Here is a 127,331-nt window from a genome sequence, read left to right on the forward strand (position 1 = left end):
TTAGCAATATCACACGGTCGGATCTTGATTTGGTGATAACCAGAGCGAAGATCTATTTTTGAGAACACTCTGGCTCCAGCTAGTTGATCAAACAACACATCGATGCGAGGAAGAGGGTACTTGTTTTTGACAGTAACCGCATTGAGAGGTCGGTAGTCCACACACATGCGTAGACTCTCATCCTTCTTCTTCACGAACAAAGCTGGGCAACCCCAAGGTGAAGTACTAGGGCGAATAAATCCCTTTTCCAAGAGTTCATGCAGTTGGGTTTTTAGTTCTGCTAGCTCGGCGGGTGGCATCCAATAAGGCCTTTTTGATATCGGGGCTGTGCCTAGTTGTAGCTCGATAGCGAACTCAATATCCCTATCTGGTGGCATGCCGGGAAGATCATCCGGGAATACATCGGGGTACTCACAGACAACAGGAATGTCTTCGAGCTGGGTTTCAATCACAGGATATGCACAACGATTTACACACTCCGGGTGGGACAAGTGTAGGGTAGAGTCTCCGTGTAGAGGTGAATTTATGTGGACAGCTCGAGCAGATATGTCTAGTATCGCCTGATGTCGGGTCATCCAGTCTATACCCAAGATGATGTCTATCCCCTCTAGGTCAAGGATGATGAGGTTTTCCTTAAAAAGGATTTTGTCTAACTTGATAGGTACAAGATTGATTATTTTGTCTGAAGCTATTTTCCTACCCGGGGTTGAGATCATATATGACCCTTTTGTGCGACCAACACTCAACCTACATCTCTTACTAGTCTTATTCCCAATGAAACTATGAGATACTCCCGAATCAAACAAAATAAGAACATGTTGATTATGGACAAGGAATGTACCCTTCATTACTGGCGCACCTTCCGAGAGTTTTGTCAGACTGGTGAAGTTTAGTCTCCCCTGTCGGACCTGCACCTTGGGCTTCTTTCCCTTGTTGGCCACGGTATTCCCTTGACCGGGCGCTGATTCTTATTTCTGGTGCAGTCCTTGGCAAAGAGCCCCACGTTGCCGCAGGTGAAGCAGCGGTTACCATTCGCAGGGCGCGGCGGCGGTGGAAGGCTTGGCCGGGGCGCCTGCGGCTGGAAACCAGGAAAACGAGGTGCTGCCGGTGGTGGAGGGTGAGCAACCCATCTCCCAAGCTGCGTGGGCCTGCGAGGTGCTGGAGGGGGAACCATTCTGAACTTCCGAGCAGGCTGGCTGGGTGACACCATGGGAGCTTTCCGCTTCAAGTCGGCCTTGAAGGCCTTCACGCAGTCTTCTTGGGAGATGGCTAGATTTACCAGCTCATTGTAGGTATCCACCTTGATGGGGTTCAACCTTTCCTTGAGCTCGAGACTCAAGCCCCTGCGGAACCTATCCCGCTTCTTCTCGTCCGTATCCACGTGACAGCCGGCGTAGCGGCACAGGTCGTTGAAGGCCTGCGCGTACTGCAAGACATCGCGGTTTCCCTGGGTGAGAGCCAGGAACTCATTAATCTTACGCTCCAGTAGGCCCTCCGGGACATGATGGCCCCTGAAGGCGGTCTTGAACTCATCCCAGCCGACGACGTGATCGGCTGGCAGCATAGCGTGGTAACGGTCCCACCAAAGACGGGCGGAACGACGCAGCTGTTGTGCTGCGAACCGGGCCTTATTCTGGTCCGGGCACGGGGCGACGAGGAGCTCAAACTTGGATTCAATCGTATGAATCCATGCATCGGTGTCCAGCGGATCCTCCGACTTGTGGAAGATTGGGGGCTGCATGCCTAGGAAATCCTCATATCGAGCAACCTGGGGCTGCGGGGGACCTCGTCCTCCCTGTGGTGGTTGCTGCTGCTGCTACTGCTTTGCCCCTAGACCAAGTGTCGCAGAACTTCGGTTTGGGCAGCTAGAACGTCTGCGAGTGACGGCGGAAGGGGCGGTCGTGGTGGGGGTGCCTGGTTATCCCCACTACCACTCGGGGCCGATCCGGAGCGGGTAAGGCGCACCATCTGCAAGAGTATACTTTTCCATTAGCCACATACTCCAAAGCTTGCTCAATCACAAGGAACAAACATTATGTGCCGAATTATAGCATCCATCTTGCCAATAGTGAGAAAGATAGCAATATCGTCCTTTATCGAGTAGGTGCATATCTCTTCCTTCCTATGCACATGATTTCTCCTCTTTTATTGAGTAGGTGCATATCTCTACCTTTCCATCTCAGTCAGCAAATAGATTTCTCCTGCACTTAGCAACCTTCATTTTACTCTTGCTAACCGAATGGAAGAGTATTGTGATCGACTGCGAGACGAGTGCGTTGTTAAGTGGCTGTTCTTCAGCAAACTGGTCAGTGGAAAATTTGGTTCTAACACGAGTTTAACAGACCCGAAAGAGCTGAAATTTTATGAGCGGTTAAAACACAAGTTTTCGCACAACTTTGGTATTCGAAGCGCATCTCAAAAGTGGACAGAAATGGGCGTAACAGTGAGATGAAAATAGGAACTGAATCTGCCAGGATTATCGCCACCATACTCATTTCATGACAAGTTACTTAACATAAGAGGAGTACTCAACTCGAGGCTACCCTATTACATCACCATCCAAAATATATGTTGCCGAGGAGTACAACAAAAGACCAACTCACTACATCCACAATCTAAAAGTCATCTAGGTTGCCCACGGAGGAAGCACTGTACGTCGGAAAAGGGGCGTCACCAACTCGGGCCGGAGACCGAACCACCTCAAAGTCCATGCTCGAGACTCCCTCTACCTCCTCGGGGTCTTCCTCCTCCTCCATAGGGTCATTCTCCCCCTGCTGCTCCTGCGCATGGATGGCATTGAGCTCGGCGTGGTGCTCATCCAAATGCACATTAGCAACAGCTAGCTCTATCTCAACCTCTAACTTCTCCTCTGCAAGCCGTACCATATCGTGCTCCATATCGGTCACCTCCTCCTCTAGCTCGGTGATCCGGGTCTCCATGTCGGAGATCCGTATACCCCACTGGATAAGCTCGTGCGACTATTCCACCGAATCTCTCTTGGTGGTATTGAGATGCTCATGGGTGTCCACAGCTATCCGAGCCAAGACAGTCATAGCTCTCCCCTGGAGCTCGACCAGTCGGTACAACACATTCATACATCGCGTTACAGTGGAGATGGTGTCCTACAGGTGTGAGGTGACCAACACCTCCATGTTGTTCACCCTGTCAAGCCAAGCTGCGTCCAGTGGAGATGGTGTCCTACAGGTGTGAGGTGACCAACACCTCCATGTTGTTCACCCTGTCAAGCCAAGCTGCGTCCAGCCTGTCCCTGGCAGGGAACAAGCCAATCGGATCCAAAAGGACCTCGAAAGGGTGTAGTCTGCAAAACTAGGTGAGGGCCTGCAGGGCAGCGGACTCCCAAGTATCCTCGAGGGTATGACCATAGGTCGAAAACTCAAGCTGGGGCCACTCTGGCTGCGCTGGGGGTGGAGGTACGACCACACGCACACTGCACCTCTTCACCCCGTGCTCTAGGTACTCGCGTCCCGCATAAAGAGGCGACGACTGGTACCCAAACCACCTCAAGGTGTCCCACAAGATAGCGGGAAAACCCTCAGAGTGTAGGCATGTGGAGTGGGAGGTGCCATTCGCACCACGCATCACGTGCCCAGGAGCAGCCATTTGGAACCAAAGATGGATAAGAGGAACATGCGATAAAAACTCGGGGTGAAAAATAGATTCTAGTAGGCTAGATAAAAAAAACTCCAAACTCCACCAGTACACATCAAAAAATTCCCAAATTTTACCAACATTTCCCTCGGGTAATTGGTAACAAGTTTGGTATTCATAAGTGGAGTGAAAACAGATCCTAACAGGGTGATACACTCAGATTTTTGACAGGTGGTACACTCTGGAATTTCAGAGATAGCGCGGCAATAAACTGAGCATAACTCCCAAACCAGAGGTCTAAACAAGCTGAAAATTTACCACAAGATTCTTCCAACAGTACTTCACAACTTTTCTTAAGCAGGGACTAGCACAGAAAGTTCTTAAGGTGGTCGAAACAGCAAGACTATAACAGGTGCACAAGTTGTGTTTCCAGAGAAAAAGGAGTTACAATTTTTATCATAGCTCACAGAGCCTTTGAGCAAAAATTACCAAACTTTACCAGTGGCTTAAATGAAGTTTTTACACATTTTTTTAAAAAAAATCTTCTGGAGATAACACATGGAAACAACCCAAAATTTTTTGATAAGACATCATGCTGAAAAGGGCAACTAGAAAATCCTTAACGCGGGGAAAAACTTTAAACACATGAGCAAGGTCGATTTAATGGTTTGGTTTCACGGATTTTAGTTCATGATGCATGCACGACCTACATCATCCTCTCAACCAAAACAATTGCCAAAAAGTTTTTGAACTTACGTGGTTAGTGCCGGTGGCAAGGCAACAATTACGCCACTCCCTGTAATATCCAGTTGGGTTTCTAATATCGTTTCCCTACGCGAACGCGGTTAGTGTACCTGCAGAAAAACATAATACCACATGAACCTTTTGTGCCAGCACTCACGAAAGCATCCCCATCCATTACTGTTCACTATAGAAACGGCACCCATACGTTTAACGCTGCATGGACAGCGCAACAACCGTGGAAATAGGCCCCTTCGAATAGGACCATATAACCCTTTGCATACTCGTGATGTGAAATCATGCACATGTAACATAAACGTGGGTGAACAACCGTGATGATAGGTCCATTGGAATCGAACCATACCACCCTTCGCATGAATCATCATACGGAACCTTGCACACGTATAATAAATGTGGGTGAAAACAACCGCGATGATAGGTTCTTTTGAATACAACTTCCTATCACCCCTCGCATACTCGTGATGCGGAACTCGGCGCACGTATGATACACGTGGGTGAAGTACTGGAAGTTAGTACAATAACCAATAGCTAATAGCCACCTTAAATAATCCAAAATTCCCCTAGGGCTTCTCGCACTAAGTTCATCCTTAACGATCGTACGATATTTTTCAAATATATTTCTTGCAAGTTTTTATTTAGAAAAAGGTGTTTAGGATCTATTGTCTTCTCTGTCCGGCTAACCTGCTCTGGTACCAGCTGTGGTGGAACCGCTCAAATTAACTTAGCTAAAGCACATTTAGTCGCCTGACACGTGATCACGTACTCTAATCAAGTTAACTCGGCAGTCCATCGGATTTCCTCCGATAAACCACTTCACAGGACCGAGAAAGCACAGCTCACACGAAGGTGAGTGGTTCCAGAGAATACAACAGATCATCCAAATTAACCAAGTGTATTAATTTATTACAGCAATGGTTTTGAAATTCAAACATAGTTTGCAGAGTTCTTAAGCAGCGGAAATAAACAAACGGAAACTAACGCCGATGCTGGACATCATGATGAAGCTGATCATGACATCACTGATCCCGGTCCTTGCCGTCTGAAGAGAGATCCCACTTGACCGTCCACCTAGGAGGAAGCTGGGGAGGCCAAGTGCCACTTGCAGCAAACTCGGGGGCGTCAACATTACCTGAAAAGATGTGCCACAACAAGGCTAACGACTACGCTCAACAAGACTTAACCAACGGGTGCCTCTAATCCGCCAACACTAGACATGCAAGCTCTTTGGCTCTGGGGTTTGTTTTGCCCAAAGCGACTAGTGTAGGTCCTTACTTTAAATATTTTAGCCAAAAGTTCTACTGTTGTTCACCATTCTAAGTTAGCATCTATATTAAACAAGCATAGATTTTCAAGCAATTAATAACAAGTAACAATATTAAATCATCATCATATTCCATTCTTACTCAGTGTAGCATAGCGATCAAGTAGTCCCAATCTGTGAGAGGCAGACGAATTGATTCAAATTTCTTAACCATGCATGGCGAACCTAATCTCACGACATCTGCGCACCGCGAAAGGTCGCTTCACGTGTCGGCCGTCCCCATCAATTCCCAGACCCATGTCAGGCCCACTTCCCTTGGTACAAGGCTCCATACACCCGACCTCTGCCGTTCTTTGACCACACTTGTCACCACATGCGGCCGCAAGGGAACTTCATTCCAAAGATAGTGGAAACGAACCGCTCACGTCCTCGTTCAATCAGGTACTAGGCTTCCCCATCCCATACTAGGTATGAGATTAGTACTTTCAAACACTTGATCACGAACACTATCATATCTCGACCTTAATCCAATTTCATGTAGACAGACGGGGCAATCCACCGACCACCAAAATAGTTCACAAAGCCCTACCCTGTCCATCATCCTTATAGTTGTAACAAAAAGGAGAGCAAACAACTCCTATAACTCGCGAGTGACAGGAGATCACTCAACTTTTATCGAGTCCTATTTAAGCAAAGCAGCTACTCGAGATCCTATCATACTAGTATTTAGAACAAACGAACCTAGGATCATGTAACTAGAGTTCCCACACAACTCCTGTAAACGTAAATGCACAAACATTAACAACAGAAGACATGCACAAGTTTAGAAAAATCAGGTTATGCTCCGGGCTTGCCTTCACACGCTAAGTTAGCTTGAGGGCCTTCGGCGGGTTTAGCAATGGGCTCTGCCCCGGCTTGGAGTAGCTCTGCAGCAGGGTCCTCGTCAAACACTTGATTCAGCTCGTAGGTGTCGTCGGCAACGCTCAGTTCTACACAAGATGCAATGCAAGGATAAGACACTTAGACGGTGATTCAATAGTATTTGCAAGGATTTAAACCTAAAATTGTAGTAAAACTATAGGAAAAGGTGCGAAACCTACTTTATTGGATTCTACTCAGAACGAGGATTCTAACCAAAGTGATTTCACATTTTTCTGATTTTTCCTCGATTTAAGATGTAAGTTCCAAGTTTCTGTCGATTTAATTCGAGTTAAAAGAGTCGGATCGGGGAAAACTTACGATCTGACCCTTAGACTTAAGGAATAACTATACTGAGATCCTTAGATTTAACACAGAGAAGTCCTCAAAATTTAACACAGATACCCTCGGTCAAAATAAAAGACACAACCGAGCCCTAGGGCGAGGCGGACAACACTCGGGCGAGGCGGACAAGGTCCGGTCGCTTTCGCGGACGATTCAGGGTCCAGAAGAGCTGGAAAGGGGTCGGCAGCTCACCTCCAGTCCTACTGACGAGATCTCAAGGTCGGGAAGAAACAAGCCGAGGTGGAACGAGGAACAACGGCGGCTCAGGTCGGCCTCACGGAAACTAGCGGCGGCGATCCAGCGAGACAGGGGCCTCAGAGGCTCCTTGAGCAGGTCTGCAAGCTCTTCGAATGGGTCGGCGAGCTCCAGGCGACCAAGGTGAAGTTCACGGTGAAGGAGTCGCTGCGCGGGGCTGACCGGAGTGGCAGCTCCAAGTGCGGCGGTGAGTGCGGTGGAGAAAAATAGAGCAGGTAGTGCGGCAATGGCGGTGGTGGTGAAGGGAACTCCGGTAAGAGGCTTCGGTACCTTTTTATAGATGCGTGGAAGTGTTCAGAGGAAGGAAATGAGCTCAAGCGGGCGAGAGGATAGGATCGAGGGAGAAGGAAGTGCTCTGTCGCGGCGGCGATTGGTCGGTGCCTCCATTGGCGAGCTCGGACACAATCTTGCCCTGGTTGGGCAGCAAGGATTTGGGGTTGGGGGCAAAGCGGGTTTGCTGGGCACGCAAATCTGCTAGGTCTGCGCGCGTGTGTGGTTGCGTCATGCTAGTTACTGGGAAAAGGCATGCGTCGGTGAGCTTCGGTGGTGTGGCATTCGCGGAGAGGGGAGAGGTGGAGCGGGATTGGGCGCTGGGGATTTGGAACAGAGAGAAGGGATGGCCTGCTAGCAGAGGCGGTGGCGCTAGGCAGGCGGGCGCGGGGGCACGCAACTGGCGGTCTTGACATGAGGACCGGGAGGCGTTGGGGCGTGCGGCCGGAGATCCGGGCAGGACGGATGCATGCGGGAGGCGAGGCAGCACCGGCGCGGCAGCGGTCGGCTTCGACCGCGGAGTGGCTGGGGCGGGCGGCGGAGCTGCGGGAAGCGCGCCTGGCGCGGCCGGCGAGGTCTCGGGCGATACGGGACGGGGCGGAGGAGCTGCAGGGCGTCCCTGCTCGCGACTGGGGGAACGGGCGCGTCGATCCATCTTGTCGCGGCCGGCTGCTGGGTGAGGCGGCGCTTGCCGGTGAGGCCAAGCAACGCGGCGGTGGCGCTCTAGGCGCGCGGCGGGCGTGCGCGGGCGCGCTCTGGCCGAGGGATCCGCGGATCATTTCACCGGGCCAGACTTCAAGCGCTCGGATCTTCCGATTTTCAAACCGCACCACGTTGACTCCCTTTACCAAAGTTGTAGTACACAGACCAACGTACAACTTTTGTAATTTGGCCGAGTTCAAAATCATGGTGGATTTGGAGATTTGAAACCCCAAAATTTGGAGGAACGGCGGTTTCCCGGACTTAGGCAAAAATGGCGGTTTTGACTGATCTTCAGGGCTCTGGGCTGACTTGAGCTGCAAATTTGAAAGGCTTTGGAGATGAATTGGACCAAGGTCCAATTAACAAAGTTGCTATAGGAACTTATTTCTCAAACTCTTATAAAGGGATTTTCTGATGTTCTGTTCAACTTTTAAGAGATAAACCCGCCCTAAGGCGCCAGGTCGGGCTGATTTCCAAACTTAGCCAGAATTGCTAGAAGAGACTAGGTTGACCAAACTGACTGACTTTGACCTTGATTTCGAAGGCTTTCGGGGTGGATTTCAAACTTTCTCCTTAAAGCAAAGTTGTTAAGAAAGTTGAGTTCTACAACTCTTAGTTGGAAAGATTTTTTTTTAGTTCTTAAGCAAAAATTTGAGTTACGGTTTTGGTAGCGTTTCAACCTTGTGAGGGGCAAAGGGGTACTTTCACTTGCCTTATTGTTTCCCAAGTTCTTCTTTAAGCATTAGTGACTGGTTTTAAGATTAAAATATAGTTTAATTAAACTAGGTTATTACACAGGCCCACATGCATGTGAAAATAAGCTTCCAGAACATCAGAGGAGACTTGGCGACGAAGTTGGGCGTGAGGGGATAAAAGGAAGGGCCAGCGATCGGCCTGAGGCTTTCCTTCCTCCTCTCGCCTTCCAAATTCTACCACGTGCTCTCCAGACTATAAATATTCTAAAAATTCACCGAGCCCCGAGGAGATCAATCCACCATAACTCGACGAATAGAGGGACACACACCACAGAGGGAACTGAGGGTCACTGAAAGTCTTCGAGGTTGTCTAGGAGATGGCTTAGGCTAGACCCTAGCCGCCATGGTCATCCCTGCGCGGCGAAGCCATGGTGGAGTTCTGGAGCCAAGCCTTGTGATCATCAAGGCTTATGTACACACGATGGTGATATCAATCTAATCTTGTGCTTACTTTGATCTACTATGATGCATGCTTATTCTCATATGTCTAGCTAGAATATGTTCTTAGTAGGAATAGATGTGATCATGGTGATTAGTCTATGTCTTGCGGATACATCTTAGTAGTGCGTAGGAAGTCGGTGTGATTACCTTCACGTGGTGACAGCATGTGGGAGGGAAAAGACCGAACGATTGCATAATGTTGAGTAGGATTGATGGTGCGTATTGTGTGAGTCGTTTGACGTAAAGCTTTGGGTAACCAGAGGCGTTAACACGCACCTTGCAGTGGTGACCACAAGAAAGTAGGCCACTTGCAAGCCGCCTTTCTGAGAGATGACTCTTTATCAAGGTGCTACATAGATTGGTTACCACTTTAGCTAAAGCTACAACAAGAAGATAATAGGCTCATGCTACCTTTGATTGTGTTACCACATATATACGGATGTGATCTTTTTACCATGTCTATAATACTTATCTCATGATCGAGCTTACCTTTACATGCAATTCATACTTCATGATAGGATTAAGTCCGTTTAGCTAGATAGAGAACCCTAGTCAGTTCGCTACCGATCCATGGATTGATAAATCTTGAATGGAATACTCTAAGGGAAAAGCTATGATGATCCATGCACTTGCGGTTCACAAATTGACGCGCTAACTGCCGTCAACAAGTTTTTCTGACGCTGTTGCCTGGGATTGCTAACTCGAACCCTAGGGCGATCTATCTAATTTTTCGGACTAACCCTAATTTTTTTTATTGCATATACCCTATTTTTCTTGTTTGCGTCCTTGAAAGCAAGTAAATGCTAGATGCCAGATGATCGAATATGGACTTTTAAGAAGTCTGGATTCACCCCGATAAGATGATAACAACATCCAGCTCGACTCTTTAGCAATAGGTGCTAACTTTGTTAGTGGCCTAGTATCTGCTATCGAGTTCACACCAATGAAGATAATACAAATGATGATAAATAAGGTATGCCGCTATGTCAATAATTTTTTTTTAAGACTAATGTTTCTTGGAGATTCGTTTGTTCAAGTAACAGGTGTTGGGTCATGCCCAAAGAGTTATAGGTTGGATCATCAACATCTCAAACGTTACTATTGTGATCAATTTTCTACCCATGATCAGAGATCTACAATAAAGAAAAATAAAATATTCATAAGTTCCATCAAGTCTTCTTTCCCACGCATCGAGAATTGCTAATTTTGGAGATCCATATAAGGAGTTATGATAAAATCTTTCAATGCTCCGCGTTCTGAAATCAGCTCGGGACAGAACGTAGTGCCAGAGTAAAATGGGCGTAACTCTTTCATCCAGAATCCATTTTGGGTGAACGATCACTTGTTGGTAAGGGAATTTGATGCACTTTGTAATGGAGTAGAATTTTGGTACATGTTCTGTACTTGACGTAGAGGAATTCAATGGAGAAGAGGCAACAGCTAATGACAAAGAAGGTGGTGATGATGTCGAGGGATGATTGGAGGGCCTCTCTGCACAAAAGATGATGACTTAAAATTGATCAAGATTGGAGTCAACAAGATTAGAAGCACCATGATACTACCAATCTTCTCCAATGGGATGCTCACGAAGCTTCGAATTGAGTGATTCAATCAAGGAAGAAAACCGCTCAGATCATTGACACAAAGCACAGGAGCCTCCTTTGATCCTGGCACCTTGGCTAAAGCAAGAATTATTGAGAAAACGCATCATTGCCGTCATGCTACTCGCTGGTGCAGCAATCATTGCAAGGTGCCCTGACCTTGATGTACGCGTGCGTCGTTGCTTGCTCGCAGACTGTCTGTACATCATAGATCACACACAGACACACTTTTATTATGTTTCCGTTCACCACTGCCGAAAGGAAACGGGCGGCTGGCTTGGCGCGCTAGCGACTATAGCAACCCCCCCCCCCCCCAAGTTAGCAATCACGCGGAGACTGGCGATGGTCGGAGAGGAGCTGAGAACGGCTGATGACCAAAAGGGAATGGGACAACCGACGGTGACCTTATATTTCAAGATAAAGGGAGTACTGTCAAGACCTCCCCCCCCCCCCACCCACCCACCCACCCAAGGCGACCGGGCGTCCCTTGCGCCGCCGCCTCCAAGCCCCGCCCTCTTCCTCCTCCGCCTCGCCGTCGCCCGAGCGGGCTACTTGAAGCTCGGCGGCCAGCGAGGAAGGCGACGGCAGGGCTCCTCGGGCGGAGCTGCTCTAAGGAAAGATAAATGCAGAAAATTGTTGAAGATTATGCAGCTAAAAATTAGTACATTCTAAAGCCTGGTTCAACTATAGTGCTAAAACAGATGCAGAAAATACATCTTTTAAATCGTATCACTTCTGCCTAGATAATGCAGCACTGTGTTCCATGATACTGCTATTTTATTTCTCAGTGCAACGGCTATCAACTACACCATGATTTAGTAATGGCCAAGGTTTAGTCCTTGGTCCATAATAGTTGCATAAATATTAAATCAATATCAATCAAGTAGGATAATTAAATAACTGATGGTACAAAAACAAACAGAAAAAAGGAGAAAAAACAGGTCAGGTTACATCGTGTTTGTTAAATAGGAAATATGCTACAACTACAAGTTCATTTTCTTTCTCGAGAGTACTCTAGGAAATTGGGGGAACAGTAGACAACAACAGCAAAGTAGCAGGCAGCACAGAAGTGGTATAAGACATTAATCACGGGAAAAAAGAGGTAACAGGCTAAATTCATATCTTCACACAAACATTTCAAATTCAGTTTAGTGCTCATGCAATGGGAAAAATGCGAACAACAACAATTGACTGTTCACACAAGAAATTGGGGAGTGTACTGACCGACTGACCTTTAGAGGCATTTCCTCGAGCATTTGCTGGGTGTCGTTGATGTCAACATCCGCTGCAGCTGCTTCGGTGTTAGCCGGCACACTCTGCTGCATGGGAGGCTGCACAGGACGGACGCGAGCTGCACAACGCTGGGGCCACTCACCTTCTTGCTCGTGTGCGCCTTGCTGCATCACCATGGACGTCGTGGCTGCTCCATGAGCAGCAAGACGAGCATGTGGGAGGACCAATTCAGTGCGCACAGGGGGAGCATCAGCACTTCCACGAATGGCATGAAGTAATCCTCGAGGTCGAGGAACACAAAGCGCTGGAGGAGCATCGGCTCCCACGGTGATTATGCGGCGCCGTCATCGGCAGTGTTGGGGAGCGACCGAGGAAGAAGGGTCGGGGTGGAGCAGCTTCTGCAGCAAGCGTTTTCCATCCCTGTACTGCGACGGCTGGGGTGTGGGGGATCTGCCGCCACACACTTCTTCTCTCTTCACTCGCAGAAAGCAAAGTTGGCGGCGTCCGAGGTCGGGCACCGCTGCTCCACCATGGCCGTCGCCGCCACCCCGCCCCACTGCTCAGGGCGCCGGTGGCGGGGCCGCAGCCGGGACGAGTAGGCCACACTTCCTGGGAGCCGTTGAGAATAACCCGCGCCCGGTGGGCGGTGGCTTTCAGCGGCGGCGGCGAGGGTTGGCCGGTGGGCGCATGAGGCGACGGACTGCTACGAGCTCGCGAGCGAGGCTCGAGGTGGGATGCCACCCTCCTCCCACCAGCCAGCTCCCGCCTGGTCGGACCGTCGGCCCTCTCCACCCCACTACCCGCATCTACGCCCCGTCCCACGCAGCAGCCGCATCGCTCGTGCCTCGTGTCCGGCCGCGCCTCTGCCCCATGCCCGACAGTCCTACCAGCGTCCACGCGTCGCGTTCATGCTCATCCCTCGTGTCTGCCATCGCACTCCTCCCCACCGAAGGCTCGTGTATCCTCCACATCCGCTCTGTCTGCCTGCTTAAGTCCCTTCCCCCAAAGGCTAGGGTTAGGGTGCGAGGCCTGCTGGCGGTACGGGATGGGCAGTGAGGGACGCTCCCTGGTGCGGCGGCGACGAGGGGATCCAATGCCAGGCAGGAGGACAGAGAGGAAGGGAGGAGGGGGAAGCGGCAGCGCGCGCGTGGCACTGGAAGCTGATGACATGGGGGAGGAGAAGGAGGAGATGAGAGAAGACGAGGGGAGGAATGGGAGGAAGCAGCGGGGTGGGGTCGGTTGAGTGCGCGGTGCGATGAGGCTCGGAGGAGGCGGATTAACGTGATTTTGGAAAAAAAATTCTTGGTGTTGAAATATTTTAGAACCTAGGGGTGTTTCATAAGAAAAATGAGGGCCTCACTGGACCTAGAATATATTAATGGAAAATTGGAGGGCTTTTTTGAAAAAGGATGACGTGGCACCTGGGGCTGCGCACGGCAGGACCCGGTCTTGATTTGAAGCAACGATGCCCTATGGAATATGTATCGGTAAATAACGTACTCCCTCCTCCCCAAAACCCCCCAAAAAATACAACTATCGGGAAGCAAGAAGTCAATCAATTTTAAATTTGATCAAATTTATACAAAATAGTACTAAAATTTATGGTACAAAATAAATATGAATAGATTAATCATGTAATATATTTTCATACTAAATCTATTTAAGACGTGGATGTTAGTATTTTTTTTATAAATTTAAATTTGAAACTGACTTCTCAAGGAGAGAGGTGCAATTTTTTTTTAAGGACGGAAGGAATAACGGTGACATGTCGTACGTATCGACGGGAAAACTAGCAGTGGTCCAGGCGCACAGATCTCGGGGCACGAATAGGATACCTCCTATGTCAACACTGTGGAGTACATAAATCTTCATTCGGAGGGAGTACGATGATTGATGAGAAACATTAGTAGCAAATCTGTTACTGAATGTCTTGGAGATTCGAGTTCTTGGACTCTTGGTGGAATCTATGGTGAAAGGCAACAGTCTGTATGATTTGACATATGCTACTATTACCATCTCCTTGGAATCGGTGTGTTGGCTTGGATTGACTAGTCCAGATTATTCCATTACTCCAGTCGCATTCTTGATGAGCTCGTGGAAGTGCTCTCGGTGGCAATCCAGACAGAACCCGCGTGGAACCAGAGGAAGAAACGACTCGCGGCGAGCGCGTGCACCAGTCAATGGCCCGACCACGCTTGCGCCTACTCGCGGCGAGCGCCGCAGCAGAGAAAAGCCAAGCGACCGCGACGAACGGCGCCTCCGAAGTTTCTTCATCGGGAAAAAGCTAAGGATCACTCGAGCGATTGAGCTCTAGTCCTACTCCCTTTGCGGCGATTGAGCGCGTGTTACTGCATCTGCATGCGAGCTCGTCGGCGGGAGCTAACCTCACGGTTCTTCCAGGCCGGGGGCCGGCGAGAGACATCGTCGCGATGTACCTGCGCGTCACCATCGAGGACGCCCAGTTCGGCGCCGACGACGGTGGCTTCGACAACAGCAGCAGCGGTGGCAGCAGCCCGGCATCCTACCGCTCCGGCTCCTCTGAGAGCGACGGCTCCAGCAGCAACAACGCCGACGAGTTCTGCCCCGACCCGTACCCGAGCGGATCTGCTTCACCTTCCTCCACCTCCTACGCCGTCCCCGACGCGGTCGACCGCACCAGCCTCCTCTCGGTCTCGGAGTCTTCCGCCACCGTGCTCGACGACATCGACAGGCACCAGCAACGCATGCTCACCCTCCTCCCCGCCTTCTCCTCTCCAGCCGGGGCCGGTGCGCGCGCCGACGCCTTGTCTCGCTGGCTCGCCGGTTTCGACGTCGGCTGGGTGCTGGACATGGACTCTGGCAGGGGCGGCGAGAGCCTCCCACGGCGGGAAGTTGGGAGAAGGGTCAGGGCGTGGGCGCAGGCGCTGAGCACCATGGAGCGCGTCTTCCGCCTCCGGCACCGGGAGCTCACGGTAAAGCAGGTGGAGGCTCTTGGGGAGCTCGCGGCGGCAAGCGCCGGCGCGATGCTGAAACTGGCCGCCGCCGTCGCGGCGCTCGGGAGCTCACCGTCGAAGCTTCTCGCGGCGCTCGACGTGTACGTCCCGGTCTCCGAGGCGTTCCCCGTCCTGGGGAGGATGTTCTCCTGGGGCCCCTCCCACCCAGTCTTGGCTGCCGCCGAGGACACACTCGCCGCCCTGGTGGACGCGGCCCGGAGCTGCGGCCGCGACCTCAGGACGTTCATCCGCTCGCACTACCCGTGGCGGATGCCGCAGGGCGGCGAGGTGCACCCGTGCGTCGGATTCTGGATGGGATACTTCCGATGCATGCTCCGCAACCACATCTCCCTCTGCTTCGTCCTCGGCAGCAGCGACGACGACGACGGCGACTTCGAAGGTGCGCCGCCTCTCGCGCCCGGCGCCGCCGAGGGCGGCTTCGGCCTGGTGACGGACCTGATCTCGTGCCTGGAAACCGTGCTCGAGGAGAAGTCCGCGGCGCTCGCGTTCCCGGGGCTGGGGCAGGTTTTCATGCTCAACAACACGTTCGCCATCCTCCGCCGCGCCGTGCGCTCCGACCTCAAGCTGTTCCTGCCGCCGGGATGGATCCGCGCCCGCGAGGAGCGCATGGAAGGCTACATCAAGGGCTACATGGCCACGTCCTGGGCGCCCGTCGTGTCGCGGTTGGACGACGCCGCGGGCGGCGCGAAGCCACTCCGGCGCTGGACGACCAACCGGCTGAGCGCGTTCTACACGGCGCTGGAGAACGCCTGCTGCGCTCAGAGGTGCTGGAAGGTTCCCAACCCCGTGCTCCGAGGCATACTCCGGAAGACCGTGTCGGCGAGCGTCGTGCCGGCGTATCGCCGGTACCTGGAGGACCACCCGGAGGTTGAGGTGGCCGTCGGGCGCACCGCGGAGGAGCTGGAGCAGCGGCTATCAGACTTGTTTGAGGGCTAGAAGATATGTTCCGTTGGACCGTATGATCAGCAGAGGTGTATTCATTATTTCATTTATACAAGGAAAAACGGAGTTACAGAACCTGTTCGGTATCAGAATTTAGAAACAGATACCGGATTGTGCAGGAATTGCCTGGATTGAATTCAGAAACTTTCAGTTTCAATGCCAGTGTCCAAAATCAATAAGAGCCATGTTCAAATGTCAACCGAGCCATCGTTCATGGCACCTCAAACAACGGCCCGCGCGTTCTTCTGCGGACGCGAGAGGCGAGATGACAACCGAAAGAAAGGGAACCGTCGCTTGGATGGTGTACAAGACTCTGCTCGCCAAGTCCATGCCAGCGTCGTGTGTTTCTTGGGTGAATTTGCGTCCGTGCCAGACAGCCGTCGCAGATTCGGCGCCAAGTTTATCGGCCGGCTCTCGATTCCGAAGTCCGCTGCGGGCTGCGGCCAAATTCGTGCACCGGTGCTCTGTTTCTACTGGCGCTCGAATTTGAGGTCCACCAGCGCAGGCCCGGAACAGGCGCCACGCGAGCGCCCATGCGATCGTGATACCTCCAGCGTGTTCAAGCCGTCTCCGCTCCGCTCCTCTGTGATCTCTCCATCTCTCTCACTTGCAGATGGCGATTTAGTGATCGGAGTCATCGGTCAATGGAGGGGTAGAATCAGAAATGCCATTAAAGTGAAAATTTGACATCGCGAGGCGTCAAGTTTTGACGGATGTAACGGCAATATCAGCAGGGAAGGGACAGGCAGATAAGAAAAATGAAGAATTTAGATGGCATACGAGACAACGTTACAAATTTCTAGTGGTATAGGAGGAATTTTTCTCGTATATCTGTGTTTGCGCTAGAAATCGACTGATCAAATTCCCAGTATCGGACACACGACCCGGGAGAATCTGCTTAGCTCCTGTTCGGGTGATCGCCCTGGTGCGGTTCGCGCGGCGTGCCAGCCAATCTGACCTGTTGATTGGCAAGGAAAGGAAAGAAACATGTCAGATCCCAGAGGTTGCGATCGGCTAAAGATCCGATCTCGAGAAAGCTTATCAGCGAATCGGCCGATTTGCCGTAATAAAGAAATCGGCTATGACGCAGCCGATTACCGGGCAGCGTTAATAAAGAAAACTGCTAGAGTAATCTAAACAACGCTACAGTAACAACACTAAGAATAGATCTAAATCGGCTATACGTAAGACAATAGATTAAATAACGAAGCACGAGAAAGCCGAAAGCTTCTATTCCTAGCTGGATAACTGGTGATAAAACTAGAACAACAGGTAAAACCTAGAATTCTAGTGAATATCGATAACCGATGAATAAATCTAAACGAAACGACAGCGATGCGTCCGAAGTTAAAGCTTAGAATTTACTCGATAAGCGGAACTTACAAGATCGGCCGGAGGCCAAGTTGATGCAGCCCCGCCAAACCGTACGAACTCGTGAAAAAGAAGAAAAGTATTGGCGAAGTCGCCTGCTTGAAAGTAGGTACGAGGAAATAGTAGTTTGTTGTATTGAGTTGATGATGATTACAGATCTACAAGGGTGGCTATTTGTAGCCCGTTACAAACGACTTCTTATCCGATTAGAACTCTATCCCTAAATTTAAACAGAAAACGAATATTTACAAGTACGATTCGTACTAGGTCGATTATCGCACTCTTCATGGGCTGATTCCCTCTTTATCTTCGTAATCCTCTTTAGGCCCACACCGGCCCAATTATTCCAGCCTCCTAATCGGCTGATTTCTATTCACCTCATCGGCAAGGGACAACCGATTAGGACCCATGTGTAGAGGGTTCAGACTACTCCGATCCTAGGACCTAAGGTCGGGCGAGGCGGAGATCCTCCCTTGGAGGGTCGGGCGCATCCGATCCCAGACCTCAGGGGTCGGGCGAGGTGGAGCTCCAAAGGTCAATCGGCCGATCCATAACTGTAGCACCAATCGGTCGATTTCCAACCGCCATCCCTGTGTCTCGCCGCTTCTTCTGATTTCTTCTTTCCCTGACGCCGATTACACACGTGTCAAAATCTGGCGTCAACACATGCCCCCCAGTTTCGGAGTAAAACATAGTCTTTACTTCGAAATTCCTTTCAACTTCCCTTCCGAAACGAGTGCATTGAAAATATCCTTCCGTTTCGCGGTCTCCAGCCTGATGATTGCAATTTTTTCGAAACGGGCGCCCACGACAACCACTCCTCCCAAAAAAATCGAAACGCCGGCGCAGTAAAAATTACACTTTTAACCCTTCTCAGACTACCTTTAAATATCAGTACGCCCCGTACTCCCCGTACGAGCTCACATCTTCCTCCTTTAACGCACCGGCCTTCTTCTTCCTCGGACACTTTCCTTAGTCCTCCAGTTTTCTCCGGTGCCTCCTTCCTTCCATTCCTCCCCACTTCTCCAATGGCGGCACCCTCAACCACTTCACCAGCGCCCGAAGCTCCGGAGATGGCGCCTTCGGCGGAGGTTCCAGCAGAAACAGCGGCGGCTCCATCGACGGGAGAAGGAACTCCGTCAGTGGAAGTTGGGGCTTCAACAGAAATCCCATTGGCGGCTTCATCGTCTGCAGCTACACCGGCAATCCCGCCGATTACGAGGAGCTTCATCCTGGAGGTCATTACCGAAACTTTCCCTATCAGTAATGCATTTACTTTAGATCTATTTCTTACTCCCGCACCCCCTTTTTCCTTTTTTAGGCGGTTAGGCATCACGTTACCATTCGCCTCACAGAAACTCCCGGCCTTATCTGCCTTGGTCCCATGGGAAACCCAGATCCAACCGACTTAATCAATTTGGAAACCCATAGGATCCCTTTCAAGCAATCAACTATGGACCTAGATCATTGGTCGGGTACCTTTAGGTCATGGCCGAATGAAACTCCGGGCTGGAGGGAATTGTACCAGCGGATAGCCGCCTCTAAGAAGGTCCAATGGGACGAGCTCAAAATCGGCCAGTGCATCGATCTATCCTTGTCCCAAATGGAACGGAACGAGCCATTAGTGATGGCAGCTTCTTACTTCTGGTCCGACGCTCTCAATGCATTCCTTTTTGGACACGGACCCATGACCCCCACTCTGGCCGATGTAGTCTTGCTGACCGGCCTGGACATTTCCTCCCCGGACACCCCTTTTCGCCTTTTAGCCACAACATCTCATCGGCTGGACACAAGGGGAATCGGCGGATGGAAGGGTTTCATCAGATGCAACAGAAGGGCCGGATCGGTCGAGAACAGAGAGCACACGGCCTTCCTGATGATGTGGCTGGAGAAACACTTCTTCTGTGGGAGCGCAGCTGGTCCGTCCACCAACACTCAAGCTCTGGCCGAGGCATTATCGGCAGGGACTTCCGTTCCCCTCGGAAAGCATCTACTGGGAGCAGCCTACCACATGCTTCACCAAATCGGCGTAAAATTATCCCAAGGGGAGCCGATTGGAAACCCTGGTGGACCCTGGTGGTTTATCAACTTATGGCTTAACATGTACATGAGCAAGATTTCTCAACAGCGAGTAGAGCACATGACGTTCCCCAACATTGAATCGGCAGAGAATCCCACTGTCCGACGCCGATGTACATCCTTCGGCGAAGCGGCATCAGCCTTCTCCGGTTGCTCGTACTCTGCTACCAAGGTGGCCGAGTACTTCCGGTGTTTTTATAATGGCTTCAGTGAAGATGCAACTGTCTGGTTTCCTTACCAGAGGGATGACCCAATCTTTGAGCTCCCTTCTTGCTTTGACTCGAATACTGGCCGATTCGACGAAGACCTCACAGACGAATTAATCAAACCGGTAATCTTACCGGCCAACTTCTTCTCGGGGAAGGATGCTCCTACGTATGAGTTCTACAACCCCTCCGTTGCAGCACGGCAATTCGGCATGGGTCAATTGCCGATTCAGGCATACTTCATCGGCCGAGCAAAGTTCAGAGATGAACTCACCAAGGGCCTTGACTACAATCGGCTGCAAGATCGGATCCCAGACTCCAGTACCATAGACCTGAACGAATGGATAGTAGCCCCCTTCGCCGTTCAACCATTCAAGCTATGGTGGGCCGAATGGAAACAGTACATGTTCTGCACTTCTGCATCGACATATTGCAACCTTCTTGATCCAGCCAACATCAACCCGAATGCCGAGGTACTTCTTCCTGGCCGATTTTCATTCCCTATTAATGTTTGTTAAACGTATATACTAACTCTCGCTGTTGACTCAGTCTGAGAACCGCGTCTCCCCAAAATGCAGTCGGAGTGGCCGGCCGATAGAGGACCGTTATCCATATACCACCTTCCCCCTTATCGGCTATCATGCTCCTTCCGTGGACGTTATTGCCGGTCGAGCGAAGCAGTCGCAGAAGAAGGTTGTCAAGAAGACCAGTCGCCGAGTACGAGCTCGTATAGAATCGGTCGATCCTCCTATGATTACACCGGCAGAAACTTCGATCGCGCCGCCCCTTCCAACTGCTGGAGAAGTCGACATTCAAGTTACCACAGAAGCCGGAGCAGCCGCTGCGTCATTACTGGTAGAGGCCATGCAGGTAAACTTGTGATCCGATCTTTCTGACCGCCATCTCTTATACTGACTCTTCTTATATTAGACTGCACAAATCACCCTTGTGGGCCCCCAGCAATCGGCAGTAGCCCAAGCGGTCGTCGAAACGCCAGCGCTTCCATCTACCGAGGTATACCATCCTTCAGCCCATTCCTCTAGTATTTGGATGATGCTCTTATTAAATTTTGATACATGTTACCGGTACATCAAGCGCCCCGCCTAATCAACCATTGGTCATCCTTCGAGAAGCTGGCCCGAGCAAAGCGCCAATTATTGTAGAATCTTCTTCTTCTGACGAGCCAGTGGCACCAACCCCTGAGTCGAGGGTAACGGTCTCTCAAACGCAGCTTGAAGAAATCCGTTTTAAGGAGGTAAGAGATTTCCCACCCTTAACCGGCCAATTTGCTATCACCATCGGCTGACTTGTCTTCTTTTTGATTTACGATTTTCCAGGAATAGGACACCCCCAACAATAGCCTTTTCTCGTTCGCGGTCACCCTCTCCGATGACGAGGAAGTCGCTTCCCGTCAGGTCACTTTGAGTTCTGTTCCTGACGACGTCCGTGCCAAGCTCGAGAGCATACGATCCCTTCTTCAAGAGGACATCGGCCGATTAGTAGAAGATGCCTCGCCGATTCGGCAGCTTTTTGGTGATGTCAGCGGGCGAGTATGAGAAGAAGCGGAAGAAGCCTTGGCGCCAGCCGCGTACATCGAGTCAATGAGGATTCCGGTCTTTAGGGCCCTGCGTCACATGGCCGATCGCGCCAAGTTGAGCAAGACTCGTGAAGAAGAAGACACGTACAAGCGTCAATCTCAAGAGGTGCATCAACAGATCCACTTTCTGGAAGACTCTCGCCCGGGAATCGTCAGTACGATAGATCGCCTCAAACGCCGAAGAGCAGAGCTTGCCAAGGAGATGGAGCAGGTGACCAAAGCAATAACCGCCGAAGAGAAGAGGCTTTAGGAACTTTCTTCCGTCATTGCCGATCTGAAACGGGAGAGGCAACACCTGGCTCACGAAGCTCTCAAACTCCACCGCCACATGTCAGAAGTCCCTGGATCGGCGGAGGATGATCAACGGGTCCTGGATTCGGCCGATCAGATCCGGCGTTGAGCGATCGCGGCTATCAACGCCCTTCTGGGCGACCTGTAAAGGCACTGGTAGTCTTGTACGAACATTAATATCTCCTTTGACCGTCCTTCGCGGCGCCCCCTTATTTATTACCCTTTTTACTTCCGATGGGACGTGTCTTACCAAACATCCACGTCTTTTCTTCTTATAAACACTGGCCTAGATCCCCGTTTTGAGAGTACCCGTTTAGCTCGGCTTCATCTTCCCTGACTTGTTTTCATCGGCGCGCTTTTCAGTCATGTCTTCTTCATCCTCTTCCTATTTCTCCGTTAATCAGGTAAAAGATCTGCCTTCATTCTGTTTCTCAGTTTAATTCCTCTGAAGAGAATCACATCTTCGGCGGCCATATGTATATTGTTGCTTTTCCCAGCCGCGGCGCCTTAGTCCTGAGCTCGAACGAGCCATCGGACTCGTGTACTCCTACGAACCGTTGTCACAAGAAGACAAGGATTTAATCAGGGCCCATCATGACGAACTCAAAGAGCACGTCCCTGCTGACATCCGACGAATCTGGGACTTCCTTGACGCCAACGACCACCGGCGACCTCAAGCCGACAGAAGTCACGCGCTTCCTCGTCAAATCATCCTTGAAGATGCAGCAGCAGGAACATCACGTCCGGCAATGGACCGGAGTCATCCTCTCCCCCGTCAAGTTGAAGCGGAGGCCGCGATGAAAGAGATAGAAGAACGGCACATCCGTCTTCTGATAGAACTAGGTCGGGTTGAGAGAGAGCTTAAGAAAAGGCGTGGTTAATTATTTTTTTCTTCTAAGGGCGACTTGTACTGTGTCGGCCGTGTAACCTATCGTCCGTACCGAATAAAATATATCAGCCGATTTGGACGATTATGTTTTTTCTCCAGACGATTCCTTTTGTATCGGCCGTGTGCTTGTTCATCGTGGTTGATCCTTATGCTCCGACCCATATACTAGGGTAGTACCTTTTCAAGTATCTTTCGTTCAGAGCCCTAGTAAACTCTTCTCCTTCGATCGTTTCCAGAATATAAGCGTTTCCTGGAGCACATCGGCCGATTTTATATGGCCCTTCCCACGTAGGGGACCATTTACCGAATTTAGGATCTTTCGACCCGATCGGCATTACTAACTTCCATACCATGTCTCCCGGAGAGAATTGTTTGACTTTGACCTTCTTATCATACCATCTGACCACTTTCTTCTTGTTTTCTTCAATACTTATCAAAGCTCTCAATCGTTGGCCAGCCAAGTCATCAAGTTCCCTTTTCATGAGTGAGGAGTAGTCGTCGGCCGCCAACTGGTCCTGGAGCGAAGTGCGTCTCGACCCTGCCCTCAATTCCCATGGTAGTACCGCCTCGTGACCGTACACCAACTGATAAGGGGACATCTTGGTGGCCCCATGGCAAGCCATCCTGTATGTCCATATGGCTTCAGTCAGACATAAATGCCATTTTTTTAGCTTTTATGTCTGGTAGGATTTTAGGATTACACCGCCGTGCAGGCTGTTGATACGGCCGATACCCTGGCTTTATGGGTAACCGATGCTCAACAATAGATCGGTCTAATCCGGGCATCTCATGGTATTCCCAAGCAAAGCAATCCTTAAATTCTCTTAATAAATTTGTCAATTTACCTTTGTATTCCGGATCCAAATTTGCACTAATATATTTCGGCCTTGGTTTGGTGCCATCGCCTAAGTCTATCATTTCTAATGAATCGGCCGACGTGAATCCGTGTCCCAGCTTCCCATCTTCTCGGGCGAACTGATCCATTTAGTCTGAGTCTTCGGAGCCGACTGCTCGGATCGGCTGCAGGCCAAAATCGGACACCTTCAAGAAATCAGTGTCCCATATTCTCCCGGATATGCACTTGACGTTCTCGCAGCTCCACTGCTGCGTGTCGGCTGTCGCGACGCTGTATGCGGAATCGGCGGTGACCACCTCGATATTGTCGCCGACCCATTGCACGAGGCATTGATGCATTGTAGACGGGATACAGCAATTTGCATGTATCCATTCTCGGCCGAGTAGCATGTTGTAGGCCCCTTGCCATTAATGATAAAGAAAGTAGTAGGAAGGGTCTTACTGCCGATGGTGAGGTCGACGCAGAGAGCGCCACGAGCGGGGGATACGTTGCCTTCGAAGTCCTTGAGCATCATATCTGTCCTGGTCAGGTCGTCATCGCTCTTCCCTAGCTTCCGGAACATGGCGTACGGCATGATGTTAACTGCAGCTCCTCCGTCTACCAGTAATCTGGTGATGGGTCGGCCGTTGACATGCCCTTTAAGAAACAACGCCTTCAGGTGTTGTTGTTTGTCATCTTCGGGCTTCTCGAACGTGGCTGTCATTGGTTCCAAGGCTAATTGTGCCATCTGCTCTTCTATTGCCGACATGTTTTGTCGGTCGGCAGGAGTCATGAACTCCATCGGCAGTATGAAAACCATGCCAATGTCGGCTACCGATTCGTCGTCTCCCCTGTCGCCTCTTTTGGGGCGCCAGACCTGAGACCTGCCGTTTTTCTCATCCATCGTATGTCTTTGCTCTTCTTCCTGTTGTTCCCACTGGCGGAGACGTTGGATTCTTCTTTTTTGAGATTTGGTCAATCCATCAGGGCACCACCTGGGGTTTACTAGTTTGGTCTGTGACCTGGCGCGTTCCCATTCTGGTTCACATCCTAAAGGACTCTCGTCTGATACCCGAGCATCGGCCATTTCTTCAAGTCGACTGTGGAGGCTAACCTTGTTTTCTGGCCGGTCATGTCGATCAAATCTGCCCCCCGGCCTATCATTTCGCTCGCGCCTGCCTTCCGACCGGTCACATCGGTCACTTCTGCCCCCCAGCCGATCACGTACTGGAGGGCGCCGGTCTTCTTGGTCGCGCCAGTTCCTGCTGATCGGCTCTGATTTCCCATCTCTGGAACGAGACCTTCTGAACGGTCGATTGTTATGATACGGGCCGTTGCACTCAGGGCAATTATCGGCCGATGGCAACCTGAGGTTGCTTTCCCAACAGTGGATGAAGAACGGACATCGCTAGTGATTTTCATGTCGCCGCATCGCCTCTTCCCGGGATCTCGAGCGTTCATGTTGCCGCTGATACTTATTGAGCAGAAATTGGGAAGTAATGGGCTTGCGTGGTTCTCCCATTCCGTCATCATCATCTTCCATCCGCCGTTTTCCCTTGACGTCTTCGGGTGTTGCTTGATTCCTGGGGTCCACGGCGCCGCTTTGCTTAGCTGATTCGGACGTCAGTACCTTGGTTTGGAGCGAATTCCTCCCCGTATCAACCATGTTGGTGGGGAAGGGGTGCTGGTCGATCTTCATCGGCTTGGCCGGTTTCGTTGGAACTTCAAATTTAAGTCTGCCTTGCTCGATGGCCGACTGTATCTGCTGCCGGAAGATTTTGCATTCGTTTGTATCATGGGAGGTAACGTTATGCCACTTGCAATATTTCATCTTCTTCAGCTGTTCGGCAGAAGGAATCGTATGGTACGGTGAGAGCTTGATCTGTCCTTCCTGGAGGAGGAGGTCGAAGATTTTATCGGCCTTTGACGTGTCAAATCCGAACGTTTCCGGCTCCTTCTTTCCGAATGGACACGATATCGGCTTTTTCCCTTTAATCCATTCTGCAAGGCCGATCCCTGTTTCTTCTTCCGTTTCAAACTCTTCTAAGTATGCCACCTTCTTCTGGAAGTTCCTTCGTGGATCAAAAGGGCGTACTTCTTGACCAGACAGTCGATGGACGATTTGGCTCAAGCTCTCAAACTCCTGCGAAGCGTACTTTTCTTTGATATGAGGCAGGAGACCTTGGAAGGCTATATCGGCCAGTTGCGCATCGGTCAGGGCTAGGGAGTAGCACTTGTTCCTGATTTCCCTGAACCTTTGCACATATGAGGAAATCGGCTCGTCGCTTCTCTGTCTGAGGCTGGTTAAATCGGACAGCTTCATCTCATGTATTCCGGCGTAGAAGTATTTATGAAATTGCCTTTCCACATCGGCCCATGTAATTATCGAGTTGGGCGGTAACGTGGTGAACCACTGGAAGGCCGACCCAGACAGGCCCATGTAATTATCGAGTTGGGCGGTAACGTGGTGAACCACTGGAAGGCCGACCCAGACAAGGATGACGAGAAAAGGCGCACCCGTAGAGCATCTTGCGCCGCTGCTTCCCCGCATTGGATGATGAATCTGTTCACGCGTTCCACAGTTGAAGTGTCATCCAGCCCCGAGAACTTAGTGAAATTGGGAACTTTATACCGATGGGGAAACGGCAGCGAGTCGTATGTAGGCGGGTATGGTGTCTGCACCTTCGGTTTTAAGCCAAATTGCTCTTGAATCACCTCCGCTATGCGCGCCGTCCAGTCTGGCTGTTGCTGGTCAGCTATCGGCTGGGGAACTGGTACGTGCTGGTATACCGGCAGTGGGGTGACTTGATGCTGAGTGAAAATGTGCGGCGTCTGATGTGTCATAGCCAGCTGCGTAGTCAGGGTCGGCTGCCTGAATGAGCCGCCTGCTTCGTCATACAGTACGAGCGGTGCAACGCCCCGAAGTACTTCCGTTGATTCTGCCGCCCTGCTTATCTCCGGTGCGACAGGCTGATACTGCGGCATGATTGGACTAGCGGCCGCCTGGAAAGATGCCTGGAGTTGAGGACTTCCATGGTTGGCCGGTTGATCCTGGGCGGCCGTCACTGATGGTGCCCCCCAAGGCGCTGGATTTAACGGAGGAAACTGCGCGGAAGACAACTGAATGGGACGCGGCTGGAGATATTGCGCGCCATTAAACCCCATAGCGATCGATGATGAGGAAGCGCCAGAACCTCCAACTGGAATTTGGGTCGGCTGAGAAGCCGAATAAGGTGTATTTGAATAACTCTTGTTCGGAGCCGTAATTGGCGGAGCGTATGCCGGCCCCTGGTACCCTTGAGATACGCCGCTAGCTAAGGAGCTGATGATGGCATTGTACACCGTATTAGAAATCACGGGGATTGATCGATGAAAGCTTGATAGACAGATTGTTGAACCATCTCGGACATCTTGTCCGAGTCCTCGGTGATTGTGATCTGGCGGGGGGTTGGAAACGGAGTCTTTTTGATAGTCTCTCCGCTCCTGCTGCGACTAAAGGACTGCAGACATGTCTTCCGGTAGTATGCCGTCTGCTTCTCTAATTCTTCCCTCTAGTCGTCCCTGAGGTCTGCTTCTGTCACTTCGATGACGTTATCTTCCGAGACTTCAGCAGCTTTCAACATAGTGGCGGTTGTATGGTCCCACCGGGCGTGCCAAAAGTGTGTTTGCGCTAGAAATCGACTGATCGAATTCCCAGCGTCGGACACACTTCCCGGGAGAATCTGCTTAGCTCCTGTTCGAGTGATCGCCCTGGTGCGGTTCGCGCGACGTGCCAGCCAATCTGACCTGTTGATTGGCAAGGAAAGAAACGTGTCAGATCCCAGAGGTTGTGATCGGCTAAAGTTCCGATCTCGAGAAAGCTTATCAGCGAATCGGCCGATTTGCCGTAATAAAGAAATCGGCTATGACGCAGCCGATTACCGGGCAGCGTTAATAAAGAAAACTGCTAGAGTAATCTAAACAACGCTACAGTAACAACACTAAGAATAGATCTAAATCGGCTATGCGTAAGACAATAGATTAAATAACGAAGCACGAGAAAGCCGAAAGCTTCTATTCCTAGCTGGATAACTGGTGATAAAACTAGAACAACAGGTAAAACCTAGAATTCTAGTGAATATCGATAACCGATGAATAAATCTAAACGAAACGACAGCGATGCGTCCGAAGTTAAAGCTTAGAATTTACTCGATAAGCGGAACTTACAAGATCGGCCGGAGGTCAAGTTGATGCAGCCCCGCCAAACCGTACGAACTCGTGAAAAAGAAGAAAAGTATTGGCGAAGTCGCCTGCTTGAAAGTAGGTACGAGGAAATAGTAGTTTGTTGTATTGAGTTGATGATGATTACAGATCTACAAGGGTGGCTATTTGTAGCCCGTTACAAACGACTTCTTATCCGATTAGAACTCTATCCCTAAATTTAAACAGAAAACGAATATTTACAAGTACGATTCGTACTAGGTCGATTATCGCACTCTTCATGGGCTGATTCCCTCTTTATCTTCGTAATCCTCTTTAGGCCCACACCGGCCCAATTATTCCAGCCTCCTAATCGGCCGATTTCTATTCACCTCATCGGCAAGGGACAACCGATTAGGACCCATGTGTAGAGGGCTCAGACTACTCCGACCCTAGGACCTAAGGTCGGGCGAGGTGGAGATCCTCCCTTGGAGGGTCGGGCGCATCCGATCCCAGACCTCAGGGGTCGGGCGAGGCGGAGCTCCAAAGGTCAATCGGCCGATCCATAACTGTAGCACCAATCGGCCGATTTCCAACCGTCATCCCTGTGTCTCGCCGCTTCTTCTGATTTCTTCTTTCCGTGACGCCGATTACACACGTGTTAAAATCTGGCGTCAACAATCTGTTATGTGTAGTTGATTTCACTAATATGCATAGGTGGATAACATAATCATTGCAATAATTTTAAACGACAATATGTGCACCATTCGTGTATCGTCTCGCTATGACCCTAACTGTTAGGGCGAATCTCACTGTTAGCATCTTTTTGGTACACCTATCCTTCTTATGGGGATGGATACTATGAAGTGGATAACCTCACCTCGAAATAGTCAACCACGTGACGCCAATCTGTTTGAGGTCCAGAGATGATTCTGCAAGGTCAACCAACCTAAGAACTTGCACTTTAGTGGCACTCAAATCTATCTTTCAGACCCAACCAATTACTTGAAATTATTTGTGGTGGACCTGAGGCGCGATATGCAGATGCAGTTGAGTACTCTCCCGTCCACAGTGATTAATGCTTTTGTAGCATCTTCATCTCTAAAAGTAATGTAAAACCAGCCATGCTTACCCACGCGTGAAGATTTTTAAAGGAAACAAGTGTGCGCCGTTTCGTGCGCTCGTCAGCAGGCCAGCTTGGGCCCTGAACAGCACCCCTGCTTGCCGGAACGAGAGCACCACACCCTGGCACGTTGCCCCGTGCGGCCTGGCGGCAATGCGCAGTTGCGCACCGAGCCGTGGTCGCGTCCACTGTCCCAGACATCGCGTCCCGGGGGCGTCGCGCGCGCGTACAGACCGATCGAGCCGGCGGCACAGTCCCGTAGCCGGCGCGTCCCAGGCTATTGCTGGTTGCCACGGCCACAGTCCCGCGCGTAACCAACTCTCGTCGTCGACTGTTTGGATTGGAAGATGAAACCGAACCCGTCGCCCCTCGGCGCTGGCGTATGGAGGAGAGGGCGTCTTCCGTTTCGTTTGGCGGTGATTGCGGCTAGGTGCGTTCTTCTTGTGCGCCTAGGAGGTTAGGACGCGTTGTGATAGATCGTCCCCGAAAATTCCATCTCCCTCTCTGGAATTCTTCTCTTCTTCTACACCTTGATCCTCTCCAGGCTCGTGACAGTGCTGCTTTGTGCTACGGTAGCACTTTCGAGCCAAAAGGATTCTTTCTTTCTTTCCTAACGTCCCGTTTAGTTTTTAGTTCCTATCATATCGAACATTTAGATATTAATTAGGAGTATTAAATATAGACTAATTACAAAATCAATTGCATAAATGGAGACTAATTTGCGAGATGAATCTATTAAGCCGAATTAGTCCATGATTTGATAATGTAATGCTAAGTAAACATGTGCTAATGATGAATTAATTAGGTTTCATAAATTCATCTCACAAATTAGCCTTCATCTGTGTAATTAGTTTTATAATTAGTTCGTATTTAGTCCTCTTAATTAGCATCCGAATATTCGATGTGATATAACTTTAATCCATAGTAAGGATCCAAACACCCCCAATCTCAGGTCCCGACGATCCTGGGCGGCTGCTCGGGCTCTGGCCACACTAATTACAAGATCAAATCAGCCATTCATGGTAGCAACCACCTTCTCAGTTCACACAAAAATTCTTTATGCTAAAAATGGCATGTTACAATGCAAGCTAGTAAAGCCTCGATGAGTGCAAATTGAAGAAAAAGACAAAAAAAAACAAAGTACGACGGTTGGTGGTCACGTTTGTTGGAACCCCACGTGGCCCCCAGTGGAGCAATCCTTCTCATCTAGTACAAAACAAGGGACGTAGCTTACCTGTACCCACCAACTCTTGCTTTACTCGCTAAAATTACTATACCCGCATGCAGGTACATGTTCTTGCCCATGCCTGCACCCGTGCGGGTATTTGTACCCGTCAGGTAACCCGTACCTGTTAGTATACCCGCTATAAACTACTATAATCATGAACATAACACATGATAAAAAGCACACATCAACAAATTTAAGCAAATAAAAAAGACAATTGATAATTTTTAACTAATTAATAGTCTAATAGATCATGAAATTATTAGTTCATTACGAATACTAAATCATCCTTCACTAACAACTTTCAAGTTTATGAGTTTATCACATATTATGATCAGGTATATTTTACCCACAGCCCACGGGTATACAGGTATTGGTAGTACGTACCCGCACCCGCTTACCCGATGGGTGTGTGATTTTACCCATTAGCATACCCATGGGTAGAGTTACCTTTCCATACCCACCTCCTTATCAGGTAAAACCCGATTTTGGGTACCCATTGCCATCTCTAATAATATCCGGATTTTGAGTTGATCAATTCCATCTACAATAGTGTACATTAATATCAAAGTGCTTTCGCAGTTGCAACCGTTACACAAATTTGCACGCACATTAATATGGTGTACGTTACTTATGGATAGTCGGACAACTTAATCCACACTAGAGTTGAGCAAAGCTTTTGTGCTGGGCCAAGGAAAAGCCCAATTTATTTCGGGTCGAAAATCACGCCTACGCCCGCCCACGAGAGGCATTAGGCTAGAATTTTCTGCACATTGTCGGGCTGGGCTTGGGCTTCGGCCGCACCGCCCACTATTTTTACGTGTAAAAATAAAAAAATAAATAATCAGGCCAGAGGCCACCCATTTTTATTTCGGGCCAACAAAATCGGCGCCATGGCCGGCTCTATTAGTGCCACAGGGTCGTGCTTAATCTGATGGGCTCAGGGTGGGCCGGACCGATCTTCATTTGCCCAGGTTTAATCCTCCCTATGATTTGAAAGACAATATTTATCATCGGTGTTCAGTAAAACCACCAAAAAGTTATCAAGATTTCACAGTATACAATAACTACTTTTGAATCATTTGCATCTTGATAATCAGTGAATATATAATCATAGCATCCGTGTTTGACCTTTGAATAGAAAATTTCTAGATTCAAATGCAAATAGTGTAGTGGTTGACTTGCGGTTGTGCAAGTAGGCGCCACTTGGGAGTTCGACTCCCGAGCATTACAGGTGCATGTAGATTTGGTCTAGATGTGCTTTGTTAGTTGTGGTTGTGGGTATAGTGCATGCGTGTTTGTAAAAGGCAGGCACGCGCTTGCGCGCGCATGCATGTGGTGCGAGCGGTGGTGTGTATGGATTGTGTACGTCGTGTTTATGCCTGTAAGAAAACAATAATGAAAACAATTTTTGGTGTAATCAATAAATCGCGTGGATCTTGGACGATGGAAAAAAAAAAACAAATATAGCGTTTCCAAATTTTTTTTATGCTAAAAGCGCCACGTGTTATCAGCACGTGAGGAATCAATAAAAGAATCGACAATATCAGTAGTTGATTTGCATATTTTGGCTGATATCTAAACGCGGATCTTGTATATAGTACATTTAATGGCAGATCGTGCATATAGTATCCTTTTTCATTTACCGTTGCAGTTGCACGTCGAGGCAAAATCGCTTTCCGTATGCTCGTCAGCATGGGCCACGGCCAACACGCTTGGCCCCCGAACCGCACCCCCTGCCGCCGGAACGCGTGCACCGCACCCTGGCACGTTGCCCCGTGCGGCCTGGTGGCTATGCGCACCGAGGCGTGGTCGTTGCCCGTGGGCGTCGCGCGCGAGTACAGGCGGCACGTCGTTGCTGGTTGCCGCGGACGCGCGCACAGGCCGTGACGCGTCGTCGACTGTTTGGACCGGAAGGCGTAAAGAAGAGTGACCGTCTTCCGTTTCGTTTTGCGGTGATTGTACGTAGTCGCGTTCTTCTTATTCTTGTGCTCCTCGGACGTACGCGTTGCGACTTGTGATGGATCATCCTCGTGATCGTCCCTGAAAATTCCCTCTCCCCCCCCCTGGAATTCTTATCTTCTTCTACACCTTGATCCTCTCCAGGTTCGTGACAGTGCCGCTGTGTGCCATGGTAGCACTTGCACGCTGAAGGTCTCTTTCTTTTTACACGTGCCATGGGTGCATTTCTTTCTTTGCTAAACCTCAAGGCTTGTTTAATTCTGGCGTTCAGGATCTATGTGCTTCACCTTGCAACTTTCTTGAGACCTATATAAAGTTCACATAAAAATCTTTATACTGAAAATGACACGTTAGAACGCAAGCTACTAAAGCCCCGAAGAGTACAACGACGGTTGGTGGTCACGTTTGTGGGAACTGATGACAAACCCCACGTGGTGTCCAGTGGAGCAATCCTTCTCATCTACAAAATACAAAACCATGGAAGTAGTTTAACAATGTACCGAGTAATGCATTTCGTACTTTTAGCATTTCATGTGAAAACACGTACAATAATATCTCAAATTCCAAGTTGTTCAATTCCATCCACAATAGAGTACATTAATGCCAAAGTGCTTTCACTGTCGCAACCGTTACACAAATTTGCACGGAATAAGACGTAATAAAAAAGGATCGACGCGGAAAGTTGCAATAATCAATTTTAGCGCGAATTGTTTGTAGGGGCAGTCCATCGACTACGCCTTTCGGCCTGATCTTAGGCCTGACTCACCCTCCGTGGACGAGATGCGAATCCGCCTGCCTAACAGATTTTTTAAATCCTCTGAAAGAATTTCCATATTGACCATGGACGGCAATTTGACAGCATAAGCAAACATTAGTTGGACAACACTTAGGCCCTGTTTGTATACGCTTTTCTGGAACTCGCTTATCTGGCAAGCAAGCTTATCTGATAAGCCTGCTGCCTGGAGAATCTGTTGTCTGAATAAGCAGGGTGTTTGGCAATCCTGATTATTTTGTGTCGATTGTCTGTCCAGGTTGGTAAATTGACCTGAATGCCCCTAAGGCTGATAATAGCTCATTTTTATTGTGAATTTGAGGGGCTAAGCCCGGCGGCGGGGCTAAGCTTGGCGGCGAGGGCCAAGCCTCCAGGGGCCAAGGCCGGCGGCGGGGGCTAAGCCCGGCGGCGGCGGCCAAGCCCGGCGGTGGGGGCCAAGCCGCCAGGGGCCAAGCCCGGCGGCGGGGGCAAGCCCGGCGGACGGCACCTGCGTCGGTTGCAGGGGCGGCGGCGGTGGACGGGAGCCGGCGGCGGGGGCCAAGCCGCCAGGGGCCAAGCCCGGCGGCGGGGGCAAGCCCGGCGGACGGCACCTGCGTCGGTTGCAGGGGCGGCGGCGGTGGACGGGAGCCGGCGGCGGGGGCCAAGCCGCCAGGGGCCAAGCCCGGCGGCGGGGGCAAGCCCGGCGGACGGCACCTGCGTCGGTTGCAGGGGCGGCGGCGGTGGACGGGAGCCGGCGGCGGGGGCCAAGCCGCCAGGGGCCAAGCCCGGCGGCAGGGGCAAGCCCGGTGGACGGGAGCCGGCGGCGGTCGCGGGAGGCGCGGGGGCGGCGTTGGTGGATGGGAACCGAGCGCCGGCGATGGGATCTGGCGGCGGACGGGAGCCGGCGGCGCTCGCGGGAGGCGTGGGAGCGGCGGCGGCAGACAGGAACCAAGCGGCGGCGGCGGGCCAAGCCCGGCGGCGGGACCAGGCGACCGACGGGAGGCGGCGGCGGTCGGGAGGCGGCGGCGGTCACGGGAGGCGCGGGGCGGACGGCTGGAGCGTCGGTGGGTGAGGGGCAGCGGGGGGAAATTTCCTTCGCTTATTGGAGAAGCGTCTCCCGACCCGCTTACACAATAAGCCGGATGCTAGTTGTTTCCCATCTTGTGCACTAAGCGGCTTACGTAGCAAGCGGAAAATAATCAAAGCGTTTGGGTGGGCTTATGGCTTATTTCCACCGATAAGCGGGAAATAAGCGGATACAAACAGGGTCTTAATCCACGCTAGACCTGAGCAAAACGTCGGGCCAAGGAAAAGCCCAATTTGTTTCCGGGTGAAAAATCAGGCCCACGCCTGCCCACGAGAGGCATCGGACCGGAATTTTTGGGCCATTATCGGGCTAGGCTTGGGCTAGGCTCGGGCTTGAAATAAACAATCGGCTGGCCTAAGGCCGCCCCATTTCATTTTGGGCTGGCAAAATCAGTGTCATGCCTAGCCCTATTAGAGCCACGAGCTAGACTTAACCCGACGGGCTTAGGCTGGGCCGAGCTTCATTTGCTCATGTCTAATCCATGCTATGATTTGAAAGACAATACTTATCACTCGGTGTTCAATTAAACCACCAAAACGTTATTAGGATTGCACGTATACAATAACTTATGGGTCATTTGCATCTTGATAATTAGCGAATATATAATCATGGCATCCATAAATTTTTTAAGTTCAAATCCAAAGTTATTTGGGAGTAATATCGAGTCCGTGCACATAGCGTAGTGGTTGACTTGCAGTTGTGCAAGTAGACACTCGGCAGTTTGACTCCGGAGCCCTACGAGCGCATGTAGATTTGTTCTATATACACCTTGCTAGTTGTGGTTGTGGATTCGCACACACATACACATTTAGTGCTACCACGTGTTTCTCGCGTGCTGAGAGTGCAGAGCCTAGACGTGTGTACAAGGCACGCACAAGTGTGTGTCCGCGTGCGTGCATTTGGTGGAGTGGTGGTGTGTGTGGATTGTGGACGTCGTGTTTGTGCTCGTAAGAATTTACGGAATCGAAGAAATCGCGTAGATCTACGAAGATGCAATAAATCAAATTCATCCTATATTTTTTGAAGCGAAATGCACCACGTGTGACGTCGATCAGCACGTGAGAAATCTTGACGGTTAAGGCCCTGTCTGGATTGAAGGAATTTCGGAGGAATCCATTTCCTATGTTTTGCTGATATCACGTGTTGTTTGGAACGGAGGAATGGACCTCGCCGTTCCTCTGGAGAGGCTTTGCTTTCTTCACAAGACGCAGGAACCAAAACATCCGCTCCGACTCAAAGTTTTCATAGAAGATGGAGGCGCATGCGTGTGTGCGAGAGAAAAAGAGCGCGCAAAAGAACGCAGAGACGAGGGAAACTAGAAGTAATTAGATTTCAGCCACTTAGCCGTCGGTGTCGAAGCGAGATTTGCACAGCTGCAGGAACACCTCACCATCAAGCATGCCTCTTCTCGCCTTCTCCGACCAAGTGCCTACTCGAGAGTCGAGAGGGGTGCGGCCGTGCGGACCTTCCCGATGCGAAAGACGTCGAAGGCCTACAATTGGTTGTCGAGACCTGGATGCAGTGGCTTCCCTGCAACCCTGCGTGTGGCATGAGCGAGAGGCCATGGAGTTCGGCGCTTGCAGAAGAGATAAGATCAAGGGTCAAAAGAGAGGATGCATCGTGAAAGGGATAAGATCGCAGTACCAAGCCTATCACTAATGTGTGGGGTAGCTGGCTGAATGGGTCCAGATGTTAGTGACTTACTGACTTAGGATAGGAAATTTCTTGTGTAGTAACTAAGTGAGCCTACTTATTAGTAATTACTACCACTTGAAAATGACAAAAAAATCATGTTCCTTCTAAACACCAACTCATCTTAAATTGCTCACTTCCAAGTTTTCCTATCCTTTTCTATTCCCACGTTCCAAACACCAACTCATCCAAAATTCCTATGTGTTTCTATTCCTCTGTTTTGCCACCACCTCTCATTCATATTCCTGTATTTTTTCCCTTTCCTGTATTTTCCAATCCTCCATTCCAAACAAACCCTAATAAAAGAACCGACGAGATATCAGTAGTTGACTCACGAATTTTGGCTGATATCTAAACGTGGATCGTGTGTATATAGTGCATTTAATCATGGATCGTACACAATATCCATTTAATCGTGGATCGCCCTATTAGCATGCGTTTGGTTCGGAGACAAAGTAGGATGGGATGATCCCATTCCAATTTTATGGGATGGGATGATCCCGTTTAACGTTTGGTTTAAGTGGGATGGGATGATCATGTCTTCTGTTTGGTTGGATAGGATTGAGGTGGTGGTATGGATGATATTGTTGACACCGTTACCTACAGTTTTGTGTGGACCCCACATGTCATCCTATGCACATTTTTCTTTTCTTTTTGCCGTCCATATCTTCTTCCTGGAGCTGCTTGGCCAGCTGGCCGCTCACACTCGTGGCTGCTGGGGGTCGGAGCTTGCCGCGTCGTCCATGGAGGCTGGCCGCCGTGCCCGGAGCTCGCCCCACCAGCCATGGAGGCCTCCTCCGCGTCACCGTCATCGCGTGGCCGTCGGAGCTCACGCCGCCGCCCGTCGGGGGAGCAAACATCCCTAAAAATGGGATCGACCCGTCCCGTCCCATCTCATCCTCGGAACCAAACGCGCCCTTAGAGCCGCGGGCTGGGCACAATAACTTATGAATCTCTCTACTCTATTTTAAACTTTAGAGGTGTCACTCCCATTCTATACTAGCGGTCTGGGGTTTGAGTGTGCCTACTATATAATAATAAAATTCTAACTCGAGATAACCTTAGTAAGAGGAGAGACCTGGATGATAAATCTTGCTTATTTTGCAAAGTGGATGAATTTTTCACGTACCGAGAGTGTATAGCCTAGGTGCGCACACTTGTGCATGTCCACCCGTGCATGTGGAGCGAGTGGCGGTGCATGTGGATTGTGTACGTGAATCTACAAAATCGGAAGAGATCGCGTAAATCTATGAAGATGCAACGAATCAAATATAGCGTATCTGATATTTTTTAAGCGAAACACGTCACGTTTCGATCAACACATGGATAATAAAAGAATCTTACGATATCAGTAGTTGACTCGTGAATTTTGGCTGATATCTAAACGCGGATCGTGTGTATATAGCGCATTTAATCGCGGATCGTGCACAGTATCCTTTTACAGTGATTGTAGTTGCGTTCTTCTTGATCTACGCCTGGGACGTACCCGTTGTGACTTGTGATAGATCATCCTCGTGGTCGTCCTTGAAAATTCCCTCTCCCTCTCTGGAATTCTTCCCTTCTTCTACACCTTGATCCTCTCCAGGTTCGTGACAGTGCCGCTGTGTGCCATAGTAGCACTGGCACGCCGAAGGTATCTTTCTTTTCGATGTGCCATGGATGTCTCCTTCTTTGCTAAAGCTCAAGGCTTGTTTAATTCCGGTGTTTAGGATATCCTTCACGTTGCAACTTTCTTAGACCACGATCAAAAAGTTCACATAAAATTTTTTTATACTGAGAATGACAGGTTACAGTGCGAGCTACTAAGGCGTCGAAAAGTACAAAATCAGAGAAAAGATAAAAAAAAAAGAAAGAAAAGTAGGATGTTGGTAGCCACTTTTGTAGCAACCCCACGTGGCGCCCTGTGAAGCAATCCTTCTCATCTAGTACAAAACAGTCGAAGTAGTTTAACTCTTCAGACATCTTTATCATTTAATAACGCGCACGTTCATAATAACTTCTTTACGTGGACCGAGTAATCAATTTTGTACTTTTAGCATTTCAACTGAAAACACGTACGATAATATCTTGACTTCCGAGTTGATCAATTCCCATTTACAAATAGAGTACATTGATATCAAATTGTGTTCACCGTTGCAACCATTACACAAATTTGCATGTACGTCAATACACCGTACGTTACGTATGGATTGTCGAACAGCTTAACCCACGCAATGATTTGAAAGACAATATTTATCACTGACCATTCGATAAAGCTGCCAAAAAATATTGGGATGGCGTGTATAAAGCAACTTATAGTTTATTTTAGACCTGGGTAAGGGCCTGTTTGGCAGAGCTCCACGCAGCTCCAGATCCTTAAAAACAGCTCCGCTTCAATTTTTTCCAGCCAAACGGTCCAGCTCCGTGAAATCCAGATCCGCAAAAAACCTGGATCTAGCTCCGAGATCCACCAAATCCACGGAGCACCTCAGGGGATGCTCTCAAAACGCTAGTTTTGTAACCCCTCATGGAGTTGGTGGAAATTACCCACCAATACCATCGATTACGCATCCCTTGTACCGGTTCGCGTCTTTTTTTTCTTTCCACCACCGCCTTCGTTCTTTTTCCCCCGACACCATTTCTCTGACCCAGCGCCGTTCCTTCTCCCAGCGCTGGCCGCCGCCCACTTCCCTTGCCTTCCTCACCGGCACTGGCCTTGGCGTGGCCGGAGGGTGCGATGGCGGCTGGCGCTGGCCTTGGCCTTGGCGCGGCCGTGGTCGGCACTTGGGTTGGCCTGGCCGGGGCCGTGGGCGGTGGCCTGGCCTCTCTTTCATGTCGCCGGTACAGCGCGACACTCCGCATCCACCCAAATCGGAGCTAGGGCTGCTGGCCTTGCTGCCCCCCACGCAAGGCGCCAGGAGCCGCCGCATCCGGCAGCATCGCTGCCGGTCCCACGCGAGGAGAGGCACCAGCTAACGCCCGGCTCCAGTATGGACACGGCGTTTCTGCGTTCGCCGCTTGCTCGTAATCTAGTTTCTGACGAGTTTGCCATTCTTGACTCCACAAGCTACCGTTTCCATCCTCGGCGATATTTGAGATGCAACCCGACAAACTCAAGGCCCTACCAAATACTGTCTCTGCTTCACCTTTAAGGTATGCTCTTTCTAGCGTTGCAATGTGTAAATCACAAAATGAACTTTTCAGTTTCAAAGTTGATGCTTAGCTCCAAACTTGAGTATATTGTTATTGTTACAGACCTGGAGTAAATTCCAAGTTTTGTGATCCGATAGGGCAACTCTTGTGCAGGGCGTGACTACAATGGATATTTTTCGCGATGAGCTAGCCACCAATCTTGCTCTTGCTTCGAGGTAGAATGTAATGGAGTAGTAAATTTTCAAATTTATTTTCTATGTATGGACAATTAATTTATGTCTGAACAAGATTAATTTTATGTCATGTGACAACAATGGTTAAATTATGTTGCTTGGAACAAAGTTATATTGAGAAAACACTAGGTACAGTGAAAATCTCTGTTTCTGGGAAAATACCATGTGAAGAGAAAAAAATGAGAAAAAAAAAAGGAAAACACCAAGGGCATTAGTGGGCAATCTAACCAAAAACTCTGTTTCTGGATCTGGAGCTGTTGTCTCAGCCAAACACCTTTCCTCAGCTCCACGGTGAGAGTATAGATCCACGCTGGAGCTGCTCTATGGTGGAGCTGCTGTTTTTAAGAATCTGGAGCTGCATGGAGCTCTGCCAAACAGGCCCTAAAAGTTGTGCCGGGCAGGGCTCGACCTCGAACCATGCCGAGGAAAATCCTGGATTGTTTCGGGCCAAAAAATCACGCCCACAAGAGGCAACTTGCCGGAGTTTTTGGGCTGTTATTGGGCCAGGCTCGGGTTGGGCCGGCCACTATTTTTACGTGTAAAAATAATTGTAATAAATAATTGCGCCGGGCTCAGCCCGCCCATTTTTATTTCGGGCCCGGCCGGCCACTAGTTTTACGTGTAAAAATAATTAAAAATAAATAATCAGATCGGTTGAGCTCGCCCATTTTTATTTCGTGCCGGCAAAATCAGCATCAAGCCTGAGCATATTAGAGCCACGGGCTGGGCTTAGCCTTGACGGGCCATCGGGCCAAGGTGGGCTTTATTTGCTTAGGCTAGTTTATTTGCATCTCAATAATTAGCGAAGATATAATATGGCTACTCAATCGTGCACCATAGCAATTTAAACATAAAGTTTCTAAGTTCAAATCCAAGTTATTTGGGTGTAATACTAAGTCCGTGCGAGGAGCATAATGGTTGGATTGCGATTGTGCAAGCAACCGCTCGAAAGTTCGACTCTCGAGCCTCACGAGTATTAGTAGGCTTATTCTGCATGCGTAGCTATGGGGTACACACATAAATACGTATTCAGTCGTACCGTGCATTTCTCACGGTATAGATCCGTCTAATCTTTACATGGTCTGTGTAAAGTCGCCGCATGTGTGAACGTGCGGTGCGAGTGGTCGTGCGCGTGTGTTGTGGGCATTCTATTTTTTACCTTAAAAATAATAATAATAACCGGTCTTCCATATAAATTGAAGAAAAGTATCGACGATTTACAGATCTACACAGATTTTAAGAAATCAAAATAGGATATCCGACGCTCACGGATGCAAGGCCCGTGCTAAATGCGCCACGTGTCATCAGCACGTGTGGAATCTCGACGGTTATAATGAAATGATCAGACGATAGCTGACTCGTGGATTCTGGCCGATATCTAAACGCGGATCGTTGTTGTGTATGGTATAATTAACGGCGGATCGTGTACAGTATCATTTTTATACGCCGTTGCACGTCGGGTCAAAAACCGCGTGTGGGTTTGGATCGAAACCGGAGGCGGCGCGTTGAAGAAAACCGCGCAGGGATTCTCTGTTCTCTCCTGGTTTCCTGGCCGGGCGCCTATAAAAGGAGGAGACCCGACACTGGTCACTCACAAGTCAACCGCTTCCCATCCTCGTGCCTGTTTTCTTGCCTTTGACTTTGAGACTGTTGCGGTAAGAAAAGCTTGCGAGTGGCCATGGCGAGGGTAGGAAAGGTTAGAGGAAGAAGCAGGTGTTTTCTCCAATACTTCCGTGTGCTTTTGCCCATGGTAAGGAATGGTCATCGGACTTCTTTGATTGTGTCCTCGTGTGTGTTTCGTGTGTAGTACTAGTGTTTATTTAAAATTAACTTGCACTTGCGCACAGTAACAGGCCTCGAATCGAGGTCTCTTTTTTTTGGAAAGAAACGTGAAATCGAATTAAAAATTAATATTTTTTTATAAAAAAGTATGTATAGGTTAAGTTTCAAATGATCGTAACATTTCATAAAAAATGTTCAGTATTTATTATCGCACCCATGTGTCTCACTAGCATATACGTTACGTTCACACATCTGCGTGCAGGCTGCCGTCGGAGGCGTCGCGTTGATCTTTCTTATGGTGTTTTACGTCTCCTCGTGGGACGTGACACGTGTCATGAACAGAACCGAGGTAAGCGCCATGGGTGTGGCGTTCACCCACATCGCCGGCAGCATGCAGCCCCTCCTGGAAGCCAACCGCGCCGCCGTCGCCATCGCCGGCGCCGCCATGCAGCAGGACCCGACGAGCAACAACGACTCATCAGCTTCCATTATCTCTGAACAAGTACACTTCTGCGTTTCCATTTCCGTCGCGATTACGTGTCGATCCTACACACAAGTAACCAAAGACACGTGCTTTGTGGCTGACCTGTGTTGAAACTGCCAGGTGAGGTCCAAGATGTTCATGGCCTTCGCCATGCAGCCGCTGCTGGCGCAGGTGTCGTACGCCGGCGCCGACGGCACCGCGTTCGCCTACTACCGCGGCGAGGGCGGCCGGGCGAGGGCGCTGTTCACGGACGCGCAGAACGGGTGGAAGTGGAGCACCCAGCCCGTGGATCCGGCGACCGGCGGCCTGGTCGGGAGGCCCGCCGCCGCCGCGGCGGGGCTCGGCCTGCCCAGCTCGACGTGGGCCCTACTCGGCAGCGAGAACGCCTCGCGCGCGTCGGCCGGCGCCGGGTGGGCACGCCCGGGCGTCCGGATGCTCTTCTTCTCGGCCCCGGCCGGCGACGCCGGCGTCGTCTCGGCCGCCGTCGCCGTCGATGGCCTCCTCGACGCCGCCGCCGACCGCGTCGGCCACCAGGAGGACCTCGACGTGTACTACGCGGTCGGCGACGCGCCGGCGACTGCCACCGACTACAAGCCCCTTCTGCTCGGCCGGCAGCCCCGATACGGCGACACCAAGGAACAGAAGATGCGCGCGTTCTCCAAGGCGAGGTGCGCCGCCGCCGCCATCGACGCGCCCAAGCTCGGCAAGCTCGTCGCCGTCGGACACGGGTTGTACAATAAGTACAAAGTCGCGTGCACGAACTTCAACGTCTACGGAGTACAACTGGTACGTGTGCACGTATTACTCTACAGTCTACACGTATATGCAGCATGCTCCTTTTTATGGTAACGTAAGGACTTGGCAAGTATCACAGAGATCTTTCCTGCAAATCATCAGTATTACTTGATCCTTAATTGCATGGATCGAGTATTTTCCTTTCCTAAATGCTGATACGATACGCGTGTACGTAGTATTACCACGTTCATGTTAGTGTTTTTCCATTCACAAAAAAGGAAACCAAGACAGGTTTTGGGCTGAGCTAACATGTTCTACGCATGCTTTCCTCCTAACGCCGTGCACCTGCAGGGGTTCCGACTGGTGCTCCGAGGGCCGACCGAGGACGACATGCTCCGGTCGATGTGCATCCCCGTGGCCGTCTTCGTGTGCGCCGCGGTGGCGGTGGCCGCGGCGTCGTGCGTCCTCGCGGTGCGCGCGCTGCGGCGCGCGGCGGCGCGGGAGGCGTCGCTGAACGCCGACCTGGTCCGGCAGAAGGAGGCGCTGCGGCAGGCGGAGCGCAAGAGCATGAACAAGAGCAACGCCTTCGCCAGCGCCAGCCACGACATCCGCTCCGCGCTCTCCGCCATCGCCGGCCTCGTCGAGATGTCCCGCCCGGAGGCCCACGCGCTCCCCGGCATCATGGATAACCTCGACCAGATGGCCGTCTGCACCAAGAAGCTCTTCGGTCAGTCTTCCTTCTATCTCGTCTCAATTCGCATCAAACATGTTCATATCATCGTCTACAAATTTTATATTTCACGACATTATTTCTAGAATTCTCGAATTTGATTTTTGCAGATATACTGAACTCGATTCTGGACACAAGCAAGGTGGAGTCGGGGAAGATGCAGCTGCAGGAAGCCGAGTTCAGCATGGCCGACGTCCTGCAGGAGTCTGTGGACCTGGCCAGCGTGATGGGCGTCCGGCGAGGGCTCGAGGTGGTCTGGGACCCCTGCGACTTCTCGGTCCTGCGATGCGCGGCCGTCACCGGCGACTGCAAGCGCCTCAAGCAGATCCTGGACAACCTGCTCGGCAACGCCCTCAAGTTCACCGACGAGGGGCACGTCGTCCTCCGGGCATGGGCGAACCGCCCGATCGCCGGGAGCAGCGCCAGTCCTCCCTCGAGGTTTGGGTGCCCGACGTGCTGCGTCGGCAGCGGCTTCTTCGGATTCTTGTTCAGAGCAAGGGAGGATCCTGACGACCAGGATCACGTGGAGAATGACCCTGATGACTTGGTTGAGTTTTACTTTGAGGTGGTTGATACCGGCGTAGGGATCCCCAGGGAGAAGAGGATGTCTGTGTTTGAGAACTATGTCCAGGTGAATAATGGGCAAGGCGGCACCGGCTTGGGGCTCGGGATCGTGCAATCCTTTGTAAGTTCCTGTTTTATATGTTAAAGATTCTTTGTAAGATTTTGTTTTTAAACATATACATATATGTAACTCTTGTTCATTTTCTTTGTAAGATTTCGCTTTAGCTGACGCATGTCGATCGCAGGTTCGTCTGATGGGAGGAGAGATCAGCATCAAGGAAAAACAGCCCGGTGAGAGAGGAACATGCTTCGCGTTCAACGTGCTTCTGAAGATGAGCGGGAGGCAAGAACCCCAAGACATAGAAGAAGGAACATCAACACCGTCGGACCCGCTGAGCCGCTCCAATTTCAGAGCCTCGGTGTTCCAAGAGGCCAGCAGCTTCAAGGGATTTCATTGCATTCTCTACGTCCACGGTGGTGAGACCATGAGGATCCTGCAGACATGGATGGAGAGCATCGGGGTGAAAGTTTGGCTTGTCCTGCACCCCGAGTTCATCGCCTCGACGATGGAGAATGTGCTGCACAATGGCACGACACCTGCTGCAAGGGCATCGGCGTCGCCTACCACCGATGAGGGGGACGACCGGTGCTTCAGCTCCAAGGAGATGGTCAGCCATGTCCTGCCGGCGCTGAGGAACAGCACTGGCCCCAGGAGAGGCAGCCATGGGGGCAATCCTTCTGGCATCCTTGTTGTTATCGATGTTTCCTGTGGTGAATCGGAGGACGTTTTCCTGGAAATGGAGAAACTTGTCAGGATCAAGCACCAGGCTCCATGCAAAGTTGTTCTGCTGGACGATATCAGGACCCCTTCTGATGACCTGTGGAGGTTCAAGGAGCTGGGCTGCGATCTCGTCCTGCGAAAGCCCGTGCACGGGTCTCGGTTGTTCACGCTTCTCATGACCCTGAGAGACCTCCAAGATTCAGATGCAACAGCACATTCTTCTCAAGTTGGTCCTGAGATTGCTGGCACCAGTCAGCAGCAAGATTTGCCGGAGATTGTTCTTCATGGTCCACAGGAAGCTGCGGCATCAACTGAGACTGCATCCTTGGCTCAGGAACAGAAACCTGAAGATGAGAAGCCCATGGCTGGGATGCAAGTATTGCTGGTTGAAGACACTTTGGTGCTGCAAACAATCCAAAGGAAAATGCTGAGCCAACTGGGGGCAACTGTAAGAGTAGCTCAAGATGGAGCCGTGGCTGTGAACTTGTTCAAAGAAGCTCTTGAGCAAGCCAGTGTTTCAGAAGAGGGTGCAATGCCCTTGCCATACAATGTCATCTTCATGGATTGCCAGGTTTGTTCAACCAAAACTTGTTACTATGCCTCTGCACACACGAAACTCTAACTGATGACTGTCTGACATAGCTAATATTTCCTTTTTTTTAACGTAGATGCCCAATATGGATGGCTATGAAGCGACAAAGCTCATCCGAGAGGAAGAACACCGCTACAAGATTCACACGCCAATCATCGCTTTGACTGCTCATGAGATGGAGGAGGATCTGCAGAAGGCTATCGATGCCGGGATGGATCTGCACCTGACAAAGCCAATAGAACGGAAGAGGATAGTGGAAGCTGTTTGCCGTGTTTGCAAACGTGAGAATTGATGGAATATGCATTTCCGCGTCGCATGAAGAGCTCAAGAAATCGGTGATTTTGGTGACTAGGATGGTGATGATCACAGTTCAAGCATCCATCTGGTCATTGCTAGAGGTTGTAGTGTCTTGGTACGCTAGGGTTCATCAGCAACATGTATCTTTTAGCAGATAAACAATGATGTCATTAGCAGACTCTATTTTTTCATTTTTTGGAACTTCTATCGTAAAATTTAGGTGTTTCTGGATTTTACTTCTAATATATTTATGTCATTCTGATTTTCCAGAAGTATATCATATTCGGTTTACTGAGTTTCAGTTTTACACGCTTCAGCGTACTAGACATCAGGTTATAAACTTATAATGTCATCTGCGCAATGTCATACGGAAATGAATTAAGTAAAATGTAAGATGATGAAAATGAATTTGGAGCAGTACATTTGCTCCTTTTACCTAACCATAACCACTTCCATTTCTCATCGAAAAGGTGAAAGTGCAGATTACAAGCCATTATCCTTCGCTACTTGTATCCCTAGTATATCATCTAGTGTGCACAGTACTAGACATACTAACGCATCAGGCAGCATAACTGGCTAATGCTACTAAATAATGTACTGTACAACCTTCTCGCATCAGTAGAGGACTGATCTTCAAGAGGGGTATTAAGAACCCTCATATGCAGGCACCAAGTGGAAAGAAGTCGCACCCCAGGTCATTATCCGTGAATGAGAAATCATCCTTCTCCTGCATTAGAATTGAAGCTTCAGTAAATCATATTTGAAGGATTGTGTATATTGTTTTATGGTCAGTTTGGCCCTACAAAAGTTTTTTCACAAGAGTACAACATTTCAAGTGCTCATTGTGGGCCAGATAGGTATGCTCCAGTTAGGGAAGGAATTGTAACTTGCAAAATTAATAGTAAAGACTACAGAAAAGCATTGAATCTACTAGCCAAAATATCCATACAGAAACATATGATAGAAAATATATATTCAAGCAGAAAAGCTGTGGGAATTTTCTAAAATCAGGAAATAAGAACTATGACAGCTAAAGTCGTTACCGCTTTGATCATGGAACTGAGAAGACCATCAAAATTGCAGCTAGTAGAGCTAACACCACCATGTAGCTTTGGAATCCCAAAATCACAAACATTCTTCTGCTTCAGTTTATCCTCTGATGTTAATGAGTGAATCTTCACTTCTGGTGTAAGAGGTAACATACTAGCATTTGTCTGCTGAGTCATACAGGCACCAAAATCATGACTGAAACCTCCAATGCTCAATCCTTGGTTCTGTAGATGATCTTGTTTCATTCCATCCATTTCACGTCTAGAGTTTGATGCACCTCCGAACTGCATGTAGTTTGAATGTCTCCCAGTATCAGGAGCAAGCAGCACTGTGCCACAAGAGGAACTGGCACCACTCTTGGTATTGTTGGTTGCTGTAAGGCTACCAGAAGGACAAACAGGCATGGTTACTGAAAATTTTGTTCCACTAGTGCCATCGAATGGATCATGCAACTGTAACTTGTCAGCAGAAAATCCCTCGTTTATTGGAAGGGCACCCTGGTGGGATACACTTGAATCCTGCAAATTACATGAAATTCCAATAGTCCTTTCAACCAGTTCTGAATTCATAGATGGCATTGGCATCGATGTCTGGATGCTAAGTTTGGCTTGTGTGCACTCCAAAAGTTCTTGCGGTGGCAATGAACTGCTTGTAACTCTCTGAAGTGCACCGGACAGACTGTTAGCCAGTGCGCTCCCAGAAAAGACAGTAGACAAATCATTATTTTCTTGGTGGATCCACTTCTGTTCAAGTTGGGGCAGCCCAAGTGATGTGGTCGATCCTTGTGCCAGATTTGCGTGTTGGTTTTCTTGCAAGCCGACATACTGGAATTTGCTCCCATCACTACCACAGTGACTTATTATGCCATTGTTGGTAGCAGTTTGAACTGTCATGGCAGGAGCAAGCTCTTGAACCCCAAATGTTGCTGCACTGGCTCCAGTTAGCAAGCCATGTGGGTTGAAAGATGAGAGAGCAGCAGAAGGCACAAAAGGCTGGTAACTCTGAATCCCTTCGAATGCTCCCATGTGAAGAAAAGAAGGGTCTCTGCCTCCAAAAGCAGCAACAATGCTAGCTTGCTGTGATGCCACAGCACTTAACCGTTTGAGGTAGAGCCTGTATTTCTGCATATCACACGACACTAACTGATTAGACATGGATGTAAGTATGTAATCAGTGAAGTCATAATTTGTATATGATTGAGATGTACAATTGCAAGTGAACTGCTTTCTAAGTTAGTCCAAATGTTTTACTAAATGGTTGATTGAGGGTGTAAAATGGGAAACCTATGCAAATGAGCTAGCCGTACTTTCTAGTATGTGTACGACCAATTTGGAAATGTAATAGTAGTGTGTACACAACTTTATGAAATATCTCTACGTACACAGGTTTACAGAGGAATTAAATAACACTGATTTGCATCAATTAATGTACACTGTTCCAAACCAACTGAACACCCTACCTTAAGACATAAATGTTAATGTTATGGTAAATCAGTATCTTTCATGACACTTCAGCACCAGCCGGAACACAAAGCTATAGTCAGCACACTTAGTTTCATTGATAAGTATAAGATTATTTTTTTAATAACAAATACTTATGATTCGACCCATGGTGACCCACCTTCCATCAGGGTTTTGGTTCATATGCATCTCAGCTCAAAAAAAGGCAGAGGAGTCAATAAAACAATTGATGCCAGGAGTACATGCCATACCTGTAGATGACTCGCGACGTTTTCCCTGGTGAGCTTCTCCACATTCATAAGCTCAAGAATTCTTTTTGGTACAGCTTCTGCATCAACAGCAAAACAAAGGACACAACATAAATGAGTTGCTGCAATATGTAAGGACAATAACATAAAGCAAAGGGAGGTTGGGAATTCTTACTATCAATTCCAAGCTGGTTGACAGCCGCAACAAATTTTCGATGCAGTTCAACTGACCATACAACTCTTGGCTTCTTAGCAGCTGAGGGTTCATCACCTTCTTGCAAATCATTCTCCTCTCCGTCATCTTCCTCGTCGCTATGCATTTCCTTCCTCTTCTTGCAGATCCTCCCACTTTGGTCAGAAGCACCACCAACAATCTGACTGTGCCCATGGCATGAATCTGCACTTGGTGGCTTATTGAAATCTTTGTAGATTTCAAGATTACTGCGCTCGCGCTTACTGAACTTCCTCCTGACAACATGCTGCCATATGTTCCTAAGCTCCTCGATACGAACAGGTTTTAGGAGATAGTCACAAGCTCCGTGAGTAATCCCCTTCATCACGGATTTCGTTTCTCCATTCACTGATAACACTGCACAGAAATGCAGTTGGTTAAACATTCACATTTAAAATGTAGCGGCAGTGCCATTACTCAAAGAGCACCTCTTACTACCAAGAACTCTTTGCTAAAAATAGGAAGGTTTGAAACTTACTGATGACAGGGAGGTCCATTTCAAGCCCTACAAGCTCAAGGAGCTTGAATCCATCCATGTCGGGCATGTGTACGTCACTGATAACCAGATCAAACATGTCCCTGTTCTCCCGTAGCAGCTTCAGCGCAGTAATGGCCTGGTTGGTTGTTGTCACTGTTAAAGAAGCAAAGAATACTCTTATCAGTTAACAATGGTGTAATCAGTAAGATAATGAATCTCATCAGCGGTATGGCTGCGACAGACATGTCAGATAATGGAAGGCAGAAATTTACTCTGCATGGGGTAAGTGGTAACTATTGCTGCTACAGAACATTTAAGTGATAGTGCATGATAACTTGCAAGCAGCAGCAAAAACAGTGTGCTGAACGTGCAGGATTGTACCATTTTTGTGTTATATATCTACAAACTGACAGATGGTAAGTGAGAGCAGGATTAGCTGAAGATAATGATATAACAGTAGGCAATGTGGATGGAGCAAGAGCTCACCGTGGTAGTGGCAGCGCCGCAGGAGGGTCTCGAGCACCTTGAGGCACACGGGGTCGTCGTCGACCGCGAGCACCCGCATGCCGACGGGGAACCGATCCCTCTCCCTCCCCATCATCAGCCCCTTCTTCTCCTCCATCCTCGCAGCGCCCAAAAGCATCCCGGATTCGCGCGAACCCAAAACAGGAAGCAAATCTCTGTGCAGTAGCAACGAAAATTTCCGGCCCCAAAACGTCCCAATCGACTCAGTCCCAAGCGAGAGAACCCGACGCGTGGTTGGGCGAAATTGAAGCGAATCGCGAGAGGCTAATGGCAGCCAAGAACAAGAAGGGCGAAGTCTCCCCAACCCGCACACACCAAGAGCACCTGATTCTGAGGCGCGCCAAGAAAGAAAGTGAAAGCGCCCCCAAGCAAGCTGAGTGCTGGGACGCGACCGCGAGGAGGCTGGTGCAGAGGAGAAAAGCGAGAGCCCAAAAGCCAGCCACAGCTAGTGCCAAAACTACACCTGAAACTGCTAAAGAAAAGAAAAGTGCAGGTTGATTTGTCGACCGGGGAAGGGAGCGGAGGAAGAGGGAGAGAGAGATCAGGAACGAGGCCACAGCGCCTCCATGATTGCTGCCGAGAGCGCAGGCCGCAGGAGGTGGGAAAGCAAAAGGGAGAAGGCCAAAAGGCAGCGACGACGACAACGACGACAGCAACAAAAGCAGAGTGGGGAGGACGACAGCCGACAGCGACCGTCCAGGTGGCCAAGAACGCACGCAACGCAAGCCGCGCACACGCAGGCGCAGCACGGGAAGCAACAAGCGCGGCGGCGGCAAAGGTTGAGGACGGTTGGTTCGCGGGGGTAGGAGGAGGAAGCAGGGCGGAGGGATGGATGGGGATGGCGAGGAATGTCTGGGCGGCTGATTTATAGAGGTCAGAACGGCGTGGCGACGGCAGCTGCTCACTGCCCTGGTGGTGGTGGTGATGGGAAGGATGCAACGAGCCAAGGATGGGAGGGGCAGGGGCCAGGAGGTGGGGGCTCGTGGGGCCCGCGCTCCACAAGGTTCCAATGGCAGTTGGGAGGAGGCTTTGGCTGTTCTTGCCTTTATCACGGGGACGAGGGACGAAGCGAGTTCTTCTGATGCATGCAAAGCCAAGAAAATTAAAAAGATGTCGAAGGAACATTATTGCATGCTTATTTTCAAAAAAAAAAAACATTTTCGCAATTTATAAAAAAAAATTCAACTACACTTAATCCGATGGGGGTTCGGATGTATGCAGTCACGATCCTGAATTGCCAATTATTTCAAACACATACGTGATATGTATGGTGAGAAAATCGGCAAAGCGTCTAGCACAAACGTATACTAATATAAGCAGAAGATTAAGAAAATGGAAGATTAATTCTTAAAAAAAAGGAAATGAAAATCTGTCACATCTGTGTCCGTACAAATCCCTGCATCATCAAAAGCAGTAGATGGCAGATCAGGTATGATAAAAGCTTGCGATTACGTCCTCGATCGTTCGGGCGATGGCATTACTCCGACTCTCCCATGCATAGCGCAGGTGCAGTGAGAGATGAATGTTCGATCCCGGATCAGGACGTGACTGCCCCTGGCGCGTGCGCGTGTACATACTACACACACACACGGCTCGGCAGATGAGCATATCTTGGCACAGCCTTACGCCGATCTGGCAAATAAAATCCGGCGAGTTACGTTGCTACGACTGGCCTGGCAGAGATGATCGATTGATGAGCATAGCCGGGCTGCAGGTAGCGGATCGGCACGGTGTAATAGCGCCGCAGCTGGTACGTACGCGCTCCACCCGCGTGTACCGAAAGCTCTTTTTATTTTTTATTTTTTATTTTTTTGAACCTGCAAGCTGTTGGCGAGTAGTCGCGCACGCACGGACACGGGCACGCGGCTAGCTCGAGAATTATTCCAGTGCGCGGCACGGCACGGCACGGCACGGGTGGCTCCTTTGATGCGCACGCTAGCTAGCTAGGATCTCTCCATCGGCCGGGATCGATTTGAATTGGTGTACATGACGCACGTATGTCCTGATGGAGTGATGGTGAACGGTGACATACAAAAAACGCGTGAGCGATGAGACATACATCTATACATTTTGGTACCACCCCATGTAGTCTTGGAGATAAGTTTAGGCGTGTCGTGCGTAGCCGGGACGCACAATGCAAGGAGAAATTCGCGTCATTTTGAAGTCTACGTACTGGAATAATGTTCATTGATTGCTTTAGTGTGGTCCATCAATGATCAGAAGTAGAGTAGTTTTGTGGAGTACTACAAAAAATACATTATTCAAATTAAAAGTGCAAGTTCTCTAGAATTTTTGCTTAAACGCGTGCTCCTAGTTTGTAGTGGTCATACAACTGCAGTACAGTACAAATGAAGCCCGCGATGTGTTCAGGCTTCAGGCCAGAAAATTGATCATGGCATGATAACTTCCTTATCAGTCAGTAATGAACATCTGGGATGACAATGATGGGTAATGTTGACATCAGATTTTGGCCGATAAAATCTCATAAAGCTTGGAATAAGGAAACGAATATTCTTTTCTTAAAAGAAAAGGAAACACACATATCGAGTCTGTGAAATTCCCAAAGAGTCTAAGTGCTGAGGTTCATACGGAGGAAGTAAGATTGTGTGTTAATAGCTCACGTATGAAAGGAAAGGGAAATAAGAACCTGATGACGATACAGAACAGAAGCTTCATCGAGAGGGATTCTACGTAAGGGAATTAGAGTCCATGTATCTTAATATTTTCTTTTGTTTAAATATTTAGTGTTAGGCAAGTTTTGTATGAGTCATTAGTCTAGGGTATAAATATGTACCCCTAGCCATTGTAATAGATATCTCTGAACAATCAATCAATACAACCTTTTGGCGCATGCCGCCAAAACCCTAGGAGTAGGAATAGAGTAGATTCAGCGAGTTCCTTCTAGCGCGCAAGGTTGCATTGGCTTCGATCTCGGGCGAGCTTGTAAGTACCGTCACCCGGTCATTACGACCTCTATCAGTACTTTTTGAGTTAAGTCTCATATTCTGATATTGTTGTGTGGCTAATTATCGAGTTATCTTAGATTGCATGTAGAACTTTCTAAGTTTTATCCAATATTTTGTTTGTTTTTGACGTTGCTCAAGTTATCGAACGGTTTAGATCTGATAGGTTGTCTTCATCGACTCCCTTATCTTATTTAAATATTCACAGTTCTCAGATAAGTTTGGACGTGTCGTGTGTAGCCGGGACACAAGGAGAATTATTTCGCGTCATTTTGAAGTCTAGAATAATGTTCATTGAATGGTTAGTGTAGCCAATGACCAAAAGTGTAGTGTCTGTGGAGTAATACCAAAACGTTATTCAAATTAAAGTGCAAGTTCTTTAAAAAAAATTCTGAAACGTGTACTCCTAGTTTACGGTAGTGCTCTCATGCTGTCATACAAACTGTACAGTGCAATGAAGTCCGCGATGTGTTCCGACCAATGCAACAATTGATCATGGTATGATATAACTTTCCTGACAAGTCAACAATGAACATCTGGGATCGGCAATGATGGTTCATCATCTTTTTGGCGACATGGAATGGTCGAAGTATTAGTACTGGAGTTGTATACTTTATTTATAGTTTGCTTCAACTACAATTTTTTTACAACAGTTTTGTGTATACATAAATTTTCCTAACAAAATCTAATAAAACTATTGTAGTTTTATTATTCGTTACAGTGTACCTTTTCTTTGCAAAAGCCTAAAAAAAGATCCAATTAGTTCTACACCAGGAACATTCTAAAACTGGATCAGGGTTCAAAAATTCCCTCGCTCCTACGACGACTTGAAAATCATACGCAAGGCGCCGGCCGCCCGGCCCGGCCGCAATCAAAGTCGGCAGCATCTCCGACGATCCGTGTCTGTCCCGATCGATCCATGCACCCGTACAAAAAACACCGTCTTGAACCTCATCATTATTAACTGAGATGCCTGCCCGTCGCCTTAACCCGCGCGTCCAAGGATCAGGGCGAGCCCCCCCGTCATGTTGCCCATGGCGGCAGCAGACTAGCAGCCGCTGCGCCTGGTCCCCGGGGCCCCCGGCGCGGCCGGGTAGAAAAGCTTTTCCACGGAGTTAATGGCGCCATTTCATCTCGAGATCGGCTACTAATGGCCCGACGATCCCATTACTGCCAGGTCGAATAATGGCGATCTCGATGGGAGCCTTGACGAACCCGGCCGGCCTGCATGCGGCAGCCTGCCTTGTGCCAGCCGCGCCCTCGGCAACTCGCCGTCGCCGCCGCTATCATGGCGCCCGGGCGGCCGCCATGGCTCACGACGAATCACGAAACAGTAGCTTGATTAGTTTGTTCTTGATTTGATTCGAAGCTCGCTCAGCTCGGCAGCGGAATTCATGGCGGCCGGGGGATCGTAGGCGCGCCGGGGAATTAATCGTGGCCCGCCGTAGATTGCTCCCCGGCCGGGCCCCGGCCCGGCCCCCTACTCTCTCTCATTTATGAAACGGATCCCATGGGGGGGCATTAGCGGAGTTAATGGGGGCGATACGCGTGCGATCGGACGACGTTTGGGGGAGCAGGAATCGCGAGGACGAGTGCGTAGGGCTGCCTGGATTTGGATTCTTTGCATCTCCAGTAGGGCCTCCATGTTGCTTGTGCTTCTTCTACGTATTTAATCTCCTACAGTAGTGTAGTACTTACGCAAGTGGCATAACGTTGGGGATATGCGTACGTCAACCACGTTTGGCTGAGCAAAAATGTGTCTAGTATTTCGTGAAGACTAGGTACAGGTCCTGTTTTAATCCCTCGTCACCCTAAATTTTAATTGCTTTAGCTGTTTGAACCCAGCTAAACCAACGAAAATCAAAATACTCCTCGTTCATTCACAATAGAATTTTTACCAACCAGCCTGTCCCCTCCCCTTTCCCCAGGCCCTACCCCGCGGGCTGCCTCTCCTCAGATCGTCGCTCGCCCCCACGCCGGCCACCACGCGGCCGGAGGTGGAGCTTGCCGGTGGCGCGGCTCGGCGGTGCGGGACTAACACGCGGGGGATCCCCGGCGCCAGGCAGGACGGCCGCGGCGGCAAAGAGGGAGGCGTCGATGGAGCCTGCATCGCGGGATCTCCTGCAGCGATCCACCCACGGATCCAATCCTCCTCATGTTGCTTACTCCCTCAGTCCCAAAAAACAAGTCATTTTAAATATTTTAGGATAGATTAATAAGGAGGTAAAATGACCTCGATTGTCCCTATTTATTAGCCATATTTGGCGCTAATTAGACTATTTCATGCCCACATGCGCATGCACACGTGCCAAATTAAGTATGATGACATGTTTTGTGGGACAAATTTTGAATCATAAGGCGACATGTTTTTTGGGACGGAGGGAGTACATGCTTGAGCATCGTGAAGCACGCCCTCGCCACCGTCGACGCCCCGCAGTAGCCTGCGCCCACCTCCAACCTCAAGACCGATTCCGAGACAGCAACGCACCGTATGGGTTTTGAGAGAAGCCCAGGAATGCCTCTGCCACCGCTCCTACGCAGGGGCGCCCTCGCCCTCCAGCAGCCATCCCCCGCCGGCGTGCTGCAAGGTCAACGGAGGCCAAGCAGATTCTTTTGGGAGGAGAAGGGGAGGATAGGGAGACGATAAGATGGAAGGAAGGGTATTACGGTAACAACTAGCATTTAGCTAGTGGATCTAAACATCCGTGGGGTTAAAGTTTAACCAGCTGAAAATATGCTTCTAAAGTTCTAAACTGGCTAAAGTTTAGATGGCGGAGCCACAATAGTCAGTAAAGTAGTCTAGAAACATTTTTTACAGAATGGACACATGGAACAGAACGTGAGATGAGAATGTATCTGTATCCTAATCCACTTTTTTTGAAAAAGAGAATGTATCCTAATCTAGCTCATTCTTCGGAGCAAGAAAGCGTGGGGTACAGAATAAGTGGATTTTGTCTGTAACAGCTTTGATTATCGGCATCCCGGCCCGCATTGTTCCTGGAGCCTTGGAGCTGGGTATAGTGCAACTGTGGAAGAAGCCCCACACCTAGGGGCAACGGGCCACCATGCTCGATCAATCAATCATATCAAGGTGATCTTCGGGCTTTCAAATAAAAACCGGGAAAGATAGCTAGAACAGGGATTAGGTCCAATCTCGTGAAGGGGAAATTAAAGCAAGCTGCTCCGATCCTGAACAGGCCGTAGTGATATAACAACGACGGGATCGATCGAAGCGAAGCCACCCATCCTCCAACAGCGGCCGACGGCGGCGTACTTGCCGGCCGGGGATCCGCTCCGCCGCTCCTGGATCTTGGTACGGCAGCAGCGCACAGCGCGCATCCGTCACGATCGATCGCCGGATCCACCAGACCACCACCGGGGGCACCGGGTGTCGATGTCGCGCGCGCGCGGGCCGGGGGCGCGCACGCGTACGGCCTGGCGAACTCACTGTTGGGGATCCGACCGGCCGAGACGGATGATGGATCCATGCGTATCTCTCTCTCGACGCGGGCAGGCCAGGCCGCTATGAATTACTTGCACGTAGTACGCTGTACGCGTCGATGATGTGAGATGTTGCCGCTTGCTCGCCAATAAAAACTCGGAGAGACCCTCTCGCGCGTGCACGTACGTACGGAGACGTCGTGCGTCGTCCTAGGGCTCCGCTCTCCCTCTCGATCGCCAGGTACGTGCACGCGTGGGTTGTTAGGTCGTTGTTAAGAGATACTACAGTAGCAACAATGTCGTATATTTCCCTTAACAATGTATTATGACCCTACCAGTTTATACTATACAAATAGAGATATAGTAATAAGCTATGGATGCGCTGCATGCAGTATGCTTGATTAGTGTAGACGTACGTCGACGGCTGTATCGCATTATTGCTGTATATTGTCTGCCCAGCTTTTTATTGCAATCAGCAATGCAAAAAAAAAAAGATCATTAGTATGTGCGGCATCGATAATAAACTTACTACTGTACTCTCTGCCTACTGTTATTGCAATAACCACAGCTATAGCTAGCGCACTACCGTGTCAGTTTCGAACGGGCGTGCGTGCGTACGTGCGAGTATCCAGCTCTCCTATACATATTTCCTCAGTACACGTACATATATACGCGTACGCGCGCACGTGAGGAGCCCTCTCCGGCTAGTGGGCTCGTGCGTGCGCGCGCATGTGCGTCACTGCGTGGACGTCGTCGGGGGCCGGGCCGGGGCCCGTCGATCGGATACGCGCGCGCATCACGCAGGCACGTACGCACGGGGCGTGCGTACTGAATGCGCGATCCGAATGGAATGGGAGTATCTATCTGTCGTCCATGACGATCGACCCCCGCCCGCGATACATGGCATTGCGACCTGCAAGCGTAGTGTACGCCAATGAATGCGACCTGCAAGCGTAGTGTACACTTCCTATCGCAGGCCCGCCGCCTGACAGCACTGGGCCCCCGAGTTAAAGTCTCTTCCTCTACCTCTCTCTCTCTCCGGGCCCCCCTTGCAAATGATGAGCGCATCAGTGCAGAGAGTACGTACAGGCCCTGTCGTAGTACGTATATCCCCGGGCGCGGGATACGTAGTATACAGATCAATGGCACACTGTATAGTGCATCGAAGTAGGGGCCTGAGTATCGTGATCGTCATATCGTGCCAGCAGCTGTTAAGCGTAGCCGCACGCTAGCTGTACCTCAGGATCTCGTACGCGTCGCGTCCTCTACGAGACTACGATCCACGGTGCCACTGGGTGCGTGTGTACACGGTGCAAACGCGTTGGGTCTATAAGAACGTAACACAAATGGTGCAACGCGTACGTCTGACGTCTGAGATCGCTCAATATATAAGTCAACCCTCGTGTTAACCCTTCCCGGACGAGCGGTCGAAGGCGCGTATATATACGTAGTACTCTCTCTCTCTCTCTCTCTCTCTCTCTCTCTCTCTCTCTCTCTCTCATTAGTACATACTCTGCCTAAAGTGAAATACAATGCTGTTCTGAATTCTGATCTAACCACACTGTACGCTACACGCTGGCAACAATATTTGATCGACCTTTTTGACTGGAACTGAAAGGTGTAGAGACTGATTGGAACGTACAGGACATCCTAGCTTTATCCCCAACCTTTAGCTCTTGTTCCGTGCCCTTGTTAAGATTCTCTCTTTCCCGCTCACCAGTCATCAACTCATCATCCACGGCGCAGATGCATTAAACCCAAAGCTAACTACTGGTCATCAGCATAGTGCAAGACTGTAAGCCAAAGAGGCTTTCCGGCAGGCTTTTCATCAACGCCCCGGCCCAGGAAGGAAAAAGGTGTCACGTACCAACCAGCAACGCGCGCCCTTGCTTGCTTGCTGCATTGGCGATAGATTGTTCGTTCGATGGGTGTACGGCACGGGCTTTGCAGAGACCGGCTGGCCGGTCGATCTCGATATCTTCGTACCCGCCCGCGCAACCCTGTGGGAGAGATATGCATGAGTGGGTGAACTGTGATCGAAATCTTGCGTTATTAATTTGCATTGCTCGATCTATATTCCTTTTGAAAAGTTCAGCCGTGAATTCAAATCGGAGCTCATTGCCTCAGATATCATGCAGCTGCAACGGCCGGCAAAAAGTTTGGACGTCATGTTACGCGCGTGGAGGAACGAAGATACGCACGGTGGGAGGCATATGAACAGCAGAACAAGTATATATTTGCTATTTAATTGCTGGTGAGAGGTTTAGAGGTAAAAAAAAGTTCTAGAATTTCTACAAATAGTAAGATTCCATTGCGGACTCCGTGTTGGTGGATCTTTACGAAAAGTTATCTTTTGATAGTCAACTATCCATCAATTTAATAGTTGCCTCGGGCTTGATGCGCGAAACTTCGTTCCTCCACGATTGGCTACGAGGTTATCAAGAAGTCCGAATTGTAATAAATCGCTTGTTTACGAGAACTAACTAATGACATGATTAATGGATGGTAAGCAGGATTATCTTTCCTTGTCATTGTGCCAAGGTGGAATAGGACTATTAAAAGAGCATGGAGTGAGTATTTGGTTTGAAGTCCAACCTCACAACACTCTGCCATGACCAAGGATGGTCAGGTTTGACTAAGTTAGCAGCTTTTTGATTGTGGCCAGAAATTGTGGCTAAATAGACCCTTATTGCAAGTGTTAACTAGCAATATGCCCGTGTTAATAGCACGGGTAGCTAGTTTTTTATTTATATTTTTTATTTCAGATAAATGTATGTTAATATTTTTATTTAGTCATGTAGTTGTTTTGTCCTAATGGCATTATCCAAAGTTTTGTGAATGTTTCTTGATATCATATTCTGTTAAATATTTTTCTTATCATGAATTCTAGAAAAAAAAGAAATATCTTATATACAAATATATTCTTGTTTTGCTTGAAAGTAAAAATATATATAATAGGTATATTATTTTTAATTTTGATTGCCGATGTGCATTTTTGTTTAAGAGTTTTAGTTAGTGATACATCATCCTTAGATTTTTGAAATTAAGCTCTACGTAAATGGTTCAATGCATCCTCTTTAGTTTTAATCATATCTAAATCTCCATTCTTTTGTTTGTTATGCAATCTCCGTTCGCTACAGCCATGCATGCATGATCTCCTTGTCTTATGGATGTTGCACATTTCCCTCGAAACGAACTGACTGCCGGAGTCAACAAATTCATTGTTGCAAACATAAGGTACAACCCGAAAACTCCTTCTGTACTCACCCCTTCTCTCCTGCTTCTACTCCCAAGAAGTTGTGCCCACTACAATGCAGTCATCGAGGACATATCCGAGATGGTGCTTGTGGTTCCATCTCTTCGAACATTACATGAAGGTTGATATTGACGGGCGAGCATGTCAAACATCATCTTCACGTTGCTTTGTTTAGATCACATCGTCACTCCTTGACCACATGTATCGTCGTTCTACCCTCCTAAATTTTTAGCTCCCATGCATCCACTAATCAAAATGTTAAACAGCGGGACATCACCATCTCGCTGCTTATCATCATCATCGGTGGTGATCGTCATGCCTCGACGCCAGCTATGATGTTAGGTCATGACCTAGCGACGAAGACGGGATCGCGTTGTGGCATTAGCATGGTTGTATAACCGAGTTGTCATTATTATCATGCCCCGAACCCTATACGGTGGTTATCGTCGCACTCTCCAAGTTGACCACTCTACATCGCTTTTCAGATTGAAATTCCTTCTTAGCACTACCAGCTACTACTCTTCTCTTTTTCCTTCTGATTGTGTTTGTTATTCTTGTATTCTGCTATTGAGCTATGATTTTTTATGGCCAGCCCACGGTTATTTACCATGGTCATCAACTCGTCATCACCCTTAAGGGATAAGGGTACCCACGGGTCCCCACCGACCAGGATAGTGGTCAGCCCTGACAAGTAGGCCCGTCCGACCACACCGTGCGGGCTAAGGTATGAAGATATGTGGAGCACAAGGTCGCAGGTCGGGCGAACGGATTCTGCCTAGATATCACGAGATACTTGTTGTAAACCGACTCACATTGCTTTCCATGTAACACTAAGGATTAGATCCTATCCGATTGTAACCCTAGGTCATCAGCCTATATAAGGCGGCCAAGGGCGTCCCCCGAACACACGTTAACCCTTCGCACCTGCGATCAGCAATACAATCCACCAGAACACAGGTCGTAGGGTATTACTCTCCAGAGGTCCGAACCTGTCTAAACCTTGCGTCCTGTTGTACATACATCTATGGGCTCACCAGAAGGTTTGGACAGTCCTAGATATAGGGCTGGACACCGAGACGTGTCAGGCATAGAGACTACGGTGCAGGATGGCGTAGTCTATGTGGCAAGACAGGAACTAGTCGAGGATTAGGAAACTACTTGTAGCAATTAGAGTAGGACTTGTCTATTCGGATCCGACTAGTATTCTTATAAACAACCGATCTGTAACCCTGCCCCGGCAATATAAGGTGAGGTAGTGACCCCCTCCAAAGCAATTCAATACAACCAACACATAGGATGTAGGGTATTACGCAATCTAGCGGCTCAAACCTATCTAAATAGTGTGATTGAGTTCACCTTTGAGTTCCTGATCTCGGCGAGCCCCTCGTACTAAACACTACCTTGGGCACCCCCCTCGGTAGGTTGCCGGGTCTAAACACCGACAGCTGGCGCGCTAGGTAGAGGATCTTGCTAAGAATCCACTGGCGAACTCGATGGCCCAAATCATCATTAAGCCAACCTTCACGCTTGAAGTAGGCACGACGTTCATCTTCGGCTCCTGAGTTTGCGTCGTAGATGCCGGCTGAAATTTTTACCGCCACATTACGCCGGTCCCAGAGAAGAAGCAGCACGCCATGAAGCTCCAGCGTCAAGCTCTGGAAGATCTCGTTGAGAAATTCGGCGAATTTTCAATTTCTAACCTAGTCAGAGGCTGGGGAGATGAGTCCGAGTATAACTTGACTCTTCCCACTAGACAGACTGGTTCTCACGAGCTGGCGCTTAAACCATTATGCGAATTGGACTACGACCCAAATCGATTACAGTTCGGACTCCAAAACACGGGTGTTATTTACCAAGCTACGCTGTCCAGATCACAATCCAACACGGATATGATCGAGGACCCCGATTACTACTCGGATCCGAGCGAGGAGACCCATTTATCAGGTCCACAGCTAGGCCTGGTAATCACATCGACTCCACAAGGCAGATTCATCTACTGACCCAACATGAAGCCACCTCCTCTTGTCAAGAATGACAACTCACGCCTTATTGCCTACCTCGATACCCTCCTGTACCAGGAGGGAACTCCTCTGTCGCCCATCTACGAAGAAGATAGCTCCACAGAGGTCATCATGTCAAGTTTGGGAAGCTATTCTCCGGAAAGAGAACTCTTCGCTCTCATTGCTGCACAAGAAGGCGAAGAGGAAGAGCAACTAGAGAGAAATCCGCGACATGAACGTCACCTGGATGATGTCTCGTAGGATGAGCTCACCGCCAACATTGTCAGAGAAGAAATTGAAGCTCAAAGAACTCGACGGCACGCCAGAAATGCTGCAAGAGCAGAGCGCCGTTGTCGCCTTGCAGCAAATCTACCAATCATGAACTAGAACCATGCGTTTGAAGCAGTTCAATCACGTCAACATCGTACTCCTCTTGCCACTATCGTGTCCATTGATCTTATTACCCGGGCAATGCCACAGGAAAAGTACACTAGGCAACTGGCTGAACTGGCGGAGCGCGCGTACGAACAACTCGATCAGCAAAACCCGATACATTCAGTTCCACACACACTATCCCAGCATGGCAGTAGCCATAGGTGGACTCAATCCAAACAAGTTAAATTGGAGGCACCAGATCAAGTCAAGATGGAGCAGAGGGTAGTTAGGCGGGACCCTCGGGAGGTTGTGGCCACCGTGAGCCCGACCCAGAGCTTGAAAAGGATCTACGTCACCTAATCAACACCGGCCACGACGCCCATACAATCATTGACGAACGCCACCGGGAGCGCGAGCAAGAAGTCGAGTACCTAGGAGAGGATTCCGACGGGTTCCCCACCTTCTCAAAACAAGCAAGGAGGACAGTCCTACCCGAGAAATTCAAACCTCCAGGTATCACCAAGTACGATGGCAAGCAGGACCCAGTCCAATGGCTGTGGTGCTACTCACCGCCAGTATAAGCAACAGGAGGGAACGACGACACCAAGGTCATCCACTTCCCCATCTGCATGGAGGCAGCACCACTCACGTTGCTCGAGTCATTAGATAAGAACTCCATCGACACGTGGAAGGACCTCAAGGTGGCGTTTACCAACAACTTCGCAGGGGTAATGCAGCGTCCTAGCAACAAGATCGACTTGTCTCAAGTCAAACAACAACAAGGCGAGACCCTGCGCAGTGACCTACGTCATTTCTTCAACAAGAAGGCCACAATCGTGGATATCACGGAGCACGACGCCATAGATTGTTTCCAGAACGGTCTCTATGACCGTCGGATGTTCCAAGATTTTGGCAGGAGACGCCCCGAAGATATCAAATCTCTTAAGATCATGATACAGGCGTGGGCGGATGTAGAAGATAAGGAGATCGAGAGGTTTGAGTCTAGTCACAACAAGGGTCAAAATAACAACAATCAGAGTAATGGTCAGCGCAACGATAAGAACCGTAACGATCGCCTCAATAATGACAGCCGTAATAACTAATCAGGAGGTCAAAATCACAAGAGGAAGCCAGACAATACTATCATGGCAATGTCACAGCCATCCAAGAAAGGCGGTAGGAATCAAGAAAGGACTGCGTTAAGCGAGCTCTTGAAGAAGCAGTGCCCATGACACCCGTACCATAAGCATTCTGCGATGAATTGCTACAGTCGACACAGAGTCATGAAAGACCTACCGGAGCCTTCTGGAAACAAGGACAAGAGCAAGGCCAAGGAAGACGAAGATGATGGTGACAACGGCAAATTTCAGAACCCTTCCAACACCATCAACATCATCTTTGGCAGCACACCGGATACTGCTACTAAGCGGTCCCAGAAGCTAGCCCTCCGAGAGATCATGTCCATTGAACTAGCAACACCTACGTTCCTTAAATGGTTCGAGGTGCCAATCACCTTCTCTAGGAAGGACCATTGGACTAGTTTATCAGAACCAGAACAGTATCCTCTCGTCCTAGACCCAATAGTCACTGGCTCCAGACTCACCAAAGTACTCATTGATGGCGGTAGCGACCTCAACGTACTCTTCGCCAAGACATTGAGGAAGATGGGCCTCGACATTACTGACATGCTCACCTCGACGAACTCTCCATTCTACGGGGTTGTTCCAGGCAATGCGACTGTACCCCTTGATCAGGTGGTTTTGCCAGCTACCTTTGGAACCAAAGAACACTACCAGACAAAGTACATCCGGTTCGAGGTGACAGACTTCGAAACATCATATCATGCTATCCTTGGAAAACCAGCATTGGCCAAATTCATGACCATCCTGCACTACGTGGACCTAGTACTTAAGATGTCAGGACCCAAGGGAGTACTCTCCCTGCGCGGAGACTTAATTTTTTGGTCTTGCGATCTCCCCCGCCTACAAATCTAGCACCTGGGTAACCCCCTGGTGGACTGCCGGTCACTAAATTCGACAGTTGGCATGCTAGGTAGGGGTGATCGTGAGATCCTCCCCAGTGAGCTCAATGGCATCCCGCCCTAGCATCATCTTCCCCGAGAGCACACACTCCGATCTAATCGCGGGGCTACATCGCATCAACAACACCATTGCTGAGTGCATCAACCTCTCCAAGGCGGCACTATGCCCCGGAAGGTCGGCGCAGGGCTCTCCCCGCGCCCCTTTTAGCATCAAGAACTCGGCTGCCGTGTTTTCCAAAAAACTCGTGCAATCTTTCCAGATCCAATATGACGACCTCCTCGTGATGGCGAAACTTCCTCCCATGAGGAAGGGCGCAACGAGAGGAATCGAGACCGCAGCAAGCACCGCCAACAGGAACGAACCAAGCAAGTTCGTCAACCACGTGCCACCCCTGCAGCGGCCGGCGCACCGCCCGTCCCGCCGGCACCTAATGGTGGTGACAAAAGCAGCAAGGAGGCGCTAGAGATCAACCAAGCATCCCTTACGTGCCCGCAATCTGCAGGCCGACCTGAAACGGTCACCAAGTCTTCGGGCAGCCGCGCGGGGGCCCGCCAGAGAGCTGCGTCATGGAGCCCGCCAGCCAGCCAGGGACCATGCGATCTGCCCCCCGATCGCTCATCTCCCTCGCGCGCGCGCTCTGCGTCGTTGTAGGTAAAGGCACGTGCGACGACGTAGGACGCTCCTCTCTCGGTCTCTCCTACTAGCTGGAAACTCACAGCGAAGAATCTAACACCCGGCCCGGGGAGGCGCCCGGCGACGCAGGCGCTGGATGACAAGGCTGGCCAGCGGCAGCGGGTCAAGAACGAGCGGATCTCGAGTTCATTTAACTCCGGATTTCCCCGGCATGAATGCTGCCCCGGCTGTCGTCTGCCCCCCACAGTATTAGCGCCCCCCGCAATAACTCCGGATCCTGCCGAATTTGGCGCGCCCCGTACTGACGCGCGCGGGCGCGCTCCCCGGTCGGGTGCCGTGCCGTGGCCTCTGCCCGAGTCGCGCAGTGCGCTGCAGCACCTGGTGGCCTGCCCGCCGAGCCCGGCGCCCCCAGCGCCTAGCCATCCCATCCCATCCCACCCCCTGCCCCGGCCAGGCAGCCACCCAGTGCCACCAGGGCTGCTGGGCTGACGAGGGCCTGAGACGCTGCGGACCTGGCTCAACGAGCGCTACGCGACGCCTGAAACGCATGTCCCGGCCCGGGAACCCAATCCATAGATGCGCTTGCCGGCCGACACGGCTCCCGGCCGCGTGCGGCGGAGGGATTTGCCAGCACCGGCAGTGCCGCGACGCTGCATCTCCATCCCAAGTTCCAAAGCAGCAGCGCAGCAGCAGCTGAATTCTCGGCTAGAAACGAGAACCAAAGTTGCTGGAGCAGCAGCTGCATAGCATAGCATCTGCTCCCGTGTTAGGAGCTGGAGCAGCAGCTGAATAGCATAGCATCTGCTCCCGTGTTAGGAGTAGATTCGATCTTGAAGGTTTTGGTGTACAATGTACGAGCTCATGCTGTAAATGCCCTGAACCCAGCCCATCCGCCGTGGCTTCGTCACAGGCCGGCCGGCCGGCCGGCCGGCTCTCAGTCACTCGCCTCGCTGTACCTGCACTGATCAATGATCATGGAAGTCGAGGCCTGGCAGCCACATCTACGCCACTAGATTCTACCAGGCGTAGCATGTCCCGTCAGGTACCATGCCCTCTCGCGATGCGCGTACCCTGAGACTGAGATCGATCTCGCCACGTAGCGGCACTGCACTGTAGCAGCTAGCGGGGCGAGTGGGCGACGCCGACGGTTTCGGTAGGAGCGGAACCCTACCGATTCGGCCGGGCATGTACCAACGAGGGAGGTAAATGCCCATGAGAGGCGAGGCAGAGAGAGGCCGTGCGCTGTACTGTTCGCACGGTGTACCGGGTGAATTCGGCGAGATCGCTGAGATTTTCTACCGTTCTGCCTGCCGTTGGATCTTCAAACGTGAAGGATTCGGTGGGAGGACAATAACGCCACGTTTTTTTTTTACACTTTTTTTTGAAGATATAGAAGAGCTTCAGAGCACAACTTCGAATTTCAGCTTGACAAGTGCCAGGAAAATAAACGGAGTAATGTGGCAAACAGTTCAAGATAAGTTCACAAGTGAGAGGAACTATATATAGTATTTTTCTTATTGAAATTCACACCATATAAAAAATTTACCATCGTCTTGTTTTCGTTCCAGAGTTTGGTCCTCACAATACGAAATGATTGGTCAGGCTCTGGCCATCTCAGCTCATTCGATACTTCAGTTAGCCCTTCCAATATTATATCTGGATTCTGGAAAGAATGTTTGTACAATTGATTTCTTTGGCTGTAAAGTTACTCTTGAATGACAATCATGTATGTAACGTAAGCTTCGCCAGAATGTGAATCCATGCCCTTTCAAAATGGGAAGGTCCCTGTTAGCCGGATATGCTCGAGGGTGCGCTTCAAGCCGTACTGCATGACGGCCCGGTTCCCGGCTCTGAAACCGTCTCCGTAGGCTGTGGATGTGTCCGACTCAATCTGATGCTTGAAGAAATCCCCGAGCTTCCGCTCAAACTGAGACCGTCCCCCCTTTTTCGATGATGCGGATGTCGAAGAGCCTGAGGAAGATGATGCAGCACTACTGCCTGATCCTGCCATGATCTCTGACTCAATCCACATGTGGGCAAGGACTTGGCAGATGCCCTCTTCTACGTCTGGACTGAGTGTCCGGTATCCTGTGATGGAATGTTCATCAGCATGAAATGTCTATGTAATAGTTTGAAGTAGACAGGATAATAGGATATGTGGGCAGATGATTGCGGCAACTGGGTGAAAACTGCCTAGTGAATGCAAGCTTTTTTTAACAGAGAAATTAGCTTGGACATGATGTTATTTCTAGTTACTTGTGATACCTGACGTCTAAATTGAGCACCAACAATTACATGGCAGCGGCAGCGCAACTCAGTTCACCAGCGTTGGCTAATAAAAACTTGTCCAGTCTTGGAAACAACATACTACCTCCGTCCATAAATATATGACGTTTAGGACAAGCTATTTAGTTCAAGAATGAACTAATTTACTTGTCCTAAACGTCATATATTTGATAACGGAGGGAGTGATTTGCTTACCAGCCTACAACTAAGAGATTAGTTCAGTTGTTATGTGTCAGTTCAAAATAGTTATCATTAGTTTTGTTCTGAGAAAAACAGAAGAACTAGGTGTCACCTCTAAGTCGCAACCATGCATGCATCATCTCATGAGCTAATATTGAACCTGTCAACAACCTGCAAGAATAAAAAATTGTAAGAATCCATACAAACAAATTGAGCATTCATAAGGATTCAACAATGTAGAAGCAAAATAAACAGCAAAGTATTTCCATATTACACGGAGAAGATACTGTGATGGACAATGGTAAACTATTTTCCTCATGAACTCTGCAGTCAGTTCACAGTCCAGACATCTCCAATTCTATGCAACCATTTTGTGGCCTCATAGAAGGAACACTATTCTGAAGAAACTGAAAACAAACTACTTTTCTGAACTAGTCGTCTGATACTATTATTATTATGGTCAGGTGTTGCTGATTGTAACATTACAAAACAAAAGGTTGATGTTTCACCTTGGGAGGCCATACAGAATAAGAATTGCAGTCACTTCACATCGTCGCGTCAGCCTATATGGCTCTGTTATCATTTCCATAATTTTGTTTCCAGCCATTCTTGGTCTCCTCAGTATCTGAAAACATCCCCATTCAGAACCCCGCAGAACAACAGAACTAGAGTAGAACATGATTAAATGAAGAAAGAATAATCCAATTGGTGTTTGGGACAATTCTCACCGTGCTAACTGTCTGTTCTTCTGATAAGCATAGTCCTCTTGTTTCTGGAAGATGGTGGTGACCCTGGTACCCACAGAAAACAAACAGTTACAGCTAACAGTATAAAGGGGGAGAGAAGGAAATTGGATTTTGAGCATGGTAAACATACAGCCTTCTCTCCTTCCATGGCTTCATTTAAAGCCTGTCTCTCTACCAGAAGCAAAGGAACCTGCTGTTCCACTTTCATATTCAGACCTTCGTAAAATTCCTGAATTTCAAGATACAGAGGTTGACACTCGCTTGTATCCATCACTGCGGAATCAAGGCACTCTAGGCAGAGCTTACGGCCATCATCCAGCAATACATATCTTGATTCCCTTGGCTGATAAGTAAATGAACCATGTTGGAATGAACTGATCCAAATTTCACACAAAGCACCTTATCTAACCATGAAGCATGGCCACAACACTAAAATACAAAAGCAGAACATTGTAACTGAACATACCTCCATTCTTTCACAACTACAGCACCTTGGAGTACCATCCACTTCATGTGAAGGACAGTATTTTTGTAGCCAGAAAGGATGTGCCCTATATTCAATAAGGCCATTCATATTTGTAGGAATCTGAAAATAAGGAACTGTAAGATGGTGCATATGAAAACCAAAAATATAAGTCAACTGTCAACGCAAAACAACTTTCTACTCAGAACATAAACAATCAGCTACCTAAAATGTGCAACTAATTACAAGCTTCAGACCTTCCGTAGTTGCAACAATAAATAACTGAAACCATGAACATGGTCAGATATTAACAAGAATAAACATGGCAATCATTGAGAATGTAGAGGAAGTTACATTCTCCAGGAATGTGGAGGCAGATTTGATGTATTATTTCTTAACACAAAGAGGCATGTAAAACGTACAACGTTAACGACTTCTAACGTAAGCAGATAAGATCAGAGTAATGAAGTGATTCTTACAAATTGCTTGCAGACATCACATTTTGGGTGAAACTGCTCCTTGTAGCAAGTTTTATGGTACGGATGATTCCCCGACATGGAGAACTGCAACATAGTATTGTAAGGTCAGTATATCAAAGCAATTGCTCAAAAAGTTAACAAAGAAGTTACCTCATAGTCGTATATTGGTTGACTGCAGGCATGGCAACGAAAACATTCTGGATGCCAAACAGCTCCCATGCAACTGAGAAAACGACCGTGACCAATCTCTCTGTGACATCCTGCACATGCCCTGCAGGAAAGTACACTTTCACATTAAATTATAGTGAAGAGAGAAAAAAAGGGGGTCAGAATGATATCTTCCATGCCTATCAACCTAGTGTGTTTTAGAGCATTATAGCATCTTGTTACAATCGAAGCAACAAATCATACATAATTTCTTGTTTTTTTAACAGCATTGGAAAGTTCATGTCTACAATTTCTTGTTCTTTAGAGAGCATTGGAAAATTCTCATATCTGATGCACTTCTGTTTAAGAAAATCAGATCTTTCAGGACTTGACAATTTCCCAAAAGACTGGAACAAAAGATAAGGAAAGTGAATAGACATAACAATGTGCACACTGCACAATTTCCCCAATATCATATGAAAACTTCAGTTGTATACCTAAAGATGTTCAGTATTTTCTTTTCTTTTTTACATTAATGATCATGCCTTGATGCATTTGACTTCTTTACTGCAAATGCAAACTCAACTGGAATTTGCTGATAAAAAATTGAGCCTAGCTCAGTTGGTGGAAGGTACGGGTGTACATTTCCACCATCCAGTTTCCATTCCGCTTTAACTTTAATTTTATGCCTATCTTCTTCTTAACACAAAATATCTAGTTCCTACTAGGTAGTATCATTAAAACACAATGACTACACCCATTGAAAATCTGCTGGTATGAGCTCTCACTCAAGACACATTCTCTCATTGCGATTAGTAATATTTGCCAAGCCATTAAACAGAATGTGGTATAAAAGAATTAATACTTAAGTCAATGTACTAGTCATTCTGATAGAACAAATAAGATGTGTTATCCTTTTAGCACTGTTATGCAGCGTTCATGATTTCATTTATTGCACTTCCTTTTTGGTGAACTATAATGTCAGTTTAGTTATATACTTATTTGCTATTTCATAAACATGAACATATCCACACAAAACTCAGTAAAGTAGCCTAGTTGAAATGAACCTGAATCCAGATGAGAACATAAATGGTAATGGTTGATATGCATTGCCACCATTTGCGGTGCCATTTTCACGAGGTGGTTGATATGTACTGCCACCATTGGTGGCGCCAGGTTCACGAGGCGGATGATATGTATTGCCGCCACTGGCACTGCCATTTCTGCAAGGGGGCGATTCAACATTCAAGCTTTCCTGGATAGCTCTTGCAAGTAGCTCATCGTCCTCCAAATGTGTATCCTTGTCTAGAAGGGGGAAAAAATAAACCAGAAAGTGTCACACACATTAACTGCATGAATTCATACGGAATTTTTGTAACAGCATCTGAGACATATAGTACATTGAGTTACAGTAGTTCAAATAAAGCTTTGAACGCCAATTCGCCATACCCATACACTTCTATGTAATACTCACTTTTCAGGGATGCAATCCAGAGAAATATTCAGCAAGTTAATTTTCATATCTAACCATAGAAATTGGAGAAATCATTCTTCAACCCATCATCAAAAGTAAACACACAGATGCCAAGAAAGGATGCCAAGACAAACAATTAACTGCATGATAATTTCTTGCTTTCTTTTGGATGGAACTGTATCGCTCTGTGTTTCCATTTACCTAAGGAATCCACAGAAATCTAGAACAAACTAATTCCACTTAAAAATGGATAAGATAAACGAGTTTCTTGATGAACATTAGACAAGGTCACAAAAATGAACAGGAAGAAAATAATTATCTTAAAAGAAATACTCCCCCTGACTGTACTATTATCATATGCAGTGGACTAGCTTCAAATTCTTTTTTTTTAAAAAAACAGATAATACGAGAAAGCGCACTTCTCTAAAACACTAAGTACCTTGACAAATGTCATGGCATAGGTAAACATAAGTGATAAGCACTTCTCTAAAACATTATGAACCTGGATGAATGTCAATGCATAAATTAGCAAACATAAAAGGGGACAGCTAACAGAAATGAAACAACAGAAGAGTTTTAACATTCTTTTGGATAATGAACACTTGAGGAGCAGGAGGAATATAACGCATACTAACCTATTGTCTTTGCCTTTCTTTGTTCCTCTTCTAATAGAGAGAGCGCTATAGCACGGTCAATATCCTCATTGTTAAACTCTGAAAGTAAGTCCTACATTGCATGTGAATATTTGATCAATATCAATAGAATTATACTTTGTTTCTTAGAAGCTTATTATGAAAAAGGTACATAAGCCAGATATATAGCATTTTTTAGGAAGCAGTTGGTGCCATCTGGAACCTTATTAGAAGGTTGTAAGCGCACAGAAATTGGCTGTATATGTACACATTGATTGAAGCATCAACGTAGCCACAACCACAACCACAACTAATAATAAGGGAAATGTTGCTTTCATATTACCAATCTCAATACATTTTCCTAGATCAGTACCTATAAAAAGAAAATGTTGATTGACAAGATACAGTTGAGTAAAAAGCTGTCTTTTCAAGCCATTGAGGTACAAACCTCTATGCATTGTATACAAATCGGAGCCTTTTTCCCCATAACAGGAACAGGACAAGTTCTTTTGGAGCTCATGCCAAATGCATCTCCTTTGGCTACACTAGATAAATAGAATGACCTCCTTTTATCCTGAACTAGATTAGGAAGTACCGAGGGACTCCAATAAACGATATTGTCCAAAAACACAAAGTAGTAAAGGTATTGAATAAGGTTCTTACAGTCACAACAGGAGAGCTAGAGGGTTCATTCCATGATGTCTCTTCAGCAGGCCTGCTGTGATACTGCCCTTCCGAGATATTGTGGGTTGAACCTCTAAAAAACTTCGTCAGCCAACCCATATTGCTCAAAATGGCAATGGAACAATAGCTGTTATCTGCAAATTATAAGGCAAGTTAGGACACGCAAAACCAGCGGTGAGATTAAAGTGGGGTGAAATTGAACCCCCAATTTTTATTGGAAACCAAACTGCACCATCACCCTGGGTGCCAAGTTCGATTGTGCAAGTGTCAATAGATTATTAACCTTCCAAACAGAGAACGTAGTCAAACCATCGATGACTCGATTAGATTAGTACGGAACCACGCAACAGGCAAATCCGCAACCGTACGGAACCGTGCCAAAGGAAGGATTTGGATTGGTTGTTCCAATCAGACAATCACTAGTGTTAGGCTCTAGAATCCATCCAGAGCACGCAGGGGGTGCTTACCAGGAGGCGAGGCCGATCCAAGTCCGGATGGATCTCCGCTCCACGGCGCCCGTGGAGGCTGGGAGGCGGCGAGCGAGGCTTCTCCTCGAAGAGAGAGACCAGGCTTGGCCTGTAGCAGCTGCCCCCCAGAAACCGGCGGCGATGCCCCGCGCAACAAATTGCCAGGAAGTAAACGAGCCGGCGAAGGAATCGGAAGAGAAATCCGGAGAGCGGAGGAAGGGGGAGGGAGGCAGGCGGCTGGGGGGAGCGGGATGGGCGAGGGAGCGACCGGGCGCGAGCGGGCAGGTTGCGATCCTACCAAGACGAAATGGCCCCTCCCTTTTTTTTCGGGGGCCTTCGGCCGGGCTGGCCTCCCTCGCCTTTTTCAGGTGATCTCGGCGAGGAGAGGAGGCGCGGCGGCCGACGCGGTGGTCGGCGCGGGCGGGCCGATCGGCCGGCAGGACCAGCCCGGGTTCGGGAGGGGCCGCCGCGTCGCGTCAGCCGTCAGGTGCCCGTGCCCAGGCGCAGGCCGAGAAAAGAGAAGCGGGTAGCTGGGGTGGGGCTCCGGCTACGAAACCGAGGAAGGGAAGAGCCGGGGTGTACGCGGACACGCGAGACAAAAGAAATCCGAAAACGGCAGCCGGGATAGCGCCCAGAAAGTCGCTGGGAGGCATTCTCTTCACGTCTCCGGTCTCCGGCCTCCGGCCTCCGGGCTTGGAGCGATTGATCTCTGATTTGTCTCATTCCACGCGCTCTTGAATTTTTCTTTGAATGGGGAAACACGTTTCTCTTCGGAAGGATCTCTCTTCCTGTCAGTCTGCTAATCCCAAAAATAGACGCCGTACCAGAGCATCGCGAACGAAAACAAGCAAATCACACAGTGACAGTACCTTTGGTAAGTGCTGCTTTGGGCTTTCCGTTGGCGTAAGGCAGTATAACACTCGTTTAACAACTGATCGCACCAGTACATTTACAGCATTCACAGGAGTTACATATTCGTCGCATAACATATCACATATGCTCTCGCGGATGCTTGTACAATACGATCTCCTCCTCGAGCTCGGTCCTGTCGCCGCTCACCAGCACCCAGACCTCGGAGATCTTCTCGACGCGCCCTTCAGAGAGATCGGCGATGGTGAAGGCGCGCGAGGTTGGAGCCACCGACGCCGATCCCTCAGGCTGATTTTGCTCGTCGCTGGGACTCGCTTGCGCGTACCTCACTCTGGGCACAACCGCTCCGTTCAGGTATATGGTGCCATTGGCTCCAAAGGCGATCATCTTCCTCAGGCCTCTCCCGTAGGCTAGGCTCTTGTGCATGTGCCCGAACACGACCAGCGGGATGGAGACTCCGGTTTCCCTTTGCAGATCGGAGATGGCTCGCTCGAGGTCTGCAGAGTTTTTGTTTGAGCTTGTCATATGAAGTAGTTTGAAGGAGAAGTAAGGTAACTAGAGGGAAAGTATTGCATGAACATCAGACCTGGATCGCCATGGTCACCGCCACCAGGTACCCAATCCCGCCCACAGATATCATCCATTCTTGAACCTAGACCTGCATAACCATAAATATTAACATGAGGCATGTTATGACTTCAAACTATTTGTTCATGTGGTTCATGTACTATCTATGAAATCCATTCAATTAAATGTTCAGACACCTGTTGGTCCATTATGTGCAAGCAGTACAACAGAATGGCCCTCTGGTGCACTTGTAGCAGCATCGTATATCTTCTTTGCACTCCCAGCCATATCGTTGACACCCCTACATGGTAATTTTAATTACAGTAAGTGGTCAATACTCGGTAGTGACAATGGATCAAAGTACAGGTATCAGCAAGAGCTAAAACGAGAGCAAGAACATCGTGTGATGCTTATTTACAAAGTGAGGCTAGATTTCCTGAAGAATATTTAGCTAGAGCTGCGAAGTTCCTATGTAGTCTACTATTTGGTCTTAACAGCAAGGACCAAAAATGAAGAGTAATCCAGGGGCAAATGGTGACAATTGGGGGTTGGATTGTGTTAATCATAGTTAGTGTCTTATGAATAAGAACAAAATAAGCTAGCTCCATAACCAAAATCAAGTGGACAGCCAATTAGTGTGCATATCTATCTGGTCGTAGGTAACCATCCTTCTAAAGAAACTAAGAAAGATAAGCCTTCCATCAAAACACCTGTGTATAGAACAGTGATGGACAACAGCAAACTCAAATGAACAGGCATCACCATTCCACCCAGCTTCCTCCTACGTCCTAACCAAGGTCATTCCAGTAGTAATTTTACTACCTAGCAAAAGCACCTGATAAGTGTTAAGTATATCAAGGCCCATATATATTGTAGGCCCAGTGATATAACGAGGAATCTCACCACTCCAAAACATTGAATCAAGGTGTCAATTCCTGTTTCTTTTGAAACCCTAGTCCAGGATTAGTTTAGGTTTCCAGATCTGGAACTTGATGGAAAATTTTAAAAATAATTCAAGAAATAGTCAGTTTTCTTATTCTTGGTTATTACCTCATAGCCACTCTCATTTGCTCCAGCATTTCAGCTATTACTTGTATTCATTTAGCCAACTCTATCAACAAATGTGTGCAAGAAATCTATATGTGCTGGGATCACGCAGCCGAGTGGCACGCACATCGAAATGGGAGAAATTGTATACAGGAAATGCAATTGATGAAGAATTAACTCCAACAGTCCATGTTTAACTATTAAGGAAATGGCAAAGAAATATCAAGTACTAAACAGAAAAGTTATAAACATATTTATGCACTAGTAAGATATATCTTACCAACCATTTCAATAGAAGCTTTGGTCTAAATAGTCTATCACCCCCACAGGAAAATGGCCGCCCACCAACAACACTAAGCTTTATTGTTGGAAAATCCAAACATTTGTACCCAACATGCTGCTCACCAAGGCTGATATTAACAAGAAAATGGAAATAAATTATAAGTACTATTGATCATTTCCAGCTTAGAGAGTATGATAGTCAAGTGAAGAGCAAGAACAACTGACACCCAGAATTATTCTACATGGCTATAACCTGATTGTACCATTGAGTAGTTAGACTGAAAATCAGCTTTTCACTTAGTCCTAGAAGGCTAGTGCAGTTTTACCCAATTAATTTCAAAAAAGGTTCTATGCTATGCCGATTTCATTCTTCTAAAGAGGAAAGAGAAAATAAATCATGAAATTACTAAGCAATAAAGCTGAAATTCATAAGTGTCACGAATTACTAGGTACTAAAGCTGAAATTCATAAGTGTGAGACAGTGGAAGAGCATAACAGCAATTATGCAATCTAGAAGATGCATTTGTTCAACATTTACTTCAACAAATTTCCTTCAATGCCATACTGCAGTCATGCAACATATTGCAATAAACACAAAAATTTATTGCATAAATAAGGAATATCTGACCTTCCAAGCTGAAGACGAACACGATCTGCCTTCCTGAATGCCAACAGAGTACAAGATGATATAAAAAAGAAAATTTAATGAAACTACTTTTGTACTTTCTCCTTGCCAGATGAAAGTATGATTCTTACTTCTCTGAGAATTGATATGTGTGCCAGCAATCATGATTACCAAGAATTGCTGCCTTTGGCAACTGAAGGTCCGAAATGCTTTTGACAAGTTCAACATTTTCATTACCATAGTCCCCTGCCATAGATTGAGGGGAGAAAACAGAAGATGGCAACCAACAAGAATCTAAGCGTTGTTTCACAAAGTAACTAAAGGGTAAAACATGAAATACAGAAAATATGGAAAGGGGCATACCTGTAAAAAGTACCAAATCCGGCTGTGTTTCACAGAGAGAGCAAGTTAGAACTTCTGGTGAAAACAGAGTGATTTTCATACAAATATTTTCTGTCAAATTCTAATGTCACTGGGAGTGGTAGCATCTATTGCAAGTGCATGGGAAGCATAGGGAGCCCGATTGAATGCACATTCTAGACAATACCACATAGTAGAACTAGAGAGAAGCTACATATGAAATGTACACACCACAATAAAATATCTAATGGACTAGTGTATCAAAAAGCTGAAAGCGCAATATGCAATACCTGAAGAAACTGGAGTGCCTTTGAATCTTCCTCAAGGGCCCAATCATTGTGCTGCACAGTTCAACACATAAACACCAAATTAGTACAGAGTACAACATACAATCAGATCTAAGCACATGATTACATGAATTTTAAACCCGGAAGCATAAACGCTACAAGAGTTACTACTATAACTGATGGTCTTGTCAAACCACAAAAGTAAGCCATTCACTCTTAAATCATATCCATAAGAGAAATACATGTAACTAGCAGCTTTCCAAGGTGTCTGATCAGCAGAACATGGAATCAAAATGCAGCACCTGAGACTCTGAGTTTGGCTATGCTCAAGTTTGGGAAAACGCAACTCAAGTAATTTCTACCATACACAGCGAAAGGAAGCAAGTCATCCACTACTAAATCATATCCATAAACCAAGTGACTAGCAGGTTTCCACGGTGTTTAGCCAGCAGAACATGGAATCAAAGGATACTGCATGAGCCTGTGTTTGCCTACGCTCGAGTTTGGGGGGAAAACACAACTCAAATGATTGTCCAATTCTGCCCCATAACGGAAACCATGTCCCGCTTGCTAAAATTCTAAACTGAAATTCCAGAAATCAAATGCCGCCTAAGTCCCGCGCCCATCCCCGAACTCTACCAACCATCACCCAATCACCAAGCCAAACTGCAAGTCTGCAACAATCAGGTCAATGTGCAGAGCCCCAGTCCCCAAATGGCAAACGGCCAAATCCTCTCCGGCGGTCCAGCCTCCTTGCTTCTAATGCCCAGAACCTGGAATCCAACACGGAATCGCAAAAGGCTACACCCGTACCGCACCCATGGCTGGCGCCCCCTCCTCAAAGAAGAGAGTGCATAGTTGTTCGTAGAGAGAGGGGAGAAGAAGTACCACGTCGCCGACGACTGCGATGCGGACGCGGCCGCGGCCGGCGCCGGCGGCAGGGTCCATGGCCCTGCGGCTCGTCCTTGACGAAGGCGAGGAGGAGCGGGGAGGAGGGGCGTTTGCGGAGGCGCGCGCGGCTACCGCTGCTCCGGCCGCCGACCAGGAGGAAGAGGAGCAACAACACCGCACGACCATCTTCTTTTTCAATTTTATTAGACAAGGGAATTTCCCAACTACCGTCTGTTCGCATTTTTTTTTCCTCACTCCACATGGGCCGCATTGTTCGGTGGCTTGCGGCCTTGCGGGCGGAGGCTCCATCGTCTCCTCACCATTTCGGCCCTGACCAAATTTTGGGCTTGGTTTCCGGGACGTCAGCAGGGCAGAGTACTCCACTAAGGTAGTGTTTGATTCCTTGTATGAACCTACATGTATGAACTGGTGTGGGATCTGAGTGTTTGATTCCTTGTATGAACCTACATGTATGAACTGGTGGGGATCTGAGCACGTCCAAGTGATTGGTTCGTTGAATCGCACCGCTTTTGTCCAGGATGAGATGGTTCAGATTCATGGAATATACTGAGAAGATGTCGTACCAAGCTGTGCGCCAAAATCGACCGAACGACTCGGTACAGGATGGAACCATCCCCCACCTGTATCAATCCATCTAGGATCAACCCATCCAGCTGAACCATCCCATATAGGATCATCTTCCATGCGAGCAACCAAACACTACCTAAACTAACGCAAGAAGTGTTGAAACGGTATACATCAACTTATCTCCCACATAAAATACTGTCTTTAGATTGGGGGCAAAAGATGAATGAATATTGGGTGGAACCAGCGTTGGGTCGTACCGTTTTTGTTTGACATAAGACTTAGACATAAGACCATGTAATGCACTTGAAAAAGTATCTATCTATCTATCTATCTATCTATCTGTAACAGATAATCTGTGCTGCTAGAATGGTGGTTGACCCTCAGAGAACAATTGCCGGCAGCCAAGAGGAAAGGATCCAAAACACCTTTTTCCGCATTTATTGATAGTTCAACGCAGGCGTGTTCAGGAACATGGAGACTCTGCCAATGCACAAATGATAACGATATTGATCAAGAAAAAAAAGAGCTAATTGAATTTGCGGCTGGGGCCTTATTGCATTCGAGTTGCTTGTTTAGTGAGTACTCAGCATTATTAGGCGTGAAAGGCCACACTTTGCTGTCTCTACTGTGTACGTAACGCCGTGTAGCTCTAGCTCAGCAGATGTGGGTGCGTGTGCCCTCATGCAGCGTGCTGTGTATTGCAAACTTATTTCTTCTTAGTACAAAGATGTATAGTTTTTAATACAAAGATGTATAGTTTTCATGTGTATTGGAGGAGAAAAGGAGTAAAGGACAGCATATCTATCAGTAAGTGAGAATACGGTCGTCTCTCCTCTTGAGTTAAATGTGTGCAGTACAATGATTCAACACGGAATGAGCCTATACCATGATGATACAAAGGCGACACGTACTTTGTTATAACTGACAAAGCATTGAGGTTCTATTGATCTCCTATTACAAGCTAATCTCTCCGTCCCAAATTACTATTCATTTTATCTTCTATAGATACATGGACTTTGCTATGTATCTAGATATATGCTATGTCTAGATATATAGCAAAAACTATGTATCTAAGCTAAAATGAATAATCATTTGGAACGGAGGAAGTACATGAGTTATCTTGGTCACAAAATTGCTCAGTGGTCAATCAAGTAGATAGTTCGTGCAGTAACATGCAAGAGCTAGAATTGATGCGGAACCAGAATCAATCTTGAGTTCTTGACAACATATGCCGTTTATAAATTATATTATCATATCTAAGATGTAGCCATAAAATTTTTAAAACATCTAACTACAGATGTGGTCGTAAACAGATATAGTTTGTATACTCCATGCCTCATGATCGTGAAGTTCCTGCCACATATATGTCGTTATAGTAAGAGGCAACTTTGTTACTATGAAAATTTCTCAAGAACTTATAATCATCTGTATTTGGCTTGGGCTTCTTTAACGTGAGGCGAGGCTTAAAGTATGAAAGAAAATAATGGATCATGCCAAAAGCATGACCTATTATGTTAGATTGGTTGCTTAATCCTCTTGCTAAACTCAAGGCAAGCAAAGAGAAGGGAGATGACATCCGGACGCTCGGCCACGCAAATCTTGCATGCAAGACATAGGTTAGCCAGTTCAGCGAGTCAGGCGACCCGTTCAACCGTATGGCCCACGTGACAGAGAGAAGTGAAGGTTTCCTCCGTTTCTCGCGGGAAGAAGACAAAAGTCCAGCCGGACACCGCAGCTCCCGCGCCTCGCGGTGAAACGGAGTCACGGAATTTTCTAACGGCAGTAACTGCCACGCTATTGCATCCTGACGACTCACTGACACCGGGCCCGAGAAATAGCCGAACAGAAAGCGTGAGCCATGCAATTCTTCCTGTACGCAAAAGCTCACCATCCATCACAGCTGAACATGGTGGGGCACAAGTGTCAGCGGGACAAAACATCACCCGTAAGTAAATTCCGGGGTGACAAAAGGCCAGCGATGTGTTTCCAGGCTTCCAGTGGCCAACCACGACGCTCGGCCCACCGTCCACAGGGGTCAAGGGGTAAACCGCCTCAACAAGCAGCGGAGCTCAGAATGCCCCCCACACGGACGCCTCTGATCTCCTCCGCGCCCCCGCTCTCCACCCAATCAGCTCATCTCGGCCGTCGGATCGAAGTATAAATAGGCCACGGGCACGCAAGGCCAGTCCCTCTATTTCATCACCCGGCTCCCCTCTCGCCTCCTCCGTTTGTTCCCCCGAGACGGCGAGCCGAGGCGGAAGCGGCAGGAGGAGAAGCGTTCGCGACCGCGGCCTCACGTTTTGGGGTTCGTCTCCCCGCTCTCTCTAGCTCCCCCGCCCGGATCCCATCGAATCCCAGGCGCTAACCCTAGCCCAATGCAGGAGGAGGATCGCCCGGGAGATCGCGCGCGAGGCGGTGGTGGTGGAGCGGCGGCGGCGAGGATGACGGCGCCGCGCGGTGGCGGGGACGAGCCGCCGCCGTCGTCGGCTGCGGCGGCGTCGGCGGGGCACGCCGCGGGGAACGACCCGGTGACGCCGACGTCCGCGCTCGTCTCGGGGCTCAACCGCCGCGGCTCGAGGGGCGCGGGCATGGCGACCTTCTCCATGGAGGTCTTCGACAACGAGGTGGTGCCGTCCACGCTCAGCAGCATCGCCCCCATCCTGCGCGTCGCCGCCGAGATCGAGCCCGAGCATCCCCGCGTGGCCTACCTCTGTACGTGCACTCGCGTCCTCGGGGGATTGTTGTGGTGCACTGTGCACTCGCGTGAAGTTTTGAGCCGTCTGTGTCTGGATTTTGTCACAAATTAAGCGGGCGCTCCTGATGAACTTTATCTGGCTTGGCTGTGAACTTGAATTTTTCTCAGTGTTTGTGCGTTTAGGAGAATTTTTTTCTTAGATATTTTTGGGGGGCACATGCACGCCTTGATTAGTGGTTTTATGAGAGGTGTTGTCCTTCAAATCATGATCGTGCGAGGAGTCTGCTCAGACAAAAGTTGCTGTGATTTCCCTTCGAGCATTTCTGGCGTTATCACGTTTTCATGCTTCGGGGAGCAAATTTCGGAGTATGTTCACACCCATACGAATCACAGTTTGTTTTCTACAACCATCCATAGCATCAATTGTGCCATTGCCGATACATTCCTTGGTTTTTTAAAACCAGTTTGCAAACAGATAGACGTTACTGGAATTGTAACTTGGATGATAGGCTTTGCTACTTCCTATACAAAAGTAAATGCAAGTTGTCAACCTTTTGCTGGCTTCATCTTAGATAGTTTCTTTGTGAAATTAGGTCGGTTCTATGCCTTTGAGAAGGCGCACCGGCTGGATCAGAACTCCATCGGTCGTGGCGTCAGGCAGTTCAAGACAGCTCTGCTCCAACGTCTTGAAAAAGTGAGAAGCGATCTTCCTTGCTCTATATTTTTGCATGCTATTAGCGTACATGTTGTTCTCCTTCATTTGTATTTACTCATTTCAGTTCGTTACTAGTTGCTTGCTGTTTTTTTTCTCTTGCCAGGGAATTTTTTTGGCTTGCATGGTTTGTAATCTGTACTATGCTCTGAAATTTGTTACTGCTGGATAAACCTTCAAAAAATATTACTTGGTAGACAAGTGTATCATTAATGTACTTGTCTGTAAGCCTCAGAATTGAAGTTACATTATGTTGTAAAACAAGCTACAGAGAAAGTGTAGCTCCCTAACTATATATATAAATATATAGGTGTGTTCTGCTGTTGTTGTAAAATGCTCGAATGCAACAAATAAATGTATGCACTTGACAAATGATGGTGTCTATCTATTTGTAGTTTGTTAGATGATGTGTCATGAACACTAATGCCAAGTTCATTGGATATTCAGTTCAATTTTTTTTTGAAATCTGTTGAGATAATCAGGGTTTTACAACTTCCTCTTGAATGCAAAGCCTAACTCAAGAAATATATTTTCCACTCTTCTGCAACACCACAGGATAATATCCCTAGTCTTGCTAAGCGCGTGAAGAAAAGTGATGCCCGTGAAATCGAGAGTTTTTATCAACAATACTATGAGAACTACGTTCGTGCGCTCGACAAAGGGGAACAAGCTGACAGGTAATTCCCAAGTTTCCAACCTGGGTTCTCTGATATCTGCTACAAATCTAATCTAGTCATGAAACACCATGTCCCATGCTAATGCTGCCTGCAGGGCTCAACTTGGAAAGGCCTATCAGACCGCTGGAGTCCTATTTGAAGTGCTCTGTGCCGTCAATAAGAACGAGAAGGTTGAAGAAGTGAATCCGGAGGTTCGTGCTCAATGTCTTCTTTAAATGTCTCTATTGAAATGTATGGGATGAGTTTTTCTAATACTCCGCTGCACAGATTATTCGCTTGCACAAGGATGTACAAGAGAAGAAAGACATCTACGCACCGTTCAATATCCTCCCTCTTGATGCTGCCAGTGCATCCCAGTCCATCATGCAGCTGGAGGAGGTATGCACATTTCAGAACTGTAGGGCGTCTTTCCTCAAAAAGATAAGGACATTGTAATGATTTAATCAAAGAAGCTGAAATGGTCTGGTTGCATTACTAATAGATCAAAGCAGCAGTCACAGCACTGAGGAACACAAGGGGCTTGACCTGGCCGTCAACATTTGAGCCAGAGAGGCAAAAAGGTGGTGATCTTGATTTGCTGGATTGGTTGAGGGCTATGTTTGGCTTTCAGGTCTGCTGGTTCTATTTCAACTTTGTCATTCTTTATACCAAAATGGGAATTTCGGTCCTCTTGTTATTAAGAAAGCATATGGATTCATTTTATCATTCTATTCATAGTAAAGCTTGTTACATTTGGATCTAATATTAGCTTTCTTATGTGCAGCGGGATAGCGTGCGGAATCAAAGAGAACATTTGATTCTCTTCCTTGCTAATGTCCACATAAGACTCGAGCCAAAGCCCGAACCACTTAGCAAGGTTTTGTTCTTTGTCACAATTCATTTCAATGGCTTGACCATATAGCGTGATAAGTTTGGTATATTATGCTACTCTGCCTCCGCTGTCAGACTCATATGTCTCCTGAAAGCAATAATGATGTCTAGAAATGCGTTGTCCTACTGGCATTTGGTTAACTGATTTTTGAAGTAGCTGCATGCAAAACATGAGATGACTAATTGCATTCCATCACATGATGTGAAGATTATAACTATAGTTAAGTCCAAACACACACAGAGAAGCACTGTGCAACTGGTTTGCATGCATGCAAATCAAGTGTATTGCTCGACAGTACTAGTCCATCCCTTATTTTTTTTCATGCCTTTTAGTTCACTGGCACTTTTTGTTTGTCCTTGAAACAGCTTGATGACCGAGCTGTCGATGTGGTGATGACTAAGCTATTCAGCAATTACAGGAAATGGTGCAAATTTTTGTCACGGAAGCATAGTTTAAGGTATAATATTCATTACCCTTGTTTCCTAATTTAATTATCTTAATGCAAATTGTGCTCATGATCTTGTAACTGCAGATTTCCTCAAGGTGCACAACCACAGGAAATTCAGCAGCGGAAGATTCTATATCTAGGTCTTTACCTGCTTATATGGGGTGAAGCAGCAAACATCAGATTTATGCCAGAGTGTCTTTGCTACATCTTCCACAATGTATGATGCATTTTTTAACTATCACATTCAATAGAGGAGCTCATTTCAACGATGTATTGTCCTGTTTGAGACGGCATCTTCGATTTGCGCAGATGGCATATGAGCTACACGGTCTGCTAGCTGGAAATGTTAGTATTGTGACTGGGGAAAATATCAGGCCATCTTATGGTGGGGATGAGGAGGCATTCTTGAAGAAAGTGGTCACGCCTATCTATCGTGTCATTAAAAAGGTACTGTGATAAAGCATCATCATATATGATTAGCAAGAAGTTTCCTCAAATACAGATGCTTGTGATTATTTGCAGGAGGCAGGCAAATCACAGCACGGAAAGACACCACATTCTGCATGGTCTAACTATGATGATCTAAATGAGTACTTCTGGTCTGTCCATTGCATTATTTTCTGAGTGCATATCAACATCTTTTTTGCATCTTTCATTGCAAATCCCACTCCATTTCACTCAGGACGCCTGATTGTTTCTCACTGGGGTGGCCTATGCGGGATGATGGTGATTTTTTCAAATCTGTGCATGATTCAAGGCCTGTAACAATGGTACAAATTTGATAACCATCTGCAATCTGAAAATATTTCTGCCAAATTAATTGATTGGGGATTACGTTTCTGGCAAAATATATTTACAGGCTGGAAGCTCACCAGAAAAGATTTCCAATAAAAGTACAGGGAAGACAAATTTCGTTGAGACTAGAACGTTTTGGCATATCTTCCGAAGTTTTGACCGAATGTGGACCTTCTATATTTTGGCTCTGCAGGTTATTTGTTGAAGTTGTATATGGATATTTTTGTAAACTTGACTATGGCACACCTGCTAATCTTCTAATGACTTATTGAACAGGCAATGCTGATTTTTGCTTGGAATGATTATTCGGTGACTCAAATCCTTCAGAAAGACCTCTTATATTCCCTATCTAGTGTGTTCGTCACTGCAGCATTTCTACAGTTCCTCCAAAGTATGCCCCCTTTATTGAAGTACCAGTTGATTTTTTTTTTTTGAAATATGTACACATCATTGCATCATATGGTACGTGATAAAAATGTCTGCATGTCTTGTTTCTTCAGTAGATAATGCTAATGAAAGCATTGTGCTAGTTGTTCTTTAATTGCATCTTTATACCTTAACCATCTGTTAAGTTATTGACAAGTGGATTTTTAGGGTGAAATGCACTAGATTTTTGGTTTTGTTCATTAGCAGTGTTTCAAAACTGTTTAATGAACCACTCCATATCTATTAATAGATACTGAACTAATGACTGGCATCAATTTTCTACCGAAACAAATCTGTTGAACATCTGTCAAACTTGTTAGCCTTACCACTTTCCAGCTTCAGTAGGCCAATTTGCTTGTGCAGCCTTCTGCTGGTACCTTCTACTGACCCCAAAATTTTGCAACCTCATCACAGTCATGTTCTGGACATGCTCAAGTTTGGAGCTTATGATGTCTTTACACAGATTAATGCAACATTTAGTTTCTAGTCCAAAGTATGACTGATTTTCTTATTTAATTGATGGCAGGCATTTTAGACTTTATTCTGAACTTTCCTGGTTCTCATAAATGCAAGTTCATCGATGCCTTGAGAAATATTCTGAAGATCATAGTTAGTGCCGCATGGGCTGTGATTCTTCCATTTTTCTACATGAGCACAGCACCAAAAGTCAACTTACCTCTGAAAGACCTGGAAAAATGGTTACGTTATGTGAAAGGGGTGCCAACTCTGTATATGCTGGCTGTGGCAGTGTACCTTATACCAAATATCCTTAGTGCAGCACTCTTTCTGTTTCCAATGTTCCGAAGGTGGATAGAAAATTCTGACTGGCACATTGTTAGACTGCTTCTGTGGTGGTCTCAGGTATTTGATTCAATCTATATTATGTTTGCTTTTGTTGTCTATATTTTAGGAAAGTGATCATGAAACATGTCTGGTATTAAAACTCATTCCAATTATTTTCCTGTAAGACAGCATTTTTTACTTGGCAAAACTTAAGCTAATGTTTGACTGGATTCAATGGAATTTCAAGAATGCACTTGATCACATAACTTGTCATGTTCTTTCTTCATAAATTTCCTGGAGCTATTTTTTCCAAGAACTAAAGTTTGTTTAATTTTGCAAAATGCATTTGATGATTTCTTTGATTACACGTTGTGAATGTAAAGTTCAGATTCGAATGGCAGCTATATTCTTCAAATTTGTTAGAACATCATGAATTATCGTAAATTTGGATTGTTATGTTACCATCATCTTGAATGCCATACTGCCAGTTATATGCCAATCACTTGTTATTTGTTATGCATCCCAGTATTCCTAGTTAAGAAAAATTAGCTCATAAAACAGTCTAAGTACAAAATGGCAAAGGGCTTCTGTTGCAAAGGAAGAAATTATTCCATCTTTTGATCTTTGTTTGAGAAAATGTAGTATTGGTAATTGCATAATTCTTCAAAGCTTACGACCATAGTGGATGCTCTCTTCTCCAACATTATTGTTAACCCAAACATTTCATATTGGATTTGTTAGAGCTACTTTACTAAACGAGGATATCATATTTTGTGCCACTCCAGCAAATGGAGGTTGTGATTTGCATAACTACTTCTGTAGTCAAGATAATCAATATATTTGGTATACCGACCTACTTCAATAGCCTGCACCCAAACAATGTATCTGAGTTTTTTTTCCTTTTTTATTTTTCTCCTTCTCCATTGTTTTTCTGCATCAAAATGATTCCATGTACATTTCATTTCCATTTTCTTTATATTTTTTGAAAGGCATTTTCTTTATATTATGGTCCATTCCTGCATGTTCGAGTATTTTTTTATATTATGGTCCATACACTTGTTATATCATCCTAACTGCACGATATGTTGCAGAAACGAATTTATGTTGGCCGTGGGATGCACGAAAGCCAAGTTTCACTATTTAAGTAAGTTCACATGCTATTTGTTTATTTATTATTATTATTATTACTAGTGCTCTTCTTTCTGTGGATACTTATTTTATTCTATTCAACTCAAAAGGTATACATTCTTTTGGATTTTGCTGCTATGCTCCAAATTTTCGTTCAGCTACTTTGTACAAGTAAGTTCTCCAATTAGATGTTTTGCAACGATGCTTTTACATGCTAGATCTGAACCTCATTCTCATCTTGCTTTGCAGATTCAACCTCTGATAAAGCCAACAAAGGACGTAATGGGTGTTCATAATATCCGTTATGAGTGGCATGAATTTTTCCCTAATGGTAGTTGATTATTTCCTAACTTTCTTTTCGGGTGGGGGATCTTCATTGAGGGAACCCTTTTCTTTGATTAATAATAGCTACTGCTTTCTGCAGCATCCTATAATATTGGTGCTATACTGTCGCTCTGGGCTCCTGTTCTCCTGGTACGAACGTATTTAACGTACATATTATCTAGCTAGTAATATCATCTTGTTCTTCTTTGATTTGAAACATGAACCGTAACTCTAATATTCATTTGTGTTGCCTTTAATTATTGCAGGTCTATTTAATGGATACACAGATATGGTATGCCATCTTCTCTACAATATTTGGTGGCATGACTGGTGCACTTGGGCGACTTGGGGAGGTAATAAATGAATCTAAAACCATTATATGGTACTTGTTATCTTATTTAAGGTCAATATGAGCATTAGAATGTTTAGAGAGCCTGATCACCAAATAATTGTTTTGTGATGGCTTCTATGCTAAGGAGTTGTATGCAATATATTGTTTGTATGGAAAAATCTTACTGAAAAATCTGCAGCCCTAGAATCCATAAAATTCAATTGAACAGATAATTTTAGAATGTTCATTTACCATTTCACAAGGAATATTCATGTTTGTAAGGATCTGTTTGCTGGCAGACTCTGTTGTTTATGTTACAAGGTTTTGTTGCTCTATTTGTATGACATATTTTTTTAATGATATATTATTATGAAACTGAGCACAGAGACTTATTTTGATGGTTTGTTGCATGCACAGTCAGATTCACTCCTTTAATTGTTGCTGCATTTGTATTGTTATATTTTGTAAACAAAAATGTTATTGGCCTTCTGTATAGGTAACCACGTGAGCAACATTAATGTTTTAGTTGAATGATCCTGATCTAGTTTCTAATCATGTTATGAAATTTTTCTGCATCAGATACGAACATTGGGAATGCTGAGATCACGATTCCATTCTTTGCCTGGAGCCTTCAATACGTATTTGGTGCCATCAGATAAAAGCAGAAACAGGCGCTTTTCACTCGCAAAGCGCTTTGCTGAGGTCTCAAATGACCGTAAATTTTGGTATGATTCCCCTAATAAATCAATGAAACGTCTTAATAGAAATTATTGATAAACAGGTTTCTCCCAACAAGAGAACTGAAGCTGCCAAGTTTGCTCAATTGTGGAATGAAGTAATATGCAGTTTCCGGGAAGAAGATCTTATAAGCGATAGGTGATGCACTTACCTTCTGTTCAGTAAGAAAACATAGAAAATATTATCGTTGCAGCAAAGCTGACAAACTCTGTATCCCACAGGGAGATGGACTTGTTAGGGGTTCCTTATTCGTCAGACCCCAGCCTCAAATTGATGCAGTGGCCACTGTTCTTGCTTGCTAGCAAGGTTTGAAAATAGATTTATACCTTATTTGCACGTTGGTGGTAAAAAAATTTTATAGCAAGTTATTTTGTGATGCAGATACCTATAGCATTAGACATGGCAGCACAATTTCGACCTAGAGATTCAGATCTTTGGAAACGTATATGTGCAGATGAGTACATGAAATGTGCTGTACTGGAATGTTACGAATCATTCAAACTTGTTCTTAATGTACTGGTGGTTGGAGAAAATGAGAAAAGGTATCTTCCAATATTTTTCACTTTTTCATGCCTTTTATTTGAGGCATATTCTTTCATTCTATTTAAGTATTTCTTCATGAGAAAAGGAGTTAACGCTGTCACTGAAAATTCTTATCTGTATTGCTGTAACCTACTTCCAGTGTAGGGCTGTAGGAAGTAAGCACTTCCATATGAAACTAAGAAATAAGATGACAATAATCACCTTTTTCTTCAACGAAGCCACTACAAGTATTTATTAACCTTTTTTTATTTCTAAGATACTCTAGTTACTACACTCATTACCTATAAACATGTTACGGGTGTGGGCCCTTCCCTAGGACCACCAGTGCTGCAAGCAGCATATGCTCAGGGCTACGGATTAGAGATAGATTAGTTAGTTTGTTAAAGATAGCTAGGTTGTTAGCAAAGATTGTGTTAGTTATTCCCAAGAGATTAGCACTGGTTTGTTAGTCCCGGCTCTATATATGGAGCTGGCACATCAGGTTGAAGCAAGCAAGAAGAAATACTCTAAAAGCAGTCAGAGCCTCCAGAGGGAGGACGACTAGCTGATTTCTTCCTGCTATACCACCTATCCCTAGCCAATCCACATAAAAACATCATAAAACCAGCCTTGTTAGGATACTAGCATGGGAAGATGCTGTCGAAAATATATATTAATATAATAGGTTAGATGTACAAAGGTATACAAGACCTGACATTAACAAAGTTCCAAGACAAGACTCAAGAGCAATCAGAAAGCACTCAAGAAAGAGTGAGCTACAACCAATTAATGTGAAGCCAGCTAAGTAAATGTGGTAAAACCTTTGAGCCGTTTTCTTCTGAAAAACCATATCTGTCACAAGCATTCAGTTTGAATGGTGCTTATCTGGAGGTACTTTGTAATAAATATAGATATGTTACTTTGTAGCTAAATGGGCGAACATGCTAAGCCAACCAACTCCTTGGACAATGGATGCCATTTTGATAGAAGATCTCGAAGCCTGCAGTCATATAACCAATTGTTGAACCACATTGATTTCACTCTTCTTAGTGAAACCAGAATCAATATCAGGATATCAGCTTTACATTGCCGGACCCTAAACGAGAATAAAATAGTGTTTACTGAGCCAAGGTTACAAATCTGATACAAAGAAATCAATAGTTGCGTATGCTGCACATGTTTGCTATTTCAGTATTCAGGAACTAGCTTTTCCAAAAATGAATTGGGGAGGACACCCGAGCACTACCAAGATGTATAATATAAAGAAAACTCTGCCTGTAGACTGTAGTTAGTAAACTTGTAGCTATTGTTAGGTATGTAATATCAATTGTACTGAAGGGATATGTGTTATCCTTCCTTCATGCTGGTTGGTTTCTTGAACTACGTTGGCATTTTTACATACGTATCTTAAATTCCATGTTCAGTTGATTACATTGATCCTCTTTTGACATGTTTGTTCATTGACGTGAACAGGATTATTGGCATTATAATCAAAGAAATTGAAGCTAATATTGCAAAGAATACATTCCTTGCCAATTTTAGAATGAGCGCGCTCCCAATTTTTTGCAAGAAATTTGTGGAGCTTATATCTACCTTGGTAATTCAATGTTACTACCTTACTCAATTATTGTCTATTTGAAAATTAGAATGTTTCGACTTGTTAAAAAAGATGGTCTGTTTATGTACTTAAGGTGTTGCTGACATTCCACTGGTCACCTGCAGAAAGAAAGAGATGCCTCGAAGTTTGGTAATGTGGTACTGTTGCTTCAAGACATGTTAGAAGTGATAACGAGAGATATGATGGTCAATGAGATCAGGTTATTCTCGTTTGCGCTCATGATAATTATATACATGTCTTTCATGTCAATAGGCCCCACTAATTATCATAACATTTTATCATTTTCAGAGAGCTGGCTGAGTTTGGTCATGGGAACAAGGAAAGAAGGCAGCTTTTTGCGGGTTCTGGTACAAAGCCTGCAATTGTTTTCCCTCCTCCGATTTCAGCGCAGTGGGAAGAACAGGTCATGTCTGCAAATTATTATTGTCCCTAAGTCTTTTATTACCAAGAATGTGAGTTAGAGTACATGTTTTGTATAACAGTGTGCATAAACTCCATTGTCTGCAGATTAAGCGTTTGCACCTTCTATTGACTGTGAAGGAATCAGCAATGGATGTCCCCACAAATCTTGAAGCTCGTCGAAGAATAGCATTTTTCACAAATTCTCTATTCATGGACATGCCACGTGCACCTAGAGTACGCAAAATGCTCTCATTCAGGTTATTCTCATATAACGACTTGCTAAAAATATTGCAAAATCCTGTAGTTTTTAAGTGGTACTGAGGTAGCATAATTCTTTTTCTGTTTCTCATGGCTCATTTGCAAGAAACTGTACGTGAGATTTCTAAAAAATGTTATAACTAAAAATTATTATGCATCTAAACTATTTTTATTTAATTGACGCGGAGCATTTGACATTAACTAACTGGCATTTCTTTCCCTGCAACCTTGATATTCTGAAAGCCTTAATGTCGTAGTGTGTGCTCTCCAGTAAAGACAAAAGGCGACATTAGGACCATGCAAATATTACCAAGGATGTTGGATTTGGGTTGGGTGATCATTTTTTTACAAAAGAACTGAGGGAGACCCCCAGAGTCAAACCTCAACTTTTTAGAATCAAACCAGATCGAAAGAACAGTAGTCACTGTACAAAGTGATCGTTTATTTATCTTAAATTATGTGTTGATGCTATAACAGTGCTGGTTTGCTTCCCAAACATTTTTTAATTTCTGTAAGCTTTAAATGTCTCAATTACCACTTCCATTCTGGCTCGATCCAGGCAGCCCTGACTCCAGACCTGATGGCTGAGCTATGATCTTTACTAAAACAGAAGTTCCTTTTCTGTTTTTAGATGTTGGTTTTCTGTAAGCTTTAAATATCTCAATTGCCACTTCCGTTCTGGCTCGATCCAGGCAGTCTTGACTCCGGATCTGATGGCTGAGCTATGATCTTTACTAGAACTGGAGTTCCTTTTCTGCTTTTTTAGATGTTAGTTAGAATATGCGCTATATCAATCTTTTATATATATATATATATATATATATATATATATATATTTGAAACCTAGGGCAAGAAGCTCTTCAATTCATTTTAATTTGAAGCGAATACACCCCCCAGAAAGGGGAAATACCACTCTAGGAAATATAAATACCATCACAATGCCCTGTTCACATTCTATTTTTTATATCAACAAAGAAATTATGTCTTTTGGATGCAAGGCTGCACATGAAAAGTTTTCTCTACTACCCCTGTTGTAGTGCATGTTGTAGTTAAACAAACTGTATCTAAAATAAATAAATTCACCATAACCAATATCCGACAACCCTGTAATGTTTAAGTGTACCCTCTGGTCATAAGAGTTTCAGTGAAAAAGATTTAAGTCAACATAATTTAGTGTTGTTCTTTGTACTTGGCAGTGTTATGACTCCTTACTACAGTGAGGAAACTGTATATTCCAAAAGTGATCTTGATCTGGAGAATGAAGATGGTGTATCAATTATATTCTACCTACAAAAAATCTATCCAGGTTTCATTTCTGTTTGATTTCCCTTGAATTTCCACACTTCAAATCTTTATTATTTAAGTTACCAAGTTTCCATTATTTTATTTTTCGTGATTCCTTTTGTAGATGAATGGAATAATTTCATGGAAAGAATTAATTGCAAAAGAGAAAGTGAAGTCTGGGGAAACGAGGAAAATGTCCTACAACTTCGTCATTGGGCTTCTCTTAGAGGGCAGACGCTCTGTAGAACAGGTAACTCGATCATACCATCTGCCTTATCCTATCAAATCAGGATGTTTTGGCTAACTCCCAGATGTGTTCTTTTCTGTGAATAGTTAGAGGCATGATGTACTATAGGAGAGCTTTGAAGCTTCAGGCATTCCTTGACATGGCTTCTGAATCTGGTAAGCTTCTTCAGATTCCAGGTGGAGCTTTTTTTTTTGGTCACTGCCTTCAAAATAGTTACGGATATGTTCCCTGTATTTCTTGCAGAGATATTGGAAGGATATAAAGCAGTTGCAGATCCAGCAGAGGAGGAGAAGAAAAGCCAAAGATCTTTGTCCTCTCAACTCGAGGCTGTAGCAGACATGAAATTTACATATGTTGCTACTTGCCAGATATATGGCAATCAGAAACAATCTGGTGATCGACGTGCAACAGATATCTTGAACTTAATGGTGAAGTAAGTAATTTCTTCTGAGAAAGAAATAAATTAGAACATTTTGCCAATTACAAGATATGGCATAATCTACCTCCAGGGCTAAGATGTTTTCTTGTTCAGTTTTTCGTAGACTGGTTGAGCTGATATTTACTTCAGTAGTTAACATTTAATTACAATTACATCTCCCAGAAAAATATATTGCTTTGAATTGATTTGGGTGCCAATTCAATTTGGAACTACAGTTACCCCGGTCTGCGTGTGGCGTACATTGATGAAGTTGAAGAGAGGGATGGTGACAAGGTGCAGAAGGTCTTTTATTCAGTGTTGGTAAAAGCTCTAGACAATCATGATCAGGTAGGCATATCCACGAAGTACAAGTCTTTTTTCCATCATTCCAGACCTTGTTGATGTTTCAGTCTGATGTCAACCTCAGTTGCTCTTACACTTTGTATCCTGTGAAGGAAATATACCGTATAAAGCTGCCAGGACCAGCAAAAATAGGTGAAGGGAAGCCTGAAAATCAAAATCATGCTATCATTTTTACCCGTGGTGAAGCGCTCCAAACCATTGATATGAACCAGGTGAATTGAGTGCTTATGGTACAAGTCATGGTATATTGGAATGTGTTGTATTTACAAATTATCTTCAGGACAACTATTTGGAGGAAGCTTTGAAAATGCGGAATTTGCTGGAAGAATTCAATGAAAACCATGGTGTCCGTCAACCCACGATTCTTGGAGTGCGTGAACACATATTTACCGGAAGGTAGTTTGAAAACGTTGCAGTTACCATTGCATTTTCTTCATCATAATTCCCGAATCAGCAACTAATATCTGAGAATGCTGGATTGTAGTGTGTCATCACTTGCATGGTTTATGTCAAACCAAGAAACGAGCTTTGTGACAATAGGACAGAGGGTCCTAGCTAATCCATTGAAGTAAGTATGCACCATTTTCTTTATTCATACTGGAATGAAACAAAATCAGTTATTATTTTACTGGACACTTGAGTGTCTTATGCGTTGTGATACAATGTTGGATCTGCTGAGCATCTGTGGCAAAACTATCTCCTAGAAAACGAATGCAAGATGATCTTTAAGAATTCTTTCTGTCCTTGAAAGTCGAATGCACATGAACATGTGTTCGAGTCTGAGATTGGAAGTAAATAAGATTTTACAGATTAGATCAACAATGGACATTGCTCGAAACTTTATTTTCTTTGAAGCTTTTCAATTTTAAGCATTTTGTGAGTATATATGTGGCATTACTGTCTAAAAGGGCATAAAACATCAGACATATAGTCTAAACGCTGACATACTTTGTTTTCTGGGCAGGGTACGATTTCACTATGGACACCCTGATGTGTTCGATAGGATTTTTCACATTACAAGAGGAGGCATTAGCAAGGCTTCCTGTGGTATAAATTTAAGTGAAGACATTTTTGCTGGTATGTGCTTCTTCATATATTTCCAGGTCTTGCCCATTTGTGCACTTGAAGGCACAGAGTTAAAAAAAAATTTCAGGTTTCAACTCAACTCTAAGACGTGGAAACGTCACCCATCATGAGTACATCCAAGTGGGAAAAGGACGTGATGTCGGTCTTAACCAAATTTCTCTCTTTGAGGCTAAAGTGGCTTGTGGAAATGGGGAGCAAGTACTTAGCAGAGATATCTACAGGCTGGGTCATCGCTTTGACTTCTTCCGAATGCTTTCGTGCTACTTCACAACTGTGGGGTTTTATATTAGCTCAATGGTAATGTATATAGAAAAATAGAATGCACAGCATTTGTTACAATTCGCCGCAATGCATATTGTCTCATACTGTTGTCTTAATTTTGTGCAGATGGTTGTCATCATAGTGTATGTGTTCTTGTACGGAAGACTTTACTTAGCATTAAGTGGACTTGAGTTTGCAATTATGAAGCAAGCACGGATGAGAGGGAACCGTGCACTTCAAGCGGCTATGGGATCTCAGTCTATTGTGCAGCTAGGTCTTTTGATGGCCTTGCCCATGTTTATGGAGATTGGCCTAGAAAGAGGCTTCAGAAGTGCCCTAGGGGATTTCATAATCATGCAGCTCCAGCTCTGTTCAGTGTTCTTCACTTTCTCACTTGGGACTAAGTCACATTATTTTGGCCGCACAATCCTGCATGGTGGTGCAAAATATAGAGCGACTGGCAGAGGCTTTGTGGTCCGCCATGTAAGGTTTGCTGAGAATTATAGAATGTACTCCAGAAGCCATTTTGTGAAAGGACTTGAACTGATGTTACTGCTAGTAGTCTATCAGTTGTATGGTGACGTTGCTACAGATTCGACTACCTATATACTCCTGACATCATCAATGTGGTTCTTGGTTATCACTTGGCTATTTGCTCCATTCCTCTTCAATCCATCAGGTTTTGAGTGGCAGAAAATAGTAGATGACTGGGATGACTGGAGCAAGTGGATTAGCAGTCGAGGTGGGATTGGGGTTCCTTCTAACAAAGCTTGGGAATCCTGGTGGGAGGAGGAGCAGGAACATTTACAATCTACAGGTCTTTTGGGCCGTTTCTGGGAGATTGTTTTGTCTCTCAGATTCTTCATATTCCAATATGGTATCATATATCACCTGAATATCTCTGCTGGCAACAAAAGCATCTCTGTAAGTTCTTTATTTCGTTTGAGTTTCTTTCTTCAAGTCAACTTGAGCCAAATGAGTCCTGCTACCACAAGGCTGGTGGATAAACCACTTAAATATTGTCTGAATTTCCTTTTGTTGTTTAAAAGCATTATTTAACACTATGATTGCGGCTCTCCACTAAAGAAAATATGATTTTTTGGCTTCAGGTTTACGGTCTTTCTTGGTTGGTTATCATTGTTGTAGTGCTGGTCTTAAAGGTAAATTTCATTTGCCTGCTAGTTTTCGAATCTAAGTAGTTGCTGTTCTTCAAAAAGATGTTGTCCTTGTTCAGTTGCTGATCAGGATATTTCTTTAGGTGGTATCCATGGGAAGAAAGAAATTTAGTGCCGATTACCAGCTTATGTTCCGGCTGCTTAAATTGTCCTTGTTCATTGGATCTGTTGGAACGCTGGCAGTTCTATTCACCGTCTTACACCTTACAGTTGGTGACATATTTGCTAGTTTCCTTGCATTTGCACCCACAGGATGGGCGATTCTGCAGGTACATCCATTGGCATTACCCCTCTAATTTCAATTGTGAAGCACTAAATTTCATATGGTATGCCTAGTGTCAATTAAAATAATTTGTCAAATAAAAAGGGAATGACTCCACATAATTCGGCTATTTTCTGTATGCGTCAGTCAAATTCTGTATCCAATAAGGTTGTGCCACATAATGAAGGCTGCAAATGTAAATGTGGGCAAGGAAGAAAAAAAATCAGCCAGATTTTCAGTGACACAACAACAACCAAAAACTGACTGAAAGAAACATGGACTTTAGTCGAAAAATGAATCTGTCAATGTGCAAACAGAAAGGGCGCCAAAATTGTACAGATCCGACTAAAAACATCAACTTGTGGATCATTACCACCAAAAGCAAAGAAATTCGTACCATCAAGCTTATTGGTCGCCAACTGCAGAGCATGTGACCTTAAAATTTCATGTTGTCAAGAAGTAGCTTAGTAGCAGCAGTAACAATATAGAAATTAGTTTGACTGAACAATCTTTTATTGATGTCAACTCCTAAGTAATCCTGAATGGGATCAGATACATCCATGGTGTAAACATTATGCCAATACCACCCTTCCCTTTGCTTGAATACATGGGCCAATTAAATACCTAAAAGGATTTTTTTAAAAAAGAAATACCAGTTGATAGCAGCAGACATTACTGTAGTACTTCTATTCTGTGATATAAGATGCATAGAAAATTCATGGCCATTTTCAAACTACTAATGGAAAATGTATGGCCATTTACAAACGACTACATATGAAAAATGTACATCTCCCTTTTGCGGAGTAAAACATCTGAAAAATAACTGATGTACTACCTTCCTGAAATATATGAAAACAAGTGATATTGCCAGGTCTATATTCCCTGATGGCCTACGATATATAGCTAAAAGAACAATACATCATGTTCCCTGATGGCTGCCGCCCAAACAAATTCTCTCAGCCTCTGATCAGCCGCTGCATTAGTGTATCTGCCTCTGAGAAACATCCAATGAAACCTTATCCTCAAAGTGTCTTGAAATCTGATCCTCTTGGCAACTAGTTACTCGCCTTACCCTTTAAATCCGTGCATGGAATGTGGTCATGGAACGAAAAAACAAAGTAAAGAAACACGCATCACAGAATACGATCCAAACACACTGAACGAACCAAAGTGCCGAACGAAGAAAAGACATACTGCCTGCTGAAAATCTTGTCCGCCGAACTTTTTGCTCCACAAGATCTGGACGGTCAAAAGGTGAGCGATGGAACCAAAAAAAAAGCCGGACAATGTTTAGAAATCTGAATAAAAACTCTGAACTATTAGCCCACTTTGAATACCTCTGTGAGTGTTTGGTATCTGCTGTAAAAATGTTAAGATTGCTGGATAGAACATTTAACTGATGCTCTAGTCCATTTGTGATCGTTACAACAGATATCACAAGCAAGTAAACCGGTGGTCAAGGCGTTTGGTCTTTGGGGATCTGTCAAGGCTCTCTCGAGGGGTTACGAGTACCTAATGGGGATCGTCATCTTCGTTCCTGTGGCAGTGCTCGCATGGTTCCCATTTGTCTCGGAGTTCCAGACGAGATTGCTATTCAACCAGGCGTTTAGCCGAGGCCTTCAAATCTCTCGTATCTTGGCTGGTGGAAAGAAGCAAAGATGAGGTTAGTGCAGGAGGAGACGTTCGTAAGCACAGGTTAGGCGAGGAATTAGCTCCAGGATTTTGTACATTGGTGTTGTTGGAGCCATCCTCAAGCTGCTGGCGCTTTCAGAAGTTGTTGTACACACAGGGCGGTCTTTTAGGTGTTTTCCTTGTATATTTCATACGGCATTGTTACTCGTGGTACATAGGTTACATTTTTCGAGATTTTTGTTGTATAGATGTAGACGTTGACCTGCGTGTAGCGGAACAATCATTCTTTTAAATGCAAAGGGTAGGTTAATTTTTTGTACATGGAGTTCTTTGTCTGTCTGCTATAGCGCTATGCCAATTCGACTCCTTATATTTTCATGGCTGGGATTCTGTATGTAAGTGATAAATGGGTAATGGTAACTGAACAATCTGATGACAAGAATGATAAAACAGGGTATGTAGGCGAATCTTAGTGAGAGGAAGGAGATATTGTCCAATGTTGGCTGTGTAAAGTGTAAAACCAGGGTTTGGCCTAACTGAGCAGGATGGCATGACCAGTTTAGTGCCATTGCCATCAAGGCTGAGGCCTGAACAGGCCTTTCGGCCTACCCCTATATGTGTTTGTGTGCTCACATTGTCCATGTTGTCCCAATTCAAGTTCCTGTTTTGTGTCAGTTTCATTAGGGATTCAGTTCGTGCCAGTGTTTTTCAGCTACCTGAGCTTCTTGTTTGTTTGCCTTTTCGTCCTTCTGGGGAGGAGATTTCAGCAGGAGGCGTGTTCCATGTTTTGGGGGAAGCTGTGGCAGATGGATTCTTGACCACTGCCTTCTGTCTGGGTTTTGCTTAGTTTTCACAGTCAGTGAACAAAGATTGATCCTAAACTGGAATCTGAGGGGCCTGAACAATGCAAGCAAAGAAGAAAAGTAGTAAAAGACTTCGTGAGGGATTCACAGTGGTTTGTCTGCAGGAGACGAAATTGGATTATATTGATGCACAGATCATCGGAGATACCTCGGGGCTAAGTTTATGGAGCAGTTCACATATTTACCAGCACAAGGAACAGAGAGGAGAATTCAGCTTGCTGTCGATCAGGATCACTACAGTTACTGAATTCAGAATTAACACGCGTTAGCAGGTTACATGCAAGTATGCAACCTCTTCACTACGGAGTACATACTTGGTATCTTGGTATGGACCACAAGAGAATGAGAACACTGCTTTCCTTGATGAGTTAAGGCAGATAAGCCTGACTATTTCAGAAGAGTGGCTGGTTATTGGGGACTTCAATTTGATCCTGTTAGCACAAAAAGTAACACCAACCTGAATAGAAGGCTGATGGGGGCCTTTCGATCTGCAATTGAGGATTTGGATTTTGGAACTAAAAGAAATTCAACTAAAAGGAAGGAAGTTTACATGGTAAAACAATGTGACCCAGACTAGGATTGACTGGGCATTTTGCACAACTGATTAGGCCCTCATGTTTCCCAACCGTTTGTTATAGGCCATTTCCTCCATGGTGTCTGACAATTGTCCTTTGCTACTGGTAGGCAACACTGCCAAGAAGAGGTTTCATTGAAACATTTTGGCCCAGGCTGCCGGGCTTTCAAGAAGCAGTCACAGAGGCACGGACTGAACCACTCTCCATCCACAACCCTTTCTTGAGGTTGCGCTGTAAGATGCAGAAGCTAAGGACCTGGGCAGGATCGAAAATTGGTAGCAATAAACTCCTGCTCTTGGCCAAACAAATCATATGGATCATGGATGTAGTTGGGGGAATATAGAACACTCAGTCAGGAGAAAATTTTGCTCAGAGATTTCAAAAAACAGATTCTTGCCATGACTGCTATTGAAAATCTCAGGGCAAGGCAACAGTCACGCTTGACATACCTCAAAGCCGGGGATGTTAATTCTAAACTGTTCTTTCTGCGCGTGAATGGAAAAAGGCGCAAGACCTACATTCAGAGGTCGGAGCCCTAGACACCGGCGCTGCAATATTTCAACTGCACGAGGAAATAGAAAAGGAGATCCATTCACATTTCACCTCAACTTTTGGGCCGAGTGGGCAGCGAGACAGAACGCTGGATTGGCAACCTAAGCAGGCACCGGGACCCAACGGTTTCATTGGAAGTTTTCCAAATCTTGTTGGCCTCTGATCAAAGGAGGATCTCATGAGTGCGATACTGCGATGCACTTGTTCTTTGAGCAGCGCTCCCAACACTCCAATTTACTCAACTCAGCACACATTGTTCTCATCCCTAAAACGCCAGAAGCAAGAAAGTTATCTGATTACCGGCTGATTAGTCTGACGAGCAGCATCGCCAAAATCATATCCAAGCGTTTGGACTGGTGAAAGAACTGGCCCTCAGGCAGGCAGCGTGCGGAGCGCCTACTTTATTAGATTAAAATGATTTCGTGCTATGAGGGGTGCCTTGACAACTTTGTTATTTATGTAACAACAACAATGTAGTAGAACTCGCATGCTTCCTTCTTAAAAGATATCGCAGCGTTCCTGCCTCCGTTAGAAAATAAAAAATTAAAAAGAAGATGATGTCATTACTCTCATTAACCCTATCTGTGCAGGAAAACAGAATGCTCATGATTGCGCATTCTGCAAAGAAGAAAAAAAGACCAGACAAAATTCCCTTTTCTACACCGATATTCGCATGCCTTTTGTGTTGTAAAGCAACAACCAGTCCCCCCACTGCGTTGTCTAGTTTTTTTTTTATACCACCCGATGTCAGTTTGTCGCAGGCGATGATACTTCTATTCTATTCCCTGAAGGTCCTTGCAATTGTAAAAGAAGAAGTTGGCTGCACGATGACACGAATGCTTGGACTAGTGCAGCTGCGCAGGTGCAGGCAGTTCCAGCACCTCTTCTTTTCTACTTTGTGGAGAACGGCGTGTTCCAAAGCTTGATGAATTAGGCTGGCAGGTAGGAGTAACAGTTACAGTTACAGACAGGTAAGATTTCCTTTTAGAGTAGGTAAATCGACTGCAGCAGGAGTGCAGGACTAGCTAGCCAGACGAGGTCGGTCAGTCACTTCACCGAAAGCTGATCATCATCATCAAACGCAGTGCCACCTGCCCTGCGCCCCCCCCCCCCCCCCCCCCCCCCCCCCCACACACACACACACACACACACACCACCCCACCAAATATATAGAAGAAAAAGGAAAAGAAAGAAGCATCGAATGCAGATCATTCCTTCCCGGCCGAGACATTCCTGTGGAAGCAAACATCGATTGCATTGCGGGTTGCAGACTCGCAGCAGCCGCACCAAACCGGGTAACGAACTCACTCATCAGTACACAACCAAGTGCACTCCTACAGCTTTCAGGTCGGTCGCCCATGGTCTCCCTCTAGTCTCTTCCAAGCGCACGCTGCCAATCAAGCAAGCGCATCGCCGCCTTGATCGGATCCCAGCAAGACGAGCAGCAGGAGAAGGCGACGCCCAGTCCCGGCGCGGGATTCTTGCTGTTCCTACAGCTCGCGGGCGCGGGCGCGGCGCGGCGCCCCCAATCACCAAGGCGTGTGCGCGGCGCGCGGCGCGACCCCGCCCACCCCTCTGGTCTTCGCTCGCCAGCTGCCAGCCCGCGGGGCGCCAGCCGCGCACAAGCTTTGCTTGAGAAATTCGCCGGGAGCGTGTCGGCCGCGACGCGCGGCGGGGTTGATGGGCTCCTCGGCGGGCTCCACCCCGACGGCGCGGCCACCGCGGCAGGCGCGCGGCGGAGGCGCCGGGGGGGGCGAGGCGCCGTCGACGCCCGTTTTCCTCAACGTCTACGACGTCACCCCCGCCAACGGCTACGCGCGGTGGCTCGGCCTCGGCGTCTACCACTCCGGCGTCCAAGGCACGCTCTATTCCCTCGCCGGCCGCCTCCCGTCTCTCTCTCTCTCTCTCTCTCTCTCTCTCTCTCTCTCTCTCTCTCTCTCTCTCTCTCTCTCTCTCTCTCTCTCTCTCTCTCTCTCTCTCTCTCTCTCTCTCTCTCTCTCTCTCTCTCTCTCTCTCTCTCTCTCTCTCTCTCTCTCTCCTCTCTCTCTCTCTCTCTCTCTCTCTCTCCTCTCTCTCTCTCTCGCGCGCGCGCCCACCGCGTCCTCCTCTCCTAGCGTGCCCCTACTGACACGTCGCTCGCTCGGTGCCTGCAGTCCACGGGGTGGAGTACGCGTACGGGGCGCACGACGGCGCGAGCAGCGGGATCTTCGAGGTGGTGCCGCGTCGGTGCCCCGGGTACACGTTCCGGGAGTCGGTGCTGGTGGGCACGACGGGGCTGACCCGCGCGGAGGTGCGCGCGCTCATAGCGGAGCTCGCCGCCGACTTCCCGGGGGGACGCCTACAACCTGGTGTCCCGCAACTGCAACCACTTCTGCGACGCCGCGTGCCGCCGCCCTCGTCGCCCGCGCCCGCATCCCGCGATGGGTCAACCGACTCGCCAAGATTGGGGTCGTCTTCACCTGCGTCATCCCGGGCAACGGCCGCGCCGTGCGGCGCAAGGGCGACCTGCCCTCCGCCGCCGCCGGGAGCATCCGCAGCCGCTCCGCGCGGCAGGAGGCCGCCGCCCACGCGCCGCCAAGGCCGAGGGCCTTCTTCCGGTCCCCTCTCCGTCGGCGGACGCAGGAACCTGACCACGCCCCGGCCGCTGCCCACCTCCCCGCCGCCGCAGCCGGCACCACCCGCCTCGACATCAACGTCGTCGGGGTCCACCACGTAAACGGCCACCCCAATTCCTCCAAATATTTTTTTACAGTTTTACCCATTTTTTTAATTACCACTAAACAACTCTGTGCATATTACCACCACTCCTTGATTCTGATTTGAACCTTCGCCTAGCGCCTAGTAGCAATTACCAGGCTCTTAATTCTGGCCGTTCGTACTACTAATTGAGTAATTGTGCTCGGCTTTAGACTCTAGTAGTACTCAATTAGTCATCTGGTGGTGGTGGGCCGCGCCACTGTTTGTGTTTGCTGTCACCAGTCATCAGATACTCAGATCACTATTGGTGGTTACTCATAGTAGTTTCGTGATCAACAACGTGACTCTTGTGCTGTTTGGCATCTTCCATCCATCTACTACTCCTTCTCTTTGGGCGAGTGATCCAACGCCAACTGGAATATGTTCGCCATTTTCCTTTTCTTTGGATGTAGCGAACGAACTTACCAGCACCCAGGTAGCGGCGGCATGAGCTAAGGCCAATCACCGATGCGAGAATGCGGTGCTTCTGCAATGCTTGGGATAGGGCGTTGGCATGGGCTTCTCCTCCTTTTTGTGGACAGCGGACAGCGCCTTTCCTGCGCTTGTCCCCTTGCCGGCCACCGGAACGAATCATTTGATCTTGATCCGAGTAGTCGTGGTTGGTGACGAAGCATGCCGTGGAAGTGGAACGTGCCGCCCCAATGAGTCTCCGAGCAGGCTAGGGAGAGGAGGACGGCCTTTTCCGGCTGGCGGGGCCGCGGCGGGCGGCGGCGGCGCCTGCCACAGTGCACCCCAACTAATCCCCGCGGCCAGTAATGATGCGCTGGCCCCGGCATCTGCAGGCTGAAGCACTGCAGCAGGCGTCCGTGTCCTCGACCGATGCACAGTTCATCACTTCAGGATTTTCCATCGAGGGGACAAGGAAAGGAGCAGTGTCCTAGGATGGGCCGGGGTGCATGCACCCACCGACGCTTTCGCGCACGCACCGAAGGTCCGAAGCCCCTGCGTACGACGAGCGATGTGGGGGTACACTCGCAGTACACGTGGCATGTAACTCCTGCCATCGCGTCGTACTGTGTCTCGGGCCGTCGAGCGACAGTAACGGAGACGTTCATGCGAGCAGCCTGCTGGTGAGGGGCCTGTTCGCTTCAGCTTATAAGCCGGCTGAAAAGATGAAACGGATGATTTGTTGTGAGAGGAAAACACTGTTTGGTGGCTGATAAGCCAGCTGAACAAGCTGAAGCGAACAGACCCAAGGCATTGATGGCGAACAGTGGTTATGTATCTTGAAAGTAAGCTTGCACCTCCGTCTCTGACTCTCTGTCACGCAGTCCGGCGTCCGCGCTGCTTCGCCGGCCTCGCCTCGCCGGACACCGCCACCGCTTCCTGGCGAGCTCCCGATCTTGGATGCGCCTGCAGTTCGTTCGAATGGGCAGGCCACAAGTTTCGCCTCCTTTGCGGCGGCAGACTGATATCTTTCTTCTGATTCTCCGCCCATGGCCATGGCGATTGCCGAATCGATCAGATATTGGATGCGGCTTCAGGGGTGTTTGATACGAACTCCTAAACTTTAAAGTCACATCGGATGTTCAGACGCTAATTAGAGGACTAAACATGAGCTAATTATAAAACTAACTGCAAAACTCTATACTAATTCGCGAGACGAATCTATTAAGCCTAATTAATCCATCATTAGCAAATAGTTACTGTAGTACCACATTGTCAAATCATGGACTAATTAGGCTTAATAGATTCGTCTCGTGAATTAGACTCCATCTGTGCAATTAGTTTTATAATTAGACTATCTTTAATACTCCTAATTAGTATCAAACAACTCGAGATCCCTCTTGTGACCCAATGCTTTTTATCTGCGCGTCATTGTCGGTTGGTGCTCTGAAGTCTGAATCTTCAGAAGTCAGAGAAGAACGTATTCTAGCAATTCTTGAGCGTAGGATGCATAGAGATGTGGTTTGTTAGTAAGCTGCTTGTTTTGCTTCATAATTCCTGTAAGTGTTCGAGTTCTTCAGCACAGGATGAGAAATCTTCATATAACAGGAGTGCAAAGTTCTTTTCTGAAAAGAAATTTTCTGCGCGATTCCTGACTGATCAGCTGGTGTTCAGATCCTGTAGCAAACTGGAAGCGCCCATGGACAACAGCAGATTGCTCTTAAGATTTCCTTGTTTTCACTGTTGCACCGGCGACGCCTGCTTTCTCTGTCTCAGCGTGCTACTTGGAGCGCAGCGCGCCCAGCACCCGCGCGTCCAGGTAGCCGGAGAACTCCCGCGCCACCGCCGCCGAGCGCGAACGCCTTGAAGTAGTACCAGTACTCCTCCTCGGCTCCTCCTGCAGGGTGCGGTAGTGCGGAGCACCATCGGCTCCACCGTGCCCAGCTGAGCGAGCTCCAAGACGGCTCGTCGATGGGCCATGCGTCCTAGAACACGAGCAGCGACCGCGCCGCCGCGAACCGGGGCATGCCGAGGATGTGGCGGACGCCGGTGAGGTACTCCGTGCCGCCGCTCTCCCAGATGGTCTGGCCGGGCTGCCAACCGTTCATCGGCCGCTTACCGAGGCTCTCGTAGTCGAGCACATGTGGAGCTTCTCTTCCCCTCTACTCTCGCCGCCTGCCCGCCTCCCGCGTCTCCGGCGGCGGCGATGTCAGGTCTGGAAATTTTACAAATTAGACCCTATATTGGATCGCGATTAATAGTCGCGATCCAAATTGGGGGGTTTTGTGAAAATTATTTAGGTTGATATTTTTCAATAAACCCCCTGATCTGGATCGCAACTATTATTCGCGATCCAATAGTTTGCATATAGACCCATTTTATTCTTTTTTTTTTCTGGAGAAAATCCTTCCGAGGATCCCCAGAGTCCCCGACGCCGAGTCGCCGACGCCCGCTGCGGCCTCCTCCAGTGCCACGCGCGGGAAGGCGTCACCACAGAGCTGCCCCGCCCCTCTCCCCATGGCACCACGCCGCCGTTCGCCGTCGAGAACGCGTGTGCCGGCCATGCTTCCGAGACATGGCGACGACGACGGCAACCGGCATGTTGAGGTGCTGGGCCTCTGCTTTGTATATTAGTCAGAGAAAGAGCATATGTTTGCTGGCCATTCTTCGTATTCGCATCCTGCCGCTGCTCCGTCGAGCCAAACTCCGACTTCGCCAGCGCGTCCTGCACCACCGACTCCGCCTTCAAGCCGGTGACGCGCTCCCCGGGCCGGGTCGCTGAAACCAAATCTGCATTGGCTTCGATACTTCTCATGTGATTTGATTGGAGTTCGGATGTCGCGACTGACCTCTTGGCAACCCAACGGGCGGCGCCTCGGAGAGTCGGAGCCTCGGAGCGGACTAGCCGGCGTGCATCCTTGGCGCGGTGACTGCCGCCGCGGAACACTGGCAGGCCGCTGACCTCGGACGCGGCGGGATCACCGGAGGTCCGGAGCTCCACTCGAACGCGTGCGTGTCCTTGGCATCATAGCTCGGCGCCACGGCGGCGGCTGATCTGCTAGCCAAACCGCGTTCTCGTCGAAGTAAGACGGCCGCTGCGTCGCCGGGGTCCGTCGTGACACCGACGTCGGCCGGCGCATGACGAGGCGCGTCCTGCCGTCCGGCGCCACCTTGGCCTGCGCCTCGGCCTGGCTGCCCGCGAGCGACACGACGTCCGGGTCGACGCGCACGCCGGCGATGGACGCCGCGGCGTCCGGGCGACGGCCGGCGACGAGCGCCCGCGCGGGGCGGAACTCGAAGAGGACGAGTAGGAGCGTGCACCACACGATGCACTGGAGCACGACAGCCTGCACCAGGAGTCTCGCCGGAGTAGCGGCCGTACATGGCGACAAAGGAGCGGTATCCCCATGATGAGCGCGTTGGGCAGAGTGGAGAGGGAGAAGAGAGTTTATGGACCCCCCAATCACAGCCATCTTCTCGTAGCCATTGGCTACTCGATCGCATGCTCCAGGAACGAAAACACACTTCCGAATTGATGAACTCATCGCGCAACAAAAGCTTCACTCACTTACTCACTTGAGCTGGACAGGGCCTCCGTCACCAGCAGAGCATCGGTCTCAAGAACAGTTCGACTGATACCTAGCCGTGCTGCCGCTTTGACTCAGATACACGTTGTAGAAATAGATACTCAGATTCAGATCATGGGGGGGCAGACCGATACGAGGTGCGAATCGAGAGGAGGTCTGCAGACCTGAGAGATCATACATACCGATACGGCTTGGAAATCGAAATGGGGTTTCTGACCGTGGAACGGACCACTCCTGTTCATCTGATGCAGCCGGCGGCGGTCTCTCTTTCCAGAAAGGTAAATGTCACTGTTGAGTGTGTACAAGCTAAAACTTTTAAAATCTTTGACGTACTACACGCGGTAGCATTATCGTACTGACCACAGATGACGACAATGGTACCGTGGTCTGTCATCACTGACTACAAGCGAGTCTAGAGAAAATTGTATGTTCCTGGTAAGTTGAATGGGTTGTTGTATTTGCCTAACCATATCCATCTCTTCCTCACTCGTTTCCTCTCCAAACCTTGTGCGACCTGAACCCGACCTTTCTTTTTTTTTACCAATTTTGACACCGTTAAGTGCTCTACACATGATAGGGGCAAATTCTTTCTTCATCATTTCAAAAAAGCAGGAGCTAAATAAAAAGTTTAAAATACAAGGGTAAAACTATAAAATTGAAAAAAAGGCAAAAGAAAACCTTCTTCTTCCATACCTTCTCTTCCCCTTTTCTCGGTTCCTTCTGAACCATATTACCCTTTTTTGCCTTCCCTGGCCGTAGGATATCAGCATTAAAGTGAAAGCGGAGATCTACTGCGTATCTTTGTCTCCTACTAGTTTCTCATCAGGAGCCGCAACCAGAGCGATCGTGAGTCATTTCTCTCAATCACAACACAATTTTGTGCTTAGTCAGCAGCTCTCCACTCTCCAGATACTGAAGATGATCACGGCGTTGACTAGGTCCGCAAAAGGCAAAACTGCAGTCTCAATTGAAGCTCATCAAGAAGGGAGCAGAAGAACAAGTCGCCGCATTCGCATTCAAATTCATTGCCCTTTTACGGATTGAGTCACGTACTACACAAGAACGAACAGATCAAAACTTTACTCACAGAATGTTCATCCGTTTGACAAAATCTTTCCCCACCAACATGCATTGGTTTCCAAATTCCAAGCACGACTGATCGATTTTGTTCCATGGAACGCGAAGCAATGCAATGCAAGGGAATGGCGACGCACATACGCCATTAACGCGGCGCTTTCCATTACCTCCTCTTCTTACAGAGCTGGACCACGAGGGAGAACCCGCCCCCGTCCTTCAGCGCCACCGCCTCCTCCGCGGCCGCCCACTCCGACACCGTCGCCACGCTGCCGGCCGACGACGTGGCGGACGTCGACGCCACCGACACCGATGGCGACGTGTCCGAGCCCGACCTGAACGGCCCGCGCCTCCACCCCCTCCTGTCGCTGTCGCTGCTGCACCAGCTCTCGCCGCCGCCACCGCCGCTGGCGTGGCGGTGGTGGTGGTTCCTGAAAGAGCTTTGCCTCACCAGCGCGTGCGTGCCCGCGTCGTCCTCGACGTCCTTGTCGTCCTCTTCGTCGGCGTCGGAGGCTTGGAACCGGAGGACGAAGACGGCGGCCGCGTCGGGGGAGAAGAGCCAGCCGTGGAGGTCCCAGGTGACCCGGACGCGGCCGCGCCGGAGGTCCAGCCTCTCGCTGCCGCGGAACTTCCACCGGAGGCGGCGCACCTGGAGCGCCTTCTCGCCGTCGATGGCGACCCACATGGCGGAGTCCTCGACGGCGAGGGACACCTCGTGCGCCTCGCCCGCGACGTCGACGGTGGTGGCGTAGGCCTCGCCGGGGCCGTCGGCGACGGCGTTCTCGAGGCGGGAGAGGAGGAGCCCCGCGGCCGCGGGCGGCCGCGCGGCGTCACCGACGGCCAGCGCGAGCTCGCCGTCGACCGAGACGTGGAGGGAGTACCGGGACGCGGGCTCCGGCCGGCGCCCGGAGGCGGCGAAGCGGGCGCGCGAGAGGTCCCACGAGAACGCCACGGCGCGGCCGCCCGGCAAGGAGAACCGCTTGGACCCGCGCCGCCGCCACGGGAGCCACGGCCGGAGCACGAACCGCGCGGGCGCCGCGTCGTCGCCGTCGACCCCGGCGAGGCGGAGCTCCGCGGCCAGGAGCAGACCGATCGGGGCGCGGGCCCACGTCAGCTTGACGGCGCCGAGGTGCGTCCAGTATACGGACGTCGCCGAGGAGGACGGCGACGCCTGGGAGGGCTCGCCGCCGCGGCGGCGGGCGAAGCAGGAGAGCGGCATGGACGGGGATGCGCGGGGCGCGCGCGTGATGCACGCTGGACGCGGCACGTACGGCGGCTTCTCGGTGGACTCGTTTTTGTTGGCGGCTCGGGAGGGAGTGGTTGCACCAGTGCGTAAGATCGGCGACCCCAGACGGCCGCGTGCGAAATGTGACGCGGTCATCCCCCCATTTTTTCTGTGCGGATTTTCTGAAGGGAATCACTAGTAGGACTGAGATTTTCCAAAGAGCTACCTCATTTTGCTCACCGTCTTGATTGACAAGGAGACTCGTACTCCAAGCCCGAGATCATCAGTTGGATTGCTGGAAAAAAGAAAATTGTACCTAGTACTGCGGGATTGCAGGTGAAATTGTACATAGAATAAAGGAAGAGCACGGGCAGAAAGCGCTCCGGTAGGGAGGTAAGGAGGAGATGGCGGAGGATGTGAGCTTAGAGGCGAAGTGGTGATGTTGTCTGAAGTTTGCTGTCTGGGTGAGACAATATACTCAGGATAAAGTTAGGGAAACAAATCAGAAAGAGCCAAACAATAAGAACGTGTACATTTACATGTATACATGAAACATATTAGCATTAATTAGAGGGGAAAAATTTTTTGGGGAGCGGGGGGGGGGGGGGGGGGGGGGGGGGGGGGATTGCTCCCCTAGTCCCGGTATCGGCACCGTTCCTATGATGGATGTAGTTAGTGACCTTGTGCCATCGCGGGCTCCGGAGGAGCCCTAAAATAAAATTTTGCGTACTATGAATATGAGTAAAAACGAGGACACTATCAAAAATGGTTGTGTAAGTATGAGGCAAGCTAGCACAGTGAGTATCGCACCGCGGGAGGAAAAGTAGGACAATGAGTATGTGAGAGAGGAGGAAAAATCAACAATACTTGGATTGGTATGGGTGGTTTATGTTTTGATATTTTTAGTTAAATGGCTCGCAAATTACATGATTGATAAATAGCATTCCATATATATATTTTTTTCAAAACTAGTTGTGAAATTGCAAGTGCTACCAGTGTTTCTAGAGTAGATGACGATCATTTTGGGAAAAAAAAAAGAGAGTAGATGACGATTAAATTTAAGCCATCACTATTTAAGTACTACCTCCGTCCATAAACATAAACTAGTTAATCTAAAAATGAACTTCTAAATATTATATATTTATGCACAGAGTATTTATTACTGCCGCAGGCGGCAGGCGCTTACGTTCAGGGGAAAAAAAAGCTGTCGCGGGCACGAAAAGTCTAATAAGGGTTTTATGTCAACCGTTCACGGCTACCGCGACGTGCCCCAGCGAATCACGACCGTTGACATGGCTACATGGTCGGTTCCAACCAACAAGCTACAGGTCCTCTATGCTTGTCAGTGCTGCTGCTGCAGCGTGCACTCCGTCAACTCACTGCCTCCCAACCAAATAGTAGCGTCAATGCGAGAGATGCTGTAGTTTCAGGCTTTCAGCACTGCCAAGATTTTAATTGCAGTTCAAAGTCCACGTGGAAGGGCAACATGCAGCCAGAGTGGAGTGTGCTGACCATTTCCCGTCAAACTCTAGAGTCTGAACACTGATTGACTGCCAAACTCGGGGGCCCACCACATATCCCTGTCTAATTTTAGGTGAGGAAGATTTGTTTGGGATTTAGTTCAAAACTTAAACAAGACAAAAAAAAAAATCATACACAAATATACAACGAGAAAGTGGGCCAGACATGTATCATGCATGTGTCTCCGTATGTGTGGCTACATGCCGGCTGATTACAATTACTTCCTCTGATCACGAATAAGCAAATATACATCATAGAGTATGTGTTGCAAATTAAGATTTAATCTATGACGTGTGTTTCGGATGTTTACAGATGACATGAATGAACATATCATAACATGTGCTTGAAAAATATGGTGCTCGAATTTAGCGGTCTAATCTAAAATAGCATCTCATTGACTCCGGAGTAAAAAGTGTGACACCTTTCTTTAATGGAGGGAGCAACAAAGTTAGACCAATAATAGCAGTCTTTGTGTAGGGTTGAGCTGGATAAAAATAGTGATGATGTCAGGTGGTATGAATGGTACTGATATGAGCTGCGGTCAAAATAGGGCGGTTGAAGGTTTGACCTCACCAGCCTCTGACGGCTTTTTCCGATGTGGACGCTTTTTTTTTCACGCGTGGAAAACCCAATACTTTGTTTGGGGATGGATATAATTCGATGTTTGATGTGTACAACATCTGCCGGCTGGTTGCAGTTGCAATCTTGTACATTTTTGAACCAGGTTGGAGTTGTGGACACATCATTTAAATTAATTTGCTTATCAAGCTGTTAGTAAGCAGGGTTGGATTTTTGCTTCTTTTTTTTATCAGAAAGCTGCAACAAGGTTGGAGAATATTTGAAATTCCAGGATAATTTTGTTTGTTCGCTATTTGAATTTTTTCAATTTTTAAGGATGACTTGAGATTTTGGAAATTGAAAAAAAAACTGCGGACACAAGTTAATTTCCCACTGGGCTAGCCCGTATTTCGATTGGCCCAAGAAAGATGGGCCCTCGTCACTGCATAAATTGCAGTACTGCTAATTGGGCCATCAAATAGGGGAACTATCAAAGCCTGTCCACTTTTTGAGCAAACATCATGCAATCAGTTTTCTGTTAGAGTACGGGTGGTTCCTCTCAAACAAAAAAAATAGAAAAATATTTAAAAAAGCTATTTCCACTAAAAAAGAAAATAAAAGGAGGGCATCGAACCTATATAGAATTTTTTTAAAGAATCAAACGCATCCTTTATATATATATATATATATATATATATATATATATATAGATATATATGTATGTATGTACGTACGTACGTACGTTGCATCGCATTTTGAAATTTCAACCTCATAACGAGAATGTGTGTTTGGAGTCATGTCGAAGTTGTTTGGGGGAGGGGGGGGAGCATTTGCCCTTCCTTCTCAATCAAACATTTTGACAACCAATAAAATAATTTCCAATTTAAGGCCGGACAGGACAAGTTTCTCATAAAGATAAACTATTAATCTTGCTATAAGATTTCCTATTTGAAATTTATCGCAACAAGTATATACGTACAGAACGTCTAAAGAGATTTCCAGATCGTCTTTGTCATCTGGTGACCAAATGCAAAATAATCACGCCATGGCACTTGGGAGGAAGGTCTTGTTGGAGTTGATCTTGGCAAACTTTAATACCAACGAGCCGTCAACAACCGCGAAGCGGCATGCTAATTTCCTTTACCTCGCATGAGAAATCTACCCCACAACTCAATCCCAATCTTTCCTTTTCCAGAATAGAAATGCAAAGTCTCTTCGCAAAAAAAAAAAGAATAGAAATGCAAAGTCTCTTCGCAAAAAAAAAAAAGAATAGAAATGCAAAGTCTCTTCGCAAAAAAAAAGAAAGAATAGAAATGCAAAGTTGACCTGACTTAAAACCGGCCGATATGGAACGGTTCATTTGCGTCATAACGGTTTAACATGTACTGTAACCGTTTAGGGTTTACTACTACCATGCGCCCTCTATACAATAAGCATATCCGTCACTGTCACAGCCGCAATCTGCCGCGGATTCTTTTGACGAACGCGGCCAGGCCGAGCGCGCACGCTGACGTCTCTTGCGTCGCAAGTCTCAAGGCCCAGAGCACCCCCATAGGACATAGGGCAGCAGCATGATTGGGCGAGGCCGCATGTGGCGGCACATGCCATGATGAGCTGAATCCCCGCCTAGATACCACTCCATCAACCAAGAGTCCCTTCTCCTTCACCATTACTGTCATCGATGACGCACTGCGCTGCCGCGCCTCAGATCGATTGCTGCGAGCCCACGGCTCGTGCCCACGGCACCGCCCCCCTGCCATGGCGCAGCTCTGAGCTCGTCAGCCATGGAGATATCACAGTTCATGGATTCGTCCGATCGGGGGTGCCAGGGGGCCATAAATCACGCGGCTTTTGTCCTCGGCGCGGAGATCCTGCGACTTCTGTCCATGATTTTAGAAGCCCTTTTCCTTGCTCGCAGTTAAGTTGCTCTGGTATGGAAAGTACCCAAGGCATGTAGTACAGCACATGCATGGATCATCTCTTACTCTTTAGCATGGTTTTGTTCTTCCTCTGAAGAATCACAGTCTTCTGAAAACGTGTATGTAAGAGACACCGTCCGTGACTGACGATTTCCGTTTTCCAAGCAGCAGCATTGTTCTCGAGTTTGTGGTCAATGGCTCAATGCAGTGTTGTTATGCTTATCGGCTATTCAGCTGAAAACAAGTCTGAGTTTGACCTGGCTCCTCTTTCATTCACTCTCCACTCACTGTCCATGAGTGACTTCATGGACAGAGAGTGGAGAGTGAGTGCATTTTAGCAGCAGTAAAGAAAGAATAGAGTCCAGTCCAACTTTTTTTTTGTGCTCTGACAATGCTACCGTATACACAACAGGCTGCAGCCTGCAGGATGCTCAAGAACTCGTCTGACCAAAGTAACCTCGAGTTCTTCCTGGCATGGCTAATGATCGATACTACGAGCTCACTAACTCACTACCTGACGAAACAAAACAGAGAGATGGAAGCAGAGCAGAGGAGGCAGAGGAAGTGGGCGACGACGCCGCGTCGTGCGGAGCTAGCTAGTAGGAGATCTCCATGGAGAAGTTGGAGTCGAGCAGCTCCTCGATCATCTGGTCCACGTACTGCTCCTCGAGGAACCCGCCGCTCCAGTCCGCCGCCGCCGATGACGGCGTGGGCGCGACCATCCCCATGCCGGCATTGCGGGCGGGCACGGCCGCGACGCGCGGGAGCACGGCGGCGGGCGCCGGGGCTGCGGGGGAGGCGGCGTCGGCCTTGCCGCCGCGCGCCTGCGCGGCCTGCACGGACGCGAGGTTGAAGCGGTGGAGCTTGGCGACGAGCGCGGGGGAGAGGAACGACGACGACGCGGCATGGTTGTGGGCGTGCCCGTCGGCGGCGGCGGCGTCCTGCGGGAAGTTGGTGCGCACGCGCGGGCCGCACATGATGCGCGCCGCCTCGTCGTAGGCGCGCGCCGCGTCCTCCGCCGTCTCGAAGGTGCCCAGCCAGATCCTCGTCTTCCTGCAATTAACCAGAGGAGAACCCGCCATGGTCAGCTAGCTAGCTCTACCTCCACGCCACGGACCGATCGATTCAAGAAAGCAATCGGAATGCACGGCCGCCGCCGGCGACTGTACGCACAGGAGGGGGTGGCGGATCTCCGAGACCCAGGAGCCCCAGTGGCGCTGCCGCACGCCGCGATACCGTTGCTGTGGCCGCGCCATTGGAGGCTCCGACGCCGCCCTTGCTCGCTCAGAGGGAGCAGCTAGCTTGCTCTTGCTCTCGCTCGGCGTGGGAGTCCTGCGCGGTGAGCTGAGGAGAAGGAGCTGAGCGGTTTTGTGCGCGAGCTCTGGGTGGCTTTAAATAGAAGAGGGAACCATATACTATTCGCAGGGGGTTTCGAAAGGCTTCCAAGTGGGCCCACCGGTGCTCGAAGTGCAGGGTGTTTGACTGACTGTGGGCCCAGCCTAGGTTGAGCATCCTTTACTTCTCTATGTCTCCTGGGTCCCGGGCTCCCCCGGCCAGCCGCAAAGCAACCCCCGAGGTAAAGAGGAGGGGTACTGAAGTCGCCATCCCGCTCTACAAAATCTTTTTCTGCTCGGTCCATGGTCTATCAGTAGCATGACACCTATATTACATTTTTTTAATTTGAAACAACTAACTTTCAAGTTTCAACACAGTGGTTGTCAAATTTTAGCCGAGAATATGAAATTTGAAGCCCAAATAGTTAGATTGAAATCGTAGATTCAACTTTACACTCATATAATCCACACCTTTACTGCTGAAAACTATAAAAAACAATGATAATAATCTCATCCAAATGAATGGCATACACCAACTGATTGCCTTTTCCACTCAGCTTGTGTTCCATTTTCTCCTTCCTTTGACATCGTCTGGTTATGAGGTTGAGGATGTCAAGTAGTCCAGGAGGTCAAGAACCACCAGCACGTGTATCAAACTCTCCTGGAATATTGCAAACTAAGAGTAGCTCAGCTGATAAGATTCCTTGTGGTGGAACCTGCCTACCAGAATTAGAGTCCCCGACTCGACACTGATGCTTGTGTTTTCCTGGATTTATTCCAGGATTTAACCGGCGCTATTCTTTCAGTGGTAGGCGACGTGCCCGTCAATAGCGAGGCGTCAGTGGTGACTTCGTCAATCTTGACGATTTGCTATTTCAGTCTTTCGAAGGTGCTCGGTTGTGTACGTGCATTCATAGGGACGTGTGTGTGCGTGTATGTGAGCGTCTGCGTGGGTGATTCGGAAAAAAAAAAACTCTCCTAGAATATTGCACAGCCCCGTGTGTGGCCATATCATTGTTTATACCGAACTCGACGACCAAAAAGGACGCAGGGATGTGGTAATTTGGGTCTAACTATCTTATGTAGCACAGTGCACAGTGCTGTCCATGATTGATCAGCCCATATGGTAGGTATTCAGGCATCTGATGATATACTATCCTCTTAGAAAAAGGAGACAAAATTGGTACTATATGTAGTTCAGGCATCGGATTCCTCACAAGGCTACAAACTGTATATAATATAGTAATAATCCCGGTACAATGCAGTATATAACAATAACGGCACATGAAAAAAAAAATGCAATTTCACTTTATCCATGTCACAACAACTCTACTTCAGTGGAACAGCTGCAGGCTACTGCTCAAAAAGCCCCTGAAGATAAAGTATCGCTTTGGTCCAAGAAATTTCGGAGCTGGAGCGGCTGCTAAGAGTAACTTAGGACTAGGACTAAGGTTGTTTGAATGAGTCATCTTATATACGTACATTTTTAGTTTAAAAAAAACATAGGTCTAATGCATTCCAAAGTTACACACTATGAAACTACTTTTCAAGAAAATATATACATATCATTTTGGTATGTCTCGACTGCTGTATGCAATTGCAACCTAACGTAGTACACCCCCATTATTTGCATTTTTAGGGAAAATCACAAAGTAAGGAGTATTCAAAACCTACTTAGAACCTCAGTTTCCTATTTTTTTTAAAAAAAATAAAAAGTGGAGATGATTCCAACCTTAATTATATACTCAAAGAGAAGGGAAATAAGCTAAAAAATAAAAGAAGAAGAATGGAAATAATAACAAAACATATTCTTATTTTTCTAATAGTCTTACACCTACAATTTTTATAAGTTTCTAGGTGTCCGATATGGCTCTTATCTAGGGTCATGTGTGGCCCCAAATGCACCACTACCGTTTCATAGTCATAGGTGCCTTGTGAGTTGTAATCTGTCACGGATGGCACCACTATCGCAATCCTCTACTCTTGTCCCTCTCACTCATGCTATCTGTAATTGTATTTGCAGTATTATTCTTTCTCAATAATTGAAATTATGGTGATCATTTTGAATGAAAAAGGTACCCACCAGTCTATGATGCTCGTGCAGCCATGCTGGATGCCCATTGATGAGATGATCAACAACGCCCGATGGATATCGAAACTCACAAAAATCGCCTAGTTGAAACTGCAAAAAAAAAACATGTATGTGCCTTTATTGAAGTTTACAAGAAGATTGCAAAACTAAGATACATATTCAAAGAATTAGGACATGTTTGGATAGGTAGCTAATTTAAACTGGGCGGATCCAAGCAGGCCAGCGAATGCCTAGCTGAAATCCTCCTAGCTAGATAATATCCAACTCATGCTAATTCCATATATCCACCTATGATGTGTTATTCAGATGGATCCAAACAGGACATTGCTTAGCATTGAGCACAATCCACAATTCACAAACAACCAATTGGAGATTTGGAATATGTCTGTGCAGATGGCGATGCTTGAAATCACTCCCATTGGGCTGCTACATCGTAGCTCCCTTGGCAGCATGAATGCATGTATCCAGAGTGTCGCCTTGGGAAGAGCAGGGCCTCCCTGCGCTCGCTCCTTGGGAAGAGCAGGCGGCCGGATCATATCCAAGGCATGCAAGACCATGCCACTATTTCAGATTCAAGTGCATGCCCGCCTGCCGCTGACGAGGCATGAGCATACCACCTCTGCCGCTGTAAAATCCTGCGTGCATGTTGTGGCTGGCATGCCGTCACCGGCTTGGCCCCCTTTGTGCATGCACCGTATCCGCCACGCGATCTCTTCCTTCGTCCCCTCTCTTCCTTCGTCCCCTCCCTAGCTTGGACGCTAGCGTTGGTGTCGTAGTGTTGTGTGTGGTCTCTACTGTCAGGCAATTGGGGTTCTACAAGTGGTTACCTCAGCAGTATGCAAGAAATGGTCCATGGAGTTCAGGCTTTCACAGGATTGCTGACGTGGGTCTTGTGTTCCTTTTTCATGTGTGTATGTGTATGTGCTGGTGATCTGATCTGATTCAGACAGGATGTTTCAGGAAGGGTCAGGGAGGAGTGGTGTCATGTTGTGGGGAGCATTGGGGTGATTGGGGCAGGGCAGGGTTGCTGTGTGCTTCCTTTGGAGGGTCATGGGGCTCATGGTAGATAAGCTGTTGAGCACTTGTTGAGCCATGTGGGTAGGGTTGCAGTATAGTATGGTAGTGTTTTCAGGTAGGCAGTGGTGGTAAGCATGCAGCAGTAGCTAGTCTAATCACTTGATAATGTGATGAGGATCAAAGGATGGAACCACATCCAGTCATCCATACTCCAGGTTCTTGTCAAAGTTCTGCACTCTTTTTTTTAAAGAAAAGAAAGTAGTTGTGTCAATATCACACAGGGTGCTCATGCTGATTTTTTATACCCATACTGCCATACATTATACAGTGGCAGCTTCCAATTGGTTGACATGCTAAACAATGTCGAAAACTAGCTACATGCATGAATCTGAAAAGAATTGGGTGCATACATGCTGGCATACTGCATCCACACAGTACTGGTAGGGACATTAATCTGGCCACCTCAGAACATGATCACACATGCTATCAAGAACAGAATATATGCATCTGTATGTGTCTGTCCACATGTGTGCATGAATAAAGTTTCTTCCTTGAAACAAAAGAGCTGAGTACTAGACTACTAGTAGCTGGTAGCATATTGAACAAAATGAGGAGATGCTAGGGTCTAGCAGCTAGTGTCCTGCTGCTCCCAAACCATTTCTGCTCAAACACAGGTGCTTCTGACTGTTGATCGAACTCCCTGTCTGCCATTGCCGAAAGCACTGCACTGCTGCTTGCCCAAACATAGGATCGTCTTGTCATGGCCTCATGTGGGGACGACGACGACGCAGACGATAGATGCTACGGCTGATCGAATCTGCATCGGGAGATCTCGCGCGTCTGCACTCTGCACGGCGCGCCTGACGTGGCCGCACGGCGGCGCTCCGGCCCCTACGGCCCCCCCCTGCGTGGGAGCGGGAGATGGCCGCGTCAGGGTTCAGGATCGGGAGCTCAGAGCTTGGGGGCGGATCTTGGCCGGATCGCACGATCTGCGGCCCTGTGGCTACAACGACGCCGCTATTCAGATGCAGCAGCAGGCTGCAGGCAGAAGCAGCACACATGTTAGATTTTAATTGTTTTTAATCAGTTTTTTTTAATTTTACTTTGCGAGGAGCAGAATGCATATGTCATACCCGGTTTTAAAATAAAATCAAGTGCTACCTATATTTATATATATATGTCATAATCAAGTTTCATACATATAGTGACATCATCAGGGAGTAACAGTAACAGTATCACGTAAAGAAAAATATAAATAATGAGTTACGAGTCTATCAGAGATATACAACTGCTCCAAACTTCATAGGCAATACACCAATTAAAGAGAAGCTTTAAAAGAGTGTATGAAAGGAGAGAGCTCAATTCTAGGATCACGAAAGCGCATAAAACACTAAGAACGATGGTACCGTTGAAATATACATCTATCAGAGAAACTTTTTGTAAAGGAAAAGATAAGAGCTATATGCTGCAGTTATTTTTAATTAGAAAACATATGTAAATGATACTTTTAGAAAATACCCTAAGTTAGAGTTAATTCAAATTATATTTGTATCTGAAAAGACGATGTAAAAGCTAGTCAACTTTTATTTATAAATATTTATGTACAAATTATACCATTTAAACATTTAACTTTGGAAAGTAAACTATATGTAATAACATCTAATCGATAACTTTATATGTCGCATTGAACTAAAATAAGTTATAATTATGAACTCATTCATGTTGGTATTAATCATATTAACACTTGCTTAAAGAAAACCGAGGTATAAACCTAATTAGCTTTTAATTAGAAAAGTTGAGTAAGTATTAATCAGAATTAATACCATATTTATCTTCAAAAATATGAAACATGGTGAAACAACGTCGCTAAACTATAGCTTACGATTTCAGAAGATTAACAAGGCAAGAACCGACTAAAACGAAGCTTTGATTGAGAAGATACACTATCGAAAGATTTAGGTTCATAAAAGAAAACAACTATGTGCTTCATACATTTTAAATTTAGAAATTAATGTAGATGATGTTTCAGAGAAATATCCTATGTTAAAATTAACTCACATTATATTTATATTTTGAAAACATGAAGTAAAGCTTAGTCAAATTTTAGATACAAATGTTCATGTATAGTTTATACCACTTTAAACATTTAATTTGAAAAAGATATCATATGTGGGAACATCTAAGCGTATACGTTATGATTCGTGTTTAACTAACCAAATTATATTTCAAAAACACATTTCTATTTGTATTTAGCCAAATTAACATTTATTCAGAAAACTCAAGATATAAGCGTATGTAAATAAAATTATTTAGAAAGCAAATTGAATAAACATTAATCAATTGAACATTATTATGAAAAACCGAAGTGTAGCTCTAATTAGATTTTATTAAAGAACAAGCTTAATAGGTGTTAATCAAATTAACATTTAATTATAAAAGCGAGGTATAACTCTAATTAGATTTTATTTAGAAAACTTAGTTAAATAGGATTAGTCAAATCAATATTAACCACGTAACATCGATATGTAAACCCTAATTAAACTTTATTAAGAAAAGGTATTTAAATAGTCATTAATCACATTAATTCAGAATAAATTCTTAAAACACATATTTGGGTAAACATCAATACTAGCGCGTAATTTATGATGAGATGAAACTAACGCAACAAGAACGAGCTTGAACGTATATGAAACACGAGAGGTATGGTCATCTAAATATTCTAGGGATCTATTCATGATTAACCGTATACTTCAGGGGTTAGCATAGAAGAAACTCTAGACTTAGCAAATAATCACTGCGAATAGATGAATCTTCATGGTTAGATTTGCAAAAGGTGTCGGGTTGGACTCGGTTGCAGGGACCTAATAGATCTAGGGGGTTAACTGTGAAAGGCGCAAGACACAAGGAAAAAGGTTAAACATTACAGGGTTCTCTAGGGGCTTAAGCGTAAAAGCTCAAAGAGCTTCCATGCCCGGCGGATGGAGCTCCTGGCGCATCAAATCGCCGGTGTTCTGACGGGGTAGGGCAGGGATAAAGAGGCGCAGAAGGTACGGAAGGTCGAAATTTTGCCCAGCGGCAGATGGCGAAGAAGCTTGGCGGCGGCTCGGGTCTTTACGTGTGCACGGTGCTCCAGTGGGGCATTGGCAACGAGGACTGGTGGCGCAGCTGCGCCTCGACGTCATCGAGCCCCTAGGGGTGCTGGCTTGCTCTGGCGGGCGTCTCTGGCGGTGAATCGGGCGAACAAGGCCGACGACGCTTTGCTTCCAAGCGGCTCACTCGACGGCAGTGGCGCGACACAGAGGTGAGGGCATAGGGCGAGGCGGCACGTTTTATAGGGGCTAGCACGCACGCCAAGGCCGGTGGTGGCGGCGTGCAGCCGTAGGAGCTGCGGTCGGCTGGGCCGGGCTGGCTGGGTCAGGCCTCGCAGGCTCGGCCCAAAGGGCAGGGGGTCCACCTGCAGGGAGAGAGGAGGATTGGGATGGATTTGGGTAGGATAGCGGGTCAGGTCTGGTTTGGTTGGATCCGGCCCGACAAGGATTTAGAGTTTTGTTTTATTTTCTGGATATAATTTACATTGCGAAAATAAATCCAGAATATTCTAGATAATGTTTTTAAAGCACGAAAAATATCAGAAAAATCCTACAAATTTCAGGAAAAATCCTAGAGATAGTTTGGGGCATGAGGAGTTCAAATGAACTATTTTGAGTTCGTAAAAAAGATTCTAGAGCCTTATAATAAATAGATTTAGCTCTAGGAAAAATGTTCTGAAAATTTCTCAGAAGGGTGTGGACATCATCTAAACGCATATTAAAACCTTTTGCACTCAAAAACATCAAGATGCATCGGCATGAATGCAACACACACAAACAACACTATTTAATTTAGAAAAATAACCAATTATTTTTCCTATACTACATTTCATGTCAAGAAAATAAATGTTGAATTTTTTTTAAAATTATGAGAAAATTATTATTTAATTATTCTTTTTAATCAGGATAAATAAAAAAATTCAGGATGTGACAGCAAAACACATGTTGCATTTAATATTACTGCTCATGAAGGCGTCCATTATATGATCTCTCACTTGCTGGAACATTTGAAACAGTGATGGCAAGATGGAAACAAGTGATTGATCATTGACCAATTGCTGATGGATTAGGACCGATTTACCTAAAGACCATCATGTTCTTTCAGTGTTCAGTCAGCCATGTGACTATGTGAGAGCTGCCTCGCCTGTTCTCCGCATGCATATCCTCATGCTGTTGTTTTATTTCATTTTCCTGTTCAAAGGCTAGCAGCCTAGTGTTCTTCATCCCTTTGCTCGTTCATTAATCCATCCTCTTATCTCTCTCCCTTTTCTTGCACTCTTTTGTCGTCTCTGAAGTTGCAGAGAATAGATGTGTGGTGAAGGGGTCCATCTTGTCACCTAACACATGCGCCGGTTGCTGACAAATCCCAAGCTGAAGATCTATTCAGAGTATTCCATGAAGTCGCATCAGTCCATCACCGGCAGCATTTGATTTCCATCCGGGAAAAAAGATACCAATCTTGGCCTACCATTTCTGAGCTATGATTCACCATTACAAAAGCACCCCAAAAATCTGCCTCACTTCGATTTTGCTGAAACTTGATAGCAGTCAGGCGGTCAATCGAATGCAAGCGTTTGGTTTGGTCATCAGCCGTGAATGTGATCCGGGTGTCATGGAGCTTTTGTTTGCCGCCAAGAAACAAGGAATGAAGCACGGTGCATCTTGTGATCTGGTCCTCATGATCCGATACTTTTTTTTAATACAGTACCACGAGCACTGTACTGCTCGACTCGATCCTCCAAATCCAAAGTCCAAAACAACTCAAACTTAACCCCAGATACCGTGTCTGCAATCTGCACATCTCATCATGCAATGTACGCAGAAGGAATCTTGAGAAGCAGCATTACACTGCATACAACACCCATTTCTATATACATCACATAAAATTTTCAAGCCGACAGAATTATGTGAGGGCATGTGTGTGTGCTTTGACGTGGATTATTGACCCAATTTCTGAGCTAATTCTAATGCTCCCAGACATGAGATGTGTGCTGATTTGGACTCGTCGCTGACCGAAACCAAGCGCGTCTCCGCGTGTCGATCGCTCGGTCTCGGTCGGCACATGATCACGGCTTCCTGTTCTTTTGTTGGCTGCTAATGCTAACCATTTCCTGACATGGGAAAGACAGGTGGACAGCATCTGGAGACGCCATGTGGCCATCCATGATTGCTGTGTCCGGAAATCATTTGGAGACGATATGAGAGTGGCCAGTGGGATTAGAGAAGAGAAGCTCGAGCGCCATGCGTCCTAATCAGAAGATCGACCGTGAATTAATTGAGAGATCTGATGTTTGATGAGGTTTCTTAGAGGACATTATGGTGATTGCTGATTGGTTCTTGCCTTCTTCTCCTCTAACGAATGAACATGCGTTTGGTACGGCAACGAGAGAGAGAAAGAGAGGTTTGACACCTGTGCATTTACTGTTCCTAAAAAAGACCGGAGCATTTACCAGACTATTCTTTTCCTTTTCTTTGGTTTGATTGAGATCAGATCATTTTTTAGGAGCTTCACCCTTTATTAATCTGAATAAGAGTTACAAACCCTATCGGGGGTGGGGATAAAAACCACACATATCTTCCTAAAGAAGATAAAACTACACTTGAAGCTATTCTGTGTGCATCAACGTTGGACTGCCTACCTTCGTGGATGAACTCAACCCTTCTGAAGCATCTTCTTCTAGAGTTAATCTCCTGTATTATAGGACCATATGGTCCCATCCCCTTTCATAGAATGCTTCTTACTACATTGGCACAATCGCTTGCGACTCTAAGATTCTGCAACGAGGGATCACTTGCCAATGCAAGGCCTTCCCGACAGGCAATCACTTCCACCGTTTCAGCATCGACAATACCTTTCAACACTAGAGCTGAGGCGCCAAGGAAGTTGCCACCTCCGTCACACGCCATAGCTACCGCTGCAGAGATATTGGAATTCTTCGATGTTGCAGCATCCACATTTATCTTCGTGACCCCTTGTGGAGGCGGAATCCACTTTGGTACTGTAACCTTGCCCATTTGCCGAACATTCCCTACTGGTTTAACCAGCTCTAGCTCAGCAACGAATCTTTCCACAAAGCAGTGAGTCGACAGCGGGCTTTGGAACATATTCTCGTGAATCGCTTCGCGCTTGGCGTGCCATATGGCCCAGAGTCGCATCACAACCCAGGTTAAATCGTCATGTGCAAGGTGCTTCATAACTGTCGCAAGCCACGCTCGTGCGTCTATCTCCTGTACTTGGCATAAGAACTCTATGATTTCTTCTTTTTCAATGTCCATACTCCTTTTGCCGTAAAGCAGTCTAGTAGCGAATGTTGCCACGAATCCGTGTTGCCGTAGATTGAAGAAGAACTATTAGGCAACATGTTCCTCCGGTGGCGCACATCTCCAGTCAGGATAGATTGACGTGAAAGCCTCCACAAGAACACCCGCACCTTCGATGGCACCCTCACCTTCCATAGCTCTGACCATTATTTTTCTTCTGATTTAGTGTCCGATCTTCTAGCCGAGTGATCTAGCCAAGCTGTTCTTTTCTCACGATTATGCACCAGCATCCTATATGCAGATCGAATTGAGAAGACACCCGACTTTTCATAATGCCATGCCCAAAAATCTTCTTGTGTCGATGTAGCAAGAGGAATACTCCCTATCACCTCACTATCCATAGGAATGAAGAATTCCTACACCATTTGCTTGTTCCACACTCTCGATGATTGATCAATCAACTAGCTGACTTTCTGCAGGGCATTCTCCTTTATGCAGCACACAGGTCTCATAAGACCATCCCTAGGTAGCCAGTTCATATTCCAAATATCAGTTGACTCACCTGAACCAATTCATCTGATAATTCCCTGCCTTAAAACATCTTTTCCATCAACTATAGCGCGCCAAACACATGATGGCCGCGATCCTACCTCAGCCTCCAGAAAATCCCCACTCGGAAAGTATACATCTTTGAGCACACGTGCACTTAGAGCCTCTGGATTAGACATAATCCGCCATGCTTGTCGAGCTAGGAGTGCCAAGTTAAACAGCTCAGTGTCGCGGAAGCCAAGTCCCCCATGTACTTCGGCTTCGTCATTTCCTCCCAAGCAACCCAGCTCGTGCGGCGTTTAACCTCCTTGCTCCCCCACCAAAAACTCCGTAGCAGACCATCAATGTGCTTGCACAAACCCCTGGGAAGCTTGAAGCAAGACATCGAATAGGTTGGAATAGCTTGGGCAATGGATTTGATGAGTATTTCTTTGCCTCCCGCCGAGAGGCATTGCTCCATCCATCCCTGGATACGCTTCCACACCCTATCTTTAAGATATTTAAAAGTAACATTAACTGAAATCCCGACATCAGTTGGCATTCCCAGGTACTTCTCGCTTAGAGCCTCGCTGTGGACGTTCAAAACGTCCTTGATCTCACCTCGGGAACCAGCTCTACACCCCTTAGCAAAATGAATGGACGATTTGTTATTTGTTGTCTAATGCTCGACAATACAACTCCAAAGCATTCCTCACTTCTTCCGCACTGTCCCTACTCGCCTTGAAAAACAGCAGGTTATCATATGCAAAAAGAAGGTGACTCACCATCGGAGCCGACGGTGCCACCTTTATACCACGGAAGAAGGATGACTGAACTCTTGATTTTAAAAGGCACTGCCAACAAGAAGAAATAGGGAGAGATATGGTCCCCTGACGAATGCCCCGGATCGGCTGGAAACTCCCTAGCCTGACCCCATTGAAAAACACTGAAAAGGAGACCGAGGTTACTAATCTCATGACCATATCAACCCACATACGATGGAAGCCCAGTTTAGTCATGATCATGCGCAGATACTCCTACTCCACGCGGTCATATGCCTTTCTCATATCTAGCTTTAGCGCACAACATCTACTGTCCTGAGATCAGAGCATTTTTTTGTTTCTTTCATTTTGAGAGGTCGGAGAATTCCTTTCGGATTTGAAATTGCGATCCAGGCCTGACCAGTCAAAAATGGGCCGAAAGTTATCATGAGATGTGAGCATTTACAAGGCTGGGCCAGCTACCACAACAAGCCGCCGGCCGTAGCACAACACGGACTGGATGGAAATTGCTACCCCCCTCAACAAGGCCTGCTAAGTATATAGGCCAGACAATTTTAGGTAAAGTAAAGCCCAGTTCCCTCTCGTCTTGTTAATTGAAGCCCAGCCCATCCGTGCCACCTCTTCCTCCCCCGATAAAAACCCTAGCCTCCGTCCTCTCGATTTCTCCGATCCAAGGGTTTCCTCGCGCCGCCACCGCCGCTGCTTCCGTCGTCTCCGCCGCCCCGCCGCCATGGTACGTATCCCCGACCTGTGCGCTTAATCTCTCGAATTCGCGCGCTCGTACTGGTGCCGCGTGCTGATCTGATGCCTTGCCCCCGTCGCGTTGCTTCCCCATCCCCGCGCAGCCGTCCCACAAGACCTTCCGGATCAAGAAGAAGCTGGCCAAGAAGCAGCGCCAGAACCGCCCCATCCCATACTGGATCCGCATGCGCACCGACAACACCATCAGGTTCGTCGGCTTCCTCGTAGCCCCCCGCCGTGTTACGCTACCATCCCAGGCGGCGGCGTCCTGTGTTTCGGTCGCTCATTCGTTTATTGTTTCGTGGGTCAGGTACAACGCGAAGCGCAGGCACTGGCGCCGCACCAAGCTCGGATTCTGAGCGGGGGAATCAATGCTGGGCACCGATGCTTGGTGAAGCCTGGGGTTTACGAGCCGGCCTCGGGACGCCTCCATGTCTCCGCAAGCTAGGAAGCTCTTGTTAAGATTTTGCTTATGTTAATGGGATCTTATCAGTTGTGCTTGTAGCGTACTGAGATATCATGTTTTTGCTAATGGTTGAAGAACCTCCTTTATAATTATGCAGAAGCTATCTTGACCTGCAGGGCGTTAATCAGTTGATCCAACTGTTTTCTTTTGCCATCCGTATTGCGGTTTACGTGTCTTGCGTGATGTTCCTTGGTGACTTAATTGTTCTGATTTTAATAGCTGTTTGCAATCTACGTTGTTTTACGCATGATCTGGTAGTGCATTTGATCTGCTAGTTAAGTGCCAATTGGATGTTTCTAATTAGTGGCATTCTGTAGCCTGTAGGCATGGTTGCATGGGGATTAGTATTCGGAGCAACTAGAGTACTGTTGCCAAATTGCATTCAAGTTGGTGTAGTATTTGTAGCGATGGACTTGTGCTCCTAATCAATTAGGATTTTACTCCGATCATGTGTGATGTTCCTTGGTGACTTAATTGTTCTGATTTTAATAGCTGTTTACAATCTAGATTGTTTTACGCATGATCTGGTAGTGCATTTGATTTGTTAGTTAAGTGCCAATTGGATGTTTCTAATTAGTGGCATTCTGTAGCCTGTAGGCATGGTTGCATGGGGATTAGTATTCGGAGCAACTAGAGTACTGTTGCCAAATTGCATTCAAGTTGGTGTAGTATTTGTAGCGATAGACTTGTGCTCCTAATCAATTAGGATTTTACTCCGATCATGATAGCATGGTCATTAGCATCCATTGAGCTTCCTCCTGGATAACTTTATTATATAGCAATTGAGTTGATTGCTTCATATTAATGTATAAACTTGTTTACATGAACAAGCTGTCGTGAAGTGCTTAGTGAGCACAGATGGATTCAGCAGTGGGAAAGTGCTGTTGAACATGCTGTTGTGAAGTACTTAGTTGGCTTATATGAGGGAAGTGCTTTAGAATGATTGGGTTATATGACTTGTGTGATCAAGTGTGTCTAGTTCTTCTGCACTGTAATGTAATTTAGGTTAATTGCTAAGTTATATTGCATCAGCACCAGACTGAATGGTTTTTGGATCTGTTCAGCTTGAGTTTCCAAAACATGCTGTGAACTGGTTGAGGCGGTGGTGCGCGCCTTGAATTGGTGTAATTTTGGAAAGACATTTGCAGCCACTGTAGAGTGGATTGTTTGTCCAGTGACCATTTCACAACCTGAGCTGCATTTCGTGCTGCCCAATCAGTGAATAACGATCAGGTCCCGATGCTTATTGGCAGATGAGCTGCAGTTGACTTGTTCTGAATTTCAAATGTCGTTTGCTGTTTTTCTTCACCTATTTTTCTGGAATTCGACTAAATCTTCCTATTTTTCTGGAATGGGACTAAATCTTCCTATTTTTCTTGAATGGGATTAAATCTTCGGAGGCTAGAAGTTATCGTGATAACCTTCCTCCAGTTAAGATTATAGCCCTAGATCACACTAGTAGGTATAAAGATCAAAGCCTCGACGCCACAGCCCACAGCCATTTGCAAGATGTATCTCTTGCCCTGCGAGGCTAGATGAGGTGGCATGTTTATGTCGTAGCGGCGCTGATCTGCCGGGGGCTGACTGGAACTCACGCTGACGCAATGGCTTCAAACGAAGGGATGAACATTTTTATATTTGCAGTGTGTAAGGCTAGAAATCAATTTAAGGTTGATGGGACATTTCCTGCTGGCATCGAGGGTGTGGTTGCTCGCATGAGGATCATATATACTCCACCAGTGGATGTGAATCCTAGAGAAGTTGGGTTAGGCCATGGGATATTGGTGATGTCTGATGTAAGACACACCCCTCATGCGTTAACAGCACGAACGTATGTTGCCGTATAGATCAAAAACATAGTCTCGCAAAAAAAAATGCTGCAATATTAGACAGATTTCAGTTGTTTGAACTATAATTGTATATCATATACCCGCAAAAAAATTGTATATAATACAATACTACCGTCCTGAAATATAAAAGATTATGGAAGATAGCATGTAGCAAATGTATCTACATTACCATTTAATAGTGCAAAATAATAAAAATGTTTACCTTTTAGATGGTAAATATTAAATTCCATTTGATAGGATTCCAAAATTTTGATACGGCAGTCTATTGAGCATCAAAACTCACAACTCTCTCTCAACACTTACAACGTATTTGGCTTTTGTAAATGCAAACTTTATTTAAAAGTGGATTAGAATTTCAGTTTGTTTTTAGAAGCTAAATATTTATTTAACAGCAAAAGAAGGTCAATACATTTTTCTAAAATTATTTTAACAAACATGTTTAAATTAAATCGATTCTAAGCATCCAATTACGTGAGTTATCTTGTTAGTTGCAAATAATTTTTACAGCAAATGGGTTGCAATAAACTATTTGGTAATATCTCAAACTCACATAAATATAAAATTTCCATGCAATTCCATGAAATCAATTGGTGTTATGTTATAAAGTGTATAATATCAACATTTGTTACAATATGAAAGGTGAATTGAACAGGGCGGGCATATGCCCCCCGCTCCCGAACGATAAATAGTAATGTGTTAGCTACAATTTTGCATTGTTGCTTCGTTTCTTAGTAGTTTACTAATCCCAAATTTAAGCGAGTGAAACTTTCATCCTCTTGTAGCTCTTCTTGCTTGATGACAGTTTCAAATTTGTCACTCCCGACTATCCCCTTAATGATGGACATGCATTTGGTGACACTGTATATAACACTTCGCAATAACTCTCTTTGCTAACATCCTCGAATATTTGTAGCTCTTCTTGCTTGATGGCAGTTCCGAATTTGTCACTCCCGGCTATCCCTTTAATGACGAACATGCGCTTGGTGACACTGTATGGAACACTTTGCAACAACTCTCTTTGCTAACGTCCTCGAATATATAATATGGATGAAAAGCTTATACACTAGTCAAAATAAAAGGAATATTTTTATAAATAGTAAATAGTGAATACATCGGTATCAAATTGGTTCACCTCATTAACCCAGAAATAACCTAGTTGCAAAATTAAACTGTGTTTGTCTAAATTTTTTTACAAGATATAAAGTGCATTGTGTG

General features: G+C 47.2%; 10 protein-coding genes across 12 annotated transcripts; 5 read left to right on the forward strand and 5 right to left on the reverse strand.

Moving 5' to 3' along the window:
* Positions 1-14,249: 14,249 nt before the first annotated feature.
* On the forward strand, positions 14,250-16,286 carry LOC117852478 (exocyst complex component EXO70B2). The gene has a single exon (XM_034734581.2). It carries the CDS (start codon positions 14,582-14,584, stop codon positions 16,079-16,081), a length of 1,500 nt encoding a protein of 499 aa, XP_034590472.1. The 5' UTR covers positions 14,250-14,581; the 3' UTR covers positions 16,082-16,286.
* Positions 16,287-42,055: 25,769 nt separating this feature from the next.
* On the forward strand, positions 42,056-44,867 carry LOC117852483 (probable histidine kinase 2). The gene is made up of 4 exons (XM_034734591.2): positions 42,056-42,467; positions 42,581-43,155; positions 43,280-44,386; positions 44,484-44,867. The coding sequence occupies exons 1-4, from the start codon at positions 42,131-42,133 to the stop codon at positions 44,697-44,699; spliced, it is 2,235 nt and encodes a 744-aa protein (XP_034590482.2). The 5' UTR covers positions 42,056-42,130; the 3' UTR covers positions 44,700-44,867.
* A 235-nt stretch (positions 44,868-45,102) lies between these two features.
* LOC117853052 (two-component response regulator ORR22) lies at positions 45,103-49,547 on the reverse strand. Its single transcript, XM_034735408.2, has 6 exons — positions 48,659-49,547; positions 48,173-48,325; positions 47,638-48,051; positions 47,466-47,542; positions 45,748-46,875; positions 45,103-45,431 (listed from the first exon to the last, which is right to left on the reverse strand). The coding sequence occupies exons 1-6, from the start codon at positions 48,813-48,815 to the stop codon at positions 45,360-45,362; spliced, it is 2,001 nt and encodes a 666-aa protein (XP_034591299.1). The 5' UTR covers positions 48,816-49,547; the 3' UTR covers positions 45,103-45,359.
* A 15,347-nt stretch (positions 49,548-64,894) lies between these two features.
* On the reverse strand, positions 64,895-71,488 carry LOC117852577 (protein DA1-related 1). Of its 3 annotated transcripts, XR_004639870.2 has the most exons (14): positions 70,966-71,488; positions 70,478-70,632; positions 70,263-70,388; positions 69,818-69,908; positions 68,776-69,013; positions 67,712-67,832; positions 67,562-67,645; positions 67,086-67,205; positions 66,750-66,962; positions 66,602-66,664; positions 66,383-66,498; positions 65,986-66,044; positions 65,673-65,898; positions 65,356-65,495 (listed from the first exon to the last, which is right to left on the reverse strand). XR_004639870.2 is itself a non-coding variant. In XM_034734715.2 (13 exons), exons 2-13 carry the CDS (start codon positions 70,595-70,597, stop codon positions 65,176-65,178), a joined length of 1,671 nt encoding a protein of 556 aa, XP_034590606.1. In that variant the 5' UTR covers positions 70,598-70,632; positions 70,966-71,480; the 3' UTR covers positions 64,895-65,175. The 3 variants fall into 3 exon arrangements, 2 of the variants coding, with proteins under 2 accessions (XP_034590606.1, XP_034590607.1); XM_034734715.2 differs by lacking the exon at positions 65,673-65,898 and having other exon boundaries at positions 64,895-65,495; positions 70,966-71,480; XM_034734716.2 differs by lacking the exons at positions 65,673-65,898; positions 70,263-70,388 and having other exon boundaries at positions 64,895-65,495; positions 70,966-71,474.
* Positions 71,489-71,863: 375 nt separating this feature from the next.
* Positions 71,864-76,095, reverse strand: LOC117852579 (uncharacterized). The gene is made up of 9 exons (XM_034734718.2): positions 75,892-76,095; positions 75,007-75,057; positions 74,720-74,741; positions 74,488-74,602; positions 74,360-74,392; positions 73,734-73,859; positions 72,600-72,703; positions 72,422-72,493; positions 71,864-72,332 (listed from the first exon to the last, which is right to left on the reverse strand). Exons 1-9 carry the CDS (start codon positions 76,078-76,080, stop codon positions 71,956-71,958), a joined length of 1,089 nt encoding a protein of 362 aa, XP_034590609.1. The 5' UTR covers positions 76,081-76,095; the 3' UTR covers positions 71,864-71,955.
* A 2,641-nt stretch (positions 76,096-78,736) lies between these two features.
* LOC117851975 (callose synthase 5) lies at positions 78,737-96,257 on the forward strand. The gene is made up of 42 exons (XM_034733895.2): positions 78,737-79,194; positions 79,771-79,871; positions 80,445-80,566; positions 80,661-80,757; positions 80,834-80,944; positions 81,048-81,176; positions 81,330-81,422; positions 81,803-81,894; positions 81,970-82,102; positions 82,195-82,332; positions 82,408-82,484; positions 82,568-82,655; positions 82,745-82,873; positions 82,957-83,071; positions 83,633-83,967; positions 84,981-85,033; positions 85,128-85,188; positions 85,267-85,348; positions 85,442-85,491; positions 85,608-85,694; positions 86,252-86,374; positions 86,454-86,548; positions 86,632-86,716; positions 86,792-86,952; positions 88,406-88,529; positions 88,655-88,749; positions 88,839-88,953; positions 89,058-89,209; positions 90,407-90,516; positions 90,619-90,744; positions 90,828-90,896; positions 90,985-91,174; positions 91,396-91,507; positions 91,615-91,734; positions 91,803-91,918; positions 92,007-92,090; positions 92,487-92,599; positions 92,676-92,905; positions 92,996-93,793; positions 93,979-94,029; positions 94,128-94,313; positions 95,738-96,257. Exons 1-42 carry the CDS (start codon positions 78,858-78,860, stop codon positions 95,966-95,968), a joined length of 5,916 nt encoding a protein of 1,971 aa, XP_034589786.2. The 5' UTR covers positions 78,737-78,857; the 3' UTR covers positions 95,969-96,257.
* Positions 96,258-99,069: 2,812 nt separating this feature from the next.
* Positions 99,070-101,038, forward strand: LOC117851839 (deSI-like protein At4g17486). Its single transcript, XM_034733741.2, is given in 5 exon segments — positions 99,070-99,786; positions 100,082-100,257; positions 100,259-100,321; positions 100,323-100,529; positions 100,531-101,038. Coding segments are annotated over 5 exon segments (738 nt in total). The 5' UTR covers positions 99,070-99,608; the 3' UTR covers positions 100,645-101,038.
* Positions 101,039-105,650: 4,612 nt separating this feature from the next.
* Positions 105,651-107,364, reverse strand: LOC140222448 (uncharacterized). The gene has a single exon (XM_072293042.1). It carries the CDS (start codon positions 107,112-107,114, stop codon positions 105,900-105,902), a length of 1,215 nt encoding a protein of 404 aa, XP_072149143.1. The 5' UTR covers positions 107,115-107,364; the 3' UTR covers positions 105,651-105,899.
* A 3,827-nt stretch (positions 107,365-111,191) lies between these two features.
* Positions 111,192-112,314, reverse strand: LOC117852020 (protein PPLZ02). Its single transcript, XM_034733935.2, has 2 exons — positions 112,130-112,314; positions 111,192-112,009 (listed from the first exon to the last, which is right to left on the reverse strand). Exons 1-2 carry the CDS (start codon positions 112,210-112,212, stop codon positions 111,553-111,555), a joined length of 540 nt encoding a protein of 179 aa, XP_034589826.1. The 5' UTR covers positions 112,213-112,314; the 3' UTR covers positions 111,192-111,552.
* Positions 112,315-123,639: 11,325 nt separating this feature from the next.
* On the forward strand, positions 123,640-124,390 carry LOC117852541 (large ribosomal subunit protein eL39-like). The gene is made up of 3 exons (XM_072293043.1): positions 123,640-123,792; positions 123,905-124,008; positions 124,111-124,390. The coding sequence occupies exons 1-3, from the start codon at positions 123,790-123,792 to the stop codon at positions 124,157-124,159; spliced, it is 156 nt and encodes a 51-aa protein (XP_072149144.1). The 5' UTR covers positions 123,640-123,789; the 3' UTR covers positions 124,160-124,390.
* Positions 124,391-127,331: the final 2,941 nt, after the last annotated feature.

The sequence above is a fragment of the Setaria viridis genome, chromosome 4, assembly GCF_005286985.2.
Source record: "Setaria viridis chromosome 4, Setaria_viridis_v4.0, whole genome shotgun sequence".
NCBI lineage: Eukaryota > Viridiplantae > Streptophyta > Magnoliopsida > Poales > Poaceae > Setaria > Setaria viridis.

Excerpts from the sequence above, each read along its gene's own strand:
- LOC117852541 (XM_072293043.1), top strand. Across the intron at positions 124,009-124,110 it reads CGCACCGACAACACCATCAG|GTACAACGCGAAGCGCAGGC; the intron begins GTTCGTCGGCTT and ends TTCGTGGGTCAG.
- LOC117852483 (XM_034734591.2), top strand. The coding sequence starts at position 42,131 with ATGCTCCGGTCGATGTGCATCCCCGTGGCCGTCTTCGTGTGCGCCGCG. Across the intron at positions 42,468-42,580 it reads CTGCACCAAGAAGCTCTTCG|ATATACTGAACTCGATTCTG; the intron begins GTCAGTCTTCCT and ends TGATTTTTGCAG. Across the intron at positions 43,156-43,279 it reads TCGGGATCGTGCAATCCTTT|GTTCGTCTGATGGGAGGAGA; the intron begins GTAAGTTCCTGT and ends TGTCGATCGCAG.
- LOC140222448 (XM_072293042.1), bottom strand. The coding sequence starts at position 107,114 with ATGACCGCGTCACATTTCGCACGCGGCCGTCTGGGGTCGCCGATCTTA.
- LOC117853052 (XM_034735408.2), bottom strand. The coding sequence starts at position 48,815 with ATGCTTTTGGGCGCTGCGAGGATGGAGGAGAAGAAGGGGCTGATGATG. Across the intron at positions 48,326-48,658 it reads GCGGCGCTGCCACTACCACG|TGACAACAACCAACCAGGCC; the intron begins GTGAGCTCTTGC and ends CTTCTTTAACAG. Across the intron at positions 47,543-47,637 it reads CAACCAGCTTGGAATTGATA|AAGCTGTACCAAAAAGAATT; the intron begins GTAAGAATTCCC and ends CTGTTGATGCAG.
- LOC117852478 (XM_034734581.2), top strand. The coding sequence starts at position 14,582 with ATGTACCTGCGCGTCACCATCGAGGACGCCCAGTTCGGCGCCGACGAC.
- LOC117851975 (XM_034733895.2), top strand. The coding sequence starts at position 78,858 with ATGCAGGAGGAGGATCGCCCGGGAGATCGCGCGCGAGGCGGTGGTGGT. Across the intron at positions 85,349-85,441 it reads GCATGAATTTTTCCCTAATG|CATCCTATAATATTGGTGCT; the intron begins GTAGTTGATTAT and ends TGCTTTCTGCAG. Across the intron at positions 93,794-93,978 it reads CTGGCAACAAAAGCATCTCT|GTTTACGGTCTTTCTTGGTT; the intron begins GTAAGTTCTTTA and ends TTTTGGCTTCAG.
- LOC117852020 (XM_034733935.2), bottom strand. The coding sequence starts at position 112,212 with ATGGCGCGGCCACAGCAACGGTATCGCGGCGTGCGGCAGCGCCACTGG. Across the intron at positions 112,010-112,129 it reads GAGATCCGCCACCCCCTCCT|GAAGACGAGGATCTGGCTGG; the intron begins GTGCGTACAGTC and ends GGTTAATTGCAG.
- LOC117852579 (XM_034734718.2), bottom strand. The coding sequence starts at position 76,080 with ATGGTCGTGCGGTGTTGTTGCTCCTCTTCCTCCTGGTCGGCGGCCGGA. Across the intron at positions 74,742-75,006 it reads AGGCACTCCAGTTTCTTCAG|CCGGATTTGGTACTTTTTAC; the intron begins GTATTGCATATT and ends TGTGAAACACAG. Across the intron at positions 72,494-72,599 it reads TGCACATAATGGACCAACAG|GTCTAGGTTCAAGAATGGAT; the intron begins GTGTCTGAACAT and ends ATGGTTATGCAG.
- LOC117852577 (XM_034734715.2), bottom strand. The coding sequence starts at position 70,597 with ATGGGTTGGCTGACGAAGTTTTTTAGAGGTTCAACCCACAATATCTCG. Across the intron at positions 66,499-66,601 it reads AAGAACAGACAGTTAGCACG|ATACTGAGGAGACCAAGAAT; the intron begins GTGAGAATTGTC and ends GGATGTTTTCAG. Across the intron at positions 66,045-66,382 it reads ATTCTGTATGGCCTCCCAAG|GTTGTTGACAGGTTCAATAT; the intron begins GTGAAACATCAA and ends TTATTCTTGCAG.